Source organism: Lacerta agilis, chromosome 1 (assembly GCF_009819535.1).
Source record: "Lacerta agilis isolate rLacAgi1 chromosome 1, rLacAgi1.pri, whole genome shotgun sequence".
Classification (NCBI taxonomy): Eukaryota; Metazoa; Chordata; class Lepidosauria; order Squamata; family Lacertidae; genus Lacerta; species Lacerta agilis.
The window spans coordinates 97,403,401-97,547,579 of record NC_046312.1 but is presented as its reverse complement, the minus strand read 5'-3'; the positions used below and the strand labels follow the sequence as shown (position 1 = coordinate 97,547,579).

The 144,179-nt window shown below is 39.7% G+C and overlaps 2 protein-coding genes across 7 annotated transcripts in view; both read right to left on the bottom strand.

The window, feature by feature from the left end:
- ARHGAP15 (Rho GTPase activating protein 15) overlaps window positions 1-34,173 on the bottom strand; it is a 365,517-nt gene extending 331,344 nt beyond the window's left edge. The window contains exons 1-4 of one of the 2 annotated variants that reach the window (XM_033164256.1): window positions 34,010-34,173; window positions 32,719-32,773; window positions 32,096-32,152; window positions 27,805-27,984 (exon numbers count right to left, since the gene is read on the bottom strand). In XM_033164256.1, coding sequence (XP_033020147.1) covers window positions 27,805-27,969 — 165 coding nt within the window. In that variant the 5' untranslated portion in view covers window positions 27,970-27,984; window positions 32,096-32,152; window positions 32,719-32,773; window positions 34,010-34,173. Of the gene's footprint in view, window positions 1-27,804; window positions 27,985-32,095; window positions 32,153-32,527; window positions 32,656-32,718; window positions 32,774-34,009 lie in introns of those variants that run through there. The other variant, XM_033164265.1, reaches the window with a different exon arrangement.
- A 17,875-nt stretch (window positions 34,174-52,048) lies between these two features.
- Window positions 52,049-127,593, bottom strand: KYNU (kynureninase). Of its 5 annotated transcripts, none has more exons than XM_033164209.1 (14): window positions 127,482-127,593; window positions 124,029-124,205; window positions 113,880-114,000; window positions 108,372-108,454; window positions 101,992-102,053; window positions 98,599-98,670; window positions 95,780-95,854; window positions 93,525-93,671; window positions 82,785-82,883; window positions 82,192-82,265; window positions 60,213-60,265; window positions 58,550-58,635; window positions 54,109-54,339; window positions 52,049-52,674 (listed from the first exon to the last, which is right to left on the bottom strand). In XM_033164209.1, the coding sequence occupies exons 2-14, from the start codon at window positions 124,195-124,197 to the stop codon at window positions 52,531-52,533; spliced, it is 1,416 nt and encodes a 471-aa protein (XP_033020100.1). In that variant the 5' UTR covers window positions 124,198-124,205; window positions 127,482-127,593; the 3' UTR covers window positions 52,049-52,530. The 5 variants fall into 5 exon arrangements, with proteins under 5 accessions (XP_033020100.1, XP_033020109.1, XP_033020127.1 ...); XM_033164227.1 differs by having other exon boundaries at window positions 52,592-52,696; XM_033164218.1 differs by lacking the exon at window positions 82,785-82,883.
- Window positions 127,594-144,179: the final 16,586 nt, after the last annotated feature.

Genomic DNA, 144,179 nt, shown 5'->3' with positions numbered 1-144,179 from the left:
TGAGCAAAATGGAACAAATACATGTAACTTAGGGTTACCAAGAATCAGAACACAACTGCAACATGTTCCAAGAATGAGGGCTACCAGGGTTGTTGGAACAAGGTAGTAGCTCCTAGTGAAAAAGAGTGATATTGCAGTGGAATTATACTGGGTCGTTAAGTAGAACAAGTAAAAGGAGATGCTTTCACTCCTGCTTCGAACTAGAACTTTTAGCCACACATTGTGTAATAAAGAAGCTGGACTGTACATTTACTGTCTGAGTACTATATCACATTCCTTTGTTTGAATCTGTAGACAAACGTCAGATTTTTTTAAAAAACAACAACACAGATCTGTGTTACATTCTCCTTCCTTACATCTCCTTTTAAGTACACTGCCCTCTGTACACAGTTCAGTTCCCTAGCGTATGTAAGAATAATGATAATGGCTTTGCTTGCCTTGACCCTCAGTTCAGTTATAAATCAAAATCTTATAGACCTTTTAACAGAGTAAGAGAGCCTTCCTTCATGCTCAAGCCTATGGAAGTACTTCCCTCCCAATCCTGCAAGATATCAACGAAATTTATTATAAACAGTCCCAACTTAATCTAGATAATGAGCAGTATAATATCTTAAATAAAGGAAAATCAATAGGTGTTATTGCACTCATATTGCACTGAACCAGAGCCCTGATTTAGAGTCCTGTACAACAAGCGTTGCTTGTGAGTAGCCCTGCAAGGAAATGAAAACCTTGAACAGTGGTCCAATATATTTTAGTTAGTGTATACATTCTCACTTGCACCTTCTATGCACCTTACTTCATACCATGGATTAATTGGATTTCATTGCTTGGAGCACATCTGTATGTAGGTGCATGTTACATCCTTATTGATCTGCTCGCACTGTTATGTATGCTAATTGTCCTAGCAAACCTCAGCAGAATCAAGTGCCAGATGTCTAGATCTGACCCTCTGGATGACTGCATGAAAGAAGAACTGTTCCTAATGTGCCAATTGTGCCATGTGTCAATAGCTGAATCAGGGCAATGGCTTACTATGTATTTTGGTTGCTGTTGCAACTAAAGCCACAAGGTTGGGGGTATACATATAATCAATAGGTTCTCCTATAAGATTGGGTCAACTTATAAAAAAAGAGCAAGAGCTAGTGGACACATTTAATGGTCTGGGAACACCTAATGCTGTGGCAATGCACAGTGTGCACTGTTCTAGGAGACCCCTAGAAGGTGCTTATGTGCTCGGAACTTTCTAAAGGAAAATTAGGGTATACATATGATGAATAAATACAGCACATAATTAGTTTTAAGGGGTGATATGATAGCCATGTTCAAATATATAAAAGGATGTCATATAGAGGAGGGAGAAAGGTTGTTTTCTGCTGCTCCAGAGAAGCGGACACGGGGCAATGGATTCAAACTACAAGAAAGAAGATTCCACCTAAACATTAGGAATAACTTCCTGATAGTAAGAGCTGTTCGATAGTGGAATTTGCTGCCAAAGAGTGTGGTGGAGTCTCCTTCTTTAGAGGTCTTTAAGCGGAGGCTTGACAGCCATGTCAGGAATGCTTTGATGGTGTTTCCTGCCTGGCAGGGGGTTGGACTGGATGGCCCTTGTGGTCTCTTCCAACTCTATGATTCTATGATTCTATAAGATGGGATGATGGCTAATATCTTAGATGGCCTAAGGGACTGGTCAAATTCAGAGCCCAAGCTTATTGATCACTGTATAATAGCTGGTGGAAGGGGGCAACAGAAAGGAAGAGCCTATGGTTTTCATGTCCTGCCTGTGGACTTCCTGAAGGGACATGAGAGGCCAATTTGGAGAACAGGATACAAGACTATATAGGCCAGGGGTCATATTTTGTTTTTATTATCTTAGTTACAACAAAATGATAAGCTATATTCTTAGTTCCCTGACTCAATTCATTCCTTTTATGAAACATTGCTATTCTTTTGTCACATTCTTCTTGTATGTGGCTTAAAGCAATACACATTTGGTCTCTCTCACAAGTGTAGGCCAGACCCAAATCTGCTCAGTTACAAATGTGAAATTATATCAATCATCTTAGAGCCAGGCCATACATTATAGTCACCATGTAGAATCAGCCTGAACCAATCTTCAGAATGGCATAATTACAGTAGTATGTAGCGCTGCTTACTCTGTAGACGTGGCTTACTCTGTCTTATGTTGAGCTTTCCTGCCATTACTAAGAATGTATGGTTGTAAGACATGATTCCTATGCAGCATGGCCATTTCACATGGGAAATTGATCTACAAGTTACAGCCAAGAAATAACTAAACCTAGTGGAAAATGCTGCAAATGAGTTTGCTATGAAAGTCATAACATATAGACTAGTGCATGAACTTACAATCAATCACATCCTAATTGTACTTGACTTTCTGTTGCTCAAGCCTTGAATCTCGGCTTCATTTTCTGACTTTTTACAATGAACTTTTTAAAATTTTCTCATAACGTTTCCATAGCACTTAGCCATGTTTATTAGTTGAGTCTTAATAAGCATTAATATAGCATGCTTCAAAATGTTTAACTCATCTTTCAAAAAACAGGTCACAGTAACTCCTGTTTTATAGATGGGTAACTGAAGTTAAAGAACCACCAATTCCAAGACCATTAAGAACAGAATATGAAGAGTCGTTTCCCCAGGTCCAAGTCCAATACTGAAGCTGTTGGCAAAAGCAGTAGTTTTTTCTCTCATTGTGTCCCCTGTTATAGCAAACAATTAGATACTAATACAGTGATCCAGCTAATGACAACTCATTTGCTGGGCTGAGAACTGCAGGCATAAATTGAAGTGCATCCATAGTATTCACATTCTTATGCACACATTCATACTTGCATACAACTAGAGCTGCAGAATAGGGCATAACAATGTTCCCAGTGCATTTAAAATGGCACATTGGAAAATGAGATACCTCCACCAGAAGGGTGTTTCAGTTCTGCTGGAATGTTGCCCTTGTTGAAAGTTTTTACCATTCCAGGAGCTGAAGAGTTAACAAGAATGCTACAAACTGCTGGTTAATATCTACTGAGAAATGCCCTTGTGTTAGTGGTATTTTTAATACTCCTTGCCCTATATTTATTCCCCTCTAGCGGATGCTTCATTAGTGCTTCTTTTTATCTCGCCTGCCTAATTCATTCTCCCAGATTTAAACAAGCCAAAAGCTCACCTTATGCTACTGCAGAAGCAATTTTTATTTTTTGAAGGTTAATCCAACTCAGCAGGATTTAGGGATGGCACTCTTCCTTGGTCGTAGGCATGTTGGCTCAGGCCAGACAGCTGTTTGGACACTCTCCATTGGGAATCTTGCCCTCAACACCCACAGTTGATGCACATACATGGTCTACTGGCTGCCTACTTCCATGCCCATCTGTTCAGATGGCATGCTGCCCACTCACAAGTTCGCTGGAACCTTGCCCTTAGTGTGTAGGTGCCAGGCAATGATGGGTTTAGATGGGCAGCCTGCAAAATATTGTAAGTGATCACTTTTTCTCCTGCAGGAAGTCCTTCTTCTATGCTAACACTGTGTGCTGTGTTGCAGTTAATCAAAACTGTGCGTACTTAGCATGCCAAGCAAAAAATTGTGATTTCTTATTTAAGATATTTATATACCATATTTCTATTGTAAAAGTCTCAAGGTGGCATACCATTTCTAAACAAACAAAAAATCGAATACAATGATAAAGCTATAGAAAGGGGAATGCTTTCAATAGCTCTTTCTATCAATACCTATATTATCACAAAGATGACTGCCTGAAACTAAGGTGATTGTTGGGGGTGGGGGGAAGAGAAAACTGCTAGAATGGAAATCAGACTATAATTTAGATTATCATCATGCAGCCGCAGCTAGCCTCTACACAGGACCAAAATACCCATAAGTCAAAATTATGGCACCAATAAAGAAAGAGCAGCTAAGGAAGTTTATTCACAAAACACACATTTTAAATTTAGTCCTGATCAAAATATTTATAAGTATAAAAAAACAGCAAAAAGTGCCTCATTCAGAGTTGAGTAATTAATTAAAGACGACTGTGGCATTTTTAAAGCAGGGAAATATTTTTTGTTTCTTTTGCTTTAAATTGAAGAGGCTCTCCTGATTGTGAAGGTCATGGGATTCCGTCTCAGCATTTGGTTTCATTTCACGAAGGGGCTTTGGATGTGGGCATATGTTTGTTTTATTATTCCACAGAGAACTGTCTGAGAGCTAAGTTTTCTTTTCTGAAATACATCTTTTTATTATAATTTTAAGGTCTAAAGTTTCTTAAAGTACTTCTGAGAACAATATAATAAATGAAAAAAGGGCCAAAAGTAAATCGACAAAAAGCAAACAAGAAAACCCCAACCTGGGGAATAACCACTTCTCTATCTCTTCCTCCATTTCCTTGTATGTCACAGGATAGATAAGAAAAACAAATACAGCCAATAAATTAGGAAAGCTGAAAAGCAAACAAGGTGGATAGTCAATTCATTTCAAATGTGATGATATTGCCTAGTACCTTGATGTTTCTACTGAGACAGCTTGTTCAGACAGTGAGATCAGCAACAGCATCACATTTGTTTTGTTTTCATTCCAATTATCTGTGTTTGAAGAAGGGCATGTGACCCCCCTCAGTGGCTTGGACCATAATGAATAAGCGCCTTAAAATTGTGCAACAAACACCCTTGTATTGTAGTCCTCAACTCAGGGGTAGTCTTAATCAGTTAGGACTGTTTGCACCAGTTGTGTTTCCCAGGGTAAGGCCATTGGAACAGCAGGTGCAGTCCTCTTCATATCCCAAGTAGCACTCCCAATTATGGCTCTTCTGGGTTTTCTCCACTGAGAATGAATCAAATGTATATATTTCCTACAGTGATAAACCCTGTGAATGTTGGCTAAAGAAACTCCAGAACTGATAGGCTAGAACAGATTCTTAAAAATAAAACTGCAAATAGATAGGCCTTGCAACCTGCTGTTTCAGGTAGGCAAGATTCCTGGAGCTTTTTGTGCTACACAACTTGTGGTCAGGCATTCATGTGAACATGTTGTTGTTGTTCAGTCATTCAGTCGTGTCCGACTCTTCGTGACCCCATGGACCAGAGCACGCCAGGCACCCCTATCCTCTACAAGTGCTCAAAGCATGGATGAGGGCATGCATACAATCCCTGTGCTAATGTCTCTAAGTGTGTGGGAGCCTCCTTAGACGACTGGGCCTTTAACATGGTGGTCTGAAGGGAGGTTCAGCACCTAGCTGAATGCTTTCAGAAACGGCACTGTGATTGGGAGCCCTGCCTTAACAGGGCTTAATTACGCAAAGATCCCTGGGGGTGTTGGGAGTGGAGCTTGCATGTGTACCTCTGCCCCCCCCTCACAGTTTGAGCATTTGTGTGTTCGCGCCTGAGCATGCCTACTGCCTGCTTAAGAAACAGGTTCCCTTCCTCCCAATAATTATTTCATAAGCAAAATGTGGTCTAATTACTTTGTGATTAGGAAAGGGAAACACTTCACTTCACTAAAAGTAACTAGACCAGGAAGTGCCCACTTCTGAGAATCTGCACAGCAACAAAGCTTCCAACCCACCGTTTAAAGCAGCAGGCTAGAGTTCTGGTTGGCAGAGGACTTATTTGCAAGTTATGCCTGTGATTTTGCACACCATCTTTAAACACATAAAGGCCAGATCAAGGGTCTTCTGGGACACAGGTGAGTCCTAGGAACAACTTAAGTGCAATAGCTGGTACAGACAAAGCCTTAGGTTAGATCTGAAAAACAATGCTACAAGCTTAATAGGAAAATCACAAAGCCATGCATGTTTCAGTGACTGATATACACTTCCTATGATATGAGGCAGGTGTGCCATTATTAGTAGCAAGCATACATAACAATTAGATACTTAAGGTGCAAAAATATTATGTCACATGTGACACCTATTGAATTTCAAATTGTCATAAAACAGCATGTTGAGTTGATTTTAAAGCCTGATTCTCTCTGTCTTTCTGGAGTTTAGATGAGCTCTGTGTTTTGTGTTTTTGTAAATCAATGCCTCCTCTTCTTTTTAGGCTACAAGGCTACAATCTGACTGTAAGGACACCCAACAGCTCCTTGTCCTTTGGCCTTCTGCCTGCGCTATGTGACTGAACATCCACATACCTTAAAACCATCCACCCTGTCAGCTGTTATTCAGTTACATATCACAATTTACTTCCCATTCTCTCCTCAAACATGCAACCCAGATGAGCAACAAGATGTTTCAGCTGCCATGTCATTTCAGTTTTTACATGTCTCCTCCTTTATGCATGCTCTACATCTCAGCTGATGCCTCTCCCCTACTTTACTGCCATGGGCTACAAGTCTAGAACAAAGCTGAGTCTCAGGGTCACCGAGAACAAGGCACATGAAGAAAAACCACACGAGAGAAAATCAATGGCCACATAAAGCACTGCTGTGAAAACTCATTTTTGATGGATTTTGCAATGGTGCTTGCTGAAGTTAACAATAATTAGAAGACGACGGATGAAATATGTACTATTGTTAACACTGTGGATGAAGCAGTGTACAGTGTAGAACGGCTAAAACTTTAAACCACACACCACCTGTAACATCTGAGTGCATCTTTCAACTATTTAGACATCTAACAGACTGCAATGGAATCTACATCAGGGGTAGGCAACCTAAGGCCCATGGGCCAGATGCGGCCCAGTTGCCTTCTCAATCTGGCCCATGGACGGTCCGAGAATCAGTGTGTTTTTACATGAGTAGAATGTGTCCTTTTATTTAAAATGCATCTCTGGGTTATTTGTGGGGCATAGGAATTTGTTCATTTCCCCCCCTTCAAAATATAGTCCGGGCCACCACATGGTTGGAGGGATGGTGGACCGGCCCACGGCTGAAAAAGGTTGCTGACCCCTGATCTACATTAACAAGGTGAATAAGGGATTGGGGTGCAGGGAGGGGATCCCACAAAACGTTTCTCATTGCTGCTGCTTGGTGTAACGGACCAACCCTGTGCCTGGGTGTGAGCAGGTGCCCAGCACTCGAAGAGTTAACACCCACTCTAGATGACTGGCAGCACAATCGCAGAGGCGGGTCTTTTCCACCTTTTAAAAGGGGAGAATGGCAGTTGGGGCGGTTGTTGTGGGTTGTGGGTCAGGGAGTGAGGGTGAGAGGGAGAGCGGGTTGGAGGTTAGGCTTAGGTTAGGAAAGGAAAACGTTTATTCCTGTTTAAAGTTGTATCCAAGCGTATGAACCTATTAGAAAAACATTGTAACCGCATTCTACCTTTACATCCTTTATTTAAATGTTACCTCAATAAACATATTTTGTTTTGTTTAACGTTCGTGGACTCTGGCAGTGCGTCAGTACCTCTAGAGGTGTGGTTGAGGGGAAAAGCACTAGAGGTTTCCTGAGAGAAAGGGGACGGGTGGCTTATTCTCCTAACACAGAGAGGACTGGGCAGGGAAGCCAAAGGTGCCACGCAGTTGCCAGAAGGAAAGGGCAAGCTGCAGCAGTTTGGGAACCCAGGGCGGGAGAATCCCAAGGTGGCAGGAGTTTCACTTTAAGAACGTGGAGAACAGAGGTACCCCGAGGACATCTCTCATAATATCATTGTGGGGATTCATTTTAGTCGTCGGTGAACCCTAGGGAGAGACACAGTCAGGGGAAACGTTTTACAGTTGTGAGGGCTCTTGGTGGGACACTGAAAGGGCTCGTCACACTTGGAGCCTTGTTTATGTTTAGGTATATATCACAAAATTACATAAAGCACTTTTTAAACATACATATATGTTTTTACTCATCAGTGAAATCTTTTAGATGCTCAGAACCTGTGCTTACTATACCATTAACTGAATTTTCCCCAAAACATTTCAGTTTATTCCAGAGTAGTTGCTATCTGTCCCTGTGATGCACTGCAGATACCCTCAGTCAATTCTTTCCACTTGTAGGGAATTTTAACAGGTGCAGCCTTTCACATATACGGCCAACTGCCAGGGATGATGGGAGTTGCTGTACAGCAACATTTTGAGACCTGCAGGTTCCTCACCTGTAGATAGGAGGTTATCACTTCCTATAATCTGACCGGAGCACAGAACACATGTGGTGTGGTGAATTCATTATGAGGACTGTTCCATTAGCACAAGTACTTCTGCTTCCTAGAAGGCACAATCGCCCTCTCCTCACCTTGCATGCTGTTCTGGGAGTTCTCCCAAGCCCCCAGAGCTGATGGGGGACACATGGGGAGGGGAAAGGAGAAAAATCTCACTGCACTGCCAGTTCCTGCTAGAGCAACTCTTTAGCTGAATCTGGACTGTTGTTTATCCATTTGAAGTAATACACATAACCCTGGTTACTATGGGGCATTTCTTAACAGACAATAGAAACTTAAGACAAACCCGCACAATTAAATATTAAAGTGCCCTGTTATATCTAGTACCATTAGCATTGCCCTTTCCTACAAACTTTCTTCCTTCACACTTTGGAAGATGCTTATGCGTTGTGAGGTTTATTGCAACAGCTTGAACAACTGACTATAAAAATAGTGATCTTATGATCAGAAAATAAGGTGTGAGGGCATTTTTGCATGTGACACTCATTTTTTGATCCTGTTCCCCCACTCCCATTTGTGAGCATGTGTGAACGCTATTAATACTGAAGAACAGACCCATTTCAATTTAAACATACATTCAACCCCACTGCAGGTATTAAATTCATATTATTGAATGGGTTTTTGTCACGTGCATAAAAAAAATCCAGTTAAAAACAAATTGTTGAGCAGATATTTCTTTTGGCGCTCTTATTGGGTCCTCTGAAAGACAGGAGTGAATCAACAGGTTCACAGGCTTCACAAGTCTTGGATCTGAGCAACAATGCATGCAGATTTTACAAAACAGAGCAACTGAACAAACTGCCACATCCAGCATGTTCCACAGTATTTAAATTACAGCTTCATATGGCCAACCCACCCTTTTCCTCATCTTTCAGAGCCCCATATGGACTTGGCAGCAGAGTTTAAAAGGTTGTGTATAAGTAGACATAAGTGGAAATAGTGGGTGCTTCAGTGGATGAGGCAATAGATAAAGGAACTGTAGCTTTCTACAGTGGTACCTCGGGTTAAGAACTTAATTTGTTCTGGAGGCCTGTTCTTAACCTGAAACTGTTCTTAACCTGAAGGACCACTTCAGCTAATGGGGCCTCCCGCTGCCGCTGCGCTGCCAAAGCACAATTTCTGTTCTTATCCTGAAGCAAAGTTCTTAACCCAAAGCATTATTATTTCTGGGTTAGCAGAGTCTGTAACCTGAAGCATCGGTAACCTGAGGTACCACTGTATTGGCCATTAAGAGAAATAACTGAGCAGGACATCTATCAGGTTAAATAAGTTCAGGAAGGAGCATGTATTGGATAGATTCTAGAAAGAACAGATGAACAGAAGAAAATGGTATCTTATAAGAAGAGATATAAGGAAGAGTTACTGTGAGGAAGAAGGCAAAGTATAAGTCCATGATTAAGCCTTTTATCCCAGCCTGCCAAATCCACATTGAACCCATACTGGTTTTTGGAATTTTGCTTGGTAGGTTGAGCACATCTCTATAGAAAAATCACCATGGAGCCCCTTAAATCAATGTATTCTCACCATTCATTATTTATTACAGTTTTAGTTTCAGGTTTCGAAAACAATTAAGGAGAGCGTTTAGTATGAAAATTACTGTAATTGCTTGCTAATTGAGGTTATCTGCTTCACATTATTCAAAAAGCAAATTGTGTTGACACTTGTACCCAGAAATGATTACTTAATAAACAAAGTCAGAATGCATCACAAATAAAACACGGCTGTCTGCTGATGGCTACATTTATCTGGTATGAACCGTTCCCAGGAAAGATGTTAGGGAAGATGTCTTTTCATTGTTTAAACTCACAATTACAACTGAAAGACTATCTTCCTGGATTCCAGTACATGGTACATTTCACACAGTAATCAGGTAAGGGAATTCGTATTCACAGACAGTAAAAATGACCAAATTAAAAGTTTGAACACTTTATATTCCCATGCCTCTCATAGTGCCTCTTCTTCCAGAGCTGAGTTCTACAGTACATTATATGACCAAACATGTTTCTGACTTCAGAATGACCTGTGTCAATCAAACTTCAAAGAAGAGATTCCTCATTTTGATCATCCACTGATCAAATGAAACATTATTTCATCAAGATAAAATTTAGGGATCTGATCTTAGGAGGAAGCTTTCCCCCCCAATTTGAGCAAAAGCCAGATTTGTAATTCCAAGAAGAGAAATACTTATAAGAGTAATACCATACATACATAGCATACCCCATTGTACATCAAAGCTTGTCTGTCCAGACATTTTAATATGTTTTTTTTTAAAACAAAGCACTGCACCAGAACACGTAAGAAACAAAAACCCAGTGGCTAACTTAAGTTCTGAACCACACATTATCCCAGTTAGTAGATGACTGGTACATTCTTAGGAATTTACGAAGACTGAATTCTTCAAGAACCCCTATACTGTATGTGATTTTCATCAGAAATGCAAAATTACAAAAGTATTGTTCCTTTCTTTTCCTTTAAAAAACTAAGTTCCTTTTGAGTGTTTTTCTTTCTCTTTCAACATTTAAAAGGTGTTTGAAATTACATACTGTTCTCTTTCATTTGGACTCTAGGGCTGAGAAGCAGCATTTTACTTTTATATTAACAAAGATATCTTAACCAGAACCACAAAACCCCTAGTTTGGGTCCTATGGCACCTGAAAATCTGACTAAGGTTTCAGAAGCTCCCATTGAATTCTGTTGGGTTTTACTCTGAGTACCCCAGGATATGTCTTTACAAACGGAATGGCTGTCATTCTTTCCTACAGGAGAAATTAAAGTTCTGCAATTGGGGGAAATGTTGCAGTGGGGATAAGATGTATCTGTCATTCAACAAGCTTGGTAGTCAACCATTGCTGATGCAGACACCATGGCTGGGAACACATGCCCATAGTTACCGGTACCTGCCTAAAGGCAGTCACAGCAGCTCTATAGCAGATGAACAGTGTGTTCATGATTCTCTTCCTTCTCCCTCTAGAAGCTGGATTCAAAAGAGGAAGGTGGAAGCTGTCATTCCATACACACAAACTGAGTACAGTTTTGATGCAGGAGCAGGGAAAACACTCCTCACTCCCTTTTCAGGTATAAACTGAACAACTGTGGCTTTGCCTAGAGGAGCAAAAGCTAATAAATCCTGTTTAAAATTGGACTTTGAGTTGTTTCATTAAAAAGATCTATCAATGCTTGGCTTGCAGTTCATGACTGGTATATGATGTTGCAATAAAGAGCTATCAAAGGTGATTATCAACCCCCTCCCCACCCTGGTTTAACATTTTTTGACTATTAAGCAGCTCACTTTGTGGAGACAATCATTAGTGTCTTTAGTGTGAAACGAAAGCTTCTGGATAAGAGCTACTGGTTGAAGATCAAACAAGCAAGAAATCGTTTCAGTTGCAACTTCAATAACCGCAGCCATGGGCAGCCACACTTTGTGCATTACCTGTAATGCAGTTTAGAATTTACCAGGTACAAATATTTTGTAGTTGCTGCTCGGGGATTTTTTTTTTTTTAAGTATCACAAGTTTCTGATGGATAAAATAGTGTTTCAAAGTTCCATCAGCCACCATAATATCATGCAAGGAGCTACACAGACAAAACTTGATATACTCAAAGTTGCTGCAGCATTCTATGCTCATCGCTTGATGACTCCATCAACAAACAACAACTACCATGTGTGAACAAGCAATTACAAATCAAACCAGCATAATTTTCCTGTCATTTCAAACAGTATTTTTCAGTGGAGTCAGTTCATGCATTCAAGTGCTGACTGAAATGCATTCAGGTGCTGACTATACCTCTAAACTGAAGCTTAGATATCTTTCTAATGTTAATATACAGATTCATGTTGAGACGAATGATGCAATGTCTTCCATATAAGTGGCCAGGCACTGTGCACTTCCCCTCAGGTCTACGCATACCCCTACAGTTTTCAGCTGTACTTTTTAGGGCTGTGCATATAAACGCTATAGGAATGGGGGTGCTGGTTCTCACAAATTACATCTCTAAACCATAGGACTTAGTTTCAAGCTCAGTGGAGGCACTACAGCCAATACCTCACTGCTGGGACCCAAATCAATAATTACTTTTTTAAATGTATATACAGCAACCTATTACATTTTAATAAAAAAATGACTCCTTTAGGCAGAAGCAACATTTGATTATTCTGTGTCTATGGCAAGCAACACCCTTAATGCCTGCTGTAATTTAAGTTGTGTAAAGTAGAATTGACAAGCTCTGTAGTCTACGTTATTAGGCTCTGTGGAAGAAGTACACATCTCCCTTCATTATATCTTTATTGCCATCATTTTGTTAAAAGTGGTCTATACATATATACACGCATGGTTAAAAGAATCTGTTTTCTTTACTTCTCCTGTCATGTTGAGTTGGGTCACTTTGTGCCACATGATGTGATGTAATGTAACTCAATGCAAGGAGACACATGTCCCTTCTCATTGGGAATTTAAAGAAACAGAGCTTTCTTTTCCCCTGTGGGAAACTAAGCAGGTCAGGTGCCCAAAACTAGCTGTGGGAAATTTGATCAAATCTTCTCAGTTTCAGTACCTACATATTTCGAATCTAATAGCATTTTGAGCATGACATGTACATGGAAGGGAGCTGATTGTCCCAATTTTAACAAAATAATACAAATGTTACAGAATGAGTATTCTTCAGTGCCACCACTCCTCTGAGCAGTATTTTCTATCTGTATTTAGCACTGCAATTCCTCCACTTCAAACAGATGCTTATAAAGAATTTGCAGTATGTCTTAGTAATCATACAGACCTTGAGAAAAGTAACAGGAGTTATTTAAAAAGTAAAATACATCACCTTCACAAAGAAGCTCAGGTTTTATGTTTGTTGTCCCTTGCTATTCTCACAATGAACACACAAAGGTAAGGTAGCCTAAGAGATAATGAATCAGCTTCACAGCTGAGGTGAAATTTGAATTCAGGTGGTTCAAATCCAGCCACTTATCTACTACAGAATACCAGCACTTTCAGAACCATGGTGACCCGTATTATTCTTAAAATCATGGTTACCTTAAGATAGTTTTGGAACTGTACTGCTTTACTTCATGGTGTGTAATACAAAGTTTACACTCAGTTATAACAATTATTGTTTCTAGGAAGGTGTAATGGACCCACACATAATCATAGAGTTTGGGGTTCCATTTAGAGTTATTTGTACCCCAATGGTCACAGCTCTCCTTAAAACACATGTATATTTCAAGATACAACTTCGTTTCTGTGATATCCTTGGTAAGAGGGCTGTATAAATTATGCTTAATAAGAAATTATGAGATAGAAATAATAAAAAATAACAATTTCAGATGAGGAAAAGCTAAAAGCTGAACGAACAACCCAAAAGCGCACAACCCTGTTTATTTACTTGTACAGCAAGCACCGTGTTTGCTGATAACAAACAACAAACATTCATCTAAAAAATTGTTTTCCTTGAGTTTTACTGTTCAGAGATGCTGCTGTTTATCAGTTTTTAATATACTCTTTGGAAATTGATGTGTACTTTACCCAGTCTTTTAAAAGAACCAAGAGATTCAAAGGCAGGGTAAAATACTTTCATGATTCCCCAAAGAAAACTGAGAGGGCAATTAAACAGATGGTAGCAATAAACTCACTTCTAGCACGTCAGGGAATAGGGTCCCTTATTAAAAGCCTAGCACAATGAAAGCAGGAACTAAACTCCAGGGGAAAAATTTTCCTCTAGCCCATACCTTTCAACCAGGTTGTACATAAGGAACAAGATCTCTTTAGAGAACTGCTTTCATACCAAAGGAAGATTTTGAAGTAGCTCCACCTCCAGATTACTAAGCTAAAAGCCAACATGCATGTTTAAGAGCCCCTTAAGATCTGGGTGTTGCAAAGCAAGGGTGTCTAGCCCAGAATGCATGTGCTGCAGTCAAAGCCTGAAATCAAAGAACTTAAGAATTTAGATTATGACTAAGCAATCAAGGCATATTGAGGGGGCATGCATGCCCTCATTTTATCAACAGCCTCTTTGCCAAGTTGAGAAACGTGGTTTTCCTGCTTGAAGCTCAGTAAAGGGGGCGTGGGGGGAACGAGACCATGACAAAATGAAACACAAAACAGACACATCCTTAACACATGTCAGCTCTCAGCAATGTTTCACTGTGGAAAACAACACTGAAGCCAGGTGCCTCGATACAGAGGGCTTTTGATACAAGGGATGCCAAGATTCCATTAAAATGCTAAAGAAAAAAGTTGGAAAGGAGAAAACTCAGTAGATGAGTATTTTTTCTAGGCATCAGGCACATTAATAGATGTCTATCATAACTATCTGTGTTGGCATATTTTCTAAGGTACGTGTGCACGACAAATGAGGTGTGAACTTGAAGAGCGTAATTTGCATACTAACATGCCACAAATTTAGATTTAAAAATAAATAATAAGAAAAGTAGAAACCTACCAACTATATGAGCCATTTCATGTATGCAACTCTATTTATTCTCTCTCATATTGGCTTCAAAAGGAAGGTAGTTCAGCTGCACAGTGGACCATGGAGCTCATGGAGGTAGCCTGCCATTTCTGATATTGTTTGGCATTTTATTTTCTGGATTAGGTCTCTCATTCATCGGCACAACTGAGCAAGGAATTCAAGGTGTAGGAAGTCACCATCAGGTTCTACTCGGACTCTTCAGTTAGGTCCAAATTTTACTCAAGACTTCAATCAATCTGCTTTTTATAGAAGACTTCACTGGTACGATAACAACAACAAAAAATCTGACTGGAACAAGCAAGCACTTTTGCAGCAGGGAAGGAAGCAAGTTGAATATTGGTTTCACCTGTAATCTCTAATGCTGCTCTGCCCCCTTGTGCTGCTGTAGTGAACTTGACTGAAAAGCAGCTCGGCTGTCTTTGTGCATGAAACCCCCTCTCTCTCTCACACACACACACACATACACAAAGCCACTGTCACTTCTCACTGTTCTGGCAAGTTCAAGGTCAGTGCCTAGCTATTTTCAGCTCATCTCTTCTTGATCCATTCAGAGAGATGACAAGGTAACGTGATTTGGGGTCAGCTGTATTACAGGAACCGTTACATAAAGGGAGAAAGTAGAAATCAATCCTAGCTGACAGTGTCTTCAGGATAATCAGCGCTCACTCCATGCCGCTGTCAGCTTCCCTGCATCAAACACCATGTTACTTCTGTCAGATCTTTTTAACAGAACCATATTCTCACTTTTGGCAAAGTAAATAAATATTTCACTTGGGCTTGCATTAAATTCATTGTTGGGGAACTTTACCACCTTGGCCTCTTCCATCAAACTCCCCACTACATTTGTTAGAAAAACATTCTCTCAATATGTAAATTCTTAGCCATGGCCATTTGTTAATAAGAGATGATGGGGGAACGATGCAGTGGTTTTTTTTTTTAGGGGGTGCCTTCTTTTATACTTTCCCTTTTCAATCCTCCCCCCACCACCACCACGGCCACTATTCCTCCAACTACGTCTGCTTCCGGAAACGTTTGCCTAAACGATGCTCATCGCTGCGCTGATTCTATTAAGGCTTTGCCATAATGTTTTAAGACACCTTTCTCAATTTGTTTGATTACGATCCCTTTCCCTGAACCATTTCCTCCCTGCAACTAGACATCTTCTTCTGTGTGGAATTATGAACATATCATTTCACAAGATGGGCTGCAGTTTAGTGGCGTTTCAGCGACAGCACATGGTATGTCAGTTTAGGGGAAAGAGCTGCTATTCCATCCCACCCACCTTGTGCTCCCATGAACTGCCAAAGCCTGCAGTACTTCTCGGAAGAGCAATTTACCATAATATTAGTTGTCAGTAAATTCAAAGACAGAGCTCCTAAAGCTATAAAATGGATTAGAAGCCATTTTTTGAAAGAATTTTTTTTTTAACAAACTAGAGTAAGAGTATACTGTCAACAAACAAATGCTTCATCATAGCACTGTAATTTGGAATTTTAATTACCCCTCTGCTTCTGTAACAAAACAATGTCTGAACTGGCAGCCATTTGAATCTCTCACAGGTCATTGAGCATTCTAGTTAATTACTCTATGAATAGCCTGTTTTTCTCCCCTCTGGAAACACGTTTCTAATGGCAGTCAAGGTCTGACAAATGTGTCATCTACATAATTAGCTAGGAAGCAACACAAAACATTAAACATGCTTTGTGCCGACAACTATCAAAACATTTCATTTGTTGTCAATTATTCATTACTTTGTAGGTTCTGAAGGGGTTGTTATTATGGAAATAAGTCCAGATGCTAACAAGGTTAGAGCTTTTGATTCAAATTAGTAATCAGAGGACTAACTTTACCAAAAAAAAAAAAGTATCCCCTCGTACATTTGTGGCAGCATTCGATCGGCAGTGAATTATAAACAAATTTAGCTAAGTTCAAGTTTAAAATTGCGGCAACATAGCATGATCACTAATGTTCAGAGTTGCATCCTCCTTTGAAGTACAAGGATCTAAGCAGAAGAAGTAAACTTTCAGAACCTTTGGCAAGACTAATTTGTACTTGGTAAATAGACTAAAATATTTTCACAGCATGACATGTCAGAACATAGGGGATAGGGGAGAGCCTGGAAATTTTCAAAACGTTTTATCCAATCTATGCATTCTATTTGATAAAATAAAATAAAAATAAAAATAAAAATGATGGTTGTGATGGAGCAGCCATCCCAGCTCACACAGTATTTCATCTAGTTTTCATCATACTGCCTAACCTTTCTATCAAGGGGTTGGAGTAAATTAAATCTGGCTTTCAAAAATTGGACTGAAGATTTCTCTTCTATGAAACACCATTAGAGTGTTTTACAGCAAATTAGATGGATAAAACTATTGGGGGGGGGGGAATTTACAATGCAGGGCAATTTTAGTTTGACGCCTTTCTCATCCTTACTTCCAGTTACCTGAAACTTGCTGCAACAGGCTAAGGAAAGGGAGGGATACAGAGCACATCTATTTTACCAAAAACATATAGCATATAAATAAAAATAAGATAATCACTGCTAGAAAAACAGGAAAGGAAGAAAATACTGGCCAGGGAAATAACAACAATGTGTGATTCTTATTATCTTATGTCCAGATGAGCTCTTTTGCCTTCTCTTACTTGGCACCAGGCCTAAGTTTACACACGAAGCAGAATGTGGTAGCAGAATACATGGAAAATGGCAGCAGTATGGACAGTAGCCTTTTCCTGTATTAATAACTCCCTGCAAATAGGAAGCCAGCACAGCTGACAATAGGCTGGGCCTTTCTTCCCAATAACACTAGTTTCAGTTTGCAGGGAGAATTTTGTTTTATATGGGAATATTCAAAATTGGTGTCCCTCAGCTATATAGTCTAAAGTGACACAGTCCTTTATATCACCATTCCTAGTGCCTCATTCTGCTGTTTGTCTTAGCATTTCGTGCCACATAGTATGGACAATTTTACCATATCAAGGTCACACCTGTGGTAAAATGGCGATCCGTATTGACTTATACATACCAGTAGATCTTCTTTAGAATCATAGAGTTGGAAGGGACCCCAAGGGTCATCTAGTCCAACCCCCTGCAATGCAGGAATCTCAGCTACAGCATCCACGACAGATGGCCATCAAACCTATGCTTTAAAACCTCCAAGGAAGGAGAGTCCATCACTTCTCATGGGAGTCTGTTCCACTGCTGAATAGCTCTTACTGTCAGAAAGTTTTTTCCATATGTTTAGTCGGAATCTCCTTTCTTGTAACTTGAAACTATTGGTTTGGGTCCTACCCCCTAGAGCAGGAGAAGACAAGCTTGTTCCATCTTCCATGTAACAGCCCTTGTGATATATGAAGATGGCTATCATTATCTCCTCTCTGTCTCCTCTTTTCCAGACTAAGCATACCCAGCTCCTTCAAGCGCTCCTCATAAGGCTTAGTTTCCAGACCCTTGATCATCTTGGTTGCCCTCCTCTTCACACATTCCAGCTTTAGATGTTCTTCAAGCTGTATGGGAGCCACCTATTCACATCTGCCTCCTGTACAGGCAGGAGAATATTTAAATGACCCCCCCCACCATGGGGGCATGGTCTGATTATATGGGTTTTTTTTCTATAGAATCAGCACCATTCCTACAGCCCACATGGCTGGGCTACTGAAATGCTTTTGTAGCCACACAAGAACTGCTCACAAATAAGCAATTTTTATGCAGCTGGAAAATACATAAAGAACACCATATATCTGTAACCTTGATCCTGCTAAAGTTAGAAGTAAATCCATCCAAAATCCATCCACTTTATTGCTTTGATTTATATTTTGACTCGGGCATCCTGTATAATGAAAAGTTTACATGTTATAATCATGCTGTAGAAGTCACTTTTCTATAGGTTCATCCTATGCTCCTGAATTTGCATACCTGCTACTATATCCAGTGGGGTGACACCAGTTGCAGTTTGTGGCCCTTAGCATTAAAGCCATAATGCAACAGAATGAACACATAAAAATGCAGCTCCCACTAGGGGGCTGTAACATGGGAAGCAAATGTTTTTTTGGGGGGACTCAACTTCATCTGGATTAAAGACAAGGTTTCCTGAACAAAACCTAAACTCACTGATAATTAGTTTATGTCAGCTTTCTTACATGGGGGGGGGGGGCATGATCATGTGTGAATTACAGTACTATGTCAGTGTTTCTTTTGCCATGAGTTCAGGCACAGAGAAACGTCCCAACACCTATAGTGCAGCACTGTGTGAAGTTGACCTCAAAAATGTAAGACTTGCAGATGAAGCTGTATCTATGTTACCCTAAAAACATCCTACCAGATGAGACTTTTTTCAAAATAATTAGCTTTATGTAGTTCCACTTGAACTGATTGCCGGAGAATTGATGCTTTTGAATTATGGTGCTGGAGGAGACTCTTGAGAGTCCCATGGACTGCAAAAAGATCAAACTTATCCATCCTTAAAGAAATCAACCCTGAGTGCTCACTGGAAGGACAGATCCTGAAGTTGAGGCTCCAGTACTTTGGCCACCTCATGAGAAGGGAAGACTCCCTACAAAAGACCCTGATGTCAATTGCCCCCAACAAAAATGCATCCAGAGCAGGTGAAGTCAACTGCAGGTGTGAACTGGCCCCCAAATGGTCAGCTGAATAGTATTAAAATTCTCACTACCACCTGGTAAAATGTAAAACCTGACTGGTTTTGCATGTGGTTACATAACACCATTGTAGGCTACCACTTGATAAATGGTTGTTTGAGTTCGGCTTGTGCTCCAGACTGTCACAGATATTAATTTGTTGGGATAAGCACTGGCTGGGAACAGATACTCTTCAATGCTGGTCTTGAACCAACCATGAGAGCCCGGGCACTGAGATCCAACGCCGAGGGCCTTCTGGCAATTCCCTCACTGCAACAAGCAAAGCTACAGGAAACCAGGCAGAGGGCCTTCTCAGTAGTGGCGCCCACCCTGTGGAATGCCCTCCCACCAGATGTCAAAGAGATAAACAACTACCTTACATTCAGAAGACATCTGAAGGCAGCCCTTTTCAGGGAAGTTTTTAATATATGATATTTTCATGTATTTTTAATCTTTGTTGGAAGCTGCCTAGAGTGGCTGGGGAAGCCCAGCCAGATGGGCGGGGTACAAATAATAAATGATGATGATGAGAGCCCTTCAATTTCTTCTTTGAATCTGTCAGCTAATTTTTTTTCCCATTTGGACACTGCCATTTTGTCATCTAGCACCTCACAGTAAAAGTCAAGATGGAGGAGCCATATATAATCCAGTGCACTGACTGTCGTGTGCAATGTCTCTGTGTTCAGCAAAGGCTAAGAAAATAAGCTCTTGGGGGGGGGATGACAGGGGAGGGACGGCATGAGGAGTAAAATAATTTTAGTTTTGAGGCAATCTGAAGCAGCAAGGTTTTTTATTATTAGAAAACAGAATCTTATGGGTGTCTTGCCCATTATTGCTTGAGAAAATGTTTTTGTTAGTGTCTATATTTCTCCCAGGAAAGAACAAAGTAGAAAGCAAAACAAATCTTCAAAAAAAAGCCCTTCCACTAAATATACTCTTTTAAAAATGTGTTCTAATGATCCTTCCAAGAAGGAAATAATCCATTTTCAACTAAAATTACCTGCAGCTATAACTGGGGGAGGGGGCAGGGGGAGACCATGAAGCTAGAAACATTTTTGAAAGGACTGCAGACTCATTTAATTAAAACTAAACAGATTACATATTTACGCAGAAGTCAAAATATTTTGGAAGCTGATAAACCTGTAAGCCTTAATGCAGTAGAAAAACAAGAAATAAATGCAAAGTGTTACTGTTACACATGCCTGCCTGATCAACGGTTTTCATGTATTGATCTATAAATGGAGTTGACAGTCTGTGTTAGCTGCACATTTTCCAAGCAGCTCTATTTTTGTACAAAACCAATACGGGCAATTACCTTTCTTTGAGATGCCAACTCTTATCAATTCAATGTGATTTAATGTCATATTAATTAAATATCAGGATCTACTTCAGGACAATATTCACAAAGCAAGCCTCAAACTTGACTACAAGCTTGATGTGAAGTAAACATACGCAACAGCCTCGCCTCTCCTAACGTTGCTCAAAAAGCTCTACTCAACAGAAGCACCAGTAATTTTAACAATTTTATTTGTCTCTTTGGCTAGCTGTTACTTTGGCAAGTAGTCGAGGTTCCAGGAATGGGGAGGAGAAAGAGGATAGCAAGAAACAAAGGAAAACTGCTTCCTGCATCTTTGATAGTGTATTAGAGAGATAAATAAGACAACCAAGTCTGTTTCATCTAATCAAAAAGAACTCTAATTCATTAACATTTTGGAATGACTAAACAGACTCTGATTCTTAATCTGAGCACCAATGAAAGACGACATTTCATGCTTTGAATTTGCACTGAATGAGACAAAATGCACCTCTCTGAGATTGAAGAGATGAAAATGGTTAATATTCATGCACAATGAGGGACTGCATATGAACAGAAAGCATAGGAAGAGCTCTTGCTTAATAGAGTCCATGCCCAGCCTTAAGATTTGTGTAGTTGAGATAAGACATTAATATCATTTCATCTATTATGGACTGGTCTTAGCAGCATGGAAGTTCCCACTGAAAACTAGGCAAAACTACAGAAGGACTAAGCATCTTCTTGCTCCAAGTTGCCAGCTGACAGCGCCAGTCCCATATGCATAATGGTGAAACAATTTGATCTCTATCTGAAAAATAGTCCCAGTATGTACATGTATGCAGTCATGAATGTTAAAAATACAACTTGTTCTACACATCTGCAACATCAAACAAACCTTAATATTTCACGGTTGCCACAAAAGGCCTTGTACTTTTTCAACTATGTTTTGCAGCATATATTTTTTGTATGATTGGCAGCAACATCTGAAGGCTTAGACAAATTCAGTGAGTTGGCAAAGAAAAATTGGCACAGAGTCAAAAGTTCCAATACAGCAGGCTTAGTAGATTGCTAAATATGAATACAATGAAACTAGAGCTGTCACCTGATTAAAGAACTTTTAGCTGATTAATCATATGGCTTTTGATTGATTAGTTTTTAGTGAATTAAATCCACATATGTATTCTGATGAACAAATCAATTGTTTTTTTTGTGGGGGGATGTAATTTCTACATTTTCAGATGGTACATGCACCACAGAAAACTGTTAGAAGCAACTTCCATCCTATGTTTAGTAGTAGGAAAGTATCCTGCAATATAAAATCTGCTACCTGCAGTTTTTATAGTATGTGCATTAAAAATTACTTATTTTAAAAAATATCTGGTTCCCCATTAATTGGCACACCTTAATTGGTGAAAGTATTTTAATCCGGTACAAACCTTAATGTTTCAGTCTCCACACACACACACACACACACACCAATGTCCCCAAAATCTTCTACAGAGGTTGTCCCAGCCCTGCTAAAGAGATTTGTATGAGTGAGTGGCGAGATGCATGGAATAGGAGAGGAATGGGAATTCCTATTGTGTGAGAAGAAGTCTGTTTCACTCATCAACAGGCACCACGGGCTATCACCCTATGATTACACATTCCCAATGAACCAGAATGGATTGGTGAACAAAGTGCTGAGCTTAATAGTTATGGGTTCCAATTCTAAGCCAACTCTAGACTTAGTAACAGCTTTTGCCCGTTTTTTAAAAATCTCATCTGTAATGCTAATGTTCTACACATAAATACTTAAAGCATGTTTATATATAAATGGTTAACATTAAAATAGTGCTCATTAAATATTTTATTTACTACTGATGATTATTACCCATTTGTCACCCAAAGCTCCCAGGATGGGTTACACAGTAAAGAAATCCAAATAAAACTGACAATAATTAAGTGAAATTGCCAACAGCTATGGAGATCTATAGAGGCTGCACTTTAAAAGGCTTATTGGGAAACCCTACCAAAATCAGGGTATAATCTACTCACAAATCTAGGAGAAAGATCTGTGTGTGGATGCATGAAGCTGGGTACAGATATTTCCACTTCCTCTGCTTTGCTTCCTGCTATATTGGACTTTTGCTCTGCCAAATAGATATACATTTGTTTGGTGTTGCCAGATTTATACAGGTACGCCTTTTCATAAAACCCCACAAATTGCAATATAGTTGGTGTAGCTTACAAATGTGATTGACATAATTTAATTTCAAAAATATGGGGCAGAGAAAGATTTTTACCTTCTCTTTTCTAGGACTCATGGCACAACAATCAACCAACATGTACTTTTGTGCAAATTGTTCCCATTCAGAATCCCACTGGTTTTTCAGGATGTGTTTTGTAATGTTTGGGGTTTTGCTTAAGACTTTGGGCCTTTCCCGTTTGCCTTTCGCCAGCCACTTAACAGATTCACTCGAGCAAATATGCCAAAATACTTTGCATTCTGTCAATATCTAGTCAGGAAACTCTGCATGGAAAAATGAGAGAGATGAAAATACTAGAAAGAGCGAGGAAATGAGGAGCATGGCAAGCTTTCAATCTATTATATCAGAGCCAAGTTTGCATGGTGAAATGACATACCCTGCGTCTCTATAATTAGCTGCTAAGAAAGCACAACTTTTTCAGCTCCCTACAAAAGAACATAAATTGCAACTGTGCTTGTGGAAAACCCAGCAGCAAATGTTTGGTGTCTGGTGGAACTTTTTAGAATCCTTTTTTCTTTTATCACCCCCAAGTATTCTCCTCCCCACCCCACCTAGCCTCATCCCAGACCAAAAGTTATGTAACAAGGTAATACCAACAATGAGAAACTGCATGATAAAATCCTGCCCAAAAGTGAAAAATGCTAATTTTGTCTCATTTAGCAGCTGGATACAGAAATGCTCATTAGTTTTAAGAGGGTTAATCCTTTTAACTTTTGCATATTGATATGCCAATTATGCCTAATTGTACAAGAGGCATCAGTCAAGGTAATAGTGCATAAACACATGAAAGTTATTAAGTACATCCCAACATGTAATAAAGTAGGTGTTAATTGGTAGCTGAGTTCTGCAGGCTATTGAGGTGGATAATTCATTGAGAGATGGATCACTTGTAATTTCTCTACATAATTCCTTTTGCAGTCTCATGCTGTGATGTTTTCATGCTTGTCAAAAACAACTGCAGCCTAGTGCCTTTTGTTAAACACAGCCAATAAAATATGTTAGGCATCATTAAATATACTTAACTTTTAAACTTTTTCAAAGTTACAGTTCCTACTGATAATACATTATACTATTTCCAAATAAATTACAGTAAACATTCTTTTAACTTCCTAACAGAACATCTCACTTATGGGGGTTGGGGGTTGGTGTGTGTGTTTTTTAAGTACTACGTGCAAATGTGTCACCAGCAAGTGATAGTTTTAAATTGGAAAGCAAACATAAGGAAATGAATGTTTCATCAGCTACTAGGTTGATATCGAAGGGGGGGAGGGATTCAGTTCTGAAATGCAATGCAAGTTTCTCTGAACTAAAGATTTACTTCTGCCAACTGAGAGAAGAATAATTAAAATCATGTATTTGCTGAGCTATGGTGATGAAACGGCTGTGGTTAATTTTGCATTTGAACATGGAGGTAAAAATAGCAGAAGGGCGGGTGCGGGGGGGGGGGAACCAACAACTGCAGCAAGATTATTCCATTTACTGTCTCAGTTAAATAGCTGAATATTTCATAGGGGCTTGTCATATCAGCAGAATAGCCAATTAATAGCTTCCATGGCTCTGAAAAGAGAAATTTTTGGTGCTGGTGTGGGATGCTAGTAGAATTTTTGGGCTTTCACTTATTTGTTCTGATTTGAAAAACTGAGCTGGAATCCAAAGCGAGTGACTAACATTGCATAAATAATTTTGCAATATCATATGGCCTCAGCTGCAAGTTGCAGCCATTATGGAGGAAAATGAACCAAGGGAGGCTCACACCAATCAGTTTGTTTAGTAGCACAGGATGAGTAAAGGGGAAGGGACATGACTGGCAACAGAGTTCACCTCTGAAGTATTAGTGCTTAAATATTTTCAGAAGGGATAAAATAAACAAATCCAGTACAGCTTGGCTCTCTCTGCCATGTGTCAGGGTTATTTCAGACTCCAGTTTTTAACTATCACAAATAATCTCAATCACAGTATTTTTACACAGGTCATTAACAAGTGTTACATGCTAGGAAGAGCTTTCATTTCTCATTTACCTATCTTAATACAATGTTAGGCCGTGTCTTTCAGAAATATAATCCAATCACTGCAACACAAAGGATTTTTGGTTGTTTAGTAAGAGCTTTACATGGGCACAGCTGGCAATCCAAAATTTCCCATCGAACGTGTTTCTTACTCTATGGAATAAAGAGATGCAAGACTTCTTCAAATGCTTTCCCAAACTACGTAACAAAGCAGAAATTGCACTGAATTATTGGACCACTGAAGCCACAGTGTCATTATGTTTAGCATAAGAGTGATACCAATGAACTGTGGGAATATGAATGGTCATAAAGATGACAGTAGGTGAGTGGATGGATGAGTACCTAAAATGCCTCTGGTGGAATGGAAGGAAGGTTACATTTTTTTGGGGGGGGGTAATTTTTGCTTTCCCTTCCTTTGATTTTTTTTCCATTCTAATGCCCTGGCATTTAATTATACCTTAATGGTATGTTACAGGAATATCATGAACTGCCTTATATATCTGCTGGTTGTAGCTGAATATGCTTATATGAGTAAGGGTGGGAATGGGTTTGGGAAGATTTATTCATCTCCAATGAGATGGCAGGAGAACTGCGTAATTGCTAACTTTTACTTTCTAAATTATATCTATGTGTTAAGGAGAGTGTAAGTTGAGCAGTTGATGTGCATAATATCTGGCCACTGTGCAATTCACCAGGCCTCATGGAGAATGTGCACATAATCCTTCATTTCCTGAACAAAATAAAAAAAATAAAAAATTCCTTCCAGTAGCACCTTAGAGACCAATTAAGTTTGTTCTTGGTATGAGCACACTGCATGCACACGAAAGCTCATACCAAGATCAAACTTAGTTGGTCTCTAAGGTGCTACTGGAAGGATATTATTATTATTATTATTATTATTATTATTATTATTATTATTATTATTATTTGACAATGGCAGACCAACACGGCTACCAACCTGTAACTTCATTTCCTGGTCACTATGCATAATTCCCAACAGGCTTGGGCAATGTGCATATAGTGAATGAATTTTGTACATTCTCTGGCCAATATGCACATTTTCTGACCAGTATGCATAATCTCCAAGAATGTTCAGGTGTTTGCAATCTGCAAACCCTTTCCCTTCAATCCACCCCCTTTTAACCAATCTCAGCAGTTTCCTAGTCAGTTGAGCAGCACAAGGGCAATTGCAGGGAGAGGAAAACTAAACACCTTCATCCCTTCCTCCCCCCCCCCCGCCCCCTGCAATTCTAATGCCCACCCCACTCCCCATGGGGTCAGTCATTATGGGACTCACAGAGGAGGGGAGTTTATTCAGCTGAGGAATGCTTACCCAGCAGGGGAAAAGAGAGCTGTAAAGTATCACTGACCCTACACAATGGCATTTCTGGCCCCATCCTATGCAGGCAAATTACTTTCCTTCCCCCTGCCTTTTGTGCCAGCCAGCATGAAATGTTCTCAGTGACACTAACATTTGGAGGAAAACTATATTACTTTGTCAGTTAGTTTTTCATAACAGCAGGTGAACAATAAATCTACAATGTTTTGCCCATTTTTATTTCTTCTTACAAGTGGCAGCGAGTGGGTGGGTGGGTGGGTGGTCCAGGTGAAATGCAGAGGGACAGCTAGGACAGGCACCAGCAGCCCCCCTGCTCTGCTAGCTCCTCTGCCTGCCAGCCCTGGGGCCCCTGCCCACAGGATCCAGAAGCCCAGGCAGCAGGCACCACTACTCACCACCTTCCTCCTCCATGGCCAGCTTGGGGATCTGCTACTTCTGCCACCAGTGGTTAGAATTAGTGGTTAGAGTTGGCTCAGAAGGAAAAGCAGCTCAAGATGGAAGAAGGTGGTCAGAAGCAGCCACCAGCATGCCTAGGAATCCACTATTAGGATGAAGAGTCAGTAAGGATAAGGCAGTGCCAGCAGCAGAAAATATTCAGGCTGATCAGCCACCACTTCTGGCCTCTTTCCCATGCTGCTGCTTCTGCTTCTACCAGGTTGACTTTTCATCCGGCTTGGCTTCAGCGGCAGCATGAGGAGGAAAGGCACATGAGGGTGTGGCAAGGTCTAGGAGGATGGGGTATGAAGAATTGGCATAGCCCCTACTGAAAACGGTAGTTTAGTAAAGGGCTATCACTGGGATAATAATGGACACAGAGTGATATGGTGACGGGATGGATGTGTCAGGTGAGGAAAAGCTGGGTTAGATGTCTTCAAGCTACTTCTCCTTCCAGCCCATCTCCCAGCCTTGATACTAGTAGCCTTGCTGTCTGGTTCCCCAAAGTTGTTAAGGTGAAACTATAAAATTCCAGATCAGCTAATGGAAAGACAATTACTGTCTCTGATCTTGTCCAGGAAGGACACGCTGATCTGGCTTTTGTAACTGAAACCTGATTGTATGAAGGGGAAGATACAAATGTTTCCCAGATGTATCTCTTTGGGCAGAAAGGAGAAGTAGCTGTTATTTATAAATATATGAATGTATCTATAAATATATCATCTCCCTCATCAGATACTATGTCCACTCATCAATAATTGTAGTGTCTGTATCTGGTGTAGGGAACTTAAGACAGGATTGGTGTTGAGGAACCACAAGGTTTTTGGTCTTGGGGGCCTTCAACACACCTATCAGTGCAAGCTTGTCTGAAGAGGTGTGGCACCTCATAGCTGCCAATGTAACTATGGGCTTGTCTCAAATTATATCAGGCCCAACACATATGACAGAACTGAGCTGGTGTTTCGGAAAGGATTGAGAGAAAGTGATCTGTAAGTGAGGGAGCCAATAATGACTAAATTCTAATAGGCATATAACTGTTTGATAAGGTGTGACCGCCATGCTGCTGCTAACCTCTGCAAGGGTGAAGGGCAAATTTCAGTAGTATGAAATAGTGGCTGGTTAATGGTTTTCTGGCGTCTCCGGCAAAGTTTCCTGATACTCTAGTCCTTGCTATACTGGAGAAGGTAATCTAATCAGTTTCGGAAAACTTCAAAAAATCCAAAATATATATATAACAAAACAAATGAGTGGAGACAGAAAATTATTGTAGAGAAGTACTTACAGGCTCAATGACTTTCACATTATCAGACAGTATCATAGATTTGCTTTGGCTGTGTCTGTCATGGGGGCTGTTGGCACTTTTGATCCTCATCTGAACAGCACCTGTGCTTTCATGGGAATGATGCAGCTTTTCTGCACTGCTATCAGCAGACATTAACCGCTGCATGATTATTATGTCAGCCTGAAAAATATAATAGCCAGTTAGGTCAGAGACACCATGCACTAATCTAGGTTTTATTCCATCTTAGTCAGTAAGAAGACAATGTTAAACACACTGTGTATTAATCCAGGTTTTATTCCAGTTTAGGTACTAAGGAAAAATAATAGTGAAACCAGCTGAGTATCTCTTAAAATCTAACAGTAGAATCAATAATCTAGGGCACCTTATTACTCACCAACTCGTCCAAGAGCGAAGTTTACATAAAAGATTATCTTTATCTCAAAGGCCACTCTTCTGTTGTGTAATCTTTCAGTAACCTTTCCAGTACATCCAGCTGGCAGGCCTTACAGTTTGTCTTTGGTCTTCCCATGTTCACATCTGAGACAGATATCTCAAGTTTGCTTACAGGCTAAAAGTGAAGTGTTTGGCCTTTGTTGATTATGCCAGAAAGACCAGCGGAGGATGTTGCATGCACGCCTGCTTCATATATTATGTTTCAAAATGCACCCCATAAAACCTCTTATATGGCGACTAAAATAGGTAGATGGTTATAGAACTAATTACAGACTAGAGCAAAGCAGAGGCAAACATGTTGCTATTGCAGTGGGGTGGAGGGGTCAGTATTGAACATCAAGGTCACTGGTAGAGATGTCACCAAATTATGCAACTCCTTGGCTACATGTCAAGGTGTTGCTAATGCATATATTTTCCACTCAGATATTAGCCATGTTCTCAGACATCACTCAGTGCTTTTAAAACACTAAACATGCTTATCTAGTTTCAGAAAGAGAACACATTTTCAAAGCTTCATCCATTTTACTTAAATTGTAACATGATATTTTTTCATACTTGGGACCTTGGGCTATTATTAAATCTGCCATATCTCATAACTATAGGGTTGTCAGGACAGATTTGTGCTTAGGTGGGAAATCTTTAAGGAAAGCATAAGAGCTGTGGGAAGTATAGGCACTTTGATGCAAAGAATGCCATCTTCCGGATGAAATGCAGAGCAACATTTTCCAAATATTTGCTAGGAAGTATCTGTCTGCATCAGCTGTTTTCCATGTGATATGTGTACCTAAACATAAAGCAAATAGATGGTGCAAGCCATGCTGCATCCTGATTCCTCTTCTGAGTAGGCTTTAATTTCTGCAACTTGCTGCTTGAAGGTAAACACCCCAAAAGGTCCTAAATATCAAATGTTATCACTTACGGCAGTCTGCACAAACATCCCATAATAGCATTTAATCTTGCTACTGAACTGCTATTCATTTTCTAGTAAGCAGCTATTATTTGTATTTGCCATTATGGTTACTACCATCATGATGGATTGAGCATGCATACGGAAAGGACTTCTCTATGGCAATGACCTCCTGTAGATGCAGCACATTTCTATGGCCCAGTTCACACATAACACTAATCCATCACCCACATCACACTAAGCCACTGTGTTACATGAGAATCAGGCCTTTGTTTTAAGCCACGATCTCTAGTTTGTAAAAATTAATGGAGAGTGAAACTGAGGTCCCTCTCCCAGCCATGTGACAGGAGGAGTGGCAGACGGGTGAGAGGAGAGAAGCACACGAGCCTGAAACCTTCCTCTGGCTCTTTCTTCCTTGCAATAAACCACGCTTTCACATTATGTGCAAATGTGGTGCATTTATTCTAGACACACACTGACCCTCCCTGGATGAGATTGTGCTTCTGTCACAACAGTGTCGCCATGTGCCCTACATTTTACCACAGAAGTAAATGGCAGCTATTTGCTTTTATGGGAGTGAACTGCAAACCTGATTCCCAAATAGAGATGGCCAAAGAGACTTTGGAATCTGAGGCAGAAAATGCGAACAGCGCTCCACCTCATGGTGCTAAAGTATAACAAACTGAGTAATTGGCAATGTGCTCATCTTTAATGGTATGCAGAAACCTCCTTCCCCAGGCACCAGCATAATGGTAAGGCTATTCCTGAAACTGGTGAATCTAGCCACTGAGAATCGGGTCTTACCATCTGCATAGCTCAAGCATGATTCCACTTCTTCTGAAAACACAAAGCTCACTTGTGCTGAGTTTGACAGCACTGGACTGGACTGGAGTAATAGTTTAATTCTGACTGGAAACACCTTACAAAGATCTCATTTTCAGTACCTGAGGTCCATTGACTTGGATAAATTGGGGGCTGAACCTGAGTGATGGAACCTCCCTGGCAAGTATATGGATTTGTAATGGGCAGTAAGACCCTGTCCATCACTTATAATCTTATCCTCAAAGTGGCCCCCAGATAGAACTAGTTGCTGACCAGTGTTCTACTAGCTAAAGTGATCTTAGAGATCTATCAATATTCACATTCATTTTCTTATTTGTTTTGTTGCCCACTCAAAGCAGGATGGGGCATACAGCTGTCAAAGAGTATTTATCTTTTTAAAAACTGTCTAAAGATAAACTCTCAGTTCTGGAAGGCGTGTGTAGGTACAAGAAATATGCAAAGAATATTACTGAAGCATCAAAGGAAGGTACAATCTCACTTGGTACGATCCTCTTTGCAGAGGCTGTGGTTTCTATTGTAATTCTCATGGGAAATGTGCACATATTTTCAGAGGCTCTATTTATATACACTTAGTAAGCTAGCAGTACACCTTAGGATTCATATACTACCTCCTTTTGTAACCTACACACATGTGAGGGGATCCAGCAAAGTTTAGACTCATAGTTGTGGAAACCCAAGTTATATTGATCTCTCCCTCACCTCCTTTAAAGGTGAAGAACTGTGTGACTTGATCTTGTCTTCATACATATAAGTTCTGCATCACACTTTCCATTTTGAGAATGGTGAAGGGGTGGAATGCATACCTGCTATTCCACTAAGAATGGCAAAGGGAGCGGGGGGGGGGGGGAGAGATCGGGTAGCAAGTGAAGTGAAAGAGCTCAGACCCAGGAGAGCTGCTGCAATATAATGTAGACAGTAATGTGCTAGATGAACTGGTAGTATGGCCTGGTAAAAGGCAGTTTCTTGTGTAAGGATTTGCAGAACAGGGTAAAGGGAGACTGGTGTGACTTGTAAGACTCATCTGCATGTTTTAAGATGTAACTTTAGAATTTGACTTTCACTGTGCAGATACCCTGCAGTCAAGCAAAAGCCACCTAATCTTCATTCCAGGAAGCTACTGATACTACCAAATTACTGAGGAACTACAGGGGAAAGTCTTTCATTAAGATATTAGGGGTCGATATGGGGGGTGGCACTGGAGAAAGCTGAGGAGAAGATGGAGGGGTGGCTGCCTCCCCTCTGAGGGTGTGGGGAGGTAAGGAAAATGGCAGAAAGACATCTGGAAAGGAGAACTTTCAGAGTTACAAACTTTTCAGAAAAACAACAACTATCCATTGCTCAAGAATTTGTAACTCTGGGGTTCCAGTTAATGATGCAGAAGGCAGCAGTTTCCTCTCTGTTTCTCCATAAGCATTGTAGAGCAGAGCTGGTTTGTGCTCTCTCTGCCTCTGTTGGACATTTTTTGCATTAGCGTTTGGAGAAATCTCCTAACTTTCAATACTGCTGATATGGCTCCACCACTGATTTTTAGTGCACACGCGATACTGTAGCTGAGCACGTTTTTCATTCTTAATGATATGCCCACAGGATACTGTTTTTACTAGCATTCCCACTGTTTATTACTATTGCTGCTATACTTCAGCAGTGGGACTTCTTACCAAAATTTGCTAATGTGGCTTTATCATCATGCCGTAACATCTTTTAATTTCTTCATTATTTCACTGCCCCTGTACTCACCATACCTTTCTCAATCAAAACCATTTGCTGACCAGATTTCTGTAAGAAGTGACACGCCAAAGCTGGCCAACATTTTTTTGACAAAACCAGTTAAGCCTTTGAAAATGTAAAAGTTATTATTGTTTTTGCTACCAATACAAATACAGATGCCAGTATCTGGACCCTTTCTCACATTATATATCTATGTTGGAAGCTCCATTGAATAAGTTATTGGTGTATTTTCTACTACATTTAACATAACAATGCAAAGCAATCTGTTTCTCTCCCCATCCCTGTGCTGTGCTTATTTTATCATGCACAGCTAGCAACAGGTTGCATGCAAGACTTCAGAAATAAATGAAGTTTCCTTACCTACAGTTTGCTACACATGACGTTCTTATCCACTGTACCAACATCCACCGGTAGCTTCTAAAAAGCAAATGGAAAACACGAAGCAGTTACGTATCTGAAAGCTACACAAATCTCTCTTCCCCTGAAGCAACAGAAAGAAAGCAAAGAGGAAAGCACAATGTAACCACTTCCTGTTAAAGGGAGTTAAGCACCCCCACAGCAAGTCATACATGCAGTTTCACATACAGTGTAGGAAGAAACTGAAGAGTATAACAGGCAAACGCTCTAGCATGAAGATTACTTAAAGTTACTACAAGTAGATAAGCAGACTTTCAGAAGGTCAGCAAAGCAGTTGAAAAGGAAATACAAGGAGGAATTAAACTAGCTGGAGTTTGAACCAACTTCCTTTTCCTCTGTTTTCTGTAGAAAATAAAAAGTCTTGCAGAAATTTACTTGGGCATGTTGGAGGCAGATGCTTGGTTCTGCTGCCTTTTGCCATCTAATTAGCTCTTGAATTACAGCTCTAACTACTGCATCTAGTTTACATTTGCGTATAACATTAGGTTTTTGGTGTTGCACTTCTGGCAAGCTTAATGTGCCGCTGTTAATGATCCTGCTTTGTCAACTTCCTGTTTGAAAATTACCTACATGAGAGACTTTGCCGAGGCCTCATACATCCTTGTTTGGAAGTCAGTTGCACTGAAATGAAAAGAGCTTACATGTTGGCATTTTTTGTATCAGCGTTCTACCAAACCCAGTCTAAAATGCTGCTCTGTATTATGACTTTCTATAATTAGGGCATAAGGCACTATGAAGATGCAATTTCCACACATTCTATAATGAAACGTGTAGAATTTTCTACTGAGTCACACACATAATCAGTGGGTCTGAGGGTCATCTAGTCCAATCCTCTGCAATGCACAAATCTCAACTAAAGTATTCATGGCAGTTGACCATCCAACATCTGCTTAAAAAACCTTCAATGAAGGAGAGCCCACCACCTTCCATAGTAGTCCGTTCCACTGGAGAACAGCTCTTACTGTCAGAAAGCTCTTGTTGATGTTTAGTCAGAGTTTATTTGAGATTTGTTCACTGTTGACTTTTTAACAGATTGTGCTCAATTCTTTGACTTCCATTTTCAACCATGGGGTAGGGTTGTCCTACAGCTCAACAACTTTTGTGTCCAGATAGGCCTTAAATACACACACAGGTTGCTGGAGCACAGAAAAACAGCAACAACATAAGAGGCAAGTTCCATGATCTTTTATACATAAGAGTGTTGTTGTTTTAAAAGAATTCTGCATTTAAAAAAATCACATTCTAGGGCTGAAGCAAGTTTTATAAATTGAGCAGACTGGCATAATTTACATTAGGGTTCTATCTAACTAATCACACTACACTGAAAACAGTGGATTCAAGTTAGTGAAGTCCGTTGATTTCATTGGGTCCAATTCGAGAATGCCTTGTTTGGCTGCAACCCTTTTTATTTTGGCTGTTTTGAGAGGATTTTAGATTTAAAAGGATTCTAAATTTCATCTTGGGGCAGTCATGCATTTAAAGCAGGGGTAGGCAACCTAAGGCCCGTGGGCCAGATGCGGCCCAATCGCCTTCTGAATCTGGCCCACGGACAGTCTGGGAATCAGCGTGTTTTTACAGGAGTAGAATATGTGTCCTTTTATTTAAAATGCATCTCTGGGTTATTTGTGGGGCATAGGAATTCGTTCATCCCCCCCCCCCAAAAAAAATATAGTCCGGCCTACCACATGGTCTGAGGGACGGTGGACCGGCCCATGGCTGAAAAAGGTTGCAGTTAAGTTACTTAACTGCATTATATAATTTTGGAAAACTTTACAAATAAGGGCCTAGTACTTCTCACTAATGCTAGTAAACAACTGGACTGAGTATTGCCCACATTGTGTTACTTGTATCGCTTACAAATGAAAGCAGTTTATGAAAACAAAAGCTGAATATCCCCAAGAGGTATAGAAGGGCTGTCCACGCTGGGCCTCCTATGCCTATAGCCCTAAAGAAGCACATTTAGCAAATGAGGCCTACAGCCCTGAGGGGAGGTTCTTAGTCCAGCTCCCATAAGCCCCAGCAAACACAGTCAGTGCTCAAAAATGATGGGAGCTGGGAAAGACAGCCTGCAGCACTGAGAGAGAACAGTTTACAAAATGAGGCCTACAGACCTGAGGGCACAGTGTTTAGAAAATAAGGGCTGAAAGAATGACCAAGGGAAGTTGGTGGCCCTTGCCTCCCCCCCCCCCCATACATATAGAGAAGACTGGCTGGTCTTGAAACTCTGAAATAGACAAACCTCTAAATATAGACAAGTATGAGCTGCAGCTGCAACAGAACAATCGAATGAGATTTATATTGCCAGAAAACAGATCTGAGGAAAGTTGACAAGCCCACACTGAACTGAATTAACTAGCCAAATATATTGTAAACCTGTCACATGCCCCAAGTCTTTGGAATGCAGAACATAAAAATAAAAATCTATGCAAAATTTCAGTTGGACCCATGAAGAAATGCCCCGTATGATGTTAAGGGAAGGTGCATGCACTTTTAACACCCCTTTTCTAAATTGCTAGTATCATAGTGAAAGAAGTTGTGCAACACAGCTTCCTCTTGTCAATAAAGACAGTCGTGTCTGTATATTATAAAGAGCTGGTAGTTTTGCATGTTGCTCAAACTTGAGCCTTCCAGGCTTCCTACCTGAAAATATCTGAAATTTTGATCTGAATGTGTGAAAAGGGTAGTGGGAATTGAAAACTAATTCATATGAATAGGTCCCCTGCACACAATGTGCTGCTCTCTTTCATGTGACTTTAAAGCTGAATTACTACCCATAGTTATGGGAGAGTGACCATCTTTCTTCTGAGGAAGTATGCATAGCTTGTGTTGTAAATCAGAGGAGGACCAAGTTCAGCACCAAGTTCAACAAATTGGATGTTGAATTTACTTCAACACAACGAGAATGCCCCAACCAGAAAACAAAACTTTCAGTTCTAGGCTAAATACCTCATGAAATTCACTATAATTGTCAGGGCCAGTCCATGACATTTTGCTGCTTCAGGCAAAATTGAAAATGCCTCCTCCTGCAACCACTGCCGCCTCCTCTGTGCCCGCATGACTCCTTTGTCACCTCCTGTGGCCACCACCTCCATTTGATAAAGTGGGTTATTTTGCACCAGATTCAAGAAATTTCGGAGGCAATGCAGATGGGAAGACTTGAGGGAGGGTTTGCCCTGAAGGCAACAGCAGTGAAGGAAGATGAGAGAACAGATGAGTTCACCAAAGGACACTGGATTTCAATAAATAGCAAGTACATTTCAAGCCTATCAGATAAGATTTCTCTCTCTCTCATAATACCCCGCAATACAGGAGCTCATGAAGAATAATCACATTGATAAATGGGGCTCCCTCCCCATGTAACTAGAGCAAGGTGTGTTGTTTGCTGAAAAGAAAATATTTGCACCCTGTGGGAATATGTTTTGTGGACTTCCTGCATTTTGCCGCAGCACAGAAACCTTCCGTGCAATGCACGGAAGAAAAGAAGATCCGGCTAGCAACTGCTGCCTGGATCACTCCGCGCTTGCAACAAAGCGTGACAGAAAAAGCCTCTAGTAACGGCCGAAAGCAGTTTCCTGCCCGGAAACTCAACCAAATGCAATGTTGTGATTGGTTTATGTTAATGTTATGACATTGTTCAGTTTATCAATAAATGGCCCCTGCTCTCTGTAGCGTGTGTGTAGAGTGCGCAAGACAAGCCAAGAGAGAACAACCGTGCGAGACAAGCAAGAGAGAAAGCGAAAGAAAAACCAACGCACAAGTAGTAGTTGGGAGAGCGCAACTCCACCATTGACTGCAGTCTCTTAGTCTTTTATTTCTTATTTTATTTTGGTGCTTACTTTTGGCTGCACCTTCTTGCTCTGCCTATCCTTTCCTCTCCGGAATCTTTGGAACCTTCAGAAACCTTCGGAAACCTTCGTAACGAACTCCAAACAACTTCTCACGACCTTCAGCTTCATAACCAGCGGACCCAATCATAACCAGTGGGAGCAGGCGCTCCGGGAATTACTGGTTATCCCAGATGGTGGTTATCCCCACAGCACCCAGGTCTATAGAAGCATAGCTTCTGTGATTAAACTTGTGATTAAAGTTTCACTCCATCCAAATTTCCTCTGTCTGTAGATTTGTTCACATTCAAATTACCGGTATATGATGCCACTGGTTTCAGCACCAAACATAGCACAGTCTATAGAACAGAGCTAGAGGCTTCAATACTCCCCATTACCAAAGCCCACTATCAGTATTTCAGTGGAGGTGTGCTGGAGGTGGTCAAATAATGTGTGAATTTCACCCCTTCCTTGATATAAGTAAGCTGTGAGCAACTGTGCATCCTTTCATTTAGGGGTGGCTGTCATTAAGTGACAGTGTCACATAACTGATATTTGACAAGCTGGAAGCTGTGCCTGGTGCCATTGACAACAAACCCTCACTTATAATAGTCAGAGTGTATGTACAAAGCCAGCATCACAAACACATGCTGATGCATTATTTAAAGAATGCTTTTGACAGGGTTTAGGAACATGTCAGCTGCAAATGCAGAGCATTCTCATTTGTGATAATGTTAAGACCTTTAGGTGCTAAGAGCACCGTGACAGAAGTACTGTGGTGTAAAAAAGAAAAAAGGGGGGGGGAGGGGGATAATATATTCAGTTCAGTTTAAACAATAAGCCTCTCATGAAAAAATATGTCAAATTCTTTACTACTGTCAATATGTTGAAAAGACAGATCCGTTGCTATATCAGTATGGGGGTTAGAGGGAAGTGAAACATTAATTGTGCAGTGGTACCTCAGGTTAAGAACTTAATTCATTCTGGAGGTCCATTCTTAACCTGAAACTGTTCTTAACCTGAGGTACCACTTTAGCTAATGGGTCCTCCTGCTGCCGCCGCGCTATTTCTGTTCTCATCCCGAAGCAAAGTTCTTAACCTGAGGTACTATTTCTGGGTTAGCAGAGTCTGTAACCTGAAGTGTCTGTAACCCGAGGTACCACTGTATGTACTTTTAAAAGACACTGTACTTTATCAAAATGCAGTCTCTATAAACATTTATATTTTTCAAAGCAAAATTTAACATTATTCCAGTCATCCATTATGTTCAAGTAAAGAGGTCATATTTCACCCGAGTTAAAAGCAGGAACAACTCCAGTGGCAGCTACCACTTTGAGGACCCCCATTTCCCAAAGATGTTAAGCTCCTATACTTGAGGTATGTGCCCATTCTGTTTGTTGCTTTAATTTCTTTCATGGACCTTTTCATTTTTGCTCACATAAAACTTTTAATAAAGTTTCTCAAAATCATCCACTGGGTCTTTTGTGTGTGTGCATATGTTTGTGCCAAACTTAAAAGGGTATTTAAAAAGGTAAAGGGACCCCTGACCGTTAGGTCGAGTCGCGGACGACTATGATGTTGCGGGGCTCATCTCGCTTTACTGGCCGAGGGAGCCGGCGTTTGTCTGCAGACAGCTTCTGGGTCATGTGGCCAGCATGACTAAGCCGCTTCTGGAGAACCAGAGCAGCGCACGGAAATGCCATTTACCTTCCCTCCAGAGCAGTACCTATTTATCTACTTGCACTGTGACGAGCTTTCGAACTGCTAGGTTGGCAGGAGCAGGGTCCGAGCAACAGGAGCTCACCCCGTCGCGGGGATTCGAACCGCCAACCTTCTGATCAGCAAGCCCTAGGTTCTGTGGTTTAGACCACAGTGCCACCCGTGTCCCCTTTTAAAAGGGTATTTACACCACCCAATATCTAGACCACGTGGCATCCTACTACATGTGTATATCAATGGGATTTGCCTAAGGAAACCAAGCTGCCCTGATCTCCTAGGCAGACAGGGGTGGGCTGGATGTTCCCTTCATAATGCAGAGACTTAAGAATTGGCCTTGTCTGAAGGTTAGAGGAAGGAGGGCTAGTGGCAGCAAATGTTGGTTTTGAGAGATCACAGTTACTTCTCTTCTTGTGCATGGAGGGAGGAGAGCTCATTACCTCTCTGTACCAACACAGATGTAGATGGTTTTCAGGTTCCAATCCCAAGCTTTTTAAATAATAAATTTATTGATTTAGCATAATTATTACAAAATCAAAACACTGTATTACAATTACATACATATATACAAAGTTCTCAATAATGTTATTAATAAAAAATAAAAGTATAGAAGAAAGAAAGAAAAAGAAAAGGAAGAAAGAGTAAATATAAGAAAAGAAAAGGAAAGTTTGAAAAAGAAGAAAATAGGAAGAATTTATTTCAAATATATTCTACAAATATTTCATTAATAATAATAAAATTTCATTGATTGACTTCCACCGCTTATGCTGCACTTCCTATAAACATTTCAAACAAAAATTGTATCTGTTATTCCATATTTTTTCTCCCATAAAATCCCACATAAAAGATCAGATCACTAAATTTTTCTGGATCTCTCACAAATCTACTCTAAACTTAACCAAAATCTTGTACTTGATCCTTGTCTGCATAAATAATCATTTAAACATTTCCATTGTTTCTGAATTATACTTTTTGGTTTTTGTCTTATTAAATCAGTTATCTTTGCTAATTCCAAATATTCACATACTTTATTCAACCATACCTCTTTGGTTGGGATGTGGTTTCCTTTCCAGTGGCTGGCTATCAACATTCTCGCTTCTGTTGTTGCATACAGGAAGATATTAGTTTTATCTTTTGGAATGTCAAATAAAATTGGCAAGGTCTTTTTGCCAATCTTTCAGATATTTGGTCCCAATTATTATAGGTGCAGTCTGGAAGAAGTTTTAATATTTGTGGGAGAGGCCTTAATTGTGGTTCCATCTGCATCTGTTACATTGTGTGGTGACCTAGGGTAGTCCTTCACTGCTGTGGTGTCTGCTCTAGACTCATTCCATCAGAAGTATGATTGTCCCCATCAATACTGATTTTTCATCCTTAGGTATAAAACATGTTTTTGTTCTATCAGGCATTTGGGAGAATTTGATGGGAACTGTTTTGCTTGTCATGTTGATACCACTGGAAGTTACATGACTCTTGGTGGTATTGTATATTATGTTATTGTATTTATTATTTGCTGTACACCATATTGGGATCCCTTTGGGATGAAGGTGGTTTAGAAATTAAATAAACAAATCATGGAGGATGCTATCATTGGTTACTAGCCATGGTGAAGATGCTAGAGGTGTGCCTCTGAATACCACTTGCTGGACTGAAACAGTGAACAGAGACTGGTTCTTTGGGGCTTCCCAGAGGCATCTGGTTGGTCACTGTGAGAAATAGGATGCTGAGCTAGATAGGCCTTAAGTTTGATCTACCAGGGCTCTTCTTATATTAGGATATGGACCTGCCTGATAAAAATAATAATGACATTGTCATGGCAGAGATGGAAAGAGGCCAGACCCAAAGCAGAACGGTCTTCACAGCTTTCAAGGGAATCTTTTGCCCCTAGCCTAAACATAGCAACCAAATTGGCATTGATCCAGCTGGTTACCCACACTTATACCCTGTACATGGTTGAAACCATTCATCCTTACAGCAGTTAGTCAATTTACTAATAAAAGAAGCAAGGTATTGACCCAAACGTCAAATATGTTTTTGTTCCTCATTTACTAATAACATTTGATGACCTGACAAGTATTTTGGCTTGGGTTTCTACCCTGATTATTTTGCCTTTTGATTGATAGTAGCTTAATTTCCTATAATCTGATTTGCCTTTTAGTTTAGATTTGTGAAATTTGTCTTCATTTGTGAAAATTGCTTAATGCATCTCTTTAGTGCGTCTAATTAATTTAATTCATCATTGTGAAAAAGAAACTGACATAATAAGCTTAGAAATATCAAGAAATTTGAGATGAATCAAACACACCCCATTATTGCGTCACATAGTATGCATGTTTTATAATGATGCTGAATGATACGATGTCGTGAAACTCAAAATTTTGTTTCATTTTGTGATATTTTCATTTTTTATGTGATTTGTGACATCCAAACATTTTTGTTAAACGAAATTCCTTGATTCTATTTTGTAACAACCACAACAAATTCAGAAATAAAATGTCCATATGTGAGCCAAAATGCTTATTCGTCCTCTTCCTTATTTAGCACCTGCACTGTTTTAGCTACAAATAGCCATTAGGTTTCTCAAATGCAAAATTCTGATCCTGCCAGGCAGATCATTCTGTCAAAGAAGGCTCTTTGCATGCATTTCTGAACCTGGTGTCTGGATGTCTATATTCACTATCAGCAAAGGGTAGTGGGATAATAATGCTAGTTCGGCAATTACAAATTCAGTGACATACACACAGCAGGTGCTGATGAGATGGGGTGCACATGTGTATCCAGACTTTAATGCCATGAAGTCTTCATCGTGACTGCACCATGCACATAGGATATGCCTTCTCTTTATCTTGTGATATACATGGGAATTCACACACATCCCTCCAGGATTGTTTTCTTCATTTCTTTTCTACATGCAACTAGTGCTGTCCAAACCAAAACAGGAGTAATCAACATATTTTGGTCTGAGGGCCACACTGGCCCACTGCCAACTCTTTAAAGGTACCCCTGACCGTTAAGTCCAGTCGTGGACGACTCTGGGGTTGTGGCGCTCATCTCGCTTTACTGGCTGAAGGAGCAGGCGTTTGTCCGCAGACAGCTTCTGGGTCATGTGGCCAGCATGACAAAGCTGCTTCTTGCGAACCAGAGCAGCGCATGGAAATGCCGTTTACCTTCCCTCCAGAATAGTACCTATTTATCTACTTGCACTTGACGTGATTTCAAACTGCTAGGTGGGCAGGAGCTGGGACCAAGCAATGGGAGCTCACACCGTCGCACGAATTCGAACTGCCGACCTTCTGATAGGCAAGCCCTAGGCTCTGTGGTTTAGACCACAGCGCCACCCACGTCCCCTGCCAACTCTTTAGGAGGCTGGAAAAGTAGGTACGCCGTAAGTGGAAAACTGCCCATTCAGTTAGAAAGCTTTCATCTACAAGAACTGCCCATCAGCCATTCTACCCTATTTTCATGCTTTAAAAAAATCCATTCATTATTAAATTCACACACACACACACACACACACACCTACCTTTTTGTATTTTTCTAGTGTGGATGGATGCATGACTATGCTATTAACTTTGTATGTATCAAAAGGTTTTGTACCTATTTGTATTTCTAATCTTTTTGCAGTTAAAGAAAAAAAGGTAAGAGATTTATATATGAAGGACCACCTGCACCCACTGTTCTAGTCTCGCTGCTGAGCAACAATGTGCAGAGCTCTGGAGCAGGAGGCCAGCCAACTGGAAGAATCTCTGAGATGTACTTGCCTGGAGGCAGAGTCAGCATCCGAAGTCAGGTCCAGTCCTAGGGTTGACCAAACAGCAATCCACGTGGTCAGATAGTCCAGGGGTCAGGGAATCCAAGATCATGGGGTCATGGGTTAAGATGAGCAGGAGGCAGCAAGGTAGAGTGTTGTTACCAGCATTTGACTGCTGCTGGAAGTTCTGCTTAAGAAGGCCACAGTCAGCTGGTTCTCATCAGTCCCTTATCCTCTGTGTCCTTGAAGGCTGATCAGCTGCAGGTGGAGTCACTCCAGCTCCCCCCCCCTTTCAGGCTGCTGTTCAGCAGGTGAAGATGACTCCTGGCCCATGACACCCATACACACTTGCTTTGGCCTTAATATCTGCCTCAGAGGTTGTGCTCGTAAGTCTGCCACATAGGTGGGCTATAGAGACAAGGCCTTTTCAGTGGTGATCCCATATCTCTGGAACTCTCTCCTGAAAGAAGTACTTGTTTAAGTGTAACATTTACACTCCACCTCTTCTCCAAGTTGCTCAAGGTGGCACGCATGGTTCTATCCCACTTAGTTTTATCCCCACAAATGTGGGGAAAATTAGGTTGAGAGTCAGTGGCTTTTCCATGATTGTCTACTAAGCTTCAAGGTCAAGTGGGGATCTGAACCAGTGGTCCCGTCACTAAACCATATTTTCATGAATGGCCCCATATTTGCTAGCTTTTAAAATGGATGTTTCATAAGAACTGTTGTTCTGGTCTGTTAAACTACAACAGTTTTAAGTAAATTTAAAGTAACTTGATTGTTTTATATTATATATTGCTTGTGAGTCATCTTGGGTGGGATTTTGCCCTGAAAAGCAGTATATACACTTTATTTTGTACTATCACTTGTATATGCCACTTAAAAGTTGGAAAATACTAACTACACTTTGGATGGTTATTTTATATTATTCTCTATCATGGAAACTATTATAAATAAGAATTACTTGAATTCTATTAATTGCTCATCACAGTTTGTGTACCAGGGTTGGCTGAATGTTCCAGAGCATGCGCAGAACACATTTGTTTTTGTTTCTAAGAAAACAACAGATGTAAGGAATAACATATCAAAGTGCTATCTTATAGAATAAGATACATAAGCTAGGGAATAAATCATTTGCAAGGCAATACTTAAAATAGATTTTATTGTAATGTATGTGTATATTGTAATGTGTGTGTATATATATATACAGACAGACAGACAAATATATGCCTATACTGCGTAACACAAACAGTAACACATTATGAAAATTGCAGATCAAATAAAATGGTAGTATATTTATAGTTGCAATCTTGTTGATAACCTTTTCCCAGCAATATTTGCTTTAAACTGAAATCCAGAGTTGTCTACATAGCTTTTGTAAGTGCAACAGCTCTTAATGTCTGCTTCAGCAGAAACCTCTTCTAGCAACTGACATATCCCTTTCCATATTATAAGATAAAGTTTTCAGCCAATGAAGTGAAGCAAATGTAAATTTGGGCTTAAGAAATTCAGATACACTAATATTTAAAGTCCCAATACACTGCCTATTTGGCAATATTATCATTTTATTCTATTTTGCAGAGCAGTGAGTGATCTAGGGTGACCAAGTGAAAGCTGATGGAGTCTGTATGTGCCCTGTGTAAGAACAGAATTTGTTTATTTATTAATTTATCACACATCTTTCACCCTAAGGTCCCAAGGCGGGTTACAACACTATATAAAACATGATGTTAAAAACAGTTTAAAATAACTTTCAATCACCAATTGAATGGTGTGAGGAAGGAAAGATTTGGACCGGGAATATGCTGGGGGGAAGACAGGTGGGAGATTGAGATGGGAAGAGGGAGGATGGTGCGGAGGGGGGTGGGGTAAAGCAATTTATGAGATTTATCAGGACGGCTTACCAAGGTACTCCTACGTCAGAGGGAAACAAGCGATTTGGAGAAGGGAAGAAATATTTAGGCTCTTTATGATAATGTTTTGATTATAATATTATTAAGGTAGGAATTAGAAGTAATAACAGCAATAGTTTTACTAAGTTAAAAGAAAAAAGGATATAAAAAGTTAAGATTTGAAATATGATTTTATGTGATAATAATAAGTTGAATGATATAAGTTGTATAAGATGTTTATTTGAAGATTAAGAAGTATGGTGAATGATTGTTAAACTAGTTACAAAGTTACTAAAGTAGATTAGAAATTGAACGCAGAAGAGAGAGCGGGGGAAGTCCCCCTAAATAAGATTCGAAATAAGAATTTAATTAATAGATTCCTGTGTTTCTGTGTTGTTGAGGTATGTATAAGTTTTTATTTTATTGTTATTAGTATTGTTTATTGTATTTGTTTTATATGTTGATTGAATGTTTTTATCTGTTGTTTTCTTTTTATTTGTTATTCTTTATGTGGAAACACCAATAAATTTTTTTGGGGGGAAATAACTTTCAATCACAAAAGTAAGGTGGGTCCTCAAATAAGTGTACACCTCAAGTGTCAAAAGCCAGAGTAAAGAGGTGCAAAGGAGCTATTCGAGAGTGGAACAGACTCCTAGGAGAGGTGGTGGACTCTCCTTCATTGGAGGTTTTTAAGCAGAAGTTGGATGGCCACCTGTCATGGATGCTTTAACTGAGATCCCTGCATTGCAGGGGTTTGGACTAGACGACCCTTGGTGTCCCTTCTAATTCAAATACATATGGGGCAGTTATTTTTTTTTTAAAGTAGTACACATAGAGTTCATGAGGTGAATTGTGAGCAAGTATCCGATCTTTCATTCCTTCACGTAATATAATAAGCAAAGTTACACCCTTCCTCATCACTTCTCTATGAGGTCAACTGGATGCATATATGCTTTTTGAACTGATAAGAAAATAAGCACCTAAAATTATGATTCTTCAGCTTTTCCCAATGTGTGAATTTAAAAGAGAGATATTGAAAGTAAATAGAAGATGACACCAGCTTCCCCTCTGGTCTTTTGAAGACTGAATGATTCTGCACGCATACATACGCTATTCTACAAAAAACAGATTCTGAGCTAATTTTTTCTTAAGAGAGGCTTTAAAGTATAAAACTCATCAAACATCTTGTCCTCTGAGACAATGTCATCTAAGTTCAAAGAACGAACAGCCCTACAAAAACAATGTCTTATTTCACTGCATGTTTGAGTTGATGAAACTGAACTGTTTTTTTATCTTTTCCGTAACTTAAAAAAAGTTGGAATAATCAAGCTTCCAAAGCTGAAATGCAATATTTTATATATTCATTAGCACTTATGTAAAGATTTACACCAGAAGGTAAAACCTTTTGAATAATTTTCTCGGAGAGATTTTGTTTATGATTCAGGGTTAACTCAAAAACAAAAGTTACACAAGTTATTCATGTTAATGAGGGCCCCTTTAATTTCTAATTTAGAGATGAATGAACTTCAAACACATTTAAATTTGGTCAAGAATCTCACTATTTCTTTTCAACTGAGCACTGTTTCAAAGGTAGCCAGCCCTTTCCCCTGTGCTTCTAAGGTCTTGTTCATAGGATATAATATACTGCATAGGAGATATTAAGACCGAACCACAATTTAGGCTCCCATGAGCAAACTGTTCCACTTCTCCACTTCTCTGTTATGCCTGGAAATGGATAAGAGATAACAAGAGGAAGCTCCCACTTCACCATTGGCTCTCCATGGGATTGTGGACATAATATAATCTCTCATCCCGAGTGTGACAACTGTAAAACTGCAGAGATGATCTATAAGAATTTGCAGGCCATTCACTTCCCTCAGTTTGAGCCTCCCTCTTTCTGCAAATGAATGGGTGGCATCGCCATGCCACCTTCTGCTGTCAGGTTTTGGGGATGCGCCTTTCCTAAAGCTGCAGCTTTGAGGGTATCTTCTAGCAAGGTAGCTATTTTTAAGGAAGAAGAATTACAGTTTAACCTCACCCAGCAGTCACAGGCCACCAGGGCTAGCAGCTGCCTTTCCTTCCAGCAGAATCTAGATTGCGACAAAGCCTTAGATGTTTGACTTTTGAATGACATCATCAAGGGAATCTTCCTTCTTTATCTGCAGGAAACTAGAGCTATAACTACGGAGCATGGAGCAGTGGCAGCTGAAATATGAAGACTAGTCTAGACATGGAACATGAATGAGGTGACAGAATGCTGAAGTTAGTACCGATAGTACCACTCCAGATTGCAGATGGTGATTCCATCTATAATGCTCCCCGGGCTAAAACATTCCTTGACCTTACTCAGGAATTCATTTCCCTCATGTGATGGGAGCATGAGAGCAGGGAACTGTTGGCAAGCCCCCCCCCCCCACTCTGCCAGCATACTGTGATCTGTCTTTTAACCTTCCACAAACGGAATGTCACCTGGAGCACGGAACCTCCTCTCCTTGTGGCAGACTCTTTCCGTAATTTATAACCCTGAAACTTTTCAGCACATGAGAGAAATGAGTGCCTAAACAGGGCTCCCATATGTAAAAAGCTGGCATATAAGGAGAAAAGCTTCTAACCCGCTCCTTCCTGTTCAAGATCTCCACTTGCAGGTGGTTTAAAAGAAAAACCAGCAATACAGAAGAGCATTGAAAATGTGAACCTACTGTCTGTTACTCGAAAAACTTCTGGAAGGCACATTTTGAATGTGTGATCCATTCCTAGAGGGTTTGGGGTTTTTTTGTAAAGCTGTTTCATATTATTTGATTAATGGCTGAAAATTGGAATACAAAGATAAAGGGAACTTTGAAATTCATACCTTGGAGTATTAAACTATACTTTGGAGTAGATGTAAATGTCAGAGAGAGAAAAGATCTAATGAACTCTTTATTGGCAAAATATAGCTCTGCATCTGCACTGAATTTAAAACTTTTTTTTTGCAAAGCATATGATTTCAGTCTTAAAATAACCACTGAGAAGTTTTCTTACTATTGTTATGAGTTTGGGGAGTTAAACTGGATGCCAGGCTCCTCTAATCCCTGGATCCAGCAAGTGTTACAATTTAATCAAGGCTACTAATTCTTGGAATAGCCAGAGTAGCCTCCTGGTGATGGTGAAAACCTGGGTAATGAGCCATTAAGGGGAATTAAGGGGCTTAGTGTGAGACAGCAAATGGGTGGGGCCCCCTTCCCCAACGGATAAAGTTAGATTTCAGAGTTTTAGAGACTGATGTGACCTAGACATAAAGCAGCGAGCTGGAGAGTGTGTCTGAGCAATGTTTGATTTCTGTTTGAATCCAGGGCTATGGCTATAAGACAAACAATACCCTTTTGGGGTGTTAGTGCTGTGAACCCCTCCACTGTAGGTTCAAGTTGTATGTATGTATAAATAAGTCATGTAACATAAAGATACCACAGTCTCCGCTGTGCTGTCTTTGCAAAAACAAACATGAACTCTGGAAAAGCTCCTGAAACCCTAGAATCTTGCATCATTCAGAGATTGGGGTGATGTGCAACACTATATTGACCCTTGTCTATTACTTACAATTAAATGCCTTTGTTTAAGACCTGTATAGGTCACTTTCGCAATATAGAAGCTGCAGAAACTGGTAGTGAATACAACCAGAAGTGATGGCTATTACTTCATAAAACTATTTTCCTTTTAGGACCCCAAGTTTTAATCCCCACCCCCACCCCGATCTCTTCCCTGCCACTATAATGGCTTCAGGATTTAAATCCTGTGCTGTTATTGTGACTTCAAAGCTTTAAAAAACTGCAGTTGAATGAAGCAGTTCATCTGTCATTATTCAAATAAGAAGCAATTATGATGAAATAAAGATAGAATTCCATGGAGAAATGCCCCAATCAATTTTCACTTATATTTAACAGGAAACATAAAATGATGCATAGAAGAGTACATTTATTTATTTATTTATTTTTAAAAAACCATGCTATGAATGTAAAAAATAGGAATTGCTGATCTTTATCAAGTTCATTGTACAACTGCAGGAGCCATATAAATAGATTTCACAAATACTGACAAAAAGATAGCTTTGAAGGGGGCAATTTTCACAATAGGTGTGGAAACAAAACTATTTCCATATTTTAATTTGTTTGGATTGTCCATTCCCATGAAGACTACTTCAGATACCACAATTTTCTGATATCTAGATAAGCTATGGGCAGGAAAACGCAAGTTTCCTGTGAAACATGGCATGGGTATTTTTTTTCCAAAATTGTTTCCTGATTGGGTTTCAATATTCTAATACAATATGATGTAGGTAGTGATGAAGTAAATGAGAACAAGCAGAAAAGGTTTGTCACCATGCCTGAAAACTTGGTTGTGGGTGATTTTACAACATTCCTATATTTATTCGTTTGTTTGTTTCATAAGATTTATATACCACTTGATTATAAAAAATATATATCAAGCGGTTATCCATTATTCCTGTTCTTGTTTTCACTCAAGTGTTCCATTTTTCTTTTTAGTCATGAAAGTATTATTTCATCAGAAGATTGCTCAGTCAAGTCCATTTTTTAAAAGTTAAACAATGATATTTAAATGTGTTGCTTATGATAGAGGTATGAGAATGCATGTTTTATTTGACTCGAACAGGTTGTTGTTCTTGTTATTCCAGTTATCGTAACACAAAGCTTTAGAAATGAAAGCCTGAAATATTTGTTTTCTGTGCTGTAACTCTTCTGGGATATCTACTCTCAGCAAATAATATGTAAAATGCTGACACCTAATGTTAAGTTTGAGTATTATCCTTGAGATGCATTTTCTAACAATTTTAGGAATAAAAATGCTGTTCTGCAGCTGATAGAAAATAACAACAACAAAAAGGCCCATGGCTAACATCAAAGTATCACTTTGGGAAGCTCTGTTGCATCATCTTCCAGTCAGTTGTAGGTACACATTCCAGGTGAGCGCAACACTCGAGAAGCATTAAGTATGTTTCAGCTATTTATTTATTTTTTGCATCCCCAAGAACCTATATACAATTCCTGATGCCTCAGCGTTAAATAATCCCAGGAAACAGAAATGAGAAAGACTTGTCTCAAGCTTTGGAAAGCTTCTGCCCATCACAATTGTATAGGACCATGCAAACTACTGGTCTGAGCTAGCAGCTCATATATTCCAGGAAAATGGCAGTGTTGAGATATGAAGGCATCACTTGACAAAGCAATAAAACCACCCCGTTCTCTCTCAGGCTTCTTCAAGCTGGGAAAGTACAGTTCTGACACAGATTCCACAGAGCAGCAGTACCAGTCCCAGACTCCCAGTGAATTTATATGGTAAATGTGTACACACAAAAAGTTATGTGCTTATACAGTAGTGTCAGCACTCAAGTCTGCAACAGGTCTTTAACTAGTGACTGGAGGACTGTCAGACACAGGATCACCCTGCGTACCAGTCCCTGCACAAAGGAGGAAACTACAGGGGAAACATGGTAAGAGTGAGTCAGGTAGTGCCCATTGACCCCTTATGAACAAATTTTCCTCATATATATCCTTGTCCAGCAATTGTGCTTCTCCGAGCCACTGCTGATACCACTTGTCCCAAAGGTACACTTAGCTCGTACTAGAAAGTGAACACTCAGGAATCAATTACCAGCTGAAATTAAACAAGTACTTAGTGTTTTGATATTTAGGTGGCTGCTGAAGACTCTCTCTTTGGCTGTGTGTGCAGGCACGTGTGTGTGTAGGCTTCCCCTGGTTACTCAGTTTTTTTGAAATTTTACCTGTAAAACTATATAAATGGTTTTATTGAGTTTGAGTCTAATCTTTTGTATTTTATCTTACTGTACTGTACACTGTTTCTGGGGTGTATGGCGTGTTAGGGGAGGAGGAGTACTTCTGGTGGAGGATACATCATGCTCCTTCTGGGTTAGTTTGTCCACCTTTGGTCCCCACACTACACTCAGGTCTCACCTGTGGATCCTAGAAGCTGTTACACTCCAGGAAATGGTTTGACTGGCTGGCTAAACCAGGTGAGGGTAGCTGATGGGTCTCAAACCCTTGGTGAATTAGGGATTTCCCCTGCATATGAATCTGGCTGATTGAGCAGATGAGACCAGTAGTGGGACAAATGGTAAAGAAGGTGGTTACAGTGCATGTTGCAGATGGAAATGTGGGCAGATGGGGCTCACCAACCTGGGAAGGTAGCCCATCTAGGAGAATGAAAACTCTGATCCTAAACCTCTGCTACCTTGGAGCTATACTCATTTGTGAGGAAGGCTTCAGGAGTAAGGCAGGTAAAAGTAAGGTAAAGGACCTTCCTGGACAGTTAAGTCCAGTCAAAGGCGACCATGGGGTGCAGCACTCATCTCGCTTCAGGCCGAGGGAGCTAGCATTTATCTACAGACAACTTTCTGCTTCTGGCAAAACAGAACACAATCACAGAAGCCAGAACACATGGAAATGGTGTTTACCTTCCCGCCGCAGCGGGTACCTATTTATCCACTTGCACTGGCATGCTTTCTAATTGCTAGGTTGCCAGAAGCTGGGACAGAGCAATGAGAGCTCACCCCATTGTACGGATTCGAACCACCGACCTTCTGATCAGCAAGCCCAAGAGGCTCAGTGGTTGAGATCACAGCACCACCCACATTCCTGCTTCAGGAGTAAACCCCAAGGAAAAATCTGTACCCACTGCTTTGTGGGACATCTTCAGGAGAATAAAAGGCTAAGGAGCTACACAAATCCAGAGTGGACTCCCTAAGACGGTTGGATGGTGTCTTGTACACTTCCTTCTGGCAACTCCTGCAGCCAAGCTGGTGCCAAATTTATTGCTATGCTTTCCTGTGGACCACATCAGCAAGGCCGAGTGGGGTGGGTCTGGTCGTCTGAGCAGCCCAGGATCTCCATACACACTGCCCAGGCTTGTTTGCTGTAGGGGTTAGTTATACAGCACAGTAGTAAGTTATCATAGGCTTCCTGGGGCTTATTCACACATGATATCAGCAGTACACTGAAAATGTTGTAAGAATACCCATGAAAATTAAGTATTTGCAGAGAGCTGTATTATACAAATACATCCACTTAGAACATGGATCACTGCCTTGTTGTGGCGAAGGGGCTTGAATAACTCAGGGAAGCTATGAGCTGTGCCATGCAGGGCCACCCAACATGGACAGGTCATAGCGGAGAGTTTAGACTAAATGTGATCCACCTGGAGAAGGAACTAGCAAGCCACTCCAGTATCCCTGCCAAGAAAACTCCATGGACAAAGACAACAGGCATATAAAAGTTATGACGCTGGAAGATCAGCCCCTCAGGTCGGAAGGCATCCAACATGCTACTGAGGAAGAGCGGGGGACAAGTACAAGTAGATTCAGAGCTGATGAAGCAGCTGGGCCAAAGCCGAAAGGTCGCTCAGTTGTGGATACGCCTGGAAGCGAAAGGAAAGTCCAATGCTGTAAAGAAAAATATTGCATAGGAACCTGGAATGTAAGAACCATGAACCTTGGTAAACTGGATGTGGTCAAAAATGAGATGGCGAGAATAAACATTGACAACCTGGGCATCGGTGAACTAAAATGGACGTGAATGGGCGAATTCAGTTCGGATGACTATCATATCTACTACTGTGGACAAGAATCCTGTAAAAGAAATGGAGTGGCTCTCATGTACCCAGATGGCCGGGGTATAAATAAATTATTATTATTATTATTATTATTATTATTATTATTATTATTATTATTATTATTACAGTGTTACCTCAGGTTACAGACGATTCAGGTTACAGACTCCACTAACCCAGAAATAACCCTTCAGGTTTAGAACTTTGCTTCAGGATAAGAACACAAAACGTGCTCTGGTGGCGCAGCAGCAGCGGGAGGTCCCATTAGCTAAAGTGGTGCTTCAGGTTAAGAACAGTTTCAGGTTAAGAATGGACCTTCAGAACGAATTAAGTTCTTAACCCGAGGTACCACTGTATTACCAGAACTGTGCTCTCCACCTTTCCTTTGTCTTCACACTCAACTTATTTTGCCATATTTCTCTCATACAAAATGTATACTTTATAGATTATAGTTCCCCATATGCAACATATTGGGGGGGGGACCCCCTGAAGTACAAGATTAATGCAAAGTTTGTTACTGTGGGATAACGTGAGTTTGGTGCAATATACACCGATGGTTGATGTACAAAATGTTGGTCTCTTGCTGGTCCTTACATATTCAGACAGCATAATGTCTAAATATTTTTCAGATGGCCCAGTGATTAGACTGATATGGTGGTGGATTACAGTGACAGTTTACTAAGCGGCATACATTTGCCTCAATCACACCACATCTGGTGCATGATTCTACACTGAATTAGGAGTCAAGCCCCACTTGCTTAATGGAAGTGTTTCACAATCACTGAGCATGTTGAAGAACAAAACAGTATGATGCCTCAGCATTACAGAAGATTGGCATTCCTTTAAAACCAATGTCAGGGGTATGATGTCAACACACATACCCCGATGACCACAAGAGCCCAAACAGATTTAGATCAGGATTCCCCTGGATCTGTTCTTCTAAAGAAGCAGGCTTCTGGGCCATTATCTTGCCTGGGTATCCAGGGGAGCTGTAAATTCTTCATAAATGGCTATAAGTGAGCAAAGCAACTCAGCAGAAGGTTTGTGAGAAATGCTAAATACATTTAAACAAAAGTTGAGATGTCTAAAACTTAAGTTATTTGTGAATTCTTTAATTCTACTTAGATGTTTATGAATACAATTTCAGCGCAAATTAAAATTCCCTTTAATAGAAATTGTGCTTAAAATCCAATGCAAGTTATATCCACAGAGTTGTATATGGTGCCTTATTCCACACAGTGACATTACACAAAGATTAGGTTTGCAGCTGTCTTTCTGTTTCGCCTGTCAGAAGTAAACCAGAATTATCTAAATGAAGAAAGTATCTAGAATGCAAAGACTAACCCTATTAAAATACATAACCCATATTAATTTATGGAGCCCAAATAAGTAGAAATAATGAGTTTTAATAAAAAGTGTATCTATTGTAAATAACTATCCAAGCAAAATTAATCTTTTGGGGCAAATGGGTGGAATACATATAACCCAGCCTAACAGAAACAAACAAACAAAAATTGCTCAGAAGCATTGATGCATCTTAGTAACAGATTAAAAAGTATAGCTGCACCGTCAGTAAGATCAGGAAAGTGCTGCAGTGTTTGTTCTTTGCTTTGCAGACGCCATTGCAGATCCCAGGATTTCAATAAATCTGTGCACGTCATGGAAAGAATTGTAGAGCGGAACTGGGGCAACACGGAGAGCATTGGGTTCCCGAATGTCACACTGCAAAACAGCCAATAAACATCTAGCAAATTAATATAGCTTCATATTTGTTTGTCAAACACCAAATGCAGCAAAGCTAACATAAAGTTTGTGCTCCTGTTATAATGCTGGCCAAATGCAATGCTTCCTCCCATTTCTGGCCCATATAAGCTGAAAAAAGAGGGGAAAGATGGAGAGCTAGGGTTCTTGGTATTGATTTTTCCATGGTATATTTTAGAGTGCAATTCTATATATGTTTACTCAAAGAAGTAATTCTATATATGTTTACTCAAAGAAGAGCACAAGGACCAAGGCAGAAATAAAGGAATAAGAAATCCCATTGCTTTAGGAACCCAGATTGTCATTTCCTACACAGGGAAGGTGTAGGAAACTAATATACATGTTTCAGTGTTCTAGAATGTTGGTACTCTGGGATTCTGAGAATTCTTGTGAGGAAAAGGGATTGTGGGTGGGAAATATAGTGGCAGGGGAGAGAGAGTAAGAATGATAAAGTAGGCGTCAGGGAAGTTGCCTCTGACTTTGTGCATTACATTATCTTACAAATAAGTAATAGCTGAGAGATTCTCATGGCAGCATATAATTGAAACACATAGGCACATACTGCCCTTTCAAATGATACGTTAAGAAGCCATTTCTAGTAGATTGTAAAAACATCTCACTTTTGTTTTGTCAGTGGCTAGAAAGATATGAGAAAGGTGACAAGTGGGGCCTCTTTCCTGGGCAGACTCCTTTACAGTTTAGTTTCCCCTTCCATAGCACACAACTCCTCTTAATCTTAAGGCTGTGGATTTGCTTCAGATCCTTTTCTCCAACTAGGCCCTTGTTGCCTCAGTTTTCCATTTCTTCTGTCTTCTACTCTCAACTCCTTTTGAACTACACTCTCTTCTAACTACTCAGCCCATTAATAACTCTTCTGCATTCTACCTTCAGCCTCCTCACCTCTACAGTTCCTGTTTGGGACCTCTCCCCAGTCTTTAATCCTAGCCCAACTGGCAACTTTCTGTTTTCTTCCAGAAGCTGAACTGCAAACTGTTTAGTTCTGTGAGCGTTCCGGGCCATCACACCAGCTCAGTTAATCAGTGCCACTTCTATAAGTCCAATAGAATATAGACAGCTTGACAGTTTCAAAAGTGATTTGAATTAAGCCTTAAATTGCTCAAGATAGTCAAGTGATACCTTTTCTTGCATGCATGCATTTATTTTTGCAGGTGAAGTCTACAATAAAGGTATCACCTTATATATTTTAGTTTGTTCCCCACGGCAAACATAGTAACACCACCATAAACCAATTTATGTGTTTTGAAGAACCATATCAGTATTCTGATTCTCTCTCTTTCTTCTGACCTAAGCAGCAGTGAATAGAAGCAATTCTAGAATTATCACACAGCCCACTATCTTTATTAAATAAAGCAATGTGAAGCCTTGGTTACTTACAGCGACACCTCTTTTTTCCAACTCTTTAAAAACATCCTTAATTGGAACTGAGAAGACCAGTGTGAGCTGGCATCCTCTTTCTTCAATTTGGGAAGGTGTGATTATTCTTACAAAGGGCTGCTCAGGGTCATTTGTATCTTCACTATAGTAATGCTTTATCAAATATTCCAAGTAACCAGTCAGAAGAATGGATTTCCTTCTCAGGAGTTTCATTGTAGTTTTACCAAATACCTATATTTAAAATAAAAACAGACAACTACATCATTGCAGCGAAACAAAGAGAGCCCAGACAAATATACCGGTAAACTGCATCCTTCTCTACAAAGCCTATATCCTACGATCTACTTTAGCTTTGCAAAAAGTGACTTTTGAGTATTGTAAGATAAGTTTATAAAAACTTAGTACCAGAAATAAAGCCAGTCATTTTAATGAAAGTATATATATCTGCACCTGAGTGCACAATAGCACTCATATGGTTGGGAAGAACATTTGTGAACATAACTGTATGAATGCTGTTGTGAGTTTCATTCTCAAGCTGTCCACAATATGCAGATGCTGTGCTCAGGAGAAAAATGTTTTCTCTCAGTAATCCTTATAAGAGCAATGCAAACTAGGTCAGAAATGTTATCCTCATAGTACAGCTCATATTTAAAGTCCCTTCTTCTGGTCCCCGTTTTGGCTGATGAGAGGTAGACTGGTGATAGCGGTTTCTTGGTGGTGGTATCCTAGAGAGATTTTCCTGGTTCTAAGTCTGTTCTATTTTTTGGCACCAAGTGAAGATCTTTTCATTATCATCTAATGAAGTTGTTGTTTCAATCTGATTGCTGTAGTTCCAAGGAAGAACAGACTCATCCGTGGAAAGGAACGACTAGGGATGGGAGAATCTTTCAGTTTATGCTTTTCTCTGTTTCTTATTTTTCCAATCTTAAATTCATTTCTACACATTCTCACATCACTCTGATTTTTTTCTTTAAATGTCATGAAAATTCACCAGCATTTTAGTGTGAATTTCTACCTAATATACTCATGGTAAGCAATTCTGCCTAATATAAACATTTTCCAAAGCAGTTTCCCCTAATCTAACACATTTTCTCTTATTTTTGCTAAAGTTTGCATTTTTATGCACACTTGACTCTAGTATATGCATTTTTTGTATATACATTCCTTAGCTGAAGAAATGTGCTGCAAAATTTGGAGAAGTGTGAATTTCAAGGATGACTGTGTTCCAGTTTGAATATTGTTTGGGAAAGCAATTAGGCAGGTTTGCTTTTAAATGTGAACTGAACTGAATTTCTCCCTCTTCCCTAGAAACAGCATAAGGCGATTGTTTTTTGGAACTTGTACCCTACACTGCTTGGAGGGTGGCCTTGAGAATAAGAATTCCACCAGTTTAATGGTACTGAGACTTGGGGATGCACAAGGGTGTAAAAATATTGTGTTCCTTTATGTAGAAGCTGCCTACGGTTGCAGAAACTTAGGGTTTCTTCCTGCAAGATTAGGCCATATAAAGTCTATTCACTTGTGACTTTGCAAGGGGTGTGGGAATGCTGCCAGGAATAATGTCCCCATAACAAACATTCTCTCCTCGCAAAAGGCAAGAGATGGTCCTTGCTGTGCATTTACACTTACATTGGTTAGTATTTTCTTTAGAAGCTGTACCCTCTGTTTAATGCATCCCAGAGCAAGATGGGAAACAATTTTGCAAGCCATCTCTTGCCAGATACACATTCTATTTCACTGTACTACAGCAATTAGCACAAGGGAATCCTGACTGTGCCAAAAGAGGAACACAGGCGCAAAAAGGCAAGTCCATAGAAACTGATGAGCTCTCATTGCCTTTGACCCCCTGCCGTGGGCTAAATGGCTGCTCCCCCTCCCCCTTATGAACAGCACCATCTGGGTCAGAGCGGAGAAGCATCTCTAAGGTCACATAAAGTTTACAAAAATACAAGAGATGTTTAAGGACAAACAAAACGAATTGCCAAACAGAAGAAAAAGTATTGCTGTGCCCCTTTGCAGTTTTTTGGAGCAGGAAAAGCAAACAGTAAAATTACTGATAATTCACTGGCTTTATTTATTTAGGACTGATGATAGCATTTAGAAAATTATTTCCCCCCCAGATGGATTCAGAATGTCCCTAACAGACAACTAAAGGCTGCAATGAATACAAGTATGTTTTAAAAACTTTGAATGTTGCAGCTTACAGAAAGTTACAAAATATTACTTTTTAATTTAAATATGCATGCACTAAATTAGCATCTGACAGAAATCAGCGTGTAAGAGGCATTATGAGTCAATATCATTATAAAATCCCATCCTGAAGATTGCTGGTGGTTTTCTACAAACAAGCCAATTGCAGGAATCATCACAGAGCACTAGACATTCTGTGCATGGAAACGGTAATTGATAGAAGTCTCTCTTTTAAGCTCTGAGAAAATATTTTCCCCCTTAGGAACTCACATATGAGAAGGAAGTTGGCACAATAATGATTCCCTGTCTCAGACATTGTTCCAAGATACATTATCTATTTCAATTGTATCTGCTATTGGATGCACACTTTAATTCCTTGTAGAAACCCTGCAGATTCACAAGTGAAACCTTTATAACACATTTAAATTTCGCATCTACCTTCATTTTGTTCTCCTGTGCATCAACTGATAAATCAAGCAAGGGAGCCAGAAGATCTTATTCTACATTATGGGTGACTGCTAGATGTATGTCAAGGTACAAACATCTGTGGTCACATGCCCGGCCTTTTGGTACATAGCTCAGGTAAGTCTGCTAAGCAATGAACAGAAAAAATATAAAGGTATCTTGAATTGCAATTGAAAATGACCCTGGAAATTTTATGAGATGAAGCAGTCTTACTTTGTAGAAATTATAAGAATGGGGGAAACGACCTACTGACTTGGCACCATGTGTGTAGTAGTGTATAACAGTCAAAATTAAGCGATGTTAAGGAAAAGCAGATGGCTGTGTTCCAAGATATGGCTAGTTCAAATTAATATTTGTAAGTTAGCCCCATAAGGCTGAGATGAATGTTTTGAAAGCCCATTCACAGCTGTGAAAGTTGAGACTGTTTTGGCTATTTTCCCTCCACTGGGCATAAAACAACTGTTTTAAGGAGAAAGAGACTTACTGTGAAAAGTGATGTTGGCAGCACACCCACCCACTCCACACATTTTCTTAACTATAACATACTGTACTTTTGTTGCTACCGAAAGCAATGACAATCCAGACAGCGTATTCCTTGCTTGGGACAATGTACTAGGATACTGTTGGGGGAGCGGGGATGGTGACACCTACTACTGGCAGCAGCAGCAAAATTATTTTATAAAGCAAGAAGAGGGGAAGGGGCACTGCTACTACTTTCCCCAGAAAATCCCAATGCCCCAATCCCCCCTTACTTTTATATTTTCTTATTTCTCTTTGTTCACAGACCCACCCTATTTTCACTGGGAAAAGATCCTTAAGGGACTTTCAGCTCACCACTAGCTGTATACGACACCTATCTGACCTCTTGATGTCTTGCCCCCCCAAAAAAAAAATCCACATGTGAACACACAAGTGCTGCTTTAGTATAAGCGATAACTAGCTTAAGACAGGTTATTTTTTTAAAAAAAGAATTCATGGTGCTGGAACATACTTCAGCTTTGTTTTAAAATTAATGCCTGTGTCTAACATTCCACCAAGATGCTACTTCTGCTTCCTCCTCCCCCAAGCAAGTTATGTGGCACAAAATAATGGTAATAATAATTTTATTAATTATACCCCGCCCATATGGCTGGATTTCTCCAGCCACTCCGGGGAAGGAAAGGAGCAGCATTTTGTTTGACACCATGGTAGAGGCAGCAACCAGGCAAGCATACCAGTGTTCTCTTCACTGGTATGCCACAAGCAGATGTTAAGGCTGGCAGTACAGGTGAAACTCGAAAAATTAGAATATCGTGGAAAGGTTCATTTCTTTCAGTAATTCAACTTAAAAGGTGAAACTAATATATGAGATAGACTCATGACATGCAAAGTGAGATATGTCAAGCCTTTATTTGTTATAATTGTGATGATTATGGCGTACAGCTGATGAGAACCCCAAATTAACAATCTCAACTTTGGGGTTCTCATCAGCTCTACGCCATAATCATTACAATTATAACAAACAAAGGCTTGACATATCTCGCTTTGCATGTCATGAGTCTATCTCATATATTAAACTCCAGTAGCTAATGAAAACAATTGCTTATATAAATGGACTTTTCAACGATATTCTAATTTTTCGAGTTTCACCTGTATATTCATAGCAGTGAGATCATCCCTTTTATATTACATTAGTCTTCAACCAGACTTTTTGTTTAACTGCTGTATGGAACATAATGGGGGTTAGTACTACACAAATTGCTTCATTTGTTTGTACTTGATCTGTCATGAAAATGTAATTGCTCACCTCTAAACTAGCATGGAGTGCGCACACCAATAAAATCGAAGGGTTCGATAGTCGAAATCCATTGATGCCAGGGCTCAGTTGCAATTCTGCAAGATGAACACATTCTATTAGATCCCTAGCTTTTGTTTGTTCCCAGAACCAAGAACCAATTTCCCACAGGGCTTCCATCTTGTCAGAAAGTACTTTTGGTTTTGTTAGATCTCATCCAGTGTACCAATGCATACAGGCATACATAACAATGCATACAGCATTGGTTAGGACATGCATGTCCCCCACAAAAAATTAAGAGAAATATAGCTAAGCGTTATCAGCTTCACATATCAATGTCACCAGGCTCCAAATCTCCACATAACTGCTCCCAACAGCATCATATTGGAAGATAAACTAGGTAGCTTTGGCAATGAAATGGTTCCCTATGGCAGAACTCCAGGGAGTCACGGTATAATCACTTTATGTTCTCTGGATCCTGCCATAGGTAGGTGCAGAACCGTTGCAAAACAGAGCCTCTCAACTCCTTCCCACAGAGAAAGCCTAATAAAACACCATAGTTCATTATATCAAAACCAGCCAAAATATCGAGTGGAAGCCACAGGGTTGCAGTCCTATCCCTCTCTCCATAAAGGTCAATGGGACAACAGATTATGATTCAGTCCACGAAATGGGCCTGAACGTATCCTGGGAAGGATAAAGAGAATCAGTATCTTCCAAGAGTTGCTGTAGCTGAAGCACCTTCCTCAAAAAAAAGTATTAGCAATCAGGTGGTAGCTGTCAAAAGCCTTTGAGTCCAACATCAGTTTTTGAGGAATAGATGCAATACCTTCTTCTTCAGGGCAGTATATCCTTTTCCTTCACACAGTGAGACATTCACCACACCCTAGACCCACCTGATTACACCCAGCTCGCCTTTATTAGGCAAGGTGAGCAAGTCAAGAAGGCTGCCAGCTGCAATCACCTTGTTCACATGTTCAGGCCTCAAAAATGAAACTGAACCCATACAATGTGACCAGGTGGTGTGTTGGGACACTTCATTTGTACCTGCCACAACCAGAACATTCAAGTTCTTGTGAAGACTAAAACTTTTATAATTCAAGTGCTTAGCAAACATGTCACAGCAATCTTCAGGGGGCGCCAATATCCCATTTATCAGGAGAGATGTTAACAAACCTCTCACCACTCAGAAAAACTCTGCTGGACGGCTACTTGAGAGTGCAATAGAAATAGCAAAAGAAGCTTTCTTTGCCATCCCTGTTGCCGTGCAACAGGGAGAAGTTTATGACATGTTAAGTCATTGGAAATAATATATATATCTGACATGTTCCTGGCCTTCTCTATTTCTGGCCCAGGGATTTGTGGGACAAGGACTAATTGTTACTCACTATTGCAAAAGCCTTTCAGCTCAGCAACTCACAACATAGAAAAATGATATAGCATCTTAAAAACATTCTAATATTGAGTCACCAGGCTATAAAGTACAGCAACTCAAACAATGACATAAAACTTTGCACTGCCAAGGCCTGTTAAATGAGAAGTAGGAATGTGGCCTTCTTGGTCACTGTTTATTTTTCTTCTTAGGGTTGGGGAGAGAGAATCTGATTATACAATCTACCGGTATATAAACCATAAAATAAATCCTTACATAAAACTGAATATGAAATATACATACTGTTTTCCATGAGAAACCGGGTTTTGAAGTCATGACCCCACCATCCTACCAGCCTAAAAAGAAGGTAAAGGGGTAATGGCACAGTTGGTGACACAATAAAAATATTGTTTAATGAACAATATGACCAGTGTCACCAAACACAGAAATGTACAGATGCTGATGAAGTTCTCTAGAGTATGGCCTGGATGAGAGCTTCAGGGCCTTGCAAAGCTCAGCTCAATGAAGATACAAGTATTGCAAATTCCTCCCCCCCCCCCCCCGTTCAGAATAAAATCCAAGCTGGACGAGCATTTCTGACTAATGCTAGCCCATCTGTTGCCCACACACACAGACACACCACCCAAACCCCTGAAATGACAGCTCTGTGAGGTCAGGAAAAGTTTCCACTAGGACCTCATCCTGCGACAGGAAGCATCTGCAACCAGAAATCATGGAGGCTCACTAATCAACAGCTGTAAATGGCAACTTTCTGTCCAGATTTCTGCTGGCTGTGCAAAGCTGTCCGAGGCAGCCAAAGGATAGGGGAGGCCTGCAAATGAAGAGGCAGAATTTACAAAGATGGTTGAGGGGAAAGCCCCCTCCCACAGTGAACCCTCTTGGTCTAAGGAACCTCTGTAGGGGGTGGACTTTCCAACCCAACTGGAGGATTCCAAGGCTGTAGCTTGTTTGTCTCTAATGCTTTATGTACAACCAGGAGAGAGTTCTCCTGACTACACAAGTTTGGGAGCGATTTCTGGCCATTCCTACAAGTGAGAAGGCCTTCAAAAGGTTCAGTGAAGTAACATGAATCAATTAATGATATCAGTGCAACACAAGATCCAGTCATGTTGTTGTGCTGCAATGACAGACACCGTATTCCATCCTGAGAATATATTTTAAGCAACTCATGAGTTCCAGTGGTTAGTCACACTGTGTGCCAGTGACTATTAGAATAAACTGTACCAAATAACATGTTGATTTTCTAAAACTTGTGAATATTAATTTTGGGGGATAATAGATTCTTTACAATCCTCTCTAATCTATAATGGAATGTCATTATAGACAACAAAGTTGAGAAACACCACACTACTGCTTAGTATTATTATGGTCATTCAAATTTCTATTGAAACCATTAACAAAATAATAGCTTTTGGTTATGACACAACATGGAATTGTCAAAATAAATATATAAAGCATCGTAAAATTAATGCCTGAGAGATTTTGTTCATGATGCTTTGAATCACATATGAAAGCATCAGCAACTGTTTTACAGTTTCAAGCTACATTTTATATTTTACCATAAAACACAATGTTAGTACATATTCATGTTATTGCAACATCCCAACTAATTCAATTTTGCAGGTCTTGCATCATTTTAATAGGGTTAGTACAGCAAAAAAACTAAAACTAAAACTAACTCAATGATCATGATGCTTCACAGAATGATGCTCTAAGCTAAGGTCAAAAACACCAGAGCAAATAAACACTCTCTCAGAATGTCTACATGGACAATATTAGCCTAACCATATGACAAATAGGATTCAAATCTTGGGTGCTGACCATGCAGAGGTCACAACACAACCCTAATTTTTCCTGTGGTGGTAGCTCTCCTGAGAGGCGAAATGGGACAAAATGATGTTAATGAAGGCCTTTTAGGGTCTCCAAACAACCTTTTCATAAAATTCCAAAGACTGATTAGTAGCCTTCAAATGGGTTTCAAATCTCTCTGCTGTACAATCAGCAAAATGACCATTCAGCATACACTGTGAAAGAAAAATGACATTTCTCATCTTCTGCAACAAAAACACAAGGAAGGGGGAAACAGAAAGAGAGCACAATAGATTGAGAGGGTGGAAATGAGGAAGTGCAAAATGCAGATGGGATTGGAAGAAATATGGGCAAGTAATAAAACCTGGGTGTTCATCAAATACACCAACAAAGCTAGCCTTTCACTCTGCTAATGCAGGTTCAGGTATCAAGTCATAAAGTGTTCAATAGCAAAATGTCAACAAAAAAGATGGCGCACCAACATAAAGATTTCAGATAACTGAAAAATCTATTTTAACTCCCCAATTATTTCTAAAGGCTATTTTAGTCATTGCCTTGCGCACGAGATTTTTCAATTATCTGAAACAATCCAGTATCCTTAGTGCTATGAACTACCATTTCTTTGGAATGTCAGGAGATGACAGCAAGACAGGACAGGTGGTATTGGGCAGAGGTCATTTGCAGGGGGACAACTGAGTGCTGAGACTGCTGCCTACACCTCCTGCCTTCTTCCATGAGCAAGAAAGCTTTCCCCAGAAAGGCAATATAACAGTTGGTTTGTTCCACACATTTTCTCATTAAGAAGGCAACATGTGAATGCATTCTGTAACCCTTGTGATAACCACTCAAAAGTAGTCCATAAGCATTTTTGAGGATAGTGGATACAATAAAAATAAAATAAAGAGCAATTAAATCTCCAAGATGGAGATGTTAGGTTTCAGTGGCTAGCTTCTTATTCTTTGTGTTCCCTGCCCCCACCTATCCTCTATCTTATCACATGAACTGTTTCTTTAGAATCCCATAGACATAGCTCAAGTTATAGTTGCACTTAATTCTCAGTTGTTCTTAGTTGTACATTTGGGGGCATTCTACCTCCCAACTAATGACCTGCATAAACATTTATGACCTAGGAAGGGGCTGCAAATTGAAACTCTAAAGGATTATTGATTCTGGAAAGGGTGAGGGCAAACATAAAATTAGGGCTGACAGTTTTCTGCAAAATATTAGCCAGTGATGATTTGAAATAGCTTTACAGTGGCTTTACAAATACATGTTTTTAAAAATAAAATATAGTAAAACTGCATGATAAGATGCTAAAGTAAAATGTATTGAGGAGCAAATGTTTGGAATGCAAAATGAGTATTTATAATCCATTAACTATTTAGAATATCCTCAGTCTCTGGACACCAAAAACATGCTTAACATAAATGGCTTCTTCATTTTAGAGTTTGAATAACCATTTTGCAACAACATATACTTGGTGGTCCCCCAGGCTTTGTGTCTTGATGTGATGCTACCCAAAAGGCAATTGATATGTGGGGGTAGTAAAGACATGGGCTGGTTCTGTGCCCATAATCGCCTTTGACTGGACTTGACTGTCTAGGGGTCCTTTACCTTTTACCTTTGCCTCTGTGCCTTAGAAGCCAACACATGCAGTGACTACTTTCCTGACTGTTTGGTATCAGTGTGAAGAGGCTGTGTATGCATGTGTTGGATTCCTTCCTCAAGGGCAAGACTTCTGATTGACTGGGATTCCAATGGCCATGGACCCCTATGTGCATACATACAGTGCCCTATACACTCTTGCAACACACTAAGAGGCTTTTAAATCTACTGTACATTATTTTAATGCTGTATAGTGTGTGTGTGTGTGTGTGTGTGTGTGTGTGTGTGTTTTAATTTTTGCTGGTTTCCATTTTTGTTTGGTTTGGTTTTATTGCAACTTTTTGTAAGCTGCCCTGGGAACCTGTTGAGTGGACAGGAGCCAAATTAAATAAAGAAACAAAACTAAACTGGAGTAATAGTGCACAGCTACAGCAGGTAATAATAGATGGAGTTTACAGCTGTTGCCCAATTTCAAGGTGGTAATGTCATATGATTAGAAATTAAAAGCATATTTCAGCGGCCTGGTTTTTAACCTACACAGCAAGCTCCCGTTTTGCCAGTCAAGAGGCAGCAAGACAGAAAATTTCTGGAGAGCAAGAATTATGCCCGAAAGGATCATAATTTGCCCCCATTACTTTCAAGCACGGTTACGCTAGGGAGCAATCCCATCAGTAAAAGTTTTGTATGTTTTTATCCAGCTCAGATTTCCTTTCACATCTGTGTGCTTATAGTGAAGCACTGGGCATTCAACAATTGACTTGTTTCGTTTGTAGTTACATTAATGATGCAAGAGCGTAGGATATAATGATTGCTATGTATATGCGGTGTAGACATCAAAGGAGATCCAGTTTAAAGAACGTAAGGGTGGGGGGGATCCTTTGACCTTTGCTTCTGAATAACAGATGAGCATGCTACTCATTTATAATTTATAAGCCAGAGGATCACAAGGTTCATTTGTGTTCTAGGGAGGGGAGGATCCCATCCACACTGACTTGTTTTTTTGTTTTTGTTTTTAAAAAAGAATGAACAAAATTGGGCTTGTATTTATGTGGCTTGAGTTTCTGGGCAAACCTTCCTGTCCAAGGGGACAGTCTGTGCATTCCCCCCACACTATCAACAAGACAGAGAAGCAAATGAATGGCAGCAGGTGAAACACCTTATAAAAAGGGCAACTTTTCTATAGCGTTGTAGTTCATAAACATTCTCAACATGAGCTTTCTCTGCTCCATCACACTTGTCTTTTTCATGCTCAGCTTCGAAAGAGCACCTTCAGAATTTATGATCACCCCTTATAAAAGTGCAGTCAATGCCTGCAAAGCTTACAAGGACAGGCTTTGCAGAGCAGAAATGGGGATAGATGGTCATGTCGCACTCTGGACTCCTACACACTTCCATTTGTCCCCTGGTGTCTAGACACAGGTCTGCCAGTTTCCTTGGGAAAACCCGTTGTTTACTGCTGAATCAGAACAAACATCAATCGAGTCTTCTAGGACGGGGAAAATGGAAGAAATAGCGGGACAAAGGAAGTGAAGCTGAGCTATGCTGAAGCACTGTTGCACCTGGAAATAGGGATATCTATGTTTCCTCCCCTTTCCAACACACATTTTGTCACTCTTCCAGAGTTTTAACCTACATCACATGGCTTTCTAATGACAAAGCCACATGAGATTTGTAAAATACATAGTTTAAAACTGAAAAGCCTAATAGAAACAACGATATACCTCTCACTGACATACCACTTGTGTTCATAAGAAAGACCTACAGAGGGGTGGTGGTCAAGATTCATTTCATACTGCTATGGGTTGAGGGTTTTTGTATCCACTGTGTTAAACTTTTCTTGCAGGTTTAATTATCAACTGTTCAATCTACAGACATCACTGCAGTTCATTATTAGCAGAGTTATCTCTTAGAATGCTATAGCTATCCTATAGTTCTATGAAAATGTATTTAAAAATCCCCAAGGGTTAACAATAGTCAAATAATGAGACATTTTCATTAGAAGCAAAACAATTTTTTTCCTATTTGGTCTTTTGTGCAGCCCAGGAACAAAAAATAATGAGAGAAAAATAATGTGTTTTTTTTTAAATAAAAAAATAAAGATATCTGGTAACTGGCATAACTATCTTGACTTGGTTGTGGCATGTAAAATGCCACAATTTGGAATAATTGTTTTACCCAAGAAGTAACTGGATGTCCTTTCTGATTGCAGCTTTTATTTTCACATTCAGCAGAGAGTTTAATTTAACGGTTGTAGCAAATGCACTCTGTGCATGAAAAACACATTGGCTGTTTGGTCAACCAAGTGCAAGGTGATTTACTGCCGATAGGGATTTGAAAACAGAGGGTGCAGATGTCATCTTTAAAGATACTTTTTTTTCCTTGTTAGTCTTTTAGATTCAGTTCAACTGGGAATACACCAATCTCTGAGCATGTCCCTCCATATTACCCCTCCAGGTCAAAACAAAGGGAGATTGAGTTCACTTTTATAACAAGATACAAGTTTTCTGTGCTCAGAGTATGTGAAAGAGAAATAGCCATTATACTGGGAATCCAATCAGGGCTTGTTGAATTCATACAGAACTCCTCTGGAAGCCTCTAAGGCTTTTGTGATGAGGAAAGGTAATTTCATTCACAGAGAGCAGGCAGAGAAAAAGTATGAGCAAGCTGCAAAAAGAATTGAAGTCTAAATTACATCCTAAGAAAATATCTTACCCAAACCAACCCCTCTAAGGCTAATGAAGTTGAATTAAAACTGTTAAATCAGCTTATGATCAACTGCTACTGCAGCGTGTACATATATCACTTTTATTTAACTACATCTACAGAGAAGAAAGGGGGGGGGGGCAGGAGAGAATACAGCCAGAAATACTTTGGAACTGCTATTGAGAGTATCAATCCCCTGCTTTCCTTCAGAAATTAAAAATCAACCTGGGAGCCAATTTATTCCTACAGATTATTAATGAAGTACGCAGTAATTATTCTAAAAGTATTTGGGGGAAACCAATACCATAACAGTGAAAAATTATAAGACAATGCCGTGCTGCTTTAAAAAGCTTATGAAAATGTGACAAAACTTTCTAGAGTGCCTCAAAAAGATTAAAGATAACACATGTGCTGTTTCAGAGATGCAACTTCTTCCTTAACATTGTTAGTTGCTTTTGACTCTTATGATAGTTTGCAAATCACTTTGTCTTTCTTTAGCACCATGAATTAGTTCACAAAGACCATGTAACTAGGCAGAGTCCTTGTAATGCATCCATCAAAGTAAGCAATACTACATTTCTGAACAGAGAAAATAATATATATTTCTGCTAGACATCTGCTTTATTAGACAGAAATTAAAGAATATACTAACTGGGTCAAGAATTGCAAGTAGCATTTTGCATTGCCTTCTAAGCTGAATATAGTGTACATCTCAGAAATCAGTATAAAGCAGTGATGCAAAATTATATTCAATTAAAAATACTTTCCAGTGCTAATAATGCAATAATAATTGTTTCCCCCTCCCAGTAAGGTTTAGGGATAGCCAAAGACAAAAATTTAAATGCACATGTCTTTCATTATGTTAAAACAGCTAGAATCAAATATAGAAAAGCACCCAATAATGAATTCTCCTTATTACAAGGTGATCTTTTCTGTTTACCTTATGACAAGGATCATGCATATATTAAGTTTGCTAATTGTCCCACATTATACAGAACTGTACAATAATACAAGCCAATATACTTATTATGGCTTGGTTTTTGTATCAGTCACATGCTGAATATTTAAGGTTGCGCTGTTTTTGCTATACATATAACTTTGTAAATGATTACACTTCCTGTGTTGTATAAAATAAACCGAACGAAATAGCTCTTTTCTTTTTTGAAATTTGTAATCCTTACTAGCTTCAGATGTTTGCAGAGCTTTAGATTATCCTTATTCAATTCTCTTGACAGTTTTGGGCTTCCTTGACATCCTCTTTCTGTCAAATTCCCAAGACAGGTAGGTGTCATCTTTGACTTCTCATGTGCATTTATTGAGAAGAGGAGCTGAGTGTTGGGTGGATATACAGAACAGAAACTGAGGACAGGCTTACATATTCAGCACATAATGGTTTCTTAGCTTATGTTAACAGACAATTGCCTTCAGTATAAAGATGACCTCCCTGATGACTCATAATGTGACTATAGAAACTTCTTCAGTCAGCATTCAACATCCTGATGCTTGTGTGTGAAGCTGTACTGCGAATCCTCTCTGTATGGTGCATCTGCCTCCCCAAAGAGATTGTGATAACTTCCATGTGGATACAAGACTTTTCAAATCTCCCACACAGAAAAAAGCCCATACTCCTACGCTGTACACATCCCACCTAGTTTCATCTTAGCTTTGCCTAGTTTCTAAAGAGGCAGATGTGGAAGTAGTGCTGCATAGTACTCTACCTGTTCTGTGAAAGGACTTCTAGAATTCTGGATACCAGTAGCTTAGCTATAGGAAAGTGTCTGAAAGGGAGAAGGGTGAAAAGATAATATGGATCAACTGTGCAACATTCTACATGTTTAGCATGTGCAGCATTGCCTGCTGTAAAAGCAGGTAAAGAAGCCTTCATGGGCAGAAACACATGTGGAATCCCACAGAAGAAAATAAGCTGGGGGCATTTTTGAATGGGAAAGGCTTAAGGAACTCAATGCTCACCACTTCTATACTCAAAATTGCAGCCTCTTGAGGCTGCTTTTCATCCACCAAACTTTACATGAATGTGTGCATGACATGTAGGTGCAGCACACTTTCTTAACGTTCCCTCTAATATATATTTTTTTAAATGCCCTTGGATATTTGCCATTCACTTGGAGAATCCAAGAATTAAACCCTGCAGGCCTATTCTGTGTCTAGATTGGCCTAATCAATCACATCTCCCAAGACAATGTCCCATTAAACCTAATTAGCCAAAGCCTTTATTCCTAAACTGCCTCTACTCAGGGGAAGTTTTAACTTTTGGTTTTCAAATGAGCTAGAGGCACTTAAAATGCTCTCCCCTCTTCATTTGGCAGCAAAAATAGCTTATTTTTGAGTACAGTCAAGGGTACTTTAAGAAGTTGGTGTAAAATTTTGATACAGCTCATGAACATTTTAATGTTATCTTGCAACATTATATGATAAATGGGTAGCTGCTCAGATGAGAAATTCACTTTCTTTCCTTTTGTGCAAAGTCTCAATACAAATGCCATCTAAACCACCAGCATCTAAATAGTTAGAAACCATTTCTTTAATTAGCTTTGTAAATTACTGTCATTAGAATCCCCTTGCTCTGATTTCACATGACCCTTCTTAAGAAACAATTACATTCTATCAGTAATAGAAGCAAATCTTTCCAAGGACATCCACTATATTACCACTAAATTCTTTCATCTCATTCCAATGACAACAACTTTTAGGGATGTTCATCAAAGCTGACTTGGTTACACTCTTGAAATAGAAGCCTCTCAGGTCAATTCATTTATTATCAGAATAAATGTGTGTGTGCGTGCGCTTGTGTGTACACAGATGAGGTTTCATTGTAAAAGTCATGACATCTCCCCTGTTTCAAATCCCACTTCAAATAAGGCATTTTCCAGAGCATGTGACAGTGATGCCCTGTAATGCTTTTGACACAGCATCATTGAAGCCATGCAGTTGTTTATTTCTCTTTCTAACCCAGTGTTTTTCAACCACTGTTCCGCGGCACACTAGTGTGCCGCGAGATGTTGCCTGGTGTGCCGTGGGAAAAATTGAAAAATTCAAGAGAATTACTTTATATATAGTCAATATAGGCACAGAGTTAATTTTTTTAACATTTTCTAATGGTGGTGTGCCTCGTGATTTTTTCCATGAAACAAGTGTGCCTTTGCCCAAAAAAGGTTGAAAAACACTGTTCTAACCCTAGTTCAGGTTAGCCACACATGAAGGAAAAAACATACCGGTACTTATAAACTGTAGTCTGAAGCAGAAGAATGAAAGAATAAAGCACAAGAATGAAAGCAATTCACCTCATTGACAGCCAAGAAGTCATCTGAATGTATTACAGTAGGCCTATAAGCTTTCTTTCAAACCTGGAGCCTGCTGTGCAAGGTATGTCTCTCCCTACCCACAAACCCCTCCCCCCACTAAACTTTGAGAAGCTGTTTATTTCTATCATATATTTTTTTAAAAAAAGATTGATGCTTTTAAAACATGTTTCATCTGGGTAGAGCATCCCATAAAATAAATAAATAAATAAATAAATAAAACTCTGTTTTATTTCAAGACCCTACCTGCTGGTAAGCCTGTGATAAGTTTAAGACTTCATAATAAATCCTTTCATTTTAATACTAGGCGGTGTACTGTTTTGCTTTAATCCTCTGCTGAAGCTTATCTATTATTCTCTTGCCTGCTTTACATATATTTATAACCCTTTCATCTTTTTGAATTGTACATTTTGAAAGCGTTCAGCTTAGGAAAAGTTGTTTCCACCCCAGAAGTCAATTGCTCAGAAAAAAAGACTTTTGTTGTGCTGCTTGAACCACGAAGGTGCAACAGCAAACATGCTACCCCTACCCTGGCTTTAGGATGTGCCTTACTTAAGGCAAATTAATGATCATAAATATCCTGCCATGGATACCTACCATATGCTAAAGACATTAACGATAGCATTGCATGGCCATGTCAGCCATCCCTAGCTTTGAACAGCCTATGTTTTGGAGATGCTCAAAACATAATGATGCTCATCTTTTTACTTCCCATCTAACCACCAAAATTCACACTTGTGAATTCCCATAGCCCTTGCATTTCTGGCTACTAGTCCTTATATTTAAATTCTATTTACAATCCCACTGCAGACATCGCAATAAGATCAACTTTGTTTCACAATGCGCACAACTCACAGTTCAGCTCACATTTATGACATGAACAGGGACCATTCTCACATCAGCACATGGTTGCTACAGGGAAATACCTTGCTCATGGGCTCTCAACTGCCATAGTCTGTGATGAGCTAGTCATATATACCTGCTGTCATGCATAGAGAAATGTTTGTAGATAACATATACTTTCCTACAACAGAATGTGTTGGATTAGACAAACTTTTGGAGGATAAGGCTATCAATGGCTACTACTCATTATAATGACTACCGGTATATACTCCTTCCAGGATAAGGTGTGCTACAACAGTAGCAGAGGTCTATTCCCCCGAAGTCCTGCTTTTGTGCATCTCAGAGTCATTTGACATGGTGGGAACCTGAATGCTGGACTAACTAGGACTTTGGTCTAATCCAGGAGGGCTCTTCTTCTTTTAATGTATTTTAACATTTGTTGGAAGCCGTCCAGGGTGGCTGGGGAAGCCCGGCCAGATGGGTGGGGTACAAATAAATTATTATTATTATTATTATTATTATTATTATTATTATTATTCAAAGTGTTAACGTGCTGAACTAGAACTTGCAAGTTTAGTTCTGCTGAATTCACACTATAGAATTTAAGTGTCAACTAACTGGATTGTGATCAGCATAATTTAGAAAAATATAACAGAAAAAACAATAATCATAGAATCATAGAGTTGGAAGAGACCACAAAGGCCATCCAGTCTAACCCCCTGCCAAGCAAGAAACACCATCAAAGCATTCCTGACAGTCTAATTGACTCTCTCTAAAAGTTAAATCAGAATGGCAAAAATGAGTCCCATCAGTGATCACTGCTGTGAAGGAGTCACACTGTTCTTATTTACATAGATGTAAGCTTCTACATAGGCCTACCATTACCCTTTTCAGTTCATAGCCTTTTGGTTTTGTGTACAAAGAGAGGGGGAGCACTCTTGTGCCTAGCAGCTACAGATAAATTCATAATTAAGATGAAGTGGGCTCTGGTAACAAAAACTCAGAAAAAAGAAATGTGTTAGTGAGAAGACTCAGCTGCTGTTTTAGTGCTGCAAACTCAAACTTTTTGAGTTTTTGCAAGAGTATTGTTAAGTGTTTGTGCTGGCCAGTGCTATTTTTCTAGAAAAATAGGTGTCGGAACTCACCATGAATGTCTCCCTTGTTCTCTTATAAGGGCAATGGTGTCCAAATGAGAGGTGCCAGAACTGAGTTCTGCTTGCTGTGTCCAGATCAGCAAGAGTTGTTCAGATCAGCCAATTCACTTCCAGTTGCTAGCCTGATGTCACCATTTCTTTTCTTGCTTTCTCTTACCCCTGACTCTATACGAATAAAGGTTCTGTTCTCTCTCTCTTTGCAAAGCACCTATTTCCACCATCCTTCAAGATTATTTTGAGAATCATTTAGTCCATAAAGCCTTTCCTGCATTAACAGAAGCAATGGCTTTAGAGTGCTTCTTTCTAATGGTTAATATACTTCTGACCTTTCCTAACTACTCCTTTATATCCTTCAGTTCTGCTTCATCTAACTTGCTTAGAACACACGGCACTTGATGTGTCCTCACTTTAGTGTCTTTTCAGATCTAGCACTATGTGAAAGGATAAAATATCCCCTCTTCACTTTTCTTAAATTATGCACAATTTTATATATACACCCTCTTCCTATTAATTTGCATGGTCTTGAAATCATGTTCAGCAGCCTGAAGTTTCCAGGCATTTAAAATAATAATAATGGTGTTCCTTTAGCTATCATCTCACCCTCTAAAAGAGGAGCTGGTGTTAAGATACATTTACATTTCAAAATGTGTGGTTCAGCAATTTTAAAATTGAGACCTTCCAGAACCAATCTATACCGAGCGACATATTGCTGCTTAATCTATTTACTCTAAAACCTCTTACACAAACCTTCTGATGTGTGGGGATTCATTAAATTTGTCATCTGAAAGTGATATTTAAGATATGAGTACCTCACCAGTATCTTTAGTGAAGATAGATGCTAATCATTCATTTGGTTCTGGCAGGGATCCTGCTTTTAATGCTTTTCACTTTCTTATTGTTTGATTATAAAAAGTAAAATGAAAGCCATTACTTACTGAGCCATTCTGTGAACCACTATGAACTGACATCACTTTATAGGATTGACTTCTAGAGTCTCACCAATGGAGCAACTGGTGCCATTTCTGATATGCTGGGAGTGGTTGTTCCCTTCCTGTGATGTAATACAGATGCACTTATTTGACTGGGGCACTCAATAGGCCCCACTGTTTACCTGTATACAAATTATTGTGTCGTCTGTGACCAGAAAACACACTGTATCTCATATATGCAGAAATCAGTTGCCATTACTGAGGGTTGGGACATACTCTGCCTAGTGCTATGGTAGCCAATTTCCCTCCATTTGATAGTACGGGGCTTGAACACCCACCCTTGGTCCTATATGTATCTGTATGTTTATAGCACCGTGCACAATACATAAACGCATAGTGCAAACATTTAGTGTAACAAGAATTCCTGCAACTGCAGCCATGGGTGTCTGCATGTACCCTGTTCATTAGATTATGTGTGCCCATAGGACTGAAGTTGTTCAAACAGGAAATCTGTGAACAGGTGGAAGAAATGCAGTAATGGCATGAGCTTCTGTCTGAATAAGACCTATCTGGGATGAAAGAAAAGCATTAATATGCTGGATATACATAGCATGTTCTACTCTTACATGCTTCAGATGTTGAACGGCTCAGCATTGCCATTAAAAACAACTGCTGGGTTTAAGAATGGGATAAATGTTTGAGATGCGGGAGTTCATAATACAAGTCACCCCATCTCAAATAAGATTGATAAAAGGTTCCTTTGAGCTGTCTCCAACTGGATGGCGATAACTGTTTATAGCCAGAGATTGGGCCCTTTCAATTGTTGCTGTCAAGGACTGGGCAGAGAAGGAATGGTGGAGATCACCTCCCCATCCTGACCCTTGTAGGGAGGAGGAAGAGGAAGACAGTATAGATTTACAACAGTGGTTTGCGGGAGGTCACAGCTCAGAGGCAGATGAGGGGAAAAGTTGGGAAATAATGGGAGAGGAGGAGGAGGAGGCGGCGGCAGAAGCGGAGCGACAGCTGACTGACACAGTGTCATTTGAAAGCATCCCAGACCCTCCATCTTCCAGAACCCGGCAAGCCTTGAAAGTAGGAGAGCAAAGAGCTCAAAGAAAGAAGGCACCTAGCAACACCTGCAGAAGTGACAAATGAGGAAATGGGAGAGACGGGGTGGTGGAGATTCACTCAGGACAATGCCACTATCCAAGAGGCTGGGTTCCACAGCCTCTCTCTGTAAATATTGAATAAAAAAGGATGGTATGAAACTTTTCCTTGTCTTTATGCTTTCCTGGGCAACCAGCCAGAAGCAGCTGACAGCATCCTGACAGGTGCTTTTTAAATAGAAAAATAGATGCCGGTACTCACCATGAAGTTGTTACAGTAAGTGCAACACTTTTTAATAACAAAAAAGAGGTACCAGTACTATGTACCCTTGGGTATCACCTGAAAAAAGCACTGGGTGTAGGGATGAGGAAAGGGAAGGATCTGGCTAACCTTGTGTCTCCGATAACATCATTATGGGAGTGACAGGATCCAATTTGTTTTTATAATTGGAAGCCGTTCCTGACTCTACACTTCTTTGAACTAGAGCTGTGTACAAATGGACTCTAGAAATTATCCACCTTATTTGTAAGTAGAGAAAATGAGAGACCCATTTCACCAAATCTCTCTGGGGAGGAGAAAGAGAAATTCTCCAACAATCACTATTATCAGTGACAGTAGCAAAGCATTTTTTCCCCCAGCCCCAAAGGTATTATGGCTGCTTCTGTTGCAACAAGTGGAAACAGCAGCAACCGCCTTAGTAGATGCGGCTTGCTGGGCATCACAAAAGCGGAGATGAGTATTTGGGGGAAATTCGGCAAAGCAGCCGAAATCTCAGAAATTTTGTCAGAAAAAATGTCTTCTGTGAAATATGGCAACAGATCTACTTTGAGCCCCTATATCAATTATTTCCACCTAATACAATTCATTCTTTTTTCATAATTCCTCATGTAAGTAACTATTCTTTTAAATTATTTGTTACCATATTTTAAATTGTCATGAGCCGACCCATGATAACTATTATTATTATTATTATTATTTAATTAAATTTATGTAACACCCTATACCTGCAGGTCTTAGGGCAGTTCACAAGATAAAATTGCAAAATAAAAACACAAAATACATAAGCAGAATATATATAAGCAGAAACAGCCAAATAACCCCCCTCAAAACACATAAAAACCTTTAAAAACAATTATTTTTTGTAAAAAAAAGTAAAAAATTAAAAACACAATTTAAAACAATTTAAAAGAATGTAAACAGTACTCTCTGCTGGGCAGCAGCAGTCCTTTTGTAGTCTGTCTGGTGGAGAGAAGCAGGAGGGGAAAGATAGAAACTGTACAAATAAAATAAATACAAATAAGCTAGAACAGTATCCTGATGCTTATGTACTCACTGGAACAGTTTTCTAGCTAGAATCTGTTTCAACATTTTTATGGATGTCATTGCACAACTAATGGCTATCAGACTGTATAGTTCATATATTCCTCTCTGGAGCTCTATGTCCAAACAATTGACGGTGGCCTGTAAGAATAGTAGAGCCATCTACAGTATATCACCACATATCAATATACTTGTTACTTCTAGGAATATTTCCCAGTCTAGGAAAATTGGGTTCCCTGTGTTTTTCAATAATGTGCTTAACTGGAAGCTTGGAAATTCCCATACAGATATGCTTCGCAGCTCCAGAATGTTTCTAACTTATTTACTTAATTTTTTATCCTAAAAAGGATCTCAGACTACCATATATGATTTTTCCCTCCCAGCCCACATCCCATTTTTACTTTTATAACAACCCTATCAGGGAATATGGCTAGCCCAAGATTACCCAACAAGCTTCAGGACTGAGTAGAAATTTGACTAGCCATTACATCAGTCCAGTTTTCACAAGATATATTACCGGTAATAACATCACCATTTGCTAGGATGCAATTGTGGTTTCTAGGGCTTGAAAAATACAAGGCAAGACAGAGAATACTTGAATGTTCCAGAAATGTTTTGTTTAAAAAAAGGTTTGTAGCTAATGTTGTTGTTTTATGCCCTGTGTTTTTGAAGAAATATAAAGTGCATATCTGATCCAAAGCAAGATAAATGACATTAGAGACCAAGATTGCATCTTAATACATCTTGTTAAGTCATATTAAATATTAAACTTCCTTGACAGGTGGACAAGAATAAGGACTCTTCTGTGGCTTACCCCATTGGCATTTTGTTTAAAGAAAGCTATAATTTACAGCATACATTGTAATTTAATAAATTTCAGAAAAAAATACTTTCCTATAAATATCAATAAAGTGAAGAGAATATGGAAGATGAGAAGTTATAAACAAACCTATAATGGGCAGGGGAAAGGGTAGCCATAAGATTGGTCATTGGATGAAAACAACTGATCAAATCATTTAAATGGCATCAGGAAGAACAAGTGGATAGGAATTTAATTACTTCTTTAAGAGGAGGCTAAAAGGCAAGGAAATGAAATCTTAATACCAGTTTATATGTTGGAATGACCCTGTATGGCCACTGGGTGTCATCCTTGATTCAAACGACGAGTAAAGACCTTCCAGACACAGCATAACATCTCCAACTTCAACAGCAGTTAAATTCTATTCTATTTGATTGTATGGGATGCAGCAAATTGTCCTGCATTTAAATCAGCTATAAAATGGAATACTCTGACACAGACAAATTCATTTTTGTCTCACTCCCTTATTTGGAGACCTGGAACATCCTGGTGACGTAGGAAGCAAAAAGCAGAAAAACACAAGGATGTGATTGCTCAAAATCAATATGCACAATATGAGGACTAATCTTAAAGTCCCAAATAAATGCTAAATACTAAGGCTAATTTTGAAGGTTTCACACTTCCCATGGTACCCAGATTTAAACTGTATTTGCTTTCCTGGATTTTCCTCCCCGTTGTTTATGTTTGAGCATGGAAGGACATGAGAATTACGGTACTAGTTTATATGACTGAAAAAAGCATGCTGTACACTGATGGTACTATAAAATACTTGTACTACTAAGATACCCCAGCAGACATTGCATTTCCATTGCTTTGTTCTGCTGTGTTTCTGTGTTCTGTCTTGTTTTTAGTTTTAAAGATTACACATACAGTTCTGCAGGTGTACAAATCCACATTATTACCATTATTATGCTTTAAGAAACTATGGTAAAACATAGCCTTTTTCAGTATTTGAAATAAAGGGAATCATTGTATAAGTGGCGTTTAACCTTTTATGCCAAATAATGTTGGAAATCTATAGTTAATAGCTCCGCACCACAGACTATACTGTCAGTCATAGTTTATTATGAATATCCAGGAAAGGTTGATCTAGAATATACCGGTAAACCTAGTCAGCATATGCTACAGTTCTTTTGCTTTGCAAAGGCATGGTCTATGCAGCTTTCACTAGTTTCTTAAATGGGGAGGTAAAAAAAAAAAAAAGCCTTTTCCAGAAGGCATCAGGTCTGGCAAAATTCATGCCCCTAAATGTTGTGGGGTGAAGAGATGAGGCATTCAGGTCCCAGAGCATCAATGTTTTACATAATAATGGTAAGTAATGGGTTTCCCAAAACTGTCTAATTCAAGTATGCTCCTCCTCCATCTCAGACCCATCACTTCATTCCCTATCCTCCAACTCAGGATAGTAGAAATAGATCCAGGTGGTCATTTGCCAGGCAAAAGTTATCTATGTGCAGGTGTTGTTCTTTTTATTGGGGCTTATCTATAGCTCTGAAGAGCCTTCCACATCCTCTTCAGAAGAGGAGTGCTGTTTCAGTCTTAGCATGTTACTTGGGGGACCTGAAGGGTGGATGCTCTCCTGACCTCTCAATGCTGAGGGATGAGACCCCAAAACCTTGCTCTGCCCAAGCATCTTAGCTGAAAGGTCCAATAATAAGGTGCTTTTTATCTGCTTTGTCTTAAACAAAAGAACTGAGGGGCCTTGCTTGAGACTAGACATGGGGACTCTTGAAACACCACAAACTCTTCCTCAGATGTGGCCGAGTCTAAATTTGATGGCAAAATATGTTAATCGTCATTGTCTGAGAGTCATGTCTTGCTCACGATGGAAGATGTGAATGAGTTCCAGGCTCCTTCTCAAGGCCTGCGGATTTTGGACCTTCTGCAAGTCTACAAAAGGCTGCCGTCTACAAAAGCCGTGCAGGAGAATTGACCACATCCTTTCTAGCTCTATTGAGCTAACACTGTAACCGTGTGTTTACTCAGCTGGAACTGGGGCAGTCCACTGCCAAAGCATGTGTGTGTGTGTGTGTGTGTGTGTGCGCGCGCTACTGTTAGGAGGTGCTGCAGATCCTGAATCCTAGCTACCACCCACCTAATAGTGCTCCAACAGCAGCTACTGCTGAGCTTGATGAGCAACATGCACACTGAGATGTGAGAGGTAGTGGATCTTTTCCTAGACGCTGTCTCATTGTTTTGATGCTCACTTTGCCTTCACCAGTGCAACAGAGAGGCAATTGAGGTGGGGAAGGTAAGGGAGAGAAAGAATACAGAATTTTATTTTATTTTTTAGAACGCGGGGGGGATTTGGCTCTGTTCCAAAGAGGGCGGGGGGAATTTGGCTCTGTTCCAAAGAGGCAGGTGGAAATAACATTAGCCAGAAATTTAATCAAGGAACCTTTGGAAAGGACTGAGGTGGTTGTGGGGAGAGAAAGAAGCAGCAGTCACAGCTAAGAAGCTGACTGAGAGATTTAAAAAAATCAGGAAAGGACCAGATGGAGAAGCTAACCTCTCACACAACAAAGAAGTAAGGAAAAGGACAAAATACACAGGCTTGGGAAGGAGAACCCAGACACCAGTAGACCTAGATCAAATGGTCTGCTCCAAGCAAAGACATTCCAAGTTACAGAGTTTCTTTCCTTTGAGCAGTAGGGGGAGCTAAGCCTATTGGAAGAAATTCAACACCCAAGGGAGAAAAAACACATTACAACAAATGCTCCTAAAATAGAATGTTTCACAATTTACACTTTAGTCATCTATGTGATGGTTCTTGGATCTTTCTGTTCCAAAGAAAGCTGAAAAGGCTTCCTCCCAGAGCATTTTTTTAAAATAGACCTGCAAATTTCAAACAAGGTTACAGGAGAGTAGTGGCTGCAAGCATTTTATACATCCAATATAACATAATTGGCATTGCTAGTATTCTGTGAGAAGCAATAGCCTTGTAACCCCAACTATTTTTATCTCTTTAATTTGGATGATGGAAATTGCAGGGGGGGGATTAATATTTCTGTCATATTCCCTTTGTGAAAAATTCTGTACATAATATCAAAGACAATGTAAGAAGATCCATTAAATACATTTATATGGGACAGGAGAGGTGACAGACAAGTGAAAGAAAAACAAAGAAAAGAGTTTAAAGAAGCAACAAACCTCTTGACATTTATCTCAAGCAAATCAGAATCTCTAAGAATCAGCTTGTAAATTGTTGTTATCTCCCATAATGAGTTCTTCTCAATTAGAAGTACTAAAAATGATTCCAAGAATTAATCAGAATTATTGTGTCTAGACTGTTGTGAGCAATATTATTTGTCTAGACAGCCTTGCTTATAATGCAATTGTGCTTGTACCATAACTATTTTTACTCTGAGATTTAGACTTCCTAATTCTAGCTAATATCAAAATATAAACCAGCAGTGTCTTAAAACATTAGCACTAGAAAGAAATATTTACATTTGTTAAGTTCTTTTAAAATATATAATGCTACTATTCTTAAAGAATGTGACATACTGAAAAATATTTGTTTTCATGCAGCAAGCGTACCATCGAAGAGCACTTAATTTTCATAGATTATAAAGGCTTTGATAATGCATATCTTTGCCTAATGCTTCCTAGCTTTATAGTTGGATATAATTTTAATGAAAACATGACACTATTAAAGAGCCATTAGCCACAGAGCTGAATTCCTCTTTGATTTTGTTCACAAACCAAAGACATTAAAGATACTGTTTAAAAGAATAATTTAAAAAATCAAAACTACTCTATTAAAGTATCTATTTGGCATGACTTGGGGTTACTTATTTATAAACATTATTTTTACACTATTAGATGCATTTATAGCAGATTCCCAGCAGATTGACATTGGCTGAACTACTCAATGCAAAAATGAAGTACTTTGGGATGGCTTCCCTAAACTGTGACTGATGCTACCAAGCTGTAGGAGATTTGCCTTAACAACCCAAATATAGTGTGTGTGTGTGTCTGTGTGCACATACAGTGAGTCTGCCACTTATGTGCGTGTTCGGTTCTGGGGGTCTGCATGCAAAGATAAAATTGTGAAAAGCCAGGTACCCACAGAACCGCCCCGTCTCACAATGTGGAGTGCTGCTTACTGGGGCCTGGGAAGATTGTAGGAGGGCCCCGAGAGCATCCCAAAGCCTTCCTGTGAGTATCTCAGAGCCCGGAAACGTGGAGGCATCTTCCTTAACAGGCTCTGGGATACTGCCAGAACCCACACACTGCCTTCCCAAAGCACAGTAAGCAAGGAAAACCCATTGGGTCACTGGTGGTAGGAAAAATAAATAAGTGGAGAGCAGTGGGTTTCCCCCACTTGCCATTTATTTATTTATTCGTCTCCCATCATGTGTAAGGTTGCAATTGCTTAAGTAAAGCAAGCACATGTTGTGGGCTTACTGTACACACCCTTGGGACTGTAGTATAAGGTGATGATTGAATAATGAAATGAACATGCACAGGTGTTTGAAAATGTTAAATGAATATATTTGCATTTTTTAAACTCTTGTTTACATAGGGTGAGATTCAATGAAGCCCAAGTCGTCATCCACTCATGCAATGGGGCTTCTACTTCCTCTTTTCTTTGCTGAACTGCACTGCAAGTGCCTATGATCAGCTCTGGAAAGTTGGTGAACCCTCCAGAACAGATATGGGTGGCAAGAGGGGGCTGCAAGTGTGTGAGAAGAGAAACTGAAGACCCATTGCACATGCAGACAAACAGCACTGGATGTTGCCCATACAATATATATTAATAGACTAGAGGTTATTAATATGCTTAAACTGTTTTTGATTCAAATCTGTACTATTACATTAAGGAAACGGTTATATTCTTATCTCAGTTTATTTTCCTAATTAAAATCCCAGAAATGCTAAAGGACAAGACTTGAAGCTTTCTCTCTGGAAGGGCCGGCCCATCCAAGAGACAGGCTGAGTCAGCCGCCTCAGGTGGTAGAACACTAAGAGGCAGTGTCCCTACAGGCCCCCTGCCAACCCCACTATTAGTGGAGAAGCAGCAGTGGCCACTCCAATATCACCACAAACTGCCATCACCACTGCTGCTTAGTGGGTGCTACGACATGGCCCAGGTAGAGGAGGTGGTGGCGGCATGGCAACAACTTCTTCACATTTTAGACTGCACCTGCTCTATGGTTCAGTACTTAATGGAAAGATACAGGACTGAAAAAATCTGGTAAGTTTCCTTCAGCTTCTCCTGAAGTTTGCCTTTCGGTCAGGTCATATACATGTCTCGTCTGAAGCCTTTTTGTTTCCTGAGGTCAACTGCCTCCTGCTGTCACTCTCATACCTTCTGCCTTCCTTTCATCTCAACTTCTGTTCCTCTGCCTACTACTTCCTCAGGCTCTTTTCTGCCTGAACTGTTCACACTGCCCATGCAGGCCACACAATGATCCTTAGCAATTCTGGTAGTGTGTTTTTATACAATTTCAGACTTTTCACCAACAATCACTTCTATTATCTGACATCCCATTGGTTTATAACTATGAGTCAATGTGAGCCAGCAGAATGTTAATTAACTGGCCTTTCATAACGTGACCTTTTGAATCCTCCTATCTTGTATAAATGCTGACAGGTTTAACTATGATGCACAAAGGCCTATAACAGCTTCTTTATATATGCAGCAACTGGCAGCAAGCTGCATATAACCTCTTACTCTTACCTACTTCTAAATACAATATTACACACACACACACACACACACACACACACACACTTATCACCATATTATTTTCTGCTCTCCATATTTTCATAGCATTTTAAAAAAAGGCTATCTCAGTCTTTGTCAATTTTCCACACAATATAGTCAGTAAAACATGAGACTCTTAATCGCAGGGTCATGGATTCGAACCTGTTATTGTGCTTGTAGCACACTCTTGTAGTTCTATCACACAGAAGCGAAAATATATTTCACGCATTTATTTATGTATACAATAAAATGCATTGTGGTATTCTTTCAGTGTGATCAGTCCCAGTGCCATCGTCTTAGAAAATCAAAGCTGTTTAAAGCAACAAAGAATACTCAAGGAAGTAGAAGCAGTTAGTTCCTAGGAAGCTATTTTTCAAAATGAAGAATCACGAGGATGAAGGGGGTGGTTTTCTTGATTACTTGATTCCCTGGTTAAAAGAATACTGCTAAGAAATTTCGGTTTGCTGCTATGTATGACTGAGCTGATATCAATCTCCATGAATGAAGGCAAAATAGACTGTGTGTGTGCATAAACAATGCAAGTTATCACAATTTTGAAACAGCAATTCAAACACCATGCTTGTTTTATCTCTTCAGATGGGTTTTATTTGTCTAAAAAAGTATTAACACTGTTACTTGTAAAACTGTGTATTCCTGCAAAATAACACTAGCTGGCTTACAGCATCATCTTATGAATGAATGCTCAGGAAAAAAAACTTTTCTGGAAGTAAGTATATAGGACTGCAGCCTTAGTGTACATTTCCATTTGTAGGGTTGAGTTTAACACACAAAAATAAATGAATTGTATATGTTAGTACACACACATTTTTTAAAAAAAAATGTGTTTAGCAAACTCTTCATTATTAGGATAGTTCTTTGAAAATGTGAAATATACTTACGTTGGTTTTACAGTCTGGGAATGTTTGTCATGAATGAAAGCACCGGCTAGACCTCCTGCTCCCGAATTCAGGTACTGTAAGATAGAAGTCAGCATTTACATATATTTTTAGTTTTATCATGCATGAAAGCATAACTGACCTCTCTTTGGAAACTGCAGGCTGACTTTGATTTAAGTATAATGTGAGCGAGTGTGAACCAGTAAGGAAAGTGTTCCTTAAAACAGCTTTATATTTTAAATTGCATAGCTTCTTGCAATATTGGCTAAGAGCACGTAAAGTGGTTTCTTCAGATGATGATCCATATTAGTGGATTTCCGTTTTCCTACAATCTTGCAGAACCTTCAGCATCTTTTGAAAGCGTTTCTTCAAGACCATGTTTTGAATTGCCAACTGTTGAGGGCAAAGCTGTAGTGAAGCAGCTTACCTAGCTTACATGTATTTAAAATGTAACACATATAACACACGTTTATATGAAACAAATAATGAACAGTTCTCGTCAGTCTTTAACCAACTGTTCTGTTTGGCTGTTTTTGCAATATCTGGTTATTTTTAACTGTATTACAAATACTCCAGAATACTAAAGACATTCTCACCTTATAGGAACACCAGCAGGCAAAGTCTACTCCCCATTCGTGTAAATGCAGTTCTACGTTGCCTACAGCATGAGCCAGGTCAAATCCAACAAAGCAACCCTTATGGACAAAGAAGTGATTTTAAGTTTGCTTTGTATATACAGAAATCATTATTTCCATGCAACTGGATATGTAATGGTTGGAAAGCCACAAAATGACAACAATGGGCGCATCTGTCTAGAAAGGATGCAAGAAGCTATGCTCTGCACAACACTATTGTAATAGGACTGCTAGGTGCGACCCGAAAAAAATATGTGACACAACCACCAGTATTCCAAAAACATTCAACCCCAGGACTCATGAAAACAAATGCAAGTCACAACCTAGATGGGGCCTGCCTAACGCTACAGGCTTCCTGTCAGCTCTTCTGCAGTCCCAGGCTCCCCCTCTCCTTAGTCACAGGCACATAAGCAAGCAAGGGTGGGCTGGATTCACTTTGGTAGGATCAAATATTGTACATGCCTAGAACATGCTCTTATCCTACCTGAGATATGCTAGTTGTGGGAAATAATACCCGAATCCCCAGCAAAGAACAACTGCACATTGATTGAACAACAGCATGACCCTTTGGGAAGTCTCAAGTATGTTGTTTGTTGGCAATGATGAACTCTGAGTAGATAGGTATAGGATTGCTCTGTCATCTACTGTAGTTCCATACTATGGAAATAAGCTTCCCACAACTGGAAGCAAGTGAAGAAGCAGGTTCTCAAAATCTACCGACGATTTCTGAGGGAAGGCAGGCTCCACAGGGCCTTACGTGCATTTTGATGTGAAACTCCAAGAAAATACTAGAAATTAACTATGTAAGCATGCATAGAAATTACCACTTGATGGCAGCATTTTTAAAGTAAAGAATAATACAAAAATTAGTATTATAAAGCTGCAGTTCATGAAATTGAAGAAAAAACGATGGTACATTTTGTGCATGGACTACAAATTAAAGAATATTTTACTTTTTTAAAAAAAAGTCTCTTTATAAGCAAGGTGTGAAGATGAATAGCGAGGGCATAAATTCCTGTATCTTTACCTAAAAATAACACGAAAGCTTGAGACTATTGAGTTCTTTCTTATGCTGCATCTAAATTATTAAAACAATACTTTGGTATATTAAATCTCCTCTAAACTATGTAGCTCTCAGAAAGTAATTGCATTTTTAAGTGTGATGTGCTAATTCTAATGAAGCCACTAATGAGACTGTCAGCCTATAAAATTCTTTCAAAATGAAGGGATGAACTTGTAGGCCTCATCACTTGTCAAATGTAGCTAGAAATGATGGATTTTTAAAAAAAACTATATAAAGGGTGGGCAAAAGGGAGACAATATTCTATTGACAGATTGCTAAGATTCTTGCAAAGAATCTGGACAGGGCAGGCATGATTTGAACTGGGAAGACATTTTGTATGTGATTTTGCAAGAAGGTGTACTCAGGAGGATAACCTAATGAAAGTTAATTATGGCTTAACTATGGATAGAAGCTGAGTATGTGTTACACATTTAAAACATGTTGGTGCGAAATTACGAGGCTCAGATAAAGGCAGATATCATCTCATGACTAGGTAACATACTTCCTCTTTCACAGCTTCTTATCATATGCAACTATGTAAATGAATCATCACACCTAACATCGCAGCAAACAAGACTTCTTTTCAATGGAGTTAGTACAGTGACCTGTTTCATAGACGCTTGTAGCCAATGCAGTGCTGAGTGTCCCACCAGCACAAGGATTTACAAATGTGCAACAAGACTTTCTCTCCCTCTCCTACGCCCCACACAAACTGCTTCCTCCCAAAAATCTGCTCCAGAGGGTTGGGGAAAACCCCAGTACAGTTACAGGGGGTGTAAGGGGCCAGGGGGGCGGGTAGAAGGGGAAATCTTACTACACAAGTGTAAATCCTTGTGCTGACAGGACACTTACTTGGTGCTGTGTTAGATAAAAGTCACACAATTCTAGCCCAACTGCATTGGCTGCCAATTAGACTCTGGGTCCAATTCAAAGTGCTGCTTTTGACATATAAAATATTAAATGGCTCAGGATATTAATATCTGAAGGACTGGCTTTCCCCATATGACTTGACCCAGACGCTGCAATAATCCTGAGAGGCCTGGAGGGCAGCAATACAAGAAAGGGGGTTTTATGCAGTGGCTCCCCATTTGTGGAATGCTCTCCCCAGGGTGGCTCGTCGGGAGCCTTCATTTCATATCTTTATGTGCCAGGCATAAAGTTTATCTATAACTAGGCCTTTGACTAACTGAACATTTTATGGCCTTTTAAATGTGTTTGTGGGAAGGGGTTATTGGTTTGTTTGTTTTCTTATTATGTATTTTGCATTCTCATTTTGTATTTTTATGTTGTGCTCTGCGCTGTGATCCTTGGTAGAAGGGCAGTATACAAATTTAATAAACAAAATAATAATAAATGATACTAAACCATAGTTTAGCACTATGTGAAGGGACGGAAGTAAGGCTTGCACAGAAGCAAGCTCTCCTTATACAGATATAATTTAAACTAACCAGAGTTTAGCATTAAACCCAACCTGGCTATATGCACAGTAGGGAGAAAGTGGATAAAGAAAAGCTTTTCTGCTTCTCACATAACACTAGAACTTGGGGCCATCCAATGAACCTGAATGCTGGAAGATTCGGGACAAGGGAAAAATAAAGTACTTCTTCACACCGTGCATACCAAAACTGTGGGCTTCACTCAAAATCTTCCCTCACTCTAAACCTGCCCCCTGATCTTGAACTCAAATGCTTCAGAGTAAGGCCAGGTCTGACCATCAAGTGAGAAGTCAGTTGAGAGCACAGATCAATAGTTCTTACATATATACTTTCTTATCAAGATCCATGTTCCAAAGTCTATTATACTGGATACTGGAAAGCTTAGCTGAACTTTCCAGCAGTAGTTAATGTTTCATTTGCTGAGCTTTTCTTGCTACCATTACCATTTTGCCAACATAGGTTATTGCAGAACTATGCAATATGTATAGTATGTGCAATATTCAATGTATATGTATAAATACTATAAAAGCACAACCTCATAAGAATACTGGAATATACTCTGCTCCTAAAACAAGAAAATCCCTTTGAATAAAACAGTTACACAAAAAGGATTGGTTTGGGGATGACTTATAAAAGGCTTTATGCATTGGAAAGATGAAATGGCTTGTATTGCATGGGTGAAAACATATTAATGCCTCCACAAAAATCCAAAACGTAATCAGTGACTCTCCAAGACAGCTAGCCGTCTGAAGTGGCAATCTTATATACACTTCTTTGTCTCATTTAGCATGTAGCATTTACTTCCAAGTAAACAGTCACAGAAGCATTATGTACTTAAGAAAAACTGAGTTGAGGAGATTCCACAAATTACACCACCACCACCTAGCTTCTATTCATGAATACCAATACAGAAAAGTTGCAGCAAAAACCTCATTGTCCTTTTCAGTATTTTTATCATGTGCCAATGATAAAAGTGTGATTTAGCTATCTGGACACAAATCAATTGATAAGATGCAATGGAGACACTGTGGTCTAGACTTCTTTCCAAATATAGATTTCATTCCAAATATACTCTTATGCATGTACTTTCTTCTGATGACATTAGAAGTGTTTTTAATTTTTAATTATATAATTACTCATCTAGATGAATTATCACACCACTTTTAAGACAGACATTGGGAGTGGAGAATATGTTGCCCCAAACCATCCACCTTGCTTTAACCAAATTAAATGAATGTAATGAGCAGTTCTCTGAACAGTGACTTGTTTGAGTTGAAGCCATGTTTGAGGCTTCATTACACATGAATAGTGATGCATCCTACAACCAAACACACCCCACAGCCTATTTTATGGGCTACAATAGAATGCTTCTTTCAAACCTATCTTCAGCCAGAGGATGTGATCCTGTGGGTGCCAGGGAAGGCCTCTGATGATGCATGAGCACCCATGAGTACCATGTTGGTGATGCTGACATGCATTAATAGCAGACTCATAATGAGTTTGCTAATCCCTATGTTGCCAATATGACACTATTTACAATCTAAAGGGAGGCATGTACCAGAAGAATGAAATGGAGAATCCTAGAGGTAAGCACTGGTATCTGAATGGAACTCTGAATGTGAGCAGTCCCATGCAGCATTTTATCGTAGGGCCAGTGTTTATATACTAATAGTGAACTCATTCTCCAACCATCCATCCTTATCTTGTCAAAAAGGCGCCACCCACAAACAATAAAGAAGCAAAAGCAGACCCAGAAGTACCCCCAAAAAAATTATGCAGGGGGAAGCCCTCTAAGGGGCCAAATCACAACCACCACCAAACAGTCCAATGAGGGATGAACAGGCTCAGTTGCTGCATAATGTTGAGAACAACAGTAGTAGTAGTAGTACGGTTGTTTAAACTCGTAATTTTCACAAATAATTAATCAATGTGAAATATTTCTTTTATAAAAGATAAAACTGGAAGAAAGAGTCATAGGTTTTCTGAACCAATTTTTTTTTATTAAAAAAAAAATCCTGAATGGGTTGGGGAAAAAAGCATGTAATATAAAACCGGATTACAAACTCATGACATAGTTAGTGGTTGTGTTTTGGTAAAGAAAAAGCATGCTAGGACAACTATTTTGCAAAATGCTTTCAAACCCATCTTCCACCACCAATCTTGGCAGGAACGCATTTTGTGTGTGGGTTCCTTCTTTTATATTGTGTTTAAAACTTGCTTACAGAAGCAAGTTTCCAAACAATGATTGCAAACTTACAAAAGGAAAAACTAAGAACTGTCTTTGAATTTCTTTTGTAAATCTATCTGCTAAATAAATAAATATTTGCACAGCACAGATTTTCACAAAATGCTTCTTGCCTGTTTTCCTTCTTTTATTAATATTCACTATTTCATTTTTATATGTTACGAACTTACCAATGTCATGATGCTCTGTGCTTTCACTCTCACCTCCCACAAGTGACAGCTAATGATATTGAACAGGGGCAGACCAACAATGGATGTCGTGACATGAGGACACAAATTTAATCTATTAGATAATATAGAGAATAAACTGGCAACAACAGGTGTGGCTGACATTTTTGATAGCAGCAATATATTCACCATATTGTCTAGTTTGGCCCAAAGATAAGATCTGTAGCTTAATGTGTTGAATGTTCTTACTTACAGAAGGAGATGCAATGATCTAGGCCTACCAGGGAACATCTTTCTCAATATGAAACCCATCTGTTAAGAAAGCTCAGCAGAAGAAGCCTAACTTAAGGCTGTCCCTTAGCTCCAGCAAACATTCAGCTATTAGGACTAGGGCATGGTGTATGTGGGGGGCGACAGAGGATGAGATGGTTGGACAGTGTTCTCGAAGTGACTGGCATGAGTTTGGCCAAACTGCGGGAGGCAGTGAAGGATAGGGGTGCCTGGCGTGCTCTGGTCCATGGGGTCACAAAGAGTCGGACACGACTGAACGACTGAACAACAACAACAACAACAACATGGTGTATGTGTACTGTATTTCTCATGAAGTAGCCTTCTATTTCAGACAAAGGGAGAATTTCCTGATCCTAAGTTTAGAGATTTTCAGAACATAATGGAAAGAACTTGTATTTAGAATAATGCTTGTTGATCTCATTGAAATGAGTGTTACATTTTAGTAAACTATTAATCTGTGCATAAAGACTAGATACTTTTTAGATACAATGTCTAGTTTTAATATTTAATTAATTGAAACTCAACTGTTTACATGAAAATGGATTTCTTACTGTTGTAAGATGTCTAGATCATTTCTGTTTAGACACAGTTCAAATTTAATAAAACTAAAAATTGTACTGTTTTGAAAAAAAGTATCAACAGTTTGTGCAACAATTCTTAATCAATAGAATGATATGTATTAGGATATTCACTTACTATTTAGCATTGCTAGCATGTCCACTGTGACTCTCTCAATTCCTGCAATGCTTTTTTAAAATGTCTCTAGCTAGATAAGGCACATCCAATAAAAGAGAAACCTCCTGAAATTCTGTTGACCTCTTGATAAGAACACTTAATTGACAATTGTTCTTTCTGATTCTTGAGGTTAAAAAGAATCCCTGAGATATGTCTGTACAAAAAAGACATTTTTGTAAATTCCCCAAGGATGAGTCACTGAAAATGAGTTACCTCATGGAGGTGATATACTCAGTAATCTGCCTGTCTCCTGTGAAATTGCTGAGCTGAATAGGAATACTGTCAGTACCACCAGGAGCAAACCGACCCTCCTGATGGAATGCAAAATACTCCAACAGCAGATGCTATTGAGTTGGGGAAAAGGCAGCCACTGAACCAATTGTTGATGAAATACACAAACACCTCTTATCTTGCTTGACCATTTTTAATATGTTGAACTAAAAAGGAATGCAAAGTTTCAGTGGATTTGGCTATGTTGAAATGGCCTTGCAATTGCTCTAGTCCCAGTACAGATCATTCTGAAAAGCAAAGTGAGTAAAACATGACAATATGGATGCCCATTAAAAAATACAGCCCACCATGCAAACAGTGCCTAATTTTGTTCCTTTATAGCAGGGGTGTGGAACTGGATCCAACCAGCACACTAGATCCTGACCTTCCCCCAGCCTTCCCCTCCATCAACCCTTTCCAATTTCACTGCCCACTTTTCAGTCACCTGACATCACCATGAAATCAAACCACATGAGCAAAGGCACATGGGTTACAAGCTCTGACAATCAGCTGATCAACATCTGTAAGCCCTGCTTTCAGAAAGGAGCCACTTCTTTACCTGCCCCACTCTAGACTCCATAGGTGATATGAGGTGAAGGGCAGATGGGCATGGCTTGGGGGAAAATGCCTTGCTGCCTTACACCAGCAGACCAGTGGTTCCTCACCACAACTTTACAAGATTAAATGACTAAGTTAGCAACAACCTCAAGCCCATAATCATGTGGAACTTGTATGGAGTTTATAGCTCACAAATGCCAGTCTTGCCAGAACAAGCAGCAGTATTGAAGGCCCAGCAGTGAACATTTTCCATTATTGTCCTCCTCAGAACTTTCATCAGTTTACTGGGAAGAGCCAAGAGAAACTCCACCCCCATGGACGAAAACCTCTAGTCATACCTGGCCCTAGTTGCTAAGGGGCAGGGAGAGAAGGGAGAATAATTTCCCACTATGACCATCATGGTACTTTCAAAGATCAGCAGTTTAACCAGTATCAGCAACAGTGCTATCTGCAGCCTTGGTAGTGAACATTTCCCATCAGGGCTTTTGTAAGACATCACTGAATTGCAAAGGTATCGTATTATGTTTCCCTTGTAAATAAGTTCTTAACAGTTACTAGCCTGAAAAAAATGTTTGCTAGTAGGCTCAGGGTTGGTGGAAGGGGGTTTAAGAACACCATCCCTCCTGCAAGAGCCTACTTCACATCTATGTTTACAAGAGAATATGGATGAGGCACTGTGTCCCTCCTTCACCAGCCATTCACTCTCCTGCATGCACTCACCAACATCCAGTTCCTTTCTTACCTATGTTTGTCAGGCTAATGCGTAAATACAAAGCTGCTTATGTGTTTTTTATATATTAAAAAGGTAAAGGGACCCCTGACCATCAGGTCCAGTCATGTCCGACTCTGGGGTTGCAGCGCTCATCTCGCTCTATAGGCCGAGGGAGCCAGCGTTTGTCCGCAGCTTCCGGGTCATGTGGCCAGCATGACAAAGCCGCTTCTGGCGAACCAGAGCAGCGCACAGAAACGCCGTTTACCTTCCTGCTGGAGCAGTCCCTATTTATCTACTTGCACTTTGACGTGCTTTCGAACTGCTAGGTGGGCAGGAGCTGGGACCGAGCAACAGGAGGTCACCCCGTGGCAGGGATTCGAACCGCCAACCTTTTGATCAGCAAGGCATAAATATTATAAACAAGCAAATAATACATTGTCACCTATTCCCCAAACTTTCAAAGAAAGGCATGCTAAAAAGCTAGATTTGTCAGGGTTGCACTTCAGGGTTCCTTCACCCACCCACTGAGATAGACTTCTTGCTCCCTGTAGAGCTTCTGAACGGAAGCCCTTTAAATTCAACATGGCTTTTAAGAGCTGGTCAAGGAGAATGCTATGTATACTCTGCATTAATAAAACCTTAATTCCTAACCAAAAAACATCCTGCTAGCTGAACATATTGTGAATTTTAATTAAATGTGCATTCATTTGCAAATTTTAATGTATAGCTTGGCATGCCTGCTAGCAAAGAACAAAGCCCTTTACATCTGGAGGTCCTGCTTCCTTCCCTACTTTATCTTAGCATACACTGCCCAGATGTTTCCCAGTATACTTCCACAGCCTATGCAACTAAAACAATGGCCTTAAACAACCAACCCCAAAAAATTACTTGAAAGTAAGTCCCACTGAACTCAGCTGAACTAACTTCTGAGTAAATGTGCACAGGACTGTGCTGTAAAAAAAACAACCACCTTTCTTGAGACTCTGGATACATAATTCTGCATGTGTGATTTACATGAACAGAATACACTCAGATCTTAGGCAACAGCTGTCAATACTAATTGTATAAAGTTGATTACAGGGTTCGGGGATTTTTTCGCAGTGGTGTCCAAACTTTTTTCAAAGAGGGCCAGATTTGATGAAGTGAAGGGCCATGAGGGCCGACCAGCGGGCCAAAGTTGTTGACATTTTTTTTAGGGTTGAAGTTGTTGAGGGGTTTTTTATGATTTTACCCCAGGAAATAAACTGCCACAGCAGCCAGATTAAACTGACCGGCAGGCTGGATCAGGCCCCCAAAACTGACTTTTGACATGCCTGCCTGAGACAGTGTGCTCAATTCTTGGATTTTTTTTTATAAATAAAATTGTTGGTGCCACTCATCGATGAAAAGCTTCTCACACCCAGCATGCCTCTCCAGAGAATTAGAGGAATGGTTTTTCACAACAGCACCATGAATAGATCTTTGAACTACGTGAGCACTTGGGTATTTCTTGAAAGGGTTGGGACAAAGAACTAGTTAGGCCTGACATGGTACACAGAAGAGCACTTAAGGAGTGTGAATGCAGTCAATTTGGAGATCATTTTATACAACATTGCTGGAGTTTAAGGCAGAGAATAGGTTCCAATGACTCTGGAGGAACTCAAGTGTCAAATGTGTGAAACTTCAAGACCTTTCAACTTTGTCTACTAGCTAGTGTTAAAGGAGTCAATGAATAGAAAACACATCCAATCTTTTGCTAAGTAGGTGGTAAAGGTAAAGGGACCCCTGACCATTAGGTCCAGTCGTGTCCGACTCTGGGGTTGCGTCACTCATCTCGCGTTAATGGCTGAGGGAGCCGGCGTACAGCTTCCGGGTCATGTGGCCAGCATGACAAAGCCGCTTCTGGTGAACCAGAGCAGCGCACGGAAACGCCGTTTACCTTCCCGCCGGAGCAGTACCTATTTATCTACTTGCACTTTGACTTGCTTTTGAACTGCTAGGTGGGCAGGAGCTGGGATCGAGCAACAGGAGCTTACCCCATCGCGGGGATTCGAACTGCCGACCTTCTGATCAGCAAGCCCTAGGCTCTGTGGTTTAACCCACAGCGCCACCCGTGGTAGTTTCAAACAAATACAGGCACACCTCATTTTATTGCGTTCCACTTTCTTGTGCTTCGCAGGTATTGTTTCCTATGAGGATGTGGGTGCAGCTCCAGGCAGCTGGCCACTTCCAAGTGAAGGAAGCCCCCTACCCCTACAGCCTCTCTACTGTCCATGGGAATGGAGTTGGCCAGGGCTGCAGCCGAGTTTTTCCACTTCCGCCCCTTCAGCCAAGGGGGCCTTGCTTAATAGACTACGGTACAGTTTAAAAATAACCTTTAAGTGCACTGGGAACCCAAAATTTCTTTGACTCGTATTCTTGCGACATTCACTTTATTGTGGTGGTCTGGAACTGCAGTATCCCTGAGGTATGCCTGTACAGAAAAGCTGAATCATCAGGTGGGGCTCTATTCTACAGCACATTTAGCACAATGGTTAATTCAGTCTGGCTGCCAGGCTTAATAGCAGAAAAAGGGTGCAGTTCTAATATTCTATTTTGGCAAGCCTCTCACTTCCCAGCCTTATCCCTCAATAGTATGTCCTGAATTGACAAATTAAAAAAAACGACAATTTATTTAAGTATCATTATTGTTAAGCAGGCTGCTCATTTTTATGCCAAACACTTAGCCAGCACAACTGTTTCCTAGCAGCAACCAATATACATTTGCAACAAACCATTTTTTATTTCTACTTGAACCACTGTTGGCAGAGGCGCCGACTTGCACCCAAGACTGAGGGGCCCGATGTGCGGTACACATGATATTATGCATGTATCATGTGTGATGTCATGTGTGTGACATACATCATGCATACAACGTCACATCGCCTGGAGGAAGCCAAGCACGGAGACCAACATGGCGTGGCTTCAATGACCGGAGGCTCCTCCTCTCTTGCGCTCAGAAAGAACTAGCCACTGAAGCCGCACCATGCTCAGCCTCTTCTGCCCCCTGAGGGGGGCCAGCCCCTTCCCAACAGATATTGAGGGGGTCAAAGAGATCTTGACCCTATAGAGTTGGTGGGCCTGGTTGTTGGTGACATTTGTCCTTGGTTCATTTTCACAGAAGTGTCAAACTTGTCAAGAACATGAGGGGGTTTTTTTGTGTGTGTGGAAGGCTATGTGAATCTTTACTACTGTAGCAACTGTACCTTCTCTTGACCAGCCTTTGTTATTCTTGGGATGTCAAACAGCTGTCCTGTGTAGTACTGCACACCACTGAACAGAATTATGGCAATAGAGTCCCCTTCCTTCTCAATTACATCAAGGATATCTTCAGTTCTCAAGGTCTCCTCCCCCTGAAATAAATTTAAGCACATATTTTATATCAACCCTGGCAGTGCTGAAACTGTCATTTCTTGTTTCATAATCTATTTTTTATGATGTGCCTTGCTGACTTCAGTAAGCGATCAAAAGCAAATCCTTAACATGGCAGTAATCTACGAAAGTAAGAGGCCTGGAGTGACCTTTGAATGGGTGAATGATCATTAGTAACATAGCATCAAGATGGTAACTTATTATTACTATTATTATCATTATGGTTATCATTATTATTAAAAAAGCTATTCACGTTGCTTCCTTATATGTTTTGCTTGCTTAAACACTTCAAGATTCCCTTAACTGGCTTTGTTTTCGTTTTTTAAGATGTAAAAACATGTAAATTTTGATTCAAAGAGCATACACAGAGGGGGACATGCCGATGACTACTGTGAACCTTCCCCAAGAAGCTATGGCCCAGCTTGCTATTAATGAAGCATCATCAATAGAAGATTCAGTCTTTCAATCTAAAATTAAGACACTTGCAATTGAGATGGAAATTATGGTATCACCCTATGGACACATGACAATTGTCCAAACACGCTACAATTCTATCTCCTGTGAACCTTAATTTTGTCATGTATTATTTGCAGCCTTTCACAAAATGTTATAATGTGCACTAGTTCATATAGCTTTAAAAATCCATAGGTGCAGCAAATATTCTTAAGGGAAAAGCAGTGTCAATCACTGTGCATCCTGTGGTTCCCAGCAAATTAGGATTTAAGTGACATCCTAATTTGTCCTAACATGTCACCACTGACATATACACAACAACATAAAGATGTCATGCCGAGCAACTCAGCAATCTATTTATATGACATTTTCAGTTCTGACATCTGCACAAGACTTAAAAAGCAGCCTCCCACATCCCTCTTCACACTTTTAAGACAAACTTGGTATCCCACAGAAAGCTATTAAAAATGTTACTGTATTTGTCTTTCAGAAACAATAGCATGTAAAAACCCTTAAGCCATTAAATATAGAGAAATTTGAACCGGGGTGGGTGGGGGGTGGAATATCACTTTTGATCGTTTAAAGCCAGTATCCCCCACTCCCTTTCCTCATTCCCTTTTAGCAAGGGATCATGTAAAACACACCATCACCAAGGGATCAATTAAGCAGTGAAAACTCCAAATGAAATTAGACATCCACTGCAAAGAGCTAAGATTTGCTGATTTGAAAGTAGCTCCTATTATCTTAACGATCTCTCAACATCTATCAAGGACTTGAGAGTAGCTTCTCGCTTCTCTGGAAAAGGACTTTTTTCGAGAATCAAAAGGTCATCAACAGTTCTACTATAAAGTAACAAAAGTTCTTTTATAACGATCCTAATTACATACTCCTCCAAGCAGAAACGTGTTGCTGTAGTAATAAAAGAAACAGTATGGAGTCTTCATAGGACTTCTATAAAACAGAGATTATTCTACATACTAAGACTCACATATACTGTATTTTTCCGTGTATAAGACTAGGTTTTTTCCCTAAAAAATAATGTCAAAAATTAGGAGGCATCTTATACACGGGGCCATCTCCCATTTTCTTAAAGTGTCCCCTGTGGGGACAGTGGTCCTTTAAATTTGCCGGTCCAAAGTCAAATTAGTGACAATACAAATTATCTCACATTAGAGACAATGAAAGAAATATAGGGGCTGAGCAAGTAAATCATAAATGCAGGTTCTCATCCAGATGATCTGAATGCACAGCACAATGAAGTTATAACAATTCAGTCAGTATTTTATACACCTTCACAATCAATGCTGGTAAAATCCCAAATCACTTCTTAAACTCATGAATGTTTAAAAGGATGTGGGAATTTGCTGTGAAAAACCACTGGAGGGCTACACTGAAAACTGAAGTGCTAACAGAGATGTACTATATTAGACAGGGTGCGATGAATAACCCCTATACAGTCAAGTATAGCATCAGCAGGGGTTTCACAATCATCCATCGACGTGGAAGTTTTTTTAGACAAAAAAGAAGATATGGGAAGACAAGGAAATTCTAAGAATAATATGCATTTAGTTTTCTTGTCTCAGAAGTTCACAATAGGTTCTTGATTAGATATCAATATAAAATACCCATTACAAACCTCTTGTGGTTCTATCATAAGCATACTGCTCTCCATATCTAGCCCATGAAATTGGAGTTGAGACTCAACAGCATACTGTAAATAAAATATTGATTGTTTTTAGTGAGCAAATGTAAACAACAAAAGAAGCATTTCTTTCACATAGCAACAATCATCAGGATGTGTGCGCATGATGTGCCTGGGCAAATCTCTACAAAATGTTTCCAGTTCTACATGTCTCTTCCTCTTTGCAATTCAGGGAACCATAGAAACATAGTATCATAGAATTGTAGAGTTGGAAGGGACCCTGAGGTTCATCTAGTCCAACCCCATGCAATGCAGGAATAAGCAGCTGTCCCATACAGGGATCAAATCTGCAACTTTCGCATTATTAGCATGATGCTCTAACCAACTGAGCTATCCAAGGGCCAGTATAGTATCCAAGGTCATAACTCAGTGGTAGAACACATGCTTTGCATCCATAAAGTTGGTAGGTTCAGTGCCTGGCATCACCAGTTTAAAGGATTAGGTGGCAGGTGATGTGGAAGACTTCTGCACGAGAGTGTGGAAAGCTGACATGTTCTAACAGCAAAAGGCCCTGCTAAGCCCACACAGATCATTGCTATCTTCCTCTTGCTTCAGTGCTTCTAAAGATTATTGGGGGTTGGGTACTCGGCTAATCTTCATGCTTTTCCCCAATGCTCTTTGGATATGATGCTATATGCAAACACAAGAATTTCTGTCACTTTTTTCTTGGGACCCACCCCCCTTATCTGAGTGCTGCTGGTTGGTGTGGAACAGGCAAATTAGGAATTCACTCTCAAAACGCTTAGCTTCCATCCAAACCCCTGGCCTGAAACCAGTCCTCTGGAACTGTATCCATGGCTTAAAACAAATGAGAGAAATAACTTTCCAACAGCAACCTCCATGGTAGATTATGCATAGTATTATGAAGTAGGCTTGCTAAATGGCTGCACTTGGGGAGACCAATAGAAATCATGATAAAAAAATATACAGTAGTTATTGAAGAACAAAATGAAATTCAGTATAACCAGCTTGATAGTCAAAAAAAGCAGCAAGTTGTATTAATCTCACAGGTGCACTGCCCCCACTCCCCACACTCAATCTCCTTTAAACAAGAGTTAGTTGCAGAACTGTCTTGTGGTATCAGATGGAGGAAAGGCATGCTACTATCTTCCTTTTAAAATCTGGGTAATGTATGCCAGAGCACATAAGAGGAATACTCAGCCTGCAGAGACAATCAGGGAGAAAACAGACTAGGCAGAAGCCACATTGGATTTATCACAGCTACAAGGGGTAATGGTAAAAGACTGAAGAAGACAGACATTTGAGGGGTCTCCCAGTGCACTGGTAGAGAAATGCCAACTACATGGAATACACCCATGCAATCTGCCCTCCCTGGATGTTTGCATTATTTCTGCGCAGCCCTCAGCCGTGTGGGACCAAAGCACAAAAACGCAGCTCTGCCATGGTTTCATATTGTTACAGATCTGGGATACCATAGCCTGAAGGTGCAAAGGCCCTCACAATTCTAGGAAGTTAGTGAATGTTGGAAATTAATGAATGTCAGAATTTAGCTAATACTTGGGGTATTGAAGGAGACATACAAGCTGCACAAGTTCTCCTGAACTGGGCGAAACGTGGAAGTTTAACTTATGCAATCTAGCCTGGCTGGGCTAGTTGAGTGCAAGCCATTATGAAACAGTGGCTGGATATCAACATATCAAAGAAAGATCCTTGGGTCTGTGCAAAAAAAGGGGTTGCCAAGTTTACAGGGAAGGGGTGTGATGCCAACACAGGAAAAAAGTGTCCCTTTTAAAACAGAAAAGTTTGGAGAAGTGGAGGGGTCGCTTAACAAAGCTTGGGACGTAGAAAGGAGGTTGCCAGAACTTGAGGTAGAACTCCATGTGGGGGCAGAAGGGCAAAACCATATTGGTGGGCTAGCTGAAGGCAGGCTGGGGCAGAGACACAGAGATGCCTTGGAATCTGTCTATGGCTCAAACAACATCTAACATTGGTTATGCAGTTGTGCCTTTAAATGGTGCATCATATTTTCCAAGAAAAATGTAACATACTGCAGTTTCCAAGCTGAAGAAATGTAATATTCCCAAAACTAAACAACTGCATCGAAGGAAGATGTCTGTATTTCATACAACATATGAGCAACAAATGAATATTAGCTGGAAAAAGGTGTCATGTCAACTAATTGTCTGGCAGCACAGAAAGGGTCTGAATTGCACCCTATGTGAGTTGCATTTGTAGAGATTTTTATAGTGCCTCAGTGATCAAATATCCCATCAATTTCTGAGTGTTTACAGAGTTTGATAAAGTAGCAGTGAGTCACAAATCTGAAGATTAATTTGCTGCAATCTGTGATGCATGGACTATTGTCTCATTTTATAGCACACAAATGATGTTTGAATTAGTAATCTAAAGCACCATGGACAAGCATTTCCCTATCTGTCTAGGGATATAAAACTGTTAATGTTGTGAGCTTTGTATTGATTTGGTTTCATAAAGTAAAACAGAAACAAGAATTAATAAAACATTTACAACCTGTTGTTGATTTAGACCAACAGCTTGTTCAATGTCTTTAAAAGGACTAATAAATCAATGTGGCCATTCAATCTTTTCCTTGTGCAAGGTTTTTATTTGAACAAAAAGAATAAAGGCATGATCAGCCCAAGAGTACATGACCAGATTTCCTGTTACAGTATTTCTAAAAGAGGATCAGGTAATAAATAATGAGACAGGATTGCTGGTATGCTTTTGAAAGTCACAATGGATAATACAAATATTATGTAATATTAATTCCTTACATGGTCGGAGGGGAAAGCATTGGCTTCCAGAAGGATTTTATAGCGATCTGAGGTAGGCTTAAAGAATGATAACTGTAAAAAAAGGTAAAACATTTATTAGTCCATAATTATTAACACTTACTCATTTCATTAGTTTAAGGTGGCCCTACCCCTAAGTCGCAACTTTTTCAGGAGTAACCAGCCACATCAACATGGTGCAAGATACAGTCATGAAATTTATGGATGCCAATACGAAATAGATATATAACCACCCAGTATGGCTGGGGGAACCCAGCCAGATGGACAGGGTATTAACAACAACAACAACCACACACACACACACACACACACACACACAACCCATTTCTTTGGAACTTGATGGAGGAACTTGATGAGTGGTTCCTGCACGCAGTCATGGTGGCTAAATTCTCCAGCCTTCCTTCTCCCCACAGCTGCTTGCGTTGCTGAAATGTGTCTGCACTACATAAGTAAATTGAAAGCATGAAAAGAACCAGAGGCTGGCAGGGAAGGACGTTTTCTGGGAAGGGTGGGAATTTGTTTCTGACTTTGATTTTAATCAAAGCAGGGGAACAATTTGGGACTCCTAATACTTCTCCTACAACTTGTATCATGGGCATCTATCTCTATCTGCAATAGAAAGAGTCTAAGCAAAATACCCCCTATGTTGCTCTATGGGGTGGAAATTTGGGGATGGAATCTGAATATCTTACAAAGATTGGAGTCCTTGCAAAACCTATTGGCAAGAAAAATCTTGGGCCTCCCTAACGGGACAATGGCGGCTCAACTGAGAATGGAACTGGGCCTATCATCCATCGTAGCAAGAGCCCACATCAGGATTATTACCTTCTACAAATCGCTTGCTGAAACTCCAAACTCGCTACTAGCCAAACAAGCCTTCTTAGCCTTCACCGGCAGCAGCACCTGGTCAAGAGGCATGGCGTCCATTTGTCACCACTACTCCCTTCCAGACTTCGCAGCCCTATCCTCATGGGACAAGGACAAAATTCGCGACTGGATTCTTGCTAGGGACGCTGCCCTTGATCAAGAACTATCTAATGCGGCCAGACTCTCCACGTGGTTCCCTCGTGTGAAGGTAGTTAGATCTCTGGCCCACTATCTGAGTGATCTGCTGGATCCTACGCTGAGAAGGGCCTTTACACTGGCTCGATTTCATGCCATTCCCACAGCATTCCTACAGGGTGTATTTTCCAATACCCCTCTGGATCTTCGACTCTGCCCATGCAACAATGGAAAGATAGAGGACTTTATTCACTTCTTCCTCTACTGCCCACTATATGCCTCAATAAGATCTAGGCTTCTCTCTCTAATCCCGCCGACTATCGCCAGGGACGATGACCGCGTGAAATATCTACTGGTGGATGCCAACCCCTTGGTTTCACGTGGAGTGGCCATCTACATATTACAGGCCCTGAAACTCAGGACCTCCTCTTTGGCCAACTTCCCTTAGCCTTAGTCTTATGTATATTCCCAACATGGAGACTGTCGCCACGCCTGCTAGTGCTTTTTATTTTTATTTTTTATTTTATTTGTTTTAACCTGCTCAATTTTACCTCCAATTGTTTTAACTGTTGTATTCTCCGTATAATCGTGTCAGGCTACTGCCTGGTCTTTTACTTTGTGCTATGGCCATAGGGCTAATGCAATAAATAAATTGAATACTATTTTATTTTGTTTTGACTATGGAGCAATAGAAAGACTGCTCAGAACTGCTCAGAAATAAAGATTTCAATCTCAACAATTCTCTATTTCTGTACTAGCATGGGTAGTGCAACATGGGACCTGCAAATTTTTATTTCTATGAAAGAGGAACTACAATCTCACATGAATTTATGGCTCTCATGATACACAGCTCACAAGTATGCTACTTGAATAAACAACTCTTTAGTTTAAGCTGGTAACCAGTATATTGTTAGAACTGACTGCAAGACCCACACAGTAACAAGTTGGGGTACACACACCAGGACCTATCCCTCCCTATCTCCCAGACCCCACCTTTGATTGTCATGCATCTAATATATTTAGTATGCCTCTGCCAATGACCTCTGAAAATTTACTTCCATACTCTTTTGGCAAATAAGTGGTTTGGAACTACAACAGTTTCTGATAAATGTCAGGAAAGCAGTCAAAATATCATTTTAGAGATGCATGTGGAAGCCTAAGAAGTAAGTAACAGGAGTGAGCATCTGATAGTGCTTTGAAAAGGGTGAGGTGGGAGGGTAGAACTCTGAGAGGAAAATCATAGGGCAGGGCTGTTGGGAATGTACTAACCTTATTGTGTAAACAAGGTAGCCAATGAAAAGTTTCATGAAAGCCCTCCAGATGCTCACAGCAGCAAAGGGCTCTTTGCAGTTAGGCTTCCAACCTGAGATCTCTTCCTGGCATGACCTTGTTTCAATTCAAACTGTTCAATGAATATGTTTATTAATGAAAAACTGGGGCTTTGACATTAGGGATAGTTGTGGTAAGCTGTAAATTGTAAACGAAGTATTGCACACAGATAATTAGAAGACCACTTACGATCCCTTATAAGGATTTTATGGCCTCACGGGTTTAGAACAATATAATCACAGAATCAAAAAATTATAGAGTTGGAAGGGACCCTGATGCAATGCAGGAATCTCAACTAGATCATACGTGACAGATAACCATCCAAACTCTGTTTAGGGCTATAAAAATAAGTAACCCTGACACAACACCTAAATTATAATGCATTATATTATAACTTACAGAATGCATTGTTTTGAAATGTGGTGCTGGAAACTAGGCTAGAAGACTTTAAAAGGGCATTCAACAGATCAATGGAAGTCAGACCCATGATTTTAAGTAAGCAAGCTTTTTCTAATTTTATGGTTAATTTTAACTGATTATTATTTTATTTTATGCTTTATCCCTTTGTTATCCTTCCAGTATTCCTAGTAGACATTGCTTAGAAACCGTGGTATTTATATAAATTATTAAAATAAAAGGACAACTAAAATAGAATCTTGATGTTCACAGACAGTGTAGTTTTCAATATCAGATGTTCATGGACAATACGAGAGCCAGTGTGGTGTAGTGGTTAAGAATGGTAGACTTGTAATCTGGGGAACCGGGTTCGTGTCTCCGCTCCTCCACATGCAGCTGCTGGGTGACCTTGGGCTAGTCACACTTCTTTGAAGTCTCTCAGCCCCACTCCCCTCACAGAGTGTTTGTTGTGGGGGAGGAAGGGAAAGGAGAATGTTAGCTGCTTTGAGACTCCTTCGGGTAGTGAAAAGCGGGATATCAAATCCAAACTCTTCTTCTTCTTCTTCATACACTCATGGAGGAATCAAGCTCTCTTTTAAACAGAATTCTGAACTAGATATATCTAGCAAAGAAATTCTTATGACTTACCATTAGGAGATGCAGATTAACTGTCAAGCCGTTCATTAATGCTACCTCTTCTTTATGAGCCCCTGAAAAGCAATAAGGCAGATGTTTCCTTATTTCTTTTGTCCTGTGCAAGGTCTGTGCAAAACCTCATGACAGTGGCTTGCAGTCAATGTCTCCCTAATGACTGAGAAGTAAATACATGTTTGATGTGTCACCACGGAGAAATTTAAGAAAAAAAAGTTCCCCTGTTGACATAGTACACCATTCTTACAGGGAAATATTTACTTTTACCATTCTGTTGTGGCAAATAAAGCAGATAATGAAGCAGTAACACTTCCTTCCTTGAAATCTACCTGTTGATTTGTTGCTATCATTAACAACTTGGTCAAATTCAGCACTAGTGTGCCTTTGCCCATTAAATATATCTCCAATATAAAGGCCTAAATTGTCTTAGGGGCAATCATCTATTTTTAAAGTGGCCATTGTAATGCCAAGCTAAAATGTGCCCTTAATAAAAATAAAGAGACTTGCCTAACAATTATTCAGACCTTCATTACAGTAGACATAACGGTGGTCTGTAAGACAACTGGTGCAAAGATGGGAACATGGTTAAACTATTGCATTTTGGTCATGGATTCTGGGCTTTATGGCCATTAATAAAATAAATGAAATTTAATGGGAATCAGAAGCACAACAAATGGATTTTTCCAATACACCAGAAACAATAAGGTGCTCTCTGACTCCTGTTAGTCAATACGGTGAGAGAAAAGGATGAGTAAATTCACGTTACGAATGGAAGAATACAGACAAATAAAAAAAACCATCCCCAGGGTTTAGATTAAAATAACATGAACCAGAAAAAATATGCAAGCATTTTAAGAAGCTTTAAACTCTGATGTGGTTTGTTAAGTCATAAGGTGGAAGGCGTTACTGGCTGGATTGTTTTTTTATCAACTTTTTTTATCTATCAATGGTTATTAGTTGCTCATTTTTCTAGCAGTTGCAAGTAAGATAACCAGGAGAACAATCACAAAGGAGAAAAATGGATGGAGATCGACAACAACAACAAAACCAGGAAAACAGGTTCTCAGGTTCTCCTTCTCTGCATGTTTTCCTAGGATTTGCTTCAGGTTTCTCTGCTGAGGAGGATTGAGCTCTACAATTTCTAAACAGGGACACCCATGTTGCTTGCATGTGGTGAGCATAATATGTAGCTCCCTTTTCTTAAATTAGCCCAATCAAATTTACACAAATGTATGGTAAATTGTCCACAGTTTTACTCTTAAAGAAAAATTCCCAGGTATAAAAAAACAATAGCAGGCCACACTCCTGCACTACATTTCTCTTCTGGATTCTGCATGTATCAGACATGCAGTATGTGAATATATTGAACTGCATGCAGAACAACAGCACATATGCTCTGTAAGTGAGAAACATTTACTGCTAAATGCCATTATTTTTATTGTAGATTTTGGTCATGTGTGCAGACACACAGAGATAACTGCTATCTGCATTCTCTGCTGCCTTTTCTATTCCAAGAGAGATCCTGCAAATCTATACAATTCTGCCCAGGGGTGGCGCATCCTGTTTTGCTGCGCACACCCCGCTTCTGCCCCTCCCATGCCTCTGCTATCTGCATTGCGTGGTAAGAGCTCGCTGAGGTCTCACAAGATCTCATGCACTCTGTGAGATCTCGCAAGATTTTGGTGAAATATCACCAATAAAAGGTGCAGCTTGTGGTGCAGTTTTTCCGCTGTTGGCAAAGGCAGCAGGATGGGCAGCAGACACAAGGTAGGTGTGAGGCAGGCATTGCGACTAGAGCTTCTTCCACTCGAGGCGGGTGCTCATCAGTGGGCTGAGCCAGATTCTGCCTATGAAAGTAATGGACCTGGAAGTACACCTGCTGTCATCTGTCTGTCTCAAGAGACAATGGAGTGTGCCTCCAGGGGTGAAGTCAGACCGCTGGAGAATCAGTGCCTGCTGTGGCTGCAAAGACCATTGATTCATAACTGCTGGGTGCTGTGTTGTTTTTGCTGCATTGTTGTTGTTGTTTAGTCATTTAGTCGTGTCCGACTCTTCGTGACCCCATGGACCAGAGCACGCCAGGCATTCCTGTCTTCCACTGCCTCCCGCAGTTTGATCAGACTCATGTTGGTAGCTTCGAGAACACTGTACTGTCCAATCATCTCGTCCTCTGTCGTCCCCTTCTCCTTGTGCCCTCAATCTTTCCCAACATCAGGGTCTTTTCCAGGGAGTCTTCTTTTCTCATGAGGTGGCCATGACCTCTCTGGGGAGCAAGCCAGGGCAATATGTATGGGGGTCCTGGGCTGCGCAGACAACAAGACCCTCCTCTTGGCCTCACTGATGTGCCCCAAAGGAAAGCAGAGCAATCCTTTTGGCACCATCATGGCTGGAGGAGTTGCCAGAAGGAAGCATACAAGATGCCATCCAACAGTCTTAGGGAATCCACTCTATGGATAGGGTACTGAAACATAAGCCCCAAATTCTGGTGCTTTTTCAACCTGACTGATCCACTTCCAAAATATTTCCAGAGTATAAATATAACTACTGTTAGTTCACTTGCTGTTCAAAGCACAGACCAAAAATAAATGGTTAATCTGAAGTTCACCTTTAGATGCATGCCAATATCCTATATTGAATATGACACCACATTTGTCATGTAAGTCTTGGACTCTTGTAAATGATATATTTATTAAAAGCTTTTCTTTATTGGATTTTGGTGCCCACAAAACAAGCCTTATCTGTGCCCTAGGAAAATCGTTATCCTTCATACCCTGCACTGCATTTCGGAAATGATGCTTCTGTGATCCAATTAATCTATTACAATATTCAAAGACAAGTATCCAGTACACAAAATGAAGTTTGTTCTCTCCAACTCATTACTCAGCACCACATATCCTGGACAGCATAAACCCCCATACGTCCTTCCTGATAAATCTTTTCTGTAATGGAAAAAAGCATGACTTGTGATGCGCCATGCGCCTACCACTATCTCCACTATAACTTTGGAAAGTACAGCTGTTGCATTAGTGCAACATGAACCAAGTCCTTGCCTGAAATTTGTGCATAAAACAAAGGGAGAAATGGCTGGATGAACTAAAAAAAAAGAAAGAAGACTTCAAAAAAAGAAAAGACAAGATAGTTTGGGTATTAAAAATAATCCTTATAATTCAAAGTTACTGCAAAACAGCTCAGTATACATCCTCTCTCAGCACAAGCATAAAAAAGAGCAATGTAGTTAATCTTATTCCATCAGATGGTGATACTGCCAGGTTGCAATATATTAATAACATGCTGTGCAAAAAAGAACAATTTTTTTTATATTTTCCTATTCTTTTGCTTAATATGGGAATGAATGGAAGAAGGGGTGGAAAGAGTTTGAGTCTCTGGTGACCTTGACTCTGCATTTCACAACATATTTACTATTGGAGTCTTCATTTAACAAGAAAAAGGTATGCTCATTTAATAAGCAAGGTGTTATAGAGACATAAACCTTTAAATGGCCCAAAGGAAAAACCATTTACTGCCTTTATTGTATTCCTGAATAAATCCCACAAGACAACACTCACTTTTTGTTCTACAGATAGAACAAGCTCCAGCAGTTCTTCCTCCTCCATAAAATGCTAAGCAAAAAAAAACCAACTTAAAAATTCAGTTTATTTTCTCTTGTCAAGCATACTACAGGAACACAAATCCCTTCTTTTCCTCCATGTAACTGCATCCGTTGTTACTGGAAAGAATGAATATCCACCTTACATACTATGCTGGGTGGATAATATTTTAATAGTGGTTTATCTTGTATTTTATCCTTTTCGCATTTTTTCTTTTTACCTAAAGGCAAATGATGTAGTCATTAACCAGTTGAAATTGTCAACATAATGGGGCCATAATCTGGAATTCTTGAAAAGTTTATTTGTTTTCCTTTCTCATTATTGGGGAGTGGGGCAACTCACTAACATGTGGCAAAATCAATAAAGTGAAATTTACCCACAATCATGCTAAGACTTGCAAGCTGAATGTCAAGCCACACTTTGAAATTCAGTTGTACAGCCCCTGAGGTTTGTGGGGTGATTACCTGTGCAAGCGAGGAGGGAGAGATCATGATAGCACTAACATGACAACAAACTTAATAGTCCCTGGTGTACAACACACCTATGAAATACTGCCCAAAGCAAAGCAAAACAGGTTAAGGATGTGAAGATCTTTATTCATAGTTTCTTTTATAGAGAGCTTAAAACATGGTACCCCAACAAAGAGAATACGAATAGGCTTCTGCATACAGATCTACTGTTTTGGGTATGGAAAACCTAGATGGTGGATAATGGGCAGAAGGACCTCACTGAGCAGACATAAGCTGTGTGACAATGAATAGAGTATGTTCCTATTAGTTCTAAAACTCCACTTGTATTTAAAGGCAAAATAACTTTCAAACTTAAAAAAAAGTGTCTGAATGCTGAAGGCATAGTTGAAAAAGCAAAGCTTAAAAAAATCTTTTGGGAAAAAAAACTCGTTTTCCTTGAGAAAATGTTGTTATATTTGACTGCATATGTGGGTCCCAGATCTAAAAATAACAAGATTCTTTTTTTTTCCTGACCAAGGTGAACAAGAAAGTGTAAAACAGATTTATTGGCTGTCTAGCAGATTTTACATTAAATTTTCTCATGTTACATTCACAGCCAGTAATTGCTTTGTTTGTTGCTATGTTGTTCTGTGTCTCTAGCTTCCCTTCCTCTTGGTTTGCATTGCTATTTTCTGGACCCCATTTGTTTTTAAAAAGGACACTGTGGACCATGGCCTTACTGAAGATTTTGCTAAAGACAGAATGGCAACCCTGCAGCAGATAATTAATTGTGTGTGGCATGCACTGCCACAGACATTAGGTAAGCTCTGACTCTCTAGCTGAAGCAAAAAGTCCAAATGGAGGCAGAAAAAAACAGATTTTGCAGCCAGCCATTCAATTCCATATCCACCCCTCTCTAGTGTATCCACCATCACATCTTACAGCAGCCCCGCAGCAGAAGCACAAGAGAAGGACAGCCAAGGCCACACACAAGATATGAGACCAGAGGTAGCACTGCAGTGCCTCTCTGGAAATACTCACAGATGTGATGAAGAACTTCAATTAGAATAATGAACAAGCAGTCCTGTGATACCTTAAAGTCTCCCAATTTTATTATGTTTTATGATTTCATGGACCACAGTCCACTTCATCAAATGCATAAAGTTACATGAAGGAAGGTAAACTTCCCAAGACATGGATGTTTTAATAGAGATTCCTGCATTCGACTAGATGACATTCAGGGTCCCTTCCAACTCTATGATTCTATGAATTCTTATATAGTATTTCATTAATAGAGAGGCCCACACAAGCATATGTGCTGTTGGGGGTGTAAGTAATAGAGATATTAGATAAGGCAGGAGTACTTAACATGGGGCTCTCCAGATGTTTTTGGACATCTCCCAACATCCTTCACCACTGGCTATTCTGCTTAAAGCTGATGGGAGCTGGACTCCAACAACATTTGAAGGGCACACTGGCTACCTGCAATAGTGTCTATTTCTGTATAATCCATTTTTGCACAGTAAATATACACCTCAGATTTGATCTGTATGCTTGCATGTTTCCTTCAAGGTAGTACTGTTATTGAGAGGATAATTTATTTTCATATCACTCATAGTAAAATAATTATGTCTGAGAATAATCAATGCCAACCCTTACTCTGGGTACTGCATCCATTGCTTTTGTGACTGCTTTGGGGGAAATGGTTGTTCAAGTGTTACAGTCATCTAGTGACTGCTGCTTGAGGCATAATTGCAGAGGAGTGGCACCACTATTCACACCTGTACTGTTTACTTCATTTCTATCCTAAGTCCTCTCCCTTCCCTGAAGATTCTTTAGACAATTTGACAGTTAGTATCAACTCTAATTTTCATCATTTTCTGCACTATTAATTCTTTTTTTTAAAAATGACTTCATTGACAGCAATTAAAGACATTATCATGTAACAAGCAGCTATTGCTTTGTAAACAAAAGGAATGATCACTGATTCATGGTGACATTTGTAGGGGTGCCAAGTTTTCTTTGGTTTCATGCATTAGACCAAATAGTTTATGACGATCCCAGAACCACATACTGCAATTAGTTTCAAGACATACATTTCCTCATATATTACTGTCTGCATTAAATCTTCTCAGTTCAAAGTTTTAAAATGCAGTTACTTCACATACTTACTAAGAAGCACTCAGAGCAGAAAAAAAACCAATGGTAAATTTTTGGAAGAAAAGTTCCACTGTCTGATTTTTTTTCCTGGTGCTACATAAACAGTGTGTGTGTGGGGGGGGGGAATGATATGTTTTTTTAAAAAAAAAAAAAATCTTACCCACAATATCAGCCACAAGCTCCACAATGCACTCATCCCCTAAAGCCCAAGGTCGTTTCCCAGTGAAATGACCATGAACACCCCTGAAAGAGAGAACAAATGAAAATTCATATATGTGCCTTTGGTATAGTCCTAAGATCAAGAATGCAACACTCATTGTGGAGCTGAAGAGAAAATAAATAATTTTATTGCACCACAAGCACCTGTAGCAAACAAGCAGTCTACTGTAGTTTTGTATTGTGCACAGACAAAACAAAGTCAACAGACACGGGACAGATTCTAATGAGCCATCTTCATGCTTTGTTATGAGAAACAAAAAACAGCAACAGCACTTAGCGAACTACTAGGGAATAGAACTGTGAATGGTTGAAAGTCACAGTAAACCAAGTTCAGAGTAAAGTACAGTAAGCCAAGAAGCTTAGTTTATCATTATGTGTGAATGCAGCCAAAGTGAACTGCAGCCAGGGGCCTACAATGCAAAATAGGCGTGTCTCTTCTATGTCAGTAACTTGCTTGTCCAGGAAGCAAGATGAAATGGTGATAGCGTACAAGAGTGCAATGGGTCTGGCAGGAATGGGTGACGGGCTAATTTCTCAGTTCAGAGGCAAAAGCAGGCTAAATAATGTACTAGAAAATTAATGGTGTGTCCTCTTTTTATATTACACATCTTTGTCCTCAGTTACTTAGTAGGATTTAGAAAAGTGCCCACAAATGAATCCTCTCATCTGCTCTGTCATTTTACAAGATTCACTGTTAAACTTCCTCGTTCTCTGCCAATTCCAACAGAAAGGATCTCACATTTTAAATATTTTATGTAACATTCCTATGAGCTATTACAGAATTTTCAATGTGATTATTATTACAGTGGGAAAAGATCTGTGTACAATAAATCCAAACCCAAGTAACTAAATTAAACATAAAGACAGTAAGAAACAGGTTCACTTGAGTCACTTGAATGAAAAGTTTCAATTATTACATAGGCAGAAGTATTTCTTTAGTGACTCATAGATTAATATTTAATCTAGACTAAACAGATTTCAGGGCCGCATTCTCCTACCTTATCTTTTTACATAAGATGATAGGTCATAGTTTTTCTATGTACTCAGTTCTGAAGTACTGGGCATACTATAGATTGAAAGTTCTGAAAACAGCTGTGAAATTTTACAATATATAGCACCCTAAAACACACCTATATCAAATTAGTTTTACCATATATCAGACTCAGCCCTCATTTATTCCCGACTCCCAACCTGAAAGGCATATGGTCAATATGATATGTTAACCAATTTCATGAAGCGAAAGGATAGATGACCTAGGCCTGGTTTTCACATTACGTGAAACCATAGTTAATATAAAAAGAAATTTGCTGATATATAGTGCGCCAAAATTCCGACCTTGTTCCTACTCCTGGTAGCGCCACAAGCAACATGCTACATGTCTTGGCTTGTTGTGTCATCTGTACTTGGGTTCGTGGTTTGTTTCTCTTCAAAGCATAAATAGTAGCCAAGGTCTGATCTTGGCAACGGAAGACCAGTTTAAACATAATTTGGGGAGAGTGTTGGTTATGAAAAGCTACCGGTATGTGTTTTATAAGATACAGGGTAAAACAATGATGTTGTAGCCCTTTCTAACAGAATACTTTCAAACACTGTCACATCAGGCTCCTCATTAACAAATTGAAATCACTGGAAGATAATTTAATGAAAGTTACCTTTAGTAAGAAACCAGAGGCATTTCTCTTGAGCATGATCAATGAAGAGATACCCAGTCAGGATAGAGTATTTTTTATGTATGCCACAACAGCGGCTAGAATTTTATTGGCAAGAACCTGGAAAGGTGAAGAGACTCCAACAGTGGAAGAATGGCAGATGAAGTTAATGGATTACATGGAACTCGCAAAACTGACCGCTAGAATCCGAGACCAGAGGGAGGAGAAGGTGTCGCAAGATTGGAAAAAATTTAAGGACTATCTAGTCAAATCTGAAAAACTAAATATTTGAGCAGAATTAAGCAAAAGATCGGCTTTAGCAAGCCAATGTTAGACAAAATTGTTTAGAAGAAATTTTTTGTGAAAGATTCAATTGTTAAAGAATATTTTAAGAAATTGTGTTCAAGTTATGATTTATATTGAACTAAGTGAATTTAAGAGTATTAAGAAATTCGATAAATGTTAACGGGAAAAGATATAAAGTTACCTATAACGTATATATGATTTTGAAGGCAGGGGAGGGAACAGGGGAAGTCCCCTAGCAGAGAAGTTAGAAACAAGAAAAGTACAAAGATAAGTGTTTGTTAAGGTTTGTATATGTTTTTTCTTTATCCTTTTTGATATTGTTATTGTTTTTATTGTGTTCATATATTGTGTTTCTATTGTGTTTATGTTTATGCTGTGTTTTTTCTTTGTCTTATTGGAAAATAATAAAAAATCTTAAAAAAAAAAGAAATCACTGGAAGATAGATGTTATAGTAAAACGTTATAGTCACCGCATTTCTTAAAAGTAACAGAAATTTGTATAACATTCATTTGCCTCTATTGCTTTCTTGCAGTCTTCTCTGCCTCAACACGGCAAAATCCTAATTTGCCAGTTTCGGTAGCTCTATAAGCCATGAAATAGCAACCTTCAGCCACAACAGACTGGGACTTCCTTCAGACAGGACCAAAAGGTTTCCAATTCATTTTTCAGAAGTCTTTAGCCTTCTGAAACGCTTGCATTTGTACTGGATTTTGGGCACTGACTTTTCTAAATATAAGCTGCTCTTCCCTTACTGTTCTATTTTGGTCTGGCCTTATTCTCTATTCTCTATTCTTTGGGGGAAGTCATGTGCTTTAAATGTAGGGTGTGGGTGTGACCGGAGTGTGCATGTTTGAGCGCACAATCATACTTAATATCAGTCTTTCTATTTCCAAAGTTCAGAGGTGAATGTTGATACTTTTGTACACAAAACAGCACCATGAACATATTAGTAGGGATATATCAGCAAGCTTCAAGCAACTCCAGTTTGCAGACACACCAAAAAACTACTAAGGGGGAAGGTCCCCCCCTAAAAAAAAACCAGCCAAATGAGGAATGAGCATGCTCAGAAAGCTGACTGATTGGCATGGGGCTGTAAAACCAGGTGGTAGGAATAATAGATTGGAGTACCATGGAAAAGGACAGGGCTGGCTGGCTAGCTGACTGGAAAATTGAAAAGGAGCACTGCTTGTCCACACTGCTGTAACTGTAGTTTTCTAGACCAAACACAATAATCATCTCTTTTATTTATAACTACTGGCATTCATTCTGTATATAAAAATAAGAAAAAAGCAAGGGAGAATTATGAGACTGCAATCTTGTGCACAGTTTACCTGGCAGTAAGACCCACTGAACAATAAACATGTTGTAGGTGTGATGGGTTTGTTTCATTACAGGAGTGTCAAAGATAAGGCAGAAACTGTATTCCTTGTTTCATGAAAGGTAATGGACCACAGATACATATAAGATATACAGAATCATATTTACTTCTTTTCACAAACTGAGAAAGAAGGGGGGATTGATTATGCTCCCTGAAAATAAATGCCTTGGACTGCAGTGAATTTTGTTCAAACTATTATCACCACACTTAAGTACATCGGTCTTGAGTATAAAATTCTTTCATTGTACCCAAGGCAAACAGATGCACGGAAAATGAACAAATGCAAAGTTAATGTGTGAGAAATGAAATATTACCTCTCTTGGTCCCTTTGAATGGAGAAGAGAGCTATTTAACTTTAACTTCTTGAATGAAATCAGCCATTTCCCTGAGCTACTACAATAATCACAGAAAAATTGACAGGATTGCATTTTCTTAAAATGGCTGGCAAAACTGCAGAGCTGTGCTAAATGAACAGAGAGAAGTTCTAACTGGAGTTCAAATGCTCCTATTCCCTCCTTTCTTCCCTCACAGCTATCTAAAAAAGCAGCTGCCGTTTTATTATTAATTGCAACTCTCCTGTTGTAACAAGAGAATAGGTAAGGGCAACTCTTTCCCTCTTATAACACAATCATAGGCATGTCTACTCAGAAGTCCAATTGTGTTCAATTGTGCTTATTCCCCGGTAGGAAGATGTAGGATTGAACTGCTAGTAGGTGGTATCTAACTAAGTCATGGTCAGAACAGACCCATTGAAATCAATGGGCATTATTACACAGCAAAGTCAGATTGTGTGAAATCAGTCTTAAATCTAATATGATGGAACAAAAGATGAGCTTGAACCAATAGAAAAACTTTAAGGACAGGAGGAAAAGTATTTCAAGAGTAGATAAAATACAGTACACCATTTTCTTGAACGATATAAACATTTCCTGGATATAAGCACTCTTCACATCTTAGAGGCTGTGATGGGAGCACTGATTTCTTCAAGCTGCTATGAACCTCAGCCCAGCACAACCCTAACTCTCTGGGCTTGATTCTCCCTTCCTGAACTTTAATTATGGCGACAAATCCATGCTTACTCATACTCTACCATCCTTCCATCTTCTACCACCTTCCTAGGGCCATTTCTCTTGGGAGGAGTGTGAATATGGGCAACTGAAATAAACCACTTGAAGAATTTACCATGGACACAAAAATGCTGGTGGGACTATTAAATTGGGTTCAGTTGCTGATTTTAGTAATAATGATAGGCCAAGGAAAAAAGAAAGAAATAGTTGCAAGCACAGCAATATTGCATGCCTGGAGTTCCACAATTTAAGATTTTGAAACTGAACCAAATTCTGAGTTTATGACAGACCTTATTACAATTCTGTTTTATTTTTTGAAATGCAAATTTCAGATTTCAGAATGCGAATTTTACAAGCATTTCAAAAGTTTGAGGCTAAAAAGCAATATTCTTTATTCCAGTGTCTCAGATATAGGATTGACCAAGCAAAGGGTCAATCTGAATATTGCTGAAATAGGCACCAGGTTACATATCAAAGGACATCTAAAGACTTGTGGGAACTATAATTCACCCACCAGAGCTAGAGTTACCAGCACACTCAACAAACTACATTTCCCATGATTATTTGGGACATACACATATATATTTATATTATATTTTATATCTATCTATCTATCTATCTATCTATCTATCTATGGTGTATGCAGTCTGAAATACACATATCAGGATAGCAATTATGAGACAGATACAAGGATTGCATGAGGTAATCACATAGACTAGTAGCAATAACTAAACACAAACAGACAATAGGTAAGACTTGAACTAGAACAGTTAAAAAACAATTAGGCAAAAAGCTGTAAGCTGAGGATCCTTCCAATGTGAGCTGGTTAGAGGTTACTGCAGCCATTTCTTGTTTTCCTAATTTATGCCTCATATCTTACAAAAAAGACAGTATATTGTTGGGAAGGCACTGAATATTCATTGTATTTCCATGAGAAAGGGATTTTAACAGAATATCACCACATTCAGGCCCATTTTCAAAATAAAATCATTTTTCTTTACCCTCAAAAAAGCACAGTTAGTGATTTATGTCACTAGGAACTACTCACAGTTTAGCCCACTTGTCAAGTTCTTCATCCAAGTAAGTCTTAACTTTCTTTGGCTGAAGACCAAGAGAGTTCCCAGCAAAGTAGATGCAGGTCTCATTCTTATGCACTAAGGCTAGATTGGCTGAAGGAGGAAAATCCAGGAAAGCCATTAAAAATGCTGCCACCATTACCTTTCTTATCTATACAAAAAAATTCCCCATGAAAAATGTCATACCCATTCACTAATGATGAACCCAATATACAACTATATTCCTGAGATAGCCCTCCAATTAACAAACAGATAAAATTCATTTCATTAAAAAACACTTATTCATGATGTAATAGATTCTATGAAAACTATGCTAAAAATACAGACATAAAATTCACCATAGTACAGACAAGTGTAGAAAAATATACCAGCTGTGTTAAAAGTATGGTAAAAGCAAGTTATTCCCTTTCTCTCAGTAAGAAAAGGCAAAACATCTGAAAAAGGAACTTCTTGATTTTTCCATTACTATTATTATCTAAAGAGAAACCAGAGTATATTAATACTGATATACAAGTACTTGTATAATAATAATAATAATAATAATAATAATAATAATAATAATAATAATAATGCTGCTAGACTTCTATTCAGCAGTTTGTTGGGTGCTAGACATCACACAAAAGCTATATGTTCCCCAAGTTCCAATACAGAATATAAATCTACATGGAGCAAATTCCATGGACCTGATATTGTCATTTAGTGCATCCAAGTCAACATGATACTCCAAGCTTAGTCAACAGTGTCTGCTCATATAAATGGCAAAAATAAGAGATCTAACATGGGTTGTAGCATCAGTGGTAAAATATTAGCACAAGATTCTTCCATGCCATATATCACATCCTCTTTTTTAAAGACAATTCCTAATGTTTACTACGAAAAGGGCAAACTGGGGACATTAGAAGCTTAAATGCCATTGCACATGCAGTTAGATAAGACTAACTTAACTCAGATCATCAGTGAAAGGAAAGGAACACTATACACTAGCATATGATTTCACATTTCTATCTTTTGTTTACAGGGATGTAATTGCAACAATGAACTTTAATTCCAAATTTTAAGCAAAAAAATGAATAAATGTTTTGAGGCGGTCCCTCTGTATCATTTATTCTACTAGCGGGGAGAGTCTTGTGCTGCTCAGAAATTTGTAGAAACCAAAAAATGCTATGATTTTTAAATGGATAGTGCAATTTGAGAGTTTGGAGTCGTCATGCCAAAGTCAAGTCCATCATCATGATTTGAAATGGTGTCAGGTGTCCAAACATCAATGAAGATAACACATCCCTATTTAACACTACTGTGAATGGTTCGCTTTGAGAGCCATGGTTATCCAGTCAAGGAAAAAGGGAGGCAGACTATGTTTAGGGCACCTTTTCTTGCCCTTCCCCTTTTTGGGGTTAGCAGAGTAGATCCTAAATAGGACTGCTCAGTTGTGGATATAGCTGCCGAGCTCCTCAACTGCCTCAATCCTCGAGTCAGAACAACTGAATCTGTATCCACCACTCATGTTCAGTTCCCTGACTAGGAGGTTCCAGATTTCACGGTTCTGCCCCCGTTACCATTTGCCGATCACCATGAGACTTTTTTGGATTGGGATGGGTTTTTGGAAGATGCCTGTGTGTGAATTTGTTTTATGTGTGAAGATCAGTGCTCGCTGACCAACACAGATTCTTTGCAGTATGGCACTATTTTGATGGCATGAGTATCACGATGACCAGTAGATTCTTATCTGCTGCAGCCTTCATCTGCCTTCACAGCTGTTGTAACATACCGCTTGTTATCTTCTGCCTGTTCTGCCATTGAGGACTTCCTTGGATCATTCTTTGTCTAGCTCCTGCCCCTTGACTTTACTGCCTTGGCTGACCCTACTGGGAGTATGAGGCTCCCAACGGCTTCACTCACAAGGATCATAGGAACATGCAAGCCCACTTACCACGACAAGGTGATGATCCAGGGAGAACCAAACATATATATGACTGTAGCACTAGTTCTCTAAAAAATTAATTTAAAAATATAGGGAAATATCCTAGTAAGTTGCATTCAGAGTAGATATATTCATTTTAATGTATTTAAGTTCCTTAAGTCCACAGAGTTCAATGAGTCTGAGCATGTCTAATGTTGGATAACACTCATCTTTTTTGATGGATAATGCAAAATATTCCCTAAGCTGGAAATACGTATATTAAAAATTCAAGTATTTCTTTAGACTTTCATAAGTTGCCAGGATGAAATGTGGGCAGGCACAGTTCACTTGCAAAGGAGGAAAATATCTGTTGAAAATGTTTTCTGCTCAGTAGGGGAAAAGCAAGCTATTATGCCTATAAATGATAAAAGGGGTGATTAGCCCTTTTCATCACCTTTCATTCTATATGCTACTGTTTCCTGCCAAGGGTCATAAGGAACAGTGCTCATTTTTGCATGTCTCAGTCATCAATAACTTGTGCAAGAATGTATACAAGTCAGCAGCTTGAGCAAATGTATTAAAATTTACATAAACACTTCTAACATTATATAAAGAAGAATAAGTTTACATTTGTCTGCGGCAATTTCATTTTAGGGCTATAGGGAAACATTAAACCACAAAGCTACTCAAACTACATTTTAAAGATACTACTTTGAACTCAACCACTAATACATTTTCCAGGCGTAAGAGACAATGAAGATAACTTCTTAATTAAAGCTTTAAAGGCTTTTAAGAAGCCTAAATCACAAAACCAGTTTCAATCTAATCTATATTACTGACGCTCTCCTTGTTTTCATCAGCATCCTTTTTAAAATGAGCAATAACAGAGGTGTAAATATTATTCACACTTCCAAATTTGTTCTTTTCACAGGCCTTCGTTATTCTGAAGGACAATAATGGAGTCTCACTGAGATTACAGCAGGGGTAGGCAACCTAAGGCCCATGGGCCGAATGTAGGCCAATCGCTTTCTCAATCCGGCCCATGGGGGGGGGGCAGGAAACAGTGTGTTTTCACATGAGTAGAATGTGTCCTTTTATTTAAAATGCATTTCTGGGTTATTTGTGGGGCATAGGAATTTGTTCATTCCCCCCCCCCCCAAAAAAAAAAATAGTCCGGCTCACCACATGGTCTGAGGGACGGTAGACTGGCCCATGGCTGAAAAATGTTGCTGACCCCTGGATTAGAGGAAGCAAGCATTTTATTTGTGGCTGGGGCAACCCAGTCAGATTGGTTGGGTACAAATAATAAAACATTGTTGTTGTTGTTGCTGCTGCTGCTGTCTTTCAGCAATTTTCAGAAGGATTCACTGAATTCCAGTCAAGCATTAGAACAGGCAATGTTAAGGTATGTTTTCATCTGCTCCTTCTAATGAAATATATACCATTTAGAGCTTAATATAGTTTTAAAGGGTTTTAAATATACAAAACCATTGTTCCTGATCATTGGCGCACAATACTAGATTACTACTTGCTGATATTTTCTTAACTTGGTGTGGTATCCAACCAAATCACTGTAGCACGGATCCATTTCCATGAGCGTAACAGAACTTTCCCTCCCTCTCCTCCCGCGCAGATGTGTGCATGCACAACACACACGCACATGCACGATGTGCTCTGGGTTTTCAGCAACAGTCCACAGCAGATTTTGGGGTAGTACAAGCAGCATGTTGGGGTGACCTTCTTCTTGCAGATATCATTCCATGTGCACAATGATTTAGATGGACTCAACCCTTTTGAGTCCCGATTTACACCATTTTGCTTGCCCATTCCACTTTGAAACAACTTACATTTTTTCTATCTAAACGCCACTACAGTCCATCATTCATAGCATCTCACTTTCACTAAATAGATCCTTGCTTCTCCTTTTGTCTGAGTGTGCTCATGATATTAGCTTCTCTAATATTTCTTCTGCAGACGTGACCTCTAAGTGGTGAATGGGGTTTAATAATTCTAGAGGACAAACAGCACTGATTGCTTGGTCCACTTTGTGAGTGAGATCATACCTTGAATATGTATATGTTTGTGTGAGTATAACAAAGACGCTGGGGAAGCTATAAAGATTAGCAGATGAAAAATAAGATTAGTTAGAGTAGATGTGGGGAACCTTTGGCCCTCCAGATGTTGCTGAATTACAACTCACATCTGCATCAATTCAGCAAGCATGGGCAATGACTAGGGATGGTGAGAGCTGTAGTCCAGCACATCTGGAAGGCCAAAGTTTCTGAGTTAAAGGTTTCTTACAGTCCTTTTTTATTACAATCTTTACAGAGAGAGGCTATAGAACCCTGTTGGGAATTCCATCCCACCCTTTGCTGCAGATATGTGGGTTGTTACATGTCACATGTCTGTTTACATTCCAGCACAGATTGCTGACGTGAGCGGAACTTCCACTCTGTATTGCTTTTGTTTTCAATCTCTCAGAGAAGAACTGCGAGAGAAGCCATGTTTTCTTTGTCTTGATTTACGTAGAATAAATGTGTAGCTTAGTATCGTGTCCACGGCTCAAGCCTGATCTGTTGTGCAGTTTACACTGCTGAGTAATGTGTGCTCAAGCCTGCACTGCAGCTTGAGTCGCAGACACATGCCGGAGCAGAGGTCGATAGATCTTCGCAGCGGCAAGACTGAGAAGGGAGACGCTCCAGCTGGGACCAAGCCAGCTGGCTTTTCATCCCCTGGTTCCAACAAACCCAGGCTCTTGGATAATGGCATTGTCCCAAGTAAATCTCCATCCCCCATCTCTCCCACTTCCTCATTTGTCACCATCATCACCTCCTCTACAGGTGCTGCTAAGTGCCCTCTGTCTTCAAGCTCTTTGCTCTCCTACTTTTAAGGCTTGCCGGGTTCTGGGAGTTGGAGGGTCTGGAACACTTTCTAATGACAACCTGTCAGCCAGGTGCTGCTCTGGCTCTCCTATGATTTCCCAACTTTCCCCCTCATCTGCCTCTGAGCTGTGACCTCCCTCAAACCCCTGTTGTTAATCTATACTGTCTTCCTCTTCCTCCTTCCTAGAAGGGTCAGGATGGGGAGGGGGTCTCCATCATTCCTCCTCTGCCCAGTCTCTGACACTTACCAATCAAGAGTGTCTAGCTGGAAATATGGAGACTGGTTTCATTCTGAATCTGTTCCTTTTAATACAATTCAAATATGACATTTGGTATAATAACTTATTGTTGAATCATGTTTAATAATAAATTATTATTATTATACATTAAACTTTAGTGACTCAAAGCAACATTCGGAAAAACTATTTTAAAGAAAACCCCTCCCTACCACTATCTCCCTGCCAATTAAACAAAGGTTGCTTATTACCTTCTTAGAAGAAGTTGAAATGATACTACTGGAGTTTGAACACTGAGGTTCAAGGACAAGATGTTTGTTTCTGTGTGAGGGTAGTGTCTCTTACACAACTCACTCCTGCACAAATTGAGAGAAACTGCAAGATATCTAAATGTAGAAATCTGTTTCAACATACAGAAGCACATCTACATCCGGGTGCCTTGAGTAATTTTTTTATCTACACAAATGATGTGAAGGCAGACAGAATATGTGGCAATCAAGTGCTTTAACAAGTACTGGATGGAACATTTTGAAAATAGGTCTGTTGTATTTTCCCTTCCACATTTCTTGATTACAATGGCTAAATCTCTGCCACCTTAAACTGCAGAAAGAAGTGGGGTGCAAAAAAAAACCCACTGGCAGCTTCTCACTTGATTTATGTCATGACTATGTAATACAAGCTGTTACTGAAACTTAGTTTTGACAAGATTAGTATATAGTTTATAAGCTTCTCCCCTCCCCTTTTTAAATGGCATACCTGCTTTATAGGATTTGCTCTACCCTGCTTTCAAGACAATGCTGTACAATGTTTTATGTAAATATATAAAAAACTTGGATTATCTCTTTTAGCTTCATGAGTGAGACATCCAAGATCCATTTGGTGCACAGATAAATGCCAAGCAAGATCACTCATGCTTGTACACACCATGTAAATTATGTTTAGGCCTACCCCAACTATTATTTAGATCTGTAACTGGCATTAGTGACAGCTAAAGGGAGCAATGTTAACTTCCAGCTGGAAAGCAGCAGGGCCAAAAGGAGTGACATAGCCACTGCCACAGCCCAAGCCCATCTGCTTGTATTTGGCTAGGGCAGAAGGTTTATGTGGGGGCTTTAAAAGTGCAAAGCTAAAGATCTGGTAGGCGACTGAATCTTTCCTGCAAAATAATGACACTGTGAAGGCAGTTTGATTTTACTGTCTATTTGAATAGACTGTTGCTTCTTTTGGTTGGTTTGTTTCTTTAAAAAGATGATTGTTATTGTGAACTGTACTTTTTTGTTTCTTAACTATCTTGTTAGCCACCCAAGGAGCATAAATTTATGAAGAAGTTGCAGGATACAAATCATGTAAACAAATAAATAGAAAGCTACAAAGTTTTGAGCTCTAGTTGCTGGAAACCAAAGGAGGGAAGTGTGCTCTTATGCTCAAATCCTGCTTGCAGGTTTTGCACAGGTTTGGCCACTGTGAGAACCGGATGCTGGACTAGATGGGTCACTGGCCTGATCCAGCAGGCTCTTCTTATGTTCTTATTATCTTACCTGAAATCATCACCTCTCTTTTTACTACACCCTGGCCTTTTTATGTATTGATTGGTTTCATGGATTATACAACAATTTCAAGATCTTCCATTAGTATATATTCTGTTCATCTTTTTTAGCCGGATAAATGACTGGAAGCCTTAGACTGGTGTTTTGCTAAGTGCCACTGGTAAGCTAACACAAAGCCATTAAAGATGTCCAATCAATCAAGCTGCCTAATTATCTAATTTATGGTAGACTAACTAAAAAAAACAAAACACACCCCAGAAAGGATTAGTTTCTGTAAATGATGGTTCTATTTTAACCACATTAAAGATCTTAGGATGGTGTATGATTTTTTCAAAAAAACACATGCTTCAAAGTAAAGGTCAGATCTTGTTATCTTTAAACACCGCAGACAACACTTTCATAGGCAGTAACACCAAGCTGCATAGATCTGCTGTACAATTCAATGTTCTAGTTTAGTAGATTGTTGTTTAAAAAGAAAATCACTAGTATCCTGAACACTCACACCTTGATCCCACATTTAAAAAAAAACAACCATGGGAAATCAGGTGAACAAATATAGAGAGATAATATTTTACCTGCTTACACACAGAGAGAAGTTCCCAGGATTCACAATCCACAATGACAACCACAACATGAATTCAGAGTTGCTTCACAGTGCTTATTTTGGACACCAGACTAAGAAAATTACCGCAAAATTGATTAGCTGTCACAAACACAAGGATGAAAAGTGGGAATTTCTAGCCAGTCTGCTTGCTTAATTATGAAATAAACACTGCAGAATGCTCATAAAGGGTTACAAATGTATATTTGAGAGTTTGAGACAGACCTCCCTCCCCACTCCTGAATATCAACCTTCAGTTAGGAGACTGGATAAATGTCATGTGACTTTGTATATTATGTATGTTTTTTTTACATTTTCAGTAGCTATCTATTCCCAAACTAGACTGCCTGCCAAAATCATTAATAAGAATTATTTAAAAGGTATTTCAAAGGCAGAATGGAAAATAAGATCTTTCAATTGCTATTTATATATCAGATAGTGAATAATTCTGAAAAAATAACTGAGAAAATACTGATTTGAAAATACCCGTATTTTCCGGCCTATAAGATGACTGGGCGTATAAGACAACCCCCAACTTTTCCAGTTACAATATAGAGTTTGAAATATACTCAACTGCAGATTCTCCACCCGGCGTATAAGACAACCCCCGACTTTTGAGAAGATTTTCCTGGATTAAAAAGTAGTCTTATACGCCAGAATATACAGTAGTTCATAAATGGGGAAATCTGAAGAATTCTTTAAAAAGAGAAAGGGAGCATTCATTATTGATTCCTTGGCCAGATTTACTTTTGGCTAAAGAACCTTTAGCTTAAGAACCTTTAATACTTTATCACCATAAACTTCATTACTTTTAACAGATATTCTAGCGAAGTTATCCTTTTCCAGGCACAGCAGAATAACTTTAGGGACTTGTTAAAACTGGACTCAAAGCAAAGATAAGCTTTACAAGCCCCTGAATTCTTCTCTGACTCAAATTAAAATCTGACACAAAAAATTGTTGGCTTTGCTGGCTGACATGTGCTTTGTAAGGCCAGGAGAGGTCTCCTAGCCCAGCAAAGCTTGCAGAGGGTTGCCCATCCCAGGCTCAGAAATTCCCCATGGCTGTCTCTTAAGACAGGGCAGGGCTGGTTTAGCAGCCAGAGATCACATGAACTGACAGAGTTATCATTCAGTACAATCCCCTGCTGCCAAAGCAGGTAGTTCAGCCGAAGGATTCTGGGTAGAAATAAAAGGTGAGGGGAAACCCAATTTCCTGCTGCAGTCCCAGATGTGGTAAATTCCCCTACACATCATTGGACTTTGCACCTGCAATCTCATAAATCTATTCCTATTGAATGTAAAGGGGCAGAGTTAAGAAGACATGGTTCCTATTTCTGGGTCATAGATTGGCTATAAAATTATTCAATATATTCCTCTCTCCTTTTTATTTCTTGCTTGCTTGCTTTTTTTTAAAGATCTCATTGTATTATGTTGAACTGGCTTGCCCATTGCTACTTTTTCACATAAGAAGCACATCTCCTAAAACAAGATGAGTTGTAATCTGAATAAAGAAATCTTAGCCAATATATGAGTTTTAATATATTACTTGAAAACATAACATACACACACATATTACGACAAGGGCATAACCTGGCTTTCAAATAGCTATATATCACCAGCTAAATATCACAATACAGTATACTGTTATATCACGATGTCTGAAATAAGAATGGAGGTACTATTTGTAGAGGCATTGGCTGGCTTCACAGTTTTCCCCACATTGTGATTTTTGCATAGCATGCACATGCACACACACCATGATTTGTGACATATTGCCAGGTCAAAAAAATATGAAACCAATATCACAATATGAACTTCAAACTGGATTTGGGCAATACAGTGGTACCTCGACTTACAAATTTAATCTGTTCCAAATGCACATTCGTAGGTCGAAAAATTCGTAAGTCGAAAAAAGCGATTTCCCCATAGGAATGCATTGGAAACGAAATATTCAGAAAAATTCATAAGTCGAGTAAACCGCATCTAAAATTCGTAAGTCGAGTAAACCCCATCTAAAACCGCCAACAGATGTCCTTCGGATGTCGAAAAAATTCGTAGGCGTGCGGGCACTTTTTTCATTCGTAAGTCGAAAAATTCGTATTTCGAGTAATTCGTAAGTCGAGGTACTACTGTATATTGATATATCACCCAGCCCTAATACATATGAATAAAAAAATTAGTTCCAAGTTTGAATTTAGGCAATATATGCAACAGTTGCAGCATTAGTCATCTCAGAAGCAGCATTCTCACCTGTGTATAACAGAAGGGGGTATATCCATCTTCAAAAGCATCATGGAATGAGATGGTGATTGCTGTGACATTAAAAAACCTGCTGTCCAATTTATCAGGGACATTGGTTTAACTGATCAGAATATTTTTGTCAATTAATTTAACTTATTTATCACCTCAAACAACATTGTAACCCTCATACCTGATATAAGTATTCAGAAAGCCTCTTATAGTGCCACAATAACCATGCGTGCAACCCTCCTGCCAAGTGTGTTGTACCTGCTCCTTCCAAAGGAGGTTTGTGCAGGAGACCTTCCCAGTGGATTCTAATCAACCATAAAAAACTGATAGTGCAAAACTTTCCTGAATGCCCAAAGTAGTAGCTTCTTTTGGCAATAAGTACCTGGAGGCAAAGCAGCTCAAATCCATTAAGAAACACTCCTGCCTATAATTTTCAATCAGTCACTATATTGTTGAAAGGGACTGAGTGACAGCCTAAGCACGACATAAGTGCTGTATCGTATTCTTCCATTCTAATCAGAATGGGAATGAGGGCATAAGGCATTCAACTTGAATTGCTTATTTTACAACGCAGGGGACATGCTGTGTTCAAAGATGTGGCGCCAATCGCTCCATTTATGCTTTAAAAAGCAAGGCTTCCTGCAGATTTACAATAAACATATGCAAGGAGATACAAAGCCACCTTGGTATAACTGTGGTCCTTACTTGGAGGCAGATCCTTCACTCTGGGAATATGAAAACATGCACGTAGGTGTTTTAGTTCATCTTCTTCATCTAACTGAACAGCAACTTCCTTATCCACTGGACTGCATGCTAGCTGTGAAGCAACTGTTTCTATAATGGCTGCCGGTGAGGCATAAGATGACAGATCCATTTCTCACTCTAAAAATGAAAAGGGGGAAAATATTTTCATTTAAATTATATGCCGTGCATAATGGCTAGTGTCTGATGCAAAGATTATAGTTATGTCTGCTGAGGTACAGCCTTCAAGCTTTAAAAAGTGAAATACTTGGGAATGTAAGGAAAGAGTAAGAAGTTCTCAATTCCAGCATTTTTCAAGGCAGCATATTGCTGTAGCCCTAAAGCCATTAGTTTTAAATACAATGCTTTCTCTATAGAGCTACATCAGCAACTTCTGTTTTCTACCACTGCTCCAATAGCAGTAACAAATTCTATAGTGTCATTCAAACTTGCAGAATCAGAAAGCCGCAGGCAGCATTATTGTTTCTACAATCTGTGCTCCTGAAAATGGCAGGTGCATCGCCACATTTAAACTTGCATTTTCAAGCCTGAGCAATCTTTTGGCTCCTTTAGCTTCTTGATGTGGATGTGTAAGTTTTTAGCTTGGGAGGCACGACTGGAATAGGCAGACTAGGCACTAAAGAAATAGTGCAAGAGGAAATTTCAGTTGAATAGGCCTCTGCCAAAGAAAAGCTGTTTTCTCACAAACCACAAGGATATAAAATCTAAACAGTTGTCCCCAAAAATTCTTTTTCACTGACACAAAGATTTCCTATAGAGCCAGATTCAGTTTCTGGCCTCCATCTGCATTTATCAGATTGTCTCCATCACTGGAAAACACATCTTAATGAACTAGTGTGATTCTTTCTGTGTGGCAGAAAGAAGCTCAATGCAAGGTGCAGGTAAGATCTCTACTGAAAGTGAAAAACACAATCGCATATTCAAAATTATTTCTGTAGTATTTTTTATTTAGTTTTATTTAGTTTCAGCATCTCCCCAGGCCTCGTTATTGTACCCTCTTGCCTTCCTATTGTCTATCTCCAATCTTATCCTGATTCCACTTGTCTTAACTCAGACAACATTCTAGTTGACCAAAATTGTGTTGAGCACAAATCTGGCAATCTGAGCATTCAAAGTGGTCACCACTCATAGTGTCTTCACTACCTTCATGTTTCAGATTACAAAAAAAATAAGATCAAACAAAAGCTACAAGACAGAAATATTTTATTTTACATATTTCTGCATGCTCAAATCTGAGGCCCTAATGAAAAGCTATTTTTATGTGGAAAGTAGCCAGATAGTGGCTCTCAAAAAGTTTGTTCAAAACTTAGCCACTTCCATTGATTAATGCAAATAATGAATTAGTCATTCATTTGGTGGTAGGTGACGAATCAGTCTACATCAACTACGGAACCAGCTTTTTCTGCAGCACAGAATCCATTTGTTACTAATTAAATTAAGTGCTGATTACTAATTAATTACTTATCCTAATTAGAAAAGCACCATTTGGTCACCTTCAAAACATAATTTGCTATTCACCTAAAGTTCCACATTTGATCAAGAGAATTATTCTGCCTCCATCATTGCCAGTGTTGCCAACAGAATGCTTCAAAATACATTTTCATTTGCATAATGGAACTCAACATCTGGAAAACTGATCAAAAACCTTGGCCTGTTTTGCACATAACACTAAGCCAAACTATAGCTTACCATAAGTGAGCAAGTGTGCTGGTACAGAAAGAGAAAGTCACAACAACTTTGCTTCTCCCCTGCTCCTGCTGCACTACCAGAAGCTAGGCCATGGTATGGCTTAGTGCTATGTGCAAACCTGGGATTGTGCTTTGTTTCACTTCAAACAAACCATGCTGTAGCTAAGATTTGCACTTGGTTAACTACTTGTGGTTTGTTGGGGGGAAACAAACCATGAGCCTGGGTTAGGATAATGATAAGCCAAATAATGTCTTAGTTCTGAGTAGTATGGAAACAGCGTAAATGGGGAAAGAATGAAGCAGATGAAATTTTCTCCTTGTGCTTGTTTTTGCTAGGGCATAGTCTGGCATAGTGCTATGTGTGAACAAGGCCATTGTGTGCCATGGCCCAAAGCACTGATCCAGCTATTCAGAACCAGATGACAACGGGATGGAGCTGGCACATACACGATTTGAATGCAGTTCCCTCATAACCAACAATTGTACAAAAATTGTACAACTATTCAGTATGAGGTAGTTTCATTCACATCCTGAGAGCTAGTGTGGTGCAGTGGTTAGAATATCACACTAGGACTTGGGAAACCAGGGCTCAAATCACCCAACTCGGCCATGAAGCTCAATGGGTAACCTTGAGCCAGTCACTGCCTCTCAGCTAACCAGTGTTAGAAACTGAGATATGAAAGCTATGAGATAAATGGCACCTTATCACTAGAGATGAAGAACCAGATAATGTGGTTCATCCACAGAATTATAGTTTGGAGAGAATGTGTGAGAGAGAAAAACTGCATTAATATTTGCGCATAAAATAAGAACAGCCCTAACAGATTACAACTGGTGCTTGCAAAAAATAATAATAATTGCATTGTGCCAGTCAGCCAGCCATGTTGTCTGAGCATATTCCATTTGACCCCTGTCCCCTGGTTTTCCAATTATCCTCTTATCAACAGTCAGCCAACATTCTGGGATTTTGTTTTAAAAAAAGAAATACTTCTGCATCTCTAGTGCAGTCAATGTGCCTGAACAGTGATTTTCATTACCGTATTTTCCGGCGTATAAGACGGCCAACTTTTCCAGTTAAAATATAGAGTTTGAGATATACTCAACCTCAGATTCTCCACCCAGTGTATAAGATGACCCCCGACTTTTGAGAAGATTTTCCTGGATTTAAAAGTAGTCTTATACGCCAGAATATACAGTAAATCTGGATGCTTAAGTTATATTTAATTTTGACATAAATAGAGCATTAAATGCACAAGTCCTGTATCTAAGAGGAAAAATGGAAAATATTCAATTTAAAATAAGAATTATGAAGTGCAATAAAATATCTAAAATGAAAATCAATTAAATACTTGCTAAGGAATGGATTACTAAAGTCTAAACTTTAGGAAACCAATAAGGAAAATATTTTACTTGTAGAATAACAATTAGGGTAGTGACCCAAGTCAAAAGTTAAGCACTTTTAAGTCATTCTTTCATTTCAGTGGGAGATTTAAATGCCTAACTCTGGCTAGATTACACACTAGATTTTATAACAATGAATAACTTTCCCTTGCATTAATTAAATATTGTGACCACTACTAGTTACAAGACCTTTTGCAATTGGCACCAAGAATAATACCAGTTTTTCTAAACCACTGATTCTTCTAGTAATCTTAAATTAGATGAAAATTAATATGTGCTGTGTCCCTCTGAAAAAGATTTTGCTTACCTTCAGCTAACAATGTTACTTCTTAAGGATTCATTCTCTTTTCCCCTTTGCACCGTAGCCACACACATTTCCCTCCCCTTATTATCTCCTCTGTTTGCTTTTCCTTTCTACTTTTTGGACTTTGACCTCTTTCCACCCCCCACTTCAATCTGGAACTCTAGCACACTTGTCAGCAGTCCTGTTCCTATCTCACACAGCACAATACAACAAACCTAAAACCTCCATATGTTTAAGCTGCATTTTAATTCCATTCTCCAAATCTTTGATTTAATGCTTAAGGAGAGTCCAACTAAACATCAGGAAGAACTTTCTGATAGTAAGAACTGTTCAACAGTAGAACAAAATCCCTTGGGAGGTTGTGGACTATCCTTCATTGGAGCTTTTAAGCAAAGGTTGGATGGCCATCTACTATTGATGCTTTAGTTGAGATTCCTGCATTGCAGGGGGCTGGACTAGATGACACTCAGGATCCCTTCCAACTCTACTATTGTATGGTTCTATGTTCCACTTCTCACACTTATTCTTTAACTGTACATATTTTGTTCCACTTCTGCTTTGTAAAGTTGCTATCAGCTTCCAGTTCTCATCTTTTAGAAAATAATTTCACAAAACAGAACTCACCACTAGCTTTGGCAATCTATATATTTAACACAGCAGATACAGTCTATATTAATCTAGGGAAAATCTACTCTATTATTCTATCAGTATAAATATCTGCTATACTACATATCAATACCGCTTTTAAAAACAACAGGAGACAAACCGCAATGACATATAGTCAACAGATATGCAAAAACTATCACACTGCAGAAGGAACTTGAAATATTTTAAAAATATTTGCTAGTGCACCAATAAAGTGTCTAGAATAAAGAGTAAAGAAATGCAGTCTCATGTAAACCATCATACAAAGACACAATGCTAAAGGTTTTGGGTTATATTTTGGAAAGAAAAAAACGCACACATGCAGTTTATTATTATGCATGTTTGTTCAGGAATAAGTTCCACTGAGTTTAATGGGACTTGTTCCTCAGTGTCCAACCTTTCTTGGCTGTGAGTTTAACTGAACTCTGATATGTGGTTCCAAAGAGATGTGCCCATGATCAGATGTCAGTAAGCATTCATAACTGTATTACTGATGCCATAGCTACTGAATGCAAAATCAACCATTCAGTAAACATCTAAATGTGTAATTAAGTAAGTTATGCAATGTGGTGCTTGCATCTGGAATAACACTGTGGCATGGGGGGTGGAATGAGAAAGGGCTGAGTTACTGAGAATAATTTGTACAGTCCATTTACCTTATCAAAAACTGCAACAATGTTGGAAGTTCAAGATTCCATAAATAAATAAATCCTGTCTCTCACACAGAATTAAGAGAAAATTTTGAAAACTTGACAAATTTCAATTTAACTTTTTTTAAAAAATGACTTCACAGCTAACTGAAAGAGAGACTGGACGGACTGACTGACTTCACAATTCAAATTCTGACATAGTAACTTTTTTGACATCCTGTTTCTCAGGTGAAAAAATACCAAAATGCTATACAAGATGTTAACGTTAACATACTGTCAGAGTTCAAATACTAAATACCACTAGAGGTCAACTTGTCAAACTGTGTATCAAGTTAGAATTTTTCCAGACAAATATTTTGAGGAGGTATGGGAGAGGAAAAATCAGATTTATCTACATAAATAAAATATTTATTTACAATTACAGCCTTGCAATTAGTCATTCAGAGGACAAGCGATATGCAAGATCCCACCGCTTTAGCTGTGGTGAGAAATATGAATGGGTTGAAGTGTTGTTTTTTTAAAGCAAGAATTTATGACTGGAATGGACAAGGATTTTAATCAGATACATGTTTCTGAATCTCCCAGGGGAGCTGAAAGAAGCAGTGGTGTGTCCGCTCTTACAAGAAAACATTGTTAGATCCTTTATATCTATGCAATTACCGCCCGGTTTTGAATTTTTCATACCTGGGTAAGGTAATTGAGAGAGGGGTTGCTGAACAGCTTGGTAGGTTTCTGGAGGAAACATCGGCTTTGGATCCATTCCAGTCTGGCTTTTGCCCTGGTTATGGGACCGAGACGGCTCTGGTCGCCCTAACAGATTATCTTCATAGACAACTGGACCGAGGCAGGTCGGGACTGCTGATTCTTTTAGACTTGTCAGCAGCCTTCGACGTGGTTGATCACCATCTTTTGGACCACCGCCTTGCCAATGTGGGAATTCAGGGCACACAGTCCGACAATGGCTGCGTTCCTTTATCTCAGGTTGGGGACAGAGGGCGGCGGTAGGGAAGGAGATGTCGTTGCGGTACCCCTTGGTGTGTGGAGTGCCGCAGGGCACAATCCTTTCCCCAATCCTTTTTAACATCTTTATGAGCCCCCTTGCCCAGATTGTCCAGAGTTTCGGGCTGGGTTGTCATCAATATGCTGATGACACCCAGCTCTATCTGTTGATGGATGGCATCCTGAGTCGGCCCCAGACACACTGACCAGATGTCTGGAAGCTGTGGCTGGATGCCTGCATGGGAGCAGGTTGAAGTTAAACCCTTCGAAGACAGAGGTACACTGGCTGGGTTGGGACGGCATGGGGTTGGGGGGCCAACTCCCGTCTCTTGTGGGGGCTCAACTTGTGCCAGTGCCTTCTGTCAAGAGTTTGGGTGTAACCTTTGACACCTCCCTCTCCATGGAGGTGCAAGTTGCAGCTACTGCAAAGGCGCCATTTTTCCATCTCCGACGTATCAAACAGTTGGTCCCTTACCTCTCCTGCCCTGATCTGGCAACAGTGATCCATGTGACGGTCACCTCCAGGCTTGATTACTGTAACTCGCTCTATGCGGGGCTGCCCTTTAAGTTGTCCCAGAAACTCCAGCGAGTGAAGAATGCCGCGGCGAGGCTCCTTTCGGGGTCCTCGCTGTGGAACCACATCCACCCAGTGCTTTTCCAGCTGCACTGGCTCCCGGTGGAGTATAGGGTCAGGTTTAAGGTGCTGGTTTTGACCTTTAAAACCCTTTGCAGCCTAGGACCCTCGTACCTATGGGACCGCAACTTTATTGTAGGTTTTATGCTGTCCGCCACCATATTTTTCTCCTTAATGTTAGTGGTATAGAATTTTTCACAAATAAATTAAATCAATAATGTATTGACAATAATGTATTTCCCCCCCCCCCTGTTTTGTCTCTGAAGCACTGTGGGGGATTGGATAAATAATTCTGGGTTTTTACCAGGCCCTCACATTTCTACCTTACCCATTAAGTCAGTATTCAATCGATTTAATGGAGATGCATCCTACCTGGAGCTGCATCCTACCTGCAATATATTTACAACGCCCAGCTGTAAGTCATGAACGCCGCTCCCTGCAAGGCCTTTTCCACCTTGCCAAGAGGGCAGGGCACAGACTTACCCAGCTCTACTAAAGAGGCCCCTGGGGAGACCAGAGGGGCATCTCTATGCCTGACAACAAATTCTAATTACTGGATTCTTTTGCCCCATCTTTTTGTGTCTGCCAAAGAGCCATGTCATGCTTATAATATTTTATTCTTTTGTTAATTATGCTGTTTTAAATGTGCATTTTATATTTGACTTCAATGTTTTCCTTGAAATGTTTAAGATTTTTTTTGTTAACTTACTTTGTTAAATATGTATTCTGTAGTTGACCTCCTTTGTAATGTTTTATTTTGAAATCCTTCAGATGGTTTCCTGTTGTGTTGCTTTGACTGTGTACTTTATATCTGACTTTCTTCAGAAACCGAATTGTTTTACTGATGTTTAATATGTTGTAAACCGCTTTGAGATTTTTCTTAAAAATATAAAGCAGTATAGAAATGAAATAATAATAATAATAATAATAATAATAATAATAATACAACATATATTGGGGAAAATACAAGATTTCATGTTCCTTATTTATTTGCCTACATTGATATTCAACACAACAACCCTGCTAAAACGAAGCGGTTGCTATTGGTGGTGGTGGTAAAAATAATAACTGTAACAACAACATCACAGTAAAAGGTGATTTATAGCAAAACGAAACACAGGGCCTGCTTCCACAAGGAACTAAAAATCTTTACTTTGTAAAAAAAAAAACATTTTTAAGAATGTATAAAATGTAAATAAATGTAGTAATAATAATAATAATAATAATAATAATAATAATAATAATAATAATAATAATAAATGAATTAAAAATCTTAAGTGTGCCAGAAGTGGGAGAACGGTAGCAGTAAATTGGGGAATGGTGGGGGAAACCACAGAAAATTAGTATGTACTTACAATTGATCGTGGCTTGAGGGAGAAATGGAGACTTGTCAGGGCCTAGCTCAGCTTGAGGCTTTTAGGACAAATCTGAATGAAAGGAGACCTTATGAGTGCTGAGTTCAAGGACTACATTTCCCAAAAGCTTTTCTGTCTTCCTTAAGACTGAGAGACAGAGAAAAATGGGGCGGGGGGGGGGCGCTGGTTCCGGAAGTAGGGAGAGGAAATGAGTGTGTGCAGGTGAGCTCAGATGTGAGAGCTCAGATGGGGCCTAAACAGGTTGCAGCAACTGAGGTAAGAGAATGGGCTGTGCCATTCCAGACAGCCGGGGGGGGGTGGTCGTATTTTTGACTGCTCTCCTGCATTCAAAACCAGCTCCAGCTTCAGTTGAAAACACAGTAAAACAACATAGTGACCAAAGGGATGGGGTAGATCTTTCCTCCCTGCTGTAGCCTACTCCTTTTCTGTATTCTGGCAGGTTTTCACGGAAAGAAGATTTGTAGTCCCCCCCACACACAGTCTGAAATGGTGCAGCCCACTCCACCCTCTCAGTTTCCTGTGTTTCCTCTGAACAAGTCTCTCAAAGCTGAACCATAAACAAGTGTAGTTCTGTTCTGATGCTTGCTTTCTTTCTTTCTTTCTTTCTTTCTTTCTTTCTTTCTTTCTTTCTTTCTTTCTTTCTTTCCCTCCCTTGTTTTTTAGTTTCTATAAATACACAGAACAAACAAAGCCCATGTACCCACCCCAAGAAACATTCAATGCAAATACAGTGTAAATAATCCTGCCGCACACGTAGGTTTGTAAATGGTTTACAGTTGCTTTCATCAGTTAGGATGTCTTCTGCTCTCCATCTTAACATATTATCTCAGGTGAGGAGCCAACATTGTCCTTTCCAGTGTCCTGAATAAACATGTACTATAACAGTTTAATAATAATTGTTGATCTTCATGTTCCTTAGCACACTTAAGATGCTTCATTGGTTTCTCCATAAGGACTATATTATTCCACATTCCATCCCACCATGCCCCTGATGGCTTCCTAACACGTTATACAAACTGCACTATGAAAGCACTTGGAACAGAAGGGCTTAAAATAATACTGAACTGCAGTCACAGAAAGATTTGGATTCATTCATTTTGAATCCAGTTACTATGTTATAGCGCCTGGTTTTGTTAGCTGTATGTCATTTCGATTTCCATGGCAATAACAGGGTTAGATCATTAACACAAGTTGTGTCACCACGTGTTTCCAATCCAGGTTACACTAGTTTAACTTCTAAGTACACGAGAGAAAGGAAGAACTTCAGAAGAGACCATTGAATCAGGCTAATGTCCCAACTAGTTCACCATCCTGTTCTCACATTGATGAAGTTCAAACCTTGCTCCTCTAAATGACTAGAAAAGGGAACAAGCTACACCTTTTCCTTTATTTCATTTTAATATATAAATTCAGTGTGCCACTGGTTGGTCTGAAACCTGTATGCTAAAGTAAGCACATCTTTGATTAACACTTGGCTTGACTAGTTATAATACCCTTTTCTTGCCTGCTGTAAGTAGCCAGAGATTTGCTGAGTATTGCATCTCCTGTATTCCATTTAGTGCATATTGCTAATGTGCTCCATTATACTGTTTCTGCTTCGTATTTCTGTCCATTTGTACTAAGAGTCTTTCGACCTTGTAAAGTGATAATTCTGACACCACTTAAACCCAGTTTCAGATTTTTAGACTTCCTACCTTGTTTCTTTGTCCTATCCCCTTTCTGCCCCTTTCTTCCTAATTAGGATCCTTCCTTCTAAATTTATAGAACAGTATGCTGTAGTGTCTCTAAAACCACAAAATGCCTTTTTCACAACCATACTGGAATCTTCTTGCTTGCTTGACATAACTTTTTATTTCCTGTTTTTATTTCATCTGAGCTTTGGAGAACACCCCTTTTGCTACATGTGGCAGTTCTTCATCATATGACCTGTTACTGACCTCTCTCTGTCTTTATGCTTCTGTACCAAGTAGTGCAGTCTCTTTTCAGCTTTTTGAGCTCCTGCTCCTGATACAATAGGCCGTATGGCAGAAATAAGCACACCTTCATATGTAGTGTTATGTCTGTTAGCAGTTGGATTTCACAGGAATATAGGTCGTTGCCTTATACCAAGTCTGACCACTGGTCCATCTAATTCAGTCAGTCTTGCCCAGCCTGGTGTCCTCTAGATGTATGGGACTACAACTACCATTAGCCTGTCTATCATCTTCCCTTCTGGCTGGTATGTGTGACAGGGGCACATATGTGATGGTGGTTCCAGCAATCAAGGTTTCAATTGCACTATCATTTAACCAACCAAATATGTCCTAGAACACTTTCCAGTACCCTTTATCTCAAGGTCTTCCCAATAGTCCAAAGCAGTTCAACTGATATATCTGATGGGGTGGGGTGGGGGGACACAACATACTTTATTATGGTTTAAATGTTATATTTAACAATAACAACGAAGAGTCTTATGCCATTTTAAAGATTGTAGCATACCGGTAAGCTTTTGTGGACTACAGTCCACTTCACTGATACATGAAATGTTTGGAGGAAAGAGGGAATTGTAAACAGAGAGGCCATAAGGTAATGAAAACAGAAAAGCACAGGTGTTGATAATTCCATATTTGACATTCCCCCAAAAAAACAGCTGGGTTGATAACACAGACATCCTGACATTGGTAATCCACCCCATGCACACACACACGCCTCCCCTCTGGCCCCACCTATCACTGGCATCCAGCCATCAAAACTGCCCATGAAGCAATGTGGCAGTTGTGCTGAAAAGGTTCCACCACCCCTGCTTTCAGCCCAAGCCACCATGCACAGGAAAATTAGAACAGGCCCAACCAAGATGAAGTCTCTTCAGCATTTCACTTTATACATATATATGTAATAGAGCAACATTTGAACTACAGCTGACTTATCTTTTAAAGGGTCCTTTATTAGTACTCCCTGAGGCGCTGCTAAAACATTTTTAAGCCAATTGCAATTGTCTCACTTGTGAAGAGAACAAACCTATCAGTTTCTGGTGAGTTGCTTCATGGAAGGTTACAGGTCTCCATAGGGACTGCCTGTGATCTTTAGAAAGTGCATTTCCCTCCAGCAAGGCATAAACACTCAGGAGAATTGCTAAATGTCACTCAGAACCTATTACTGAACACTCTGTTGTTGCACTTCTCATTTTACTTACATTATGGTACAATCTCCTTTAAGTATATGAAAATCCTTCCTAAATGAAAAAAGTGGATTCAGTCAGTTATGTGGAATAATAGTGTGTGTCAGTTTTCCCAGTCTAGAGAAAATAACTTTTTCTATAATCTATATAAATATCCGTTATTTCTGCTCCAACAGGATGGAGCATGAAAAAAGGTTTGTCTTTTTCACTGTTATGCTTTCTTTTTGGCTATTTCAAAATATTGTCTCCTGAAGTTTGAACAATACATTGATTACACATAATTTTCGAGATCCTGCTTTGGAACAATTTCCTTGATGCAAATTAAGGCAGCAATCCTTACCTGGAGGTTATTCCCATTGAATTTAGTTGGACATATTCCTAAGCAGTCATGTATAAGATTGCATTGCCAGGAACATAGGCTTGAATAAAGTGAAGCCTGTCCTGCTGCTCAAAGTGCTTCCGCACACATGGATAGTGGCAAGTTGCAGGGTCTGGCAGCTGTTCCTTATCCCACATGGACTTTTGCAGGGAGGCTGTTACTGGAAAAGAGAAGTCGAAATTGCTTGCAGAACCAGTCTTGTGAGAAAGTTCCTTGCAACAGAACTTTGATCACTTGCTTCCTTAGAAGTCCACTCACTTTTCGCAGTGGGCGGTGTTGCAGCTGGGCATCGGGTCATTGCGGTGATCTGGCATGGGGGTGGGAGGTTGACGCCCCCCTCATGCCGAACCCCAGCTGCGTCACACCATTGCCAGCCAATCAACACTGGCAGGGAGCATGGCTGATGGCTGCAGGAGATTTAAACCACAGTGCAGCCAGGGGGCTTCCTTCTTTTGCCTCCTCACCGGATCTCCCAACCCACCTGCCCTCTTTTTATGCTTTGGTATGACACGACCTTGCTAGGGACAAATGTTGGTGGCCATATTGTTGGGGTCGGGTAGGAATTTTTCCACTTGGCAAATTGGCACCAGCCGTTTGGTTTTTGCCTATCTTGTAGCAATCATCACAACTTTGTAAGGTTAGGCATTATGTAAGCCTTTTTTTAACGGGGTGGGAGATTGTAGCTTCCGCCTGCCCCTCCTCAATAAGGGGATCCAGGGGTGTGGATCCTGTCAGATGCCCAGACATCAGCTAGGGCCATGCCACAACCCCAACAGGGATGCCTCAGGGTGCCCCTATTTGCTGTAAGTCATAGGGCTCCCCTATTGGTGGTTTACCCTTAGTTGAACTCCCTGCAGATGGGTGGGAGCCAAGATATAGCCTGGCTTCACCCAATACTTAAGCCAAACCACTCACATCTGTAACCAATAAAGTTGTGGCCTTTTTTATCCCATGAACCTAAATACTAATGTCCGTGTTTTTATTAATCAATAGAGAACTCAGCATGCAAGCATGAAATTTGTATACTATTTCATTCATATGTTCAGAGACACCATAAAGTTGATGATATTCCACTCCTTGGAACGGCGACACTTTCGTGTGAGAGATGTTCTACACAAAATAAACATGCTACAGCCTTCTAAGGACTGTATTATATATATCAATTTATATAAAATAGATTTTAAAAAATGAAAAGAAAAACCTTGCATTTAGAAAAGTAGCACATTAGGTAGAAACCAGTCCAAAAATTTGTTTTTCTTTGTAATTATAATTTCCAAAGGAGCATGCAATCTCATGTGATACAGTCTCAACAGGGCTGTATCCCATGATTCTTTACAGTGAGGGGAAATGGCATGTAATCAAATCTAGGCTACATCACAACCAATGAGACTATGAAGGCATGCCTTTATGTCAGTTTCCTATACCTTCAATTTAGCATATCATTCTCAGTCTGAAAAGATGAAGCTGTACGTAAAGAAAGATTGTATTCCATGCTGCTCAGGTGAATTGTGGTTCTGAGAACAACACCATTCTCATCTAGTTTCTTAGACCTTCTGTGAGGGCTACCATCAGATCAACATCAGTAAAATAGTGCACCAGAGTCCTGGGTATAAGAAGAATAGGTTCCCATGGGAACAGGCTCATAAAGCCAAATTTCAAGTTATAGCCACCTCACGGAAACTGCTTGAAATAGCTTCCATATGTCATCTGCTCCATGGGATGGCAAGGATGCGCACTCTCCATTCAACAGTAATGTTTCATGTGGCAAGCTACTGTACAAATTGTGGTAATTTGAACACCCTCCATTGTTGTTTAGTTGTTTAGTCGTGTCCAACTCTTCGTGACCCCATGGACCAGAGCACACCAGGCACTCCTGTCTTCCACTGCCTCCCGCAGTTTGGTCAGACTCATGTTGGTAGCTTCAAGAACACTGTCCAACCATCTCGTCCTCTGTCATCCTGATCTTTCCCAACATCAGGGTGTTTTCCAGGGAGTCTTGTCTTCTCATGACGTGGCCAAAGTATTGGAGCGTCAGCTTCAGGATCTGTCCTTCCAGTGAGCACTCAGGACTGATTTCCTTCAGAATGGATAGGTTTAATCTTCTTGCAGTCCACAGGACTCTCAAGAGTCTCCTCCAGCACCATAATTCAAAAGCATCAATTCTTCGGCGATGGTCCAGCTCTCACTTCCATACATCACTACTGGGAAAACCATAGCTTTAACTATACGGACCTTTGTTGGCAAGGTGATGTCTCTGCTTTTTAAGATGTTGTATAGGTTTGTCATTGCTTTTCTCCCAAGAAGCAGGCGTCTTTTAATTTCGTGACTGCTGTCACCATCTGCAGTGATCATGGAGCCCAAGAAAGTAAAATCTCTCACTGCCTCCATTTCTTCCCCTTCTATTTGCCAGGAGGTGATGGGACCAGTGGCCATGATCTTAGTTTTTTTTTTTTTTATGTTGAGCTTCAGGCCATATTTTGCGCTCTCCTCTTTCACCCTCATTAAAAGGTTCTTTAATCCCTTCTCACTTTCTACCATCAAGGTTGTGTCATCAGCATATCTGAGGTTGTTGATATTTCTTCTGGCAAACTTAATTCCGGTTTGGGATTCATCCAGTCCAGCCTTTTTCATGATGAATTGTGCATATGTTAGAAATTGGGGGGTACTAGTGTTTTAAAGGGGGGAGGTTTTTTTTTACACCACAGTCTTAAGTGTCTTCACAAATAGTGTGTGTGTGTGCTGCAATCAACAAATAGTGTGCTTCCCTGCTCTGCTTGTTTCCCTTCCAGTCTTGCTGTAATACTTACTTTCCAAGAAATGGGGCAGGAGGGGTGGGTGGGTGGTGCACTCCTAGTAATAATAATATTCACCCCCAGAAAATGAATCCATATTAAACTTGTTAAGTCCAATACACCCTGGGTTCTAGGGCTGACTGTTAAGGTTCATTATAGGCACTTGTTGTACTCTTTTAATACATTTTGTTTGTATGAGTGCTTAGTTGAACACCCCCTTCTCTGCTCTACTCTTGTACATACTTATCCGCCGTTGTATCACGGCCCACTATTACAGCCTGTGTTATATCATCAGCCAACATCACACTTTCAGATTAGAGGGCTAAGCACATGAAACATGGAATCATTAACAACCAGTAAAGTTGGCATAATCGTGATAGAAAAAGCACAATCAGTAAAGTTGGCATAATCGTGATAGAAAAAGCAGCCATCTTGATCAAGTTGAGGAATGAGGCCTTCCAGGCTCAGGGTGGGATTTAACTGAGTCCCATCAACGGAACCCTTGTGCAAAAACTTCCGCTTGTACAATGGGACTCCCTCCTCATCCCACCTGTGTTTCCTCAAATTAAATTCCTTCCCAGAAAGTGTGGGAGGGAGGGGGTCATTCCGTTTGGCAGCTTGTGCTGACAGAACAACCAGAAGAGCACTATGCTGAATTATTCCGTTTTCTGAGATGGCCTTTGAAACACTTATTTTTTTTAATCTTGATTTCTGAAATCCTATCCACCTTCCTCAATCAATATTCTTGAAGATATGCCCAATTATTTTAATCACATATGAAACCTCCATCGTTATCATATTGTTTCCCTCCCACTTTAATCAGCCTGCTGAGGGTTTATTGTTAACTGGGGCACTTCAAACAAATTTTAGATATGGGGTACAATCAAAAGGCTTCCTTTCGTAATGGGGAAGTAGGGCTGCCAAGCTTATTTTGTGTTTTCTTTTTGATTTATTATTTCACAGCATGTTGAGTTCCTTTGTTTAGCGGGGGTGCACGGGGAGGCGGAAAATAACATTGCTTTCTAATATGAACTCAGTAAAATCTTTGCATTGAAGTCAGATGTTCGGCAATAAATATCCAAAGCTAAATTGGTGACCTCAATTTTTCTATTATACACTTTATTCTACATAGTCATGCCAGTGCTAAATAAACAAACATTCTGTGTCTGTTTTCATAAATTAAGCATGCTTTTTCTTTAACAGAGCTTTGCTTTTGTCTAGATGTGGGAAAGTAGCTTGAAATGGTACTTAACAACATATTTGCCATGATTTAGTGTGGAAGAGTGGTCAGATTTTTGGAAAGGCGTCTGAATTCTTTTTAAAGTGTTCATGGATGTATCTCAGCTCAACTTCTGACACTGGAAGAGCACCAGGATGCTCACAATGAACAGGTTGTGCCAGCTAAGTTTACTCTGATTCACTTCAACATGACTGTCTCCTCTTGTTCATCCTGAACCGTAATTGCAGAGCTTGCATTTGCAAGCTATAAAGGTGGCTATAAACTCCCATGCTGCAAAAGGCCTCTGCCACAAAGAGGAAGATAAGAGGCAGCAAGAGTGACTTTGTGGAAAAGGTGAATCAACACTCAAGGCACAAAGAGAAGACCAGTCATTGATAAAGGCATGTGTTGTACGTGCCTGTGCTTGCTTACTCAGAAGTAAATCCAACTGAGTTCAATGATACTTACTCTCAAGTATGGATGGCTAGCATTCAGCCTTAGGGTGGGTTGTTTGAACCTGTTCCGCTGCTGTTTTGCAAAGTGGCTAGCTGCCTCTTTTTTAAACTTCACTAGCCCTGCAACTATTTCTTTTTTCCTCCATGGCATTTCTGAATATTATTACAGTTTTCTGATGTGGCATTTTGCCAGGCATGGAGCAAAATGATGGATAGCTAGTCATGCTGTGAGCAGTTTATTGTAGTTAAGGTCAATTCTTGAATCATCTCAGCCCATTTTTTCCCATTACGCTTGAGGGGAAAAGCCCTTTTCATATTTTCCATAGTTTGCTTAAACCTTTCAATTCATTCCCTATGGGAGGGAATGAGCTGCTGCTTAGAATTATTTAAATGTTTCAGTTGATAGCATCGTATGAAAAGGTTGCTCTTAAATTCTGGTTCTTCATCAGATTATAACACAGGGAGGCAGCTGACAGCACAAGAAGCGTTAGCAAGATCACTCTACTGATAGCAAAAAAGAAAAGAAAAGTTTTTGGCTCCGTTAATATACCGTAATGTATTAGCCATAGTCTCCCTCAAGATCAAATTCAGAAATGTAGAGCTGATGGGATATTCCTATTCCATCTGGCTCCATGCAGTTATGACTGTAGCGTGTCTGTATTGCCAACCAGAAAATATGGAGAACTCTCAAGATTCCACTATATTTGGGGATGCTCTAAATATATTTTTTTGCCAAATGTTGGCTCAAGCAGGGTTATGCCACACATAAGATACAAGAGAAGTCAGAGCAAAACTGAGCTACTCGACCATTCGCTTCATGTCTGCTCAGAAGCTATTATTCCACCTTTCCTACTGGTTGTGGCAGGTACATTTCTATGGTAGCCCCATAGTTTGATGGGTTGCTGGACTTGATGCTTGGCCTCGGAGGGCCACATAAAAATGGGCCCCGGGCCACAAGTTGCCCACCTGTGCTTTAAACATTCAAACTCTAATCCTGACTTCATCTATTTCCCTCCCCTGCCCTCATAGTGCCACCTGAAGCAAGTCGTTTCACCCTGTTCATGGCAGAACCAGCCCAGAGCTGGTTGTGGTATATTCAGTGACACAGAAGTTATCGTAAGAATCTCAGTAAAATATCTGGGAGAAACTTTGCACTTGAAACATCCACATTGGTAATGCAGGCACCACAGATGTAAAAATTAGCTGCCAATTGGCCCTCCCAAAAAACCCCACCCAACAACAGTATTACTGACCACATCACTAGTTTGACATAAAAATTGCTTATTGATTCTCCCAAACCATGATAATATAATTTATGAATATTGGGGAAATTCCATATTTGCGATAACACAAAAAATCTGTATCAGTATTACCTGGGCAGAATTAGGTTCAAAATACACACAAAAATATATGTACGTGTGTGTGTGTGTGTGTGTGTGTGTGTGTAATAAGTCATTTGTTACAATCCCACTATCAATTCATATAAAATAAACGTTAAAATTGATACAAATGTATGTGAAATAAACAGAAAATTGTGTGCTTTTCCTGAGTAATTCCAATCTGCAGAAAATCAATGCAACCTGGCTACAGTAAGTGATTTTCAGCCATTTTCCATTTTCAGCCAAGCAACAGTGAAGCAAGTAATTGGGATACATCACTACTGGATATATTACAACTAAAAGATTAAGTGTATACTATTACCCCCACAAATAAAACTCATAACTCTGATACAATCCTACGCTTTCTTCAGATGAAAATACCTAAAGTATATATGTACAACAATAACCTACCCACATAACATGATTACACTTACTTCTTAAAAATAGCATTCTTATCCCTGCTTGCGGCTTATTCAGCACCACTGGAAATCTATTAGTCAGGTACACAGCACGGCATGGGCTATTCAGAGATCCACCAGCTGTATAAATTGTTTACAGAAGGACTGGAAAATAAACTTTGCCTAGAGATCTGATCGTTACTTTAAACAAGCGATGTTCAAAGATGCTTTGGATCACATGCAGTCTTGATACTATAGTGAAAGCTGGTAACTTAACGGTTGGAACTGCTTTCCCAGGCTAATTCCAGTTTATTATTATAGTGAATACAGGCATCTCCCCACTTATGAGCATGCAGCCCACGCATGACCGTGTTTATGCACGGCTCCAGGAAATAAGCAAATAAATGGATTTAAACTGCAAAAAGGGCGAAACTGGCCCAGAATGAGTTGGGAAACTGCAAAAATGAGAAAAAAAGTAGTGGGAAAATGACTAGGAACCTCAGGAACCTTTGCAACTGCAATCTCATGAAACTTTGCACCGGCCTTTGAGCCCTGTGGAGAGTTAGAGTTTGGGAAAGGAGATTTTGAGGGAGTGATTGTGGTGCAGTTTGGCGGTCTTTTGTGGAATTTTGGCTTTTTAGATGCTGTTCCCCACTATACGTGCTTTCACACATATGTGCAGTACCTGGGAATGTAACCCCCGCATAAGTGGGGAGGGCCTGTATGACACCATTTTGCTCATCAGATTGAGGTGGTTTAAATAATGAGTTTAGGTAAGCCTCAGGCTTACATGCTCATCCTCCTCCTCTGAAACAACCCTGAGGAGAGGAGCAGTTTGGAAGCTTTTACTTCTGTTCTCGGTTAACCATGTCATCAGACCTGACAAGCTTGCCATGTCATCCAGAACAAACAAATTGTGGTCAATCTTAACTATGGTTTGTTGAAATTGTAGTTTTAATAGCTAGTTTGTTTTCAGTAACCTCTCTCTTTTTTTTTGGCGCTAGCCGAAGGTCATGGCAACATCCAAAGAAGGAAGGAAGGAAGGAAGGAAGGAAGGGAAAAACAGCAGTCAGTACATTTGCAGTAAAACCATGGTCAAATCCACCAAAATTTCTTATTACATAGAATAAAAAGTACCGTACTTTTCCATGTATAAGACTAGGTTTTTTCCCTTAATCATGCTAAAAAGTGGGTAGTGCATCGGGTGGTCGTTTGATTGGTTGCTACCATGGCTGTCAGAGGCTATTGTGCATGTTATTGGTTGCTGCGTCAATGGGTGGTGTTGATTGGCCAACGCTGCGGCAATTGGGCTGGTGATTGGCAGCTTCTGCCGGTGAGGGGACAGACGGCAGGCGGATTTTGCAAAGTGTGCGGGTGAGCGATTTTTGGCATTCCCCTCCCCCAAAAGCTCAACAACTCTGGGCAATCCTCCCGCAAAAAAAGCCCAACAACTTTTTGCCATCTCCCCCATTTTCTGAAATTTCAGTTGTCCCCCAAAATAGCGTCTTATACATGGGGGTATTAAAATATGCATATTAGATATCAAAGTCCCCATTGCAATTAACCGCTAGCCCATCCAGTTCTTTCTTCCTAAGTGGAATCTACACACATATGAAAAATGTCCTGAAAATACTATTTTTAAAGCGTTTTTTAAAAAATACATTGAATTTTCCATAAGGCTCGCCATTGCCATTGTATATTGCACTTAAGACACACTTAAAACATTTTATTTGCAGCTGTATAACTGAGTCCCTAATCTTCCTAGCTGCCAGGGCATAGAGAGCCACCTTATAAGTCACTGAGTCATCAGTATCACTCAGCAGCCATTTCACCCTCTCCACCCTAGATTGATTTGTTTCCTTCATGAAAAGGGGTTTTATGAATCAATTTCTTGGGTTTGTCAATAGTGGACATTGTAGTAAGCAATGGCAAATGTCCTCTACACATGGTTGCCCACAGTTTTCAGTAACTGTAGATAAGGTCAGTCGCAGTTCAGAGTTAAAACTTAACACTAAACCGTGGTTAATCTAAAATAAAGGGGATGTTTCCAGTCTCCTCCTTGGGGTGTAGCAAAGAGGAGCTTGAGAGCCTGAGATTCATTACAGCTCATCCTATAATTGTTATATGCATTACACGTGAACCAGACTCGTGTGGCTTTATTGAGAGCAATGGGATAGTTTCCTAAGAAATAACTGTTTTATGCTATTATGTAGGTATGATAGTTTCAGAAAAATGCTGGGATGTCATATTTCAATGCAGATATTGGACAAACTAAATTAGGAATGAGCCTGTCATGCTAAATCATTGCTTTTTATTTTGGCCTGCAAGATCAAGAAAAAGTAATCACATTCTTAATGGATAAGAATTTTATTTCATCGTGAAGAATATTAACAGTAATCACAAAAGGGAATGTAATGGAGCCAAGGGGCTCCATTGAGTTCTGAGAGAGGGGCTTCAATGTCTTGGCATACCTCCTTGCATCTCCTATATCTGTCAGAAGAAGTGCAAAATAAATCAATATATGTAAATTTATATAATTTACACAGTTTAGGTCTCTCCCCTCCCTTATAGCTTATTAATCTACCCCAGCACAAATGCACATTGATTAAATTAAAGAG

What these genes read in the sequence shown, in the direction of transcription:
- KYNU (XM_033164209.1), bottom strand. Translation starts at nt 124,197, where the DNA reads ATGGATCTGTCATCTTATGCCTCACCGGCAGCCATTATAGAAACAGTT. An exon ending in TTAATCTGCATCTCCTAATG is followed by an intron (nt 98,671 to 101,991) that starts GTAAGTCATAAG and finishes CTTTTTTTACAG; the next exon opens with TTATCATTCTTTAAGCCTAC. An exon ending in CCGGTTTCTCATGGAAAACA is followed by an intron (nt 58,636 to 60,212) that starts GTATGTATATTT and finishes TTCATCTTGCAG; the next exon opens with AATTGCAACTGAGCCCTGGC.